General features: G+C 38.7%; 1 protein-coding gene across 1 annotated transcript; it reads right to left on the reverse strand.

Annotated features, from left to right (window-relative positions):
- Positions 1-2348: 2348 nt before the first annotated feature.
- Positions 2349-106965, reverse strand: SMPD3 (sphingomyelin phosphodiesterase 3). The gene is made up of 8 exons (XM_030955700.1): positions 106707-106965; positions 37206-38829; positions 25008-25083; positions 18882-19037; positions 14144-14233; positions 13127-13190; positions 7707-7869; positions 2349-6894 (listed from the first exon to the last, which is right to left on the reverse strand). The coding sequence occupies exons 2-8, from the start codon at positions 38535-38537 to the stop codon at positions 6793-6795; spliced, it is 1983 nt and encodes a 660-aa protein (XP_030811560.1). The 5' UTR covers positions 38538-38829; positions 106707-106965; the 3' UTR covers positions 2349-6792.
- Positions 106966-144179: the final 37214 nt, after the last annotated feature.

Raw genomic sequence — 144179 nt, forward strand, 5'->3', positions numbered from 1 at the left:
CGTTCAGGATCACATTAAAGTCCCTACTGAGCTCTGCACGCTGACACATCTTATTGCTGGGATTTGGAAGGGTCAAATCATTTGCTAATAGGAATGGGACTTTTAAGGCTTTTGGTTGCTTTGGACAAAAACTGCTGTGGCTTGAGGAGCTTCAGCAGAGCTTGGCACAAACCCTGGTGATCAGCTGTAGTGTAACACTGAAAGCTGTATGGAGCTCTAGGCTTTTGTTGCAGTGTTTACAGAGGATATTCTGACACACCTGGCTACCAAATACAGGGCACTTGAAGCTCTTTGAAGTTATTCTGCTTGGTTTGGCTTCAGAGACATCAAAGATTTACTTACAAAAGGGGAAAAGAGGGTTTGGCAGTGGTGGGCACTCTGTGAGTTGGTGAGATGCTCCTGTGGGAGCAGCAGAAGGTGAAGGATCAGCTTACAGACACTATCAGAGGGGCAGAGCAGGTGCTGTTTTCTAGGAATTCCATTTACAGACAGGGGAGCCAGCTGAAAGCTGGTGTGTTAATAGGAACATGTGGAAAATGCCCCTTTATTTTGTGGTTATATTTAATTATCTCATCCTTTAAATCACACAGGAAAGCTATAGCATTTTTCTACTATAGTTAATGTCCTTTTCTGTTTAGTTGTCCATTCAGATGTGATTCTTGCTACCACAGGGAAGGTATTAGTGGCTGAGCACAACCTCAGGAGCTCATGTGATCTGCAGTAGTATGAAATGTTTGTCAGACTCAAGAAGGAGTTTTGAAGGCGTTTGGGAAGGAGGAATATGCATCCTGAGTTGAATGTAGATGAAGATTCCATCTTTTTGTGTAACTATTCTCAGATTTTTTTTTCCTCCTCCCATTTTCTTCTAATCTTTCCTTCAATTAATGCATATCTCTTCCTGTCCACATTTAATGGTTGTAAGGAGCGGTAGTTAAATCTACCATTATGTAAAATATGAGAACTGGTTTTCTCCTGCCAGTCTTCCTAGCAGGCCCCACACACTGATTTCGCAAGTGGCTTCTTGGAGGTTTCCCTAAATGTCAGGGGAAGCATGGAAGAAAATGGGCATACAGGTTTAGGAGTGGTAGATGGGAAATCTGGAATAATCTTCTGAAAGGTCACAAAAATGTAGATGAGCCTCTTCAATTTGCTGCAACAAGGAGAACTGCTGCACCAAAGTATTAAATAGCCAAAGAAAAGGGCTACAAGAATGATGTTTTAGCAGCATTCTGGGCAGGAATTTCAGTGGGATAGGGAGGTTTGTGTTTCAATAATTGTGCTTGGCCAAGAGAGTCTGTAAAATAGCCAAGGAAGCAGATGGCAGTGCTGTTCCAGTGCTGACCCACAGGCAGCTGTTCATCACTGCAACTCCTGGCACAGGGAGCAGGAAGGCGCTGCAGTTTTCTGTACTTGTTCTTGTAACTGTCTGCAATATGCAAATATCCAAGAAATTACTGTGCTTTTAACTTGTAGTTCCTTAGCACTTCATAGAAGGGAGCCCACTCATGAGCTGCTCACATAATAACCAACTGCAGCAATGGGAAAATAGGTCAGGTATTGCAAGAGAGGCAGGCTAGGAATCTACCACTGGAAAATCAAGTCTGTCAAAGTATAATGCAGTGGTAGCATCAGAATGCAGACAAAAATCACCTGTGCAGCAATGGAGAAAGCTGCAGAAAACCATCTCCAGTGCCCTGTTTCATAGGATGGGGTAGTGCCTTCCTGAGGCAATGACAAGAAACATGTGCACTGTCCTTTTTCTTACTCATTTGCATGAAATCCACTGATTTCATCCTTTCTGCTTGTGGAAAAAATAAATTCTTCAAGGAGGGGTTCCCTACTGGCTTTTATGGGACTGTTTGGGGAGACTAAACCAGTTAAATGGATTATTTTCTCTTGACATTGTTTGTTAAATCAACAGTTGTGCAGGGGGTGTGATGTGTGGTTGGGCAGCACAGGGATGGGCAGCACAGGGATGACAAGCTGCTCTCCCTGAGCTCAGGGGCCTGTTGTGGTGCCCAGCTGTGCTCCTGCAGCCTGCCCTGTTCTGCAGTCTGGGGCCAGGTCCAGGGCAGGGCCTTGTCCCCAGAGCAGGGACATGGTGTGAGATGCACAGGGAAGGCTGTGCAGGAGGGCTGCAAAACTGCTCAGGGGTCTGTGCAGGGGCTCTTGGGGCAGTGGGGGGGGAGTTAAAAGGACTCATTTCTCTCATCCCGTGTTCACTACAACAGGCGTAGCGCAGTGAGCTGCACTTGACCCACCCACCAGACTGTGATCTGGAGTCAGATCTGTGTTGGTGACATCAGACTCCACATCACAAAACCAGAGAAAGTGACAGCACAGAACCATTTGAGCCTTGAAATTTTATTATCTTGTTTGCATCAACCAGTTATTCCTTTCAGCACCAATAAAAGACAAAACCCCCTCCATATTGTTTAAAATACCTTGTTTTTATCAGGTCTGTGATTGTGGTTTTCTTGCAGGTAAAGAAACCAATGAAAATATTTCAATTTTTCCTTTTTTTTTTAATACATTTATAACAAAATGTCAGAAGGTGTGTGCTTACCATATAAAAACAGTAGGTTCCAGAAGGATACAATACCGAAAAATCATTGAAATAAAAAAAGGTTATTCTTATTACAGGACTTCTAAACTTCAGCAATAATACAAGTCTTTAAAAGCATCAAGATTATATTTAAAACAAAATGGCATGGAAAAGTGAGACCTTCAGTAACAATTTGACCCTTGTAATGGATAAAACTGGGAGCTTTTCAAAGTGCTTGAATTGTATTTCTGTCCTCATCCTGTAGTGCCAGGAGGAGGCAAAACTGTTTCATTTCTGAGCTGATGATATGTACTGACACTGCTGTGCTGCTGTGTGAGCCAGGGTAGCTCACACACCAAACTGGGAACAGTCAGATTGGCTTCACCTGACCACCAAACAAAGGCTATTAAAAAATCCTCATTGGAATTGTATGTTCCTTAAATCTTACTGTCTCACCCAACAAATAGGCCTGAGGGTCTAGCCAGACCAACAGAATGTTTCTGGGATAAAACTGTCATGATACTGGCACAAGGCAGGTGAGCTCCCTCTGCAGCCAGCAGGACACACCTTTGGGGCTGCAGGCTTCTCCTGGAGCCAGGCTCTGGTGGTTTTGTTTGGGGGCTTTAGGCAGCTGCTGCCAAGTGTCCAGGCTGGGATGGAGTAAAACTGGGCACCACTGAATGAGTCAAATGCCTTTCCCTCAGCATGAGGCTGGGGGTACCTCCCTGGGCTCAGTGGCTCCATCTCTAGGGTGCATTTTTGAAGTGATCTAAAGTTACCAACTTTGTCAGGACCTGACACCTTCAAAACTCCTGGAAATGCTTGGTTTTCTACTGTCCTCTTTGGGCCTTTTGTTCAATTGTTCTAGAAGTGCTGTTGTAAAATGCAAACTGAACATGAGAAACAGAAGATGTTATCTAGCTTTTATAAAAATATTTCATTTCATCTGCAGTATCCCTGGTGAGGGGCAGGTATTAACCAAGCATAGTCTTATCAGTCACTTCTTGAAGATGCCTGAAATCCCAGCACAAAGTGGGATAAGCATAGTAGAGTAAGCTTAACTTGATTTCTTATAATAGTCTACTTATAAATTGGGTCATGCTACCCATAAGCAAAGTAGGATTGACATCTGAAAAAGCTTTCCAGGGTTTGTTCTCCTGGGTGTGGTCTCTTTACCCCCAGCCCTGCCCCCCAATTTTTTTAATGCAAATATTTTATCCTATAGTGTCTGCCTAAGGCCTGTGATGGTTGATATTGTGCCAGTACAGGCATTGTCTGGGTGGATTCTCTGTGGGCTGTTGGATGGAACTGTGGTGGCTGGAGTGATGTAGGCAAAACTCATTTTTCTCCTGGAGGTCACTGTTGTGGAAGGGGAAGCCTGTTCATTCCAGGTCACTGCTACAGACACTCTCTGACCCCTGCAAGCACTGCCAAGGCAGCAGAAGGCACAGGATCCATGCAAAAACCAAGGAGCATCTGCACAGTGGTGCCACAATGCTGAACCCCCCAGCATCACTCCCTTGCAAAGCCACATCCCCAAGACAGTAAATTAGAACTACTTACACTGGTTAAATGTGTGTGTGTTGTGTAAGAGAGCATTTTACAACTAGCCAGTTCTTGAGCACTGAGGAACTAGCAACATCAAAATCTAAAACAGTTTACTTCAAATTTGAAAACACATTTCTCAGCATATCTCAAAAAGTTGATGAAAGTGGCTGATTTTTCAGTCAGCACAAAGCCACAGAACAAATTTTAAAGTAATTTAGACCATGGTAGTTTTACTGCAAATAATGTAACATTGTTTGGCAGTAGTTTTATGTTTGTATCCCACACAGTGTCAAATTCAGCTCCTGCGACTGATACTTGGTGAAATGGATATCAAATTTTAATTTACATTGTTAGGAAAACTATTAAAAATACCGTACCTTGTAGTTAGTCTTACTACTGAGAAATATCTGCTGGACAGCACACAAATTGCTACTGGTACTGTTTGGGTTTTTTAAAAAAGATTAATAAAATACAAGCAAGGTAGAAAACAGGATTAAAAAGCATTGGTTTGGGTACAAGTTTTTCTGAATTGACTGGAGCAATAAGAAACCCGAAAGACACATTGCACATATGTGCACCCTCTGTATAAAGACAGACATACAAAGTGGGAAACTGATGGTGCACTGGGGTAGTACACTAAAGTCTCTGATTCTGTAAACTTGAATTCCTAATTTTATAAAAAGGGGAGCTGAGTCTGGTTCCATTTTTGAGTCCCCATGGGTTGCACTTCAGACTACCCCATGGTTTGGCACAGTACACTTTTAAGAGGCAGTCTCTGCTGAAGGAACCCCAGGACTGGAAAATGAGGCATAAAATGAGTCAAGACCAGGTGCAGAGGGAGAGTGTGAGCAGTGGCCTTGCTGCCTCCTTGGAATTAGCCAATACTGTTAGTCCTGTACTCTCATGACTACTACGAGTTTCTCTATTTGCAAAATCAGATCTAAGTACAAGTTCTGTTGGTTACTGTAGCTAACTAAGCAAGTACCAGAAGCTGTGCAGACTGAGATTTCTAATTTAGATCTATTCTGATTTAGCTCAAGCTGATTCACAGCAAGTGTAAACTAAACCAAAACAAGAGCGTCCTCAGGAGTTTGTGGGCAGCATAACTAAAACAGGTTACTTAATGGAGTACATCTAATATTGGGTTAACTCTTCTTAACACAGGGGATTTGTAATGCAAGGGGAAATAAAACTAAACTAGAACAGGAAATAGGCAGAAGAAACTAAGTGAGGGTTAAAACAGAAGGGGTTTCATTGTTCTCCCAACAACACAAACCCTCTGAAATTAAATCCCTAAAAAATGCCAAGTCTCATTATGGACCTGATTCTCTGGTTTTCATTATTTTTGTTAAGGTTACAGAGGCTGGGTAGGTCAGGTCATGGGGACAAGATGGCAGAGGGGAGCCCCACACTTGAAGAGCTTTAATGGAAAGAATTATGATTCAGATGGCAAGACCCCCATTCAAGTCTGTGGGTGCTTAACGAATGGAGAATCGTGTCTCACAGACATCAAAACAGCCTCTGTTCCTGGGAAGCAGTTACCTAAGGCCAAGAGTCACAGTTCTATTCTCTACTCTCCTTCTGGCAACGTTCCACTTCCCCTTTAAGTGTACTGATTCCTTTAGAAAATGGTCAGGTTATTCTGCCTTATCAATCATACACTGTTCTACACCTTTTTCCCCCAAATGTCACTTATGTTTATTTTTACTCTATATCTAGCATGCATTTTACAATTCATTTCCCACTTACCCTTTCTAGCTAAGGCAGAATGTTGGCTCTGGTGTTACCAATGGTACTACAGGAATCTATTCACTCTACTGTAACATACATATCCCATACCATAATTCAGAACTGTCCCACACGTGGGAAAGAAAGACATTACAGGGAAACTATTTCTTCTTAAGGGAATAGGTTGCATTTAGAAAGCTGAAGGCCTGATTCTGGAGTCATCATTCAGACAAAAGAGTTCATGATTTCAGTGGGAACACAGCTGGAATAAGGGTGGGACTGTGTTCTTGAAGTCTCGATTCCAAATCTTTTAATTATCCTTCAATGAGACAGGAAGATACCAGTCTGCAAATTGAAGAGAGTTGTTTGGTTTAAGGTCTACCTGTACTGACAGAAGGGTTTCCAGTCCCAGGAGGCTTTGGCTGGGCCTGCTTTGTGCCCTCCCTTGCCTGCTGCCAGGTTCCTCTGCCCGGTTCCTCCCGTGCATGCAGTGCGGGCGCATGCGGCTGCTGCGAGCACGAACTACAACTGTCACAGGCTAAAGAAAGAGAAAAAGCTGCAGCTTTGTAGTTAGACAAAGAAATGATGCAAAAAACCATTGAGCAGCACTAACTCACAGACTAAGTACAAACTAAATTGTGCTATATATTAGTATAAAAACATGTTTTAGTAAGAATGGCACTGGTTCAGAAGGAAATAGGACTTCCATCTCGGTTCCGTTCGGTCCACAGTGAAAGCTTTGTAGTACAGGCCTGCCCTGTTGCCTGAGCCACTTGTGACAGTGGCTTTTGGCCACAGCCCCTTCCATTTCTTCCCTTTTTAGATCCACATTGTTGGTACTTTCTGGGAGTAGCCCAGGTCAGGTCTGGTCATCTTTCCTAACGTGGCACCAGAATAGTTCATTCTCATCCTCTGATATTTTTGAAATATCATTCATGTTTCCCTCTTTAATCTCTCTGAGCTGGTCAGTTTTAAGGGTCATCCTCTCCTGTAGACACCATGAGACGCATTGCTACTGGAAGGTGGTCAGTCAGGCCTGCCAGCTGGGTGATAAAGCTGAACTCTTCCACTTCCTGCAGAAGGACAACAAAAATAGGATAAGGAGCTGAAAAACCAGTCTGTCATTCCACACATCAGAGCTCAGCCTCTTTGAACTGCCTTAGTGTATTATAGAGGTGTGGGAGCAGCCTGGTTTGGCTGGGCTGATGAGGAGCTGCCACTCAGGGCCTGGCAGTGCTGCAGAGGGTGAGCGAGCCACTCATGCAGCTGAGCTGCTCTGGATGAAATCTGTTGGGCCTTTTCTTTCCATTTACAGTAACATCTCTGTTGTTCCAGACAGACTCATCTGCAGTAGGTGATCCACGTGCAGGGTATGGTAAATAGGTGTGGATGAGCTCCTTGTTTTCATCATGGAACTCTGTACAAGGCAAGGCCCTACACTAGGAAGCAGACTGCACCCGACAAGTTCTCCCTCTGGGTACTCCCTCATGTTAGCTTCTCCCTACATACTGCAGAGTTGTAACTTAGGTAGGTTTTTATATAGACATAAAAGAACATCCAAACACTTGAAAACATTTAAAAAATATTCAGACTGCAGGAACAGGAAAAGCATCAAGCAAAACAGCTGGGCAAATTGAGTGAAATGAAGGTTGGTTGGTTGTTTTGGAAGAGCAGTACATCTACCAGTGCTGCTGCTGGAATCCTCAAACTCAACTTTGTTATGTAGTAGCTTTACAAACATGGTACCTGCATGCAGAAGTGGAAAATAGCAAAGCAGCCAGTCCTCCCAGGAGTATGGGTGTTAATCCAAGCAGAACAGGCTGCCGTGCCATTCAGAGAAGCATGCTGTGCAAGTTACAGCCTTTTTGGCAACTCTGAAACTCACCACTTTCCACTCCAGGTAGAGACCTTCTTCTGTGTAGAGCATATAGTCAATCCTCCTCCCGTTTCCTTTCAGTGATGCCTTCCTCCCCTTCTGACTGGAACCATGGTTCTTGCTGGTGGGATAGACTAAGTATCCTTTCCTTCCTTCTTCACTTTCCAGCACCCTGTTTCATTAAAAAAACAAACAAAGCAAGTTTTAGTGTTTAAATGTTTGCTCATCCTGGCCATTTACCCCTTACCCAGGGCTCTCTCCAAATCCCTGGTAAGGATAATCCCAGTCCCAAAGGACTGTTAAACCCGTAAAGCACATCTTTTTCCAAATGTGATTTCCAGTGTGAGGCTGCTCTAACTGCTGACAGTGCTCCTAAAGCCTCATGGCAGGCTTGGTATCACTGGTGCTGCCCTAGAGCTCCCTTGAAGCCAAGAGAGCAAACACTGAGAGGGGAGCCTGCTGTCAGTGCTATAAGGCTGCTCACAGCCCCTCTGTTGATTTCCAGTGCTGCTGACACTGGCAGAGGAGGAAGTTGTTTCCTGGATTGCTTTTACAAACCTGAGCACTTTGATACAAACCTCTCCATTCTGATCAGACCAACTCCTGCCTTACAGACGGGATGGGTGAGGACTGGTTTGCAGGAACCCACATCTGGGCACATGGTGGGTGGTTTTGAGCAGGTTTCAGCATCAGATTACTGTGTCTTGCACCCCCAGCCCTTCCTTCACTAGAAATAACAAGCCTAATTTGGTTGATTCCTGTGTGTGACACTGCAGACTCCTCCACATGGAGGAGTTACTCATCAGGTGTGCTAGCACTGCCCTCCCACCCTGCAAGGAGATTACCCAGCCCAAGGCCACATACAGAAGCACTCAAAACTGAGAATTGGTTTTCTAGGTACCAATCTTGTGTTCCAGGAAATAAGATGCTGCTCTTCCATTAAAATACTTATTTTGGGTGTTTAAACATTACCTGTAGGCTTTAAACAGAAGACTGTTAAGGCCCTGAGCAACTCCATCTAACTTTGAACTGAGCCCAGCTTCAAACGTGACCTTGGAGCATGTACCCCACAAGGGTCCCTGACACTCTGTTCTTACAGTAATCCTGTGCTGTTCTGTGCTGGTTTGCTGTTGTGTTGGATTTTGAGGGAAACTTGTTTTACCCTCCTGTGTTCTATTTCAAAGCTCTGCCAAAGGAGCACTGAGAGGAACAGCCCCAGCCATGTGAGCAAAGCTGGGCTGGGACCCTCCCGTGCTGGGGATTGTGCCCAGGTGACATCAAGTCCAACGCAGGTGAGTGGCACAGCCCACACAGACAGGGCCTGCTCTGGTTTTGCTGTACCTGCCTTAAAACACAAACTTTCAAAAGCACCTCCTCAAAAATCTCCTTCTTTACTCACCTGCCCAGACCTGAGCTCAGGGCTCTGTGCTTTCCCTTGCAAGGGTTGATTTTGCCATTAAGCTGCATCATCAACTGCTGCAGGAGAAATACTGAGCCATGAACCTGGGTCCTAGCAGGCACAAAGCCTTTAATTTCACCTTGGAGAAAAATAAGGTCTTTTTGATCACCTGGTTTTTAGGACTTGACTTGGATGGGTTCTATGGGGCTGGGTTCAGGAATTTTTCTAATACAGACACGTGGGAGTACAGAATGGAGGAAAAACAAGGGACAAGCACTGGTGGTATGTTTTAATATGTGAGATTCAGATAGTTGGTTTGTCAGATTTTGGGATATTGGAAGGACCTGAATGGTGGCAGAGAGGACCCAGCACTGGCTACAGCTGATTAGGTCTCAGTAGTGTAATAATCTCTAAGTTTGGGCAATTGGTACATTTAAAGGTGCACTTTTTGTGCTGCAGCAGATAACAGTGGCAAAACTGATCATGTAGTCATTTGATTACAACTTTTCTTAACTCCTCTTTGGACTTAGGGAGGTATTGAAGGTTCTTAGAGCTTACTGTAGTCAGTTTATGAAAGTAAACTTTCTTTTATGTGTTGCTTTGTTTTAATAATAACTCACATAAATTAGCTTATTGTCTGTACCCCACTCTGATTCTCCAAAGAGCTCTTGCAAATGATTCACTTCCTTAGATTGTTTTTCTAGGTTCAAGGAAGCAAGTTCTTTGATGGTACTGACCTCTTTCAAAAATTGTATTTATATTTGGCAAAGCTAATTAAGTAACAAACTAGAAGAAACTGCTGATTAGCTCTGCAGCACTACTGCAAAAAAATCTTATTTGCATTAGTTTAAGACATGAATTTGTTTCAGCTTCAGTTATGTCTTTTAAAAAGTCTGTGTGTGCTGGGTACTCAACTGCACAAGTGCTGGTTGGAGGAAATATTAATGTCAAATACATGAGGGAGGCAAATTGTGAATGTGCATGCATGTGCTGCTGCTGAGAACTTGCACCTCTCTGTGCACAGGGGTTTGCTGTTTGTCTCTCCAGGACAGCTGGCTCAGCCATGCTGGCAGTTAAACCCTGACAATTTGAGGGAACAAATCATGACTGAGCACAACTAAACCAATTTTATCAGAATAACTGTCTTGATTCATAGGATACAAAGAAAGGGAAAATGAACAAATTGTAACTTTGTTTTTCCCTGACATGGTTTCAGTCCCAGGGACCCCAGAGCTGGAGTGAGAATGCTCCATCCCTGTGGTGCTTGTGTGGTGCTGACCCAGCTGCAGCCAAGGAGAACCAAGAGCAGTGACTGCAAGGGAGCCACAAGGCAAAACTCCCCCAGCCCAGACCTCGAGGGACCAGCTCTCATTCTGGCCAGAGGCACCTGAGCTGAGGAAGACTTTTCTCACTGGTATTGAAGCCTTTAGCCCAGAACTGTGAGCCCCTGACCAGCCGAGGAAAAAAATTGCATTTAAATTTTTTCTTAGCTGTGCTGGAATGTGTTCTCCTAGGCTTGCCTCTGGTCAGGGTTCAGAGATAAAACTGGCTTTATTCCAAGGCTTAACTTAAAGATGACAATCATCTCTGTAAGATGGGATTATTTGTGTGCATTTCTTGAAGCCTTTCTGAGCAGAAGCTTGTGTGGCTTCCAGGACTGTGGCAGGGCTCAGGTTGTTACATCTAGCTAATTAATTGTTTGATAATTATAAATGACTTGCCTATTACTTGTACCAAGTCTGTGCTTAACACAAAAGACATAGTTAAGAACGAGTTGTTCTGCTGCTTTTATGGCCTATTTATTTAAGTAATGTGAAATACTTGATTTTATTTATAAACTAAGAGTGCTGATGAAGAAATAATTCTCTGGATAGCTGACATTTCTCAAATTTTTCCATAATAAACCTTGATAAAGCTTTACAGGCATTTAAATTGGCATGGATCAATTCTAGGCAGTACTCTGCTTTGCTGTGTGTGTGAACAATATTTGTTAGCTAGGTAGTGCCCCACGGCCACTGTGCTATTTGACATTTAAATATCTTTAAAGCCCAGATTCCATTAATTGCTTTCCATTTCCTGGGATTTCCTTGCAAATTCTCTGTTTGCCAGTCCATTGCAGAGACAGCAGGACAGGCTCCCTCAGCCTCTCATGGAAACCATGGCTCTGCAATACATGAGCACTCTACAAATGCACACATGCAGAGCCCTGTGTCCCTGCAGAGCTGCAGGAAGAGCCAGGGGGATTTACAGTCTCACAGAGGTCATTTCATCAGTGCAAAAGAACTATAACACATTGCATAAAATTGAAACCAACTTAGCAGGCAAGAAGCCTTATGTACTTTCTGCTCCCAGCACTCAAGGCTGTTTTTCAGTTGTCACAGCCAGAGGTGCTGTGCATGCCCAGAGGCAGCACAAGTAATATTCTTAATTTGTTATTGATTATTTGATGGCTCCCTATTTAATCAGTCATGTATTTGTCAGTGGAACAGAATTGCTGAACACCAGTAACTCTTCAGGGAATAAAACATAATACCCGGAAAGGAATTTTGTGACACATTGTCTGAAAAGGCCAATTTAAAACACAGGGTTTGTTTGGGCTTTGGTTTGGTTTGGTTTTCTTAGGGGATGAAGGGGGTTAGGTTTTGTTTTGGTGTTTTGGTTTTATTTAAATGCTCCAAACCTGCTCTTGGAGGCATAAGATATAATGTTATATCCATATATATTTACCTTATCAAACTTGATTGTAGAGCCAAATTACCTTATTTTTGCTTTCCAGAAATCCCTTTCACATGTACTAAAGTTATGTTTTTAATGTGTGAATAGAAATTTCTGGAAAATTTGTAATGTCTCAAATGTGCAAAGCAGGATTCACTGTAAAAAAATTTTATTTTGGATGTAAACTAAAGCTAAACCTGATGCCTAAAATTCAATTTCTTTGTTCAAAACTGAAAGAAAACTTCAGGGTGTGGCCTCACTTAATGCATTCAATGAAGTGTCCATCTATGCCCTGAAATGTATTGTGCTTGGTGAGTAATTAAATCAACCTCCTATAATGTACCATTTCCATTATGTGTGTCAACAGAAACATCTGGACTGATTTCTTAATTTAAATACCTTTACCTCTCTAGCATATTTTGGTAATGCATAGTTAGAACATCTTTCATAGTTAGTCATGATGCTGAGGTATTTATTTAGCACAGTAAACTTGCCTTCATGGTAGAGAAGGTGACAAAAGGATTGCCATATTAATTAAGTGCTGCTCTAAAAGATATAAAACTTATTCATTTCTCTCCACTGGCATATTATTTAACAAACAAGTATTCAAGAAATTTACCTTAAGACTTCTGTTAATTAAGATTTTTTTGTATTTCTCCTAACTCCCCTAGCTCGAACCACAGACACCTGTTTCTGAATATCAAACTCTTCTTAGAGGTGATGCTGCACAAGTATCACTGGAAGATCCTGAGCCATATTTTTAGTTCTGTCTGCTGTGCAGTGGAATTCCTGTCTGTATTTGTGAGCTGGTGCTTCAGGTGTATTGAACTCTGCAATGAAGGGGTAACTTGTTGGGCTTGGGTATGTTGTTGGGCTGGGGGTGGTGTTTTAAACTTTGTGGGGTTTTTATTTAAGGAAAACTACATTTCCTTTTTGCTGCCCTTTGCAGTGCTGTGACCTCAGAACTGGCTGCCTGCAGAGACTTTCAGACAAGCTGTCCATGCTCTCTTTTTGGGAGTGCTTGGAGTTTCTTGTGTTGTGGGCCTGCCCAGGTAGGACCAGCCCTGGAGACAAACAGATACTGCCTGCAGCTCTCTCATCTTTCCACCCACTGAAGCCAACCCTGTCTGACTTAGAGAACCAGCCCCTTTTATCCTCTTCCCCAAACACCCCTGGGTAAAAATTTGATTATTTGTTTTGTTTTCAGTCCATAAAATACCTCTCAGTCTGAACATCTGAAATGTTAAAGAGCAAGCAATGAACTTGCTTTTTACAGAACTGTCTAAAAGATGTGGAAAGGTTAGGAATTGCATACTTCTGTAGGTTATCTGGGGTGCACACTTCTTCATCATATAATCCTTCAGGATCCAGCAGGGTACCTGTGAACAGAAAGGAGATGTGAGTGTCCCAGCATAGCTCCTGGGATGTGCTTTGGGCAGCTTGCAGGGCACAGGTGTGTGGGACAGAGGGAACTGCTCTGAGAGCAGTGTTTGCTTCTCCCTCCAGGCCTCCCTACTGCCTGACACCTTGCAAATGTCTCCACACTTCCACTTTCTCAGCCCCCATGACTCTAATTTGTTTTTCTCCTACCACGGAGTAAAACCTCATTATTAAAAAGTTCTACTTAACTTTAGTACCTTCACAGTTATTAAAGCTCCTCTGGGGAAAGTATTAATTCCTGTTCTAAAACTTCAGCGAGTTCAACTGAGTCTCACCAGGTATTAATATCTCAGAGTTCCAGGAAATCTTTTGTAATACAAACCTCACAAATTCGTGGGGTTGGTTTGCTTTGTTACATCCTCACTATTTATTGAGCACCAAATGGAACACTCTGAGCAGAAGCTGCAGGCTTTCACTGCATGCACAAAGTACAGAAACAATAAATTGGCCACCTTCCCCTCCAAGTAATCTAGAGATTATTTTAAAAGTAGAATATTTGGGGAAGGCATTCAGCTAGCTTGATGCATTCAGTGCTTGATGCACTTCTAGAATGGGGAATGCAGTTCAAGGTCTCTGTTTGGTGCTTAATTATCATTCCATGAGATATTGTTAAAGTTTATAAAATTTATGGTATAGAAATACCATAATAAATATAAATATTATAAATTTATATTATATTATATTATATTATATTATATTATATTATATTATATTATATTATATTATATTAATTATAATATTATATTATATTATATTATATTATATTTTTATAAATATTTGTCCTCCACCAAACTCTTACTGCTGGTCAGCTGAAGCAGCAGCTGCTTGGGGCAGGCTGTGGGTGGCAGAAGGGAGGCGGGAGCTCCCACCCTGAGAGCTGGAGAACTCTTACCGATTGCCCAAGGCTTATCCTCCCCAGGACCAACTCGACACGGGTCTTTGTAGTGTGTAAACAGAGAGTGCTGCTGCTCCAGCTTGTCCTCTGCAGGGAAAGAACAAGCCCAGGAAAAGGCACATCAGCTTCTGGTTGTGAACCTGTGCATAGCTCTGTGTTCTGCCACAAGAGCAACACCAAGCCCTCGTTTTTCCTCAGTAGGAGAATCCTAAATACAAAGGTTTGATTTGAGTCACTTCAGCCACAGCTTTACTGCACAGCAGGGTCTTGCCTCTGTCAGAAATTCCAGCAAATGCTTGCTATTAACAGTACTTTCCTGTGCTTTCTTACAAAGTCTTTTCAGTGGAAGATATTTTTGGTAGTTTTAGCTCCAAGCTGAAGTGAGTTTTTCAGTGTATCTCCCCCCTGTGCCACTGCCGTTGTTTGCTTACACAGTACAAAACTCCTGTTGAGATAGAACACCCAGAGGAGAGCTGGGCTGGCTTCCCAATGGCAAAGGAAATTCCTGTTTGTGGGCATATTCACACATCTCAGTAAGTTTGAAGATAAAACCTTATGCTTTCTTTGCTCCAGAAGAATTCACTGACTGAATGTTTTCCAAGCTGTAGCAGATCAGAGAAAGGACAGGCAGTTGATAATTTGCTTGGGATGTTATCTGCAGCATTAGAGCCATTCTAAACATAATCAGCATGACTATCAAACTTTAAATTAAATTCTTCCTAGCTGCTACTGTGCTTCTTGCATTGAAAGCACATCAAGCTCTAAGGATCACTTGGTAAGAAATCCCACAAAACTGCACACACCAGCATTTCAGACCCTGACCAAACCAGCAGGTTCCAGGTCTGTGAGTGCTGGTTATCAACAAAATCACCATATCTGGGAAAGAAACTGGAACCTGAAAGTGCCAACAGCTACAATCACACTGTTAAATGGCCAAGAAACTGCAAACAGCTCCTGAAAACTTCCTCACAGCACTTGCAGCTTTTACAAGGCTAAAACATCTTAGCAACACTTGAAGGCTCTCTCTTGGGAGAATATTCACCTGAGTTTGGAGCTGCTGCTGTTGTGTATTTGTCCCTGCCCATGCCAAGAGCACATGTGAAAATGGGAAATGAAGTCCAAAACAAAACTCTGAACTGTGAGCTGTGTCTCCTAGACAGAGCCCAGCTCACACACCAAGGATCACATGAAATCTCCTCATGTAAAATGCTGCTCTTGCCAAGGAAGGAGCTGCTGATCTCTTGCTGAACAAAAAGCTGGAGTGAAGCAGTGCTGTGCTCACAGCTGTTGGCTCGTTTGCCATTTTGTTATTCAGTCTTTAGTTCAGCTGACTGACAGTTCATCTGGCTCATTACATCTTCCCAGCTAGCTCTCAGTCTTGACAACACCCTCAGAACTGCAAGGAGATTGAAAAACTAATTTTTCAGGGAATCCTGGACTTGTAGCAGATGATTGGAGGACTGACCCTCCCTAAGTTCTGCCACGTGGGCAACACAGAGAATTGTTCTTTCTGTCTGAGCAGTCAATTGGTTTGTTTGATGTTTATGGAAAAGTAGAAGATGAAATCTTTGCCATTTTTTATGTCTCCGGGTTTTCCCTTGTTGTATCATATGTCTACAGAATCTCCCTCAAAACCAAGATAGATTAAAAAATATTAATTTACAACAGTGGGACTGACCATGACAAGTCACAGCTGATGACACAAAACTTTGCCCATCTGATTGGAAGGCTTTTTTTCTTATTTTAAAAGGTTTAAAAACATCATAGACTTTTACACAAGTTAGTTGAAAGCAACATAAGGAACTTTCTGATAACAGCAAGGAACTTTCTGATAACATTCCCACTAATGTGAATTCCCTGTACAAATGTTGCCATAATGTTCTGTAAAGCTGGAGGAGAAAACTGAGTTGCAGAAAATTTGTCATAAGCATAAGGTCACTCATGGACCTAAAGATCTTTGAAAACTGTACTGTCAATACAACTAAGAATAGAAGCTTGGTATTCACTGAAACATTAATTAGCTGTTGTATCAGTCTGTGGAGTGGGGAAGGATACAGAAAATCACAAAGAGAATTACAGGAAGCTAATTATTGCTTAAAAAAATCTTAAGATACTCAATTACCCTATAATGCTCACAAATGTCCCTAAAACAATGAGTAATGTAAAAAGGGAGGAGAGAACTTTAAAACATTGCATTAATCTTGCTTAGTACATATGGAAAGAAAGAAATCTGAAAATAAAAAAAAATTGAATAGCGAGCTTAATTCCAGTTTCCAGGCTGGTGCATTTTAAAGGGGAGAGTGATGTAAATAAGCATCAGAGATAGCAAAGATAAAATTAATTTTTATAACCCATTTTTCAATCCTCTGTAGCAGTAGTTGCAATATTTACAGCTATTATTTGCAAAAGCAAATTGTTATTTTTGCTTTGTCATTAAAAAGACAGCTGAGAATTGCATTAATTATGCTCTGTGCTTCTTGTGAAAGATCTTGGGTAGAGTGCCAACACTTCTCAGGTGGAGAGTGCTGACCATATGTTCTACCTCACAGCTCTCTCCAGTGTCTCTCTCCTCGTGCTGCAGAGCCCATTCACTCTCCATTTGTGATTCACTGGGCAGGCTCCCGTTTCGTTTGCAGCAGCTTGTTTATTTCCTTGATGGACACCTTTGCCTCCAGGCCACTCCATGCAGCCAACAGTGAAAATGAAGTGAAATGCTCAGACCACAGCAGATGTGTGTCTGTCTGTCTGTCTGTGTCCCAGCCCCTGCCTGCCCTGCCCAGCACTGCTGCAGCTCCTCAGCCTCTCCCTGTGGCGCACATGGGGAGCTGCTATTGACCATTTCCTTCCTGGATTCCCTCAAAGCCTCACCACCTCTGCTGCACTGTTCTTCCCCCTGAGATGTGTTTGTCTGACTGCAGCATTGTGCAGCCACTGCCACCCACTGCTCCTCTCAGCACTGAGGCCAGCACTGGGACCATTCTGAGTTCACTTTGGAGCTGAAGTTGTGATGGATTCCCTTTTTGTACATATGAGCTAGAAACAAGTGAGAGAAGGGCTGGGGTTTGGGCTGGTGGTCTTTTCTACCAAACTTTGCTAAAATCCCCCAGTTCATGTGTCTGATACAAGTAATGAGATTAGATATTACACTCTGGGGGTTTTTAGCTCAGACAATGCTTTTTGTTAAAATTGCTTCTAGTACAGGTGTTGCTCTCTATCTCATTTACCTGTGACGTGTAAAAACCACAGAATCCCTTTGGGTGCTGTTGCCCAATTCACCTGTTCATCCACAAACCCTGCTCTGTGCTGCAGAATCCCTTTGGGTGCTGCAGCCTGAGGTGCCTGGGCAGTGCCCTGTGCTGAGCCTGTCCCTGTGCTGAGCCTGTCCCTGTGCCTGGGCAGTGCCCTGTGCTGAGCCTGTCCCTGTGCTGAGCCTGTCCCTGTGCCTGGGCATTGTCCCTGTGCCTGGGCATTGTCCCTGTGCTGAGCCTGTCCCTGTGCTGAGCCTGTCCCTGTGCCTGGGCACTGTCCCTGTGCCTGGGCAGTGCCCTGTGCTGAGCGTGTCCCTGTGCTGAGCCTGTCCCTGTGCTGAGCCTGTCCCTGTGCCTGGGCACTGTCCCTGTGCCTGGGCAGTGCCCTGTGCTGAGCCTGTCCCTGTGCCTGGGCATTGTCCCTGTGCTGAGCCTGTCCCTGTGCTGAGCCTGTCCCTGTGCCTGGGCACTGTCCCTGTGCTGAGCCTGTCCCTGTGCTGAGCCTGTCCCTGTGCCTGGGCAGTGCCCTGTGCTGAGCCTGTCCCTGTGCTGAGCCTGTCCCTGTGCCTGGGCATTGTCCCTGTGCCTGGGCATTGTCCCTGTGCCTGGGCATTGTCCCTGTGCTGAGCCTGTCCCTGTGCTGAGCCTGTCCCTGTGCCTGGGCAGTGCCCTGTGCTGAGCCTGTCCCTGTGCCCGCCCTGCTCTCTGTGTGGCATTTCAGCCCCAGCCTCTGATGCATGGGCCAGCTCCAGCCCAGCAGGGAGCTCTGCTGGGTGCCTGAGCTGGACAGAGCAGCACACAACACTCTGCACTCCACATTGGCAATTTAACTGTTACACGGCATAATATTCATGTTTGGAAAAAGCTTCCATCTCTGTGGGCTCACCACCCATTAATTATGGTTTTGTGCATTTCTTTTTCTAGTATCTTCAGCATCCAATTAAAAGAAAATAACAAATTTCTTAAAATAAAGAAAACTCAAAAGTACATAGCATCAGTTCATTTTTTTCCAAGACTGATTCAGCAAAGTTGAATTCTCTCTGCAGCATTAGTCTATGTCTGCATATATGTACTACCCAATTATTTTTAACTGCATGTATTTACTACTTTTTCTCCACAAAAATCCCATACATGTCTCTCCCAGTAACTAAAATTGTTGAACAGTAAATGTCTTCCTGGTTCAAGTGAGCTAAACCAGTGGATCTGTCCTCATTATTGCTACCACAAGTCACAAATTATTGCTCTTTGTGCCTTAAAACCCATCATGCTTAATAATTCCACAGACCTCATGGCGTGAGCCAAGGGAGTAGCTCACACTCAAAGCTCATACCTATTTTAGAAGTGTCTGCAGCAATTAAGTTTTTCCTAGCAAAAGCCAATCATAATTCAGTATATAGTAATATACTGCTATAACCCACAGGGATCAAGAACATTCCTATTCCTTTTCAGGACTGGTAGACCCCAGGAAAAGGCAAACCTTGTCTTACCAGAGGAGCAGTTATCAAAGTTGAGATCTCCACAGAGAACATCAAAAGCCACCAGCTCCTCTGGATTGGCTGTACTGGAGGAGGAGGTAGATTTTCTGAATTCAGACAGCCAATCTTGAAGCATATCCAGTTGCTCACATCGAACAGTTGTGTCTCCTGTAGCAAACAAACAACAAAACAAGGAGTAAGACCTCCTGTTAGAATGTTACTCAGCCACATATGAGTTGCTGAGCCATTGGCAGACATCCTGAGAAAAAGGCTGCAAGATAAGAAATGGTGTGGCCAGAAGGGCACTCACAGTGCCGAGCCTGTTAGGAGCTCCATCAGGACTCACACTTTTTGGTGATTTGAAGTGTCTCCTTCTGGAACCAGGCACATCTGAAGAAATGAGAGGACAAGTTCCCTGTACTGCAGACAGCCACCCAAAACAATGATGTTTCTTGTCATAGGAGAATCTGATGCACTATGTTTATAATCAGGAATTCAGAGTAAAATCCTACTTCAGACAGAACTAGACAGTATATTCTGGGGTAAATCACTCGATCTTACTTTGCTTTCTAATTTTTAAAAAGGAAAAGTTTAGCTTTCAAGTGTAAATAGTAAATACACATCAGTGATACATTCAGCTTATACTGTAGTAGTCCATCTGAGGAAGGGCTCTCTTTGTGGTCAAGAGGAGGATGCCTAAACTGGAAGTATTTTTTCATATTTTTAAACGTACATGTTGGAAACAGGTTTAGGTAGGCAGAAATCCAGAAATAGAGAGCAGGATTCTTTTTACCAGTTCTGGGGAGTTACACCAGGATGTGCCCTGTTCTGCATGGAAGGGTTGAGATTGATTGGTTGCCACATGGAACCGTCTGACACACAAAAGAGCTCTTTAATTACAGCAACCAACCACACTTAACTTCAGGCACATCAGGTGACATGAAGTCTAACAAAAAATTATTACTGTATCTCTCTTACAATGATTACAGCAAATCATTTTGATGTGGTCAAAGGAGCAGAAATACATTCTAGAAACAATTATTTACCATATTGTGTTTCCTTTTGTTTTGTTTTCACTGTCCCTAGAGTTAACAGCTATAATTTTGCTTGTTTCAGAATTTTAAAGATATATGAAGCCAGAACAACATTTCTTTTCTTCAAAAGAAAAGATTTGTTTTCAAATCAGAAGGAAGAGCAGCAAGCCCAAAATTACTTAGTCTGAGTAGAATTTTACTATGACATAATTTACTACTTTGTAAAACCTGTTTAGTTATGTATGTTCAGAGCTTCTTTCAGAGGCCACTGTGGAGATGGTGAATATTTAGTTCTGCATCCTCACAGTTTATTAATCACTCATCTCAACTGCAGCTGTCACCAAGACTCTTTGGAGACTCTTGAAAAGTGAGCTCTGCAACATTAGCACTGTCACTGCATTAGCACACACAGGCTCCAGCCACTAGGGCTTCACCTTCCTACCACTGCTGCCCTGTGAAAGGTTGGAATTTCAACATCATCTCAGGGCAGGGGTGAGCAGGAAGGTGTTAAATCAACAGTTAAATACAAACAGAATCAGAAGTGTTCAACCAAGTATTAATTGATACGACGCTGAATAATTTAAAGGTATATTGAAAAGACCATGACTAGGGAAAGAGGGTTTAAAGTAGGTTCTGACACTGACTCACCTCTTCAGGCTGGTAATTCCAACAGCAAAAAACCTGATTTTTTTTCTTCTGTTTATGTTACTCCTAACAAACCTTTACCAGCTGGGCTGTAATAAAAAAGCAGATGTTTCCCAGATCTATTCCCTAACCTACAGTTTCTAATTACTTCTAATTACTTAGGGTACAAGGTTCCCCTTGTACCCTACTCACACAGCTTGGGAAAGCCCCCGCAATGACAGCACAAGGAAGCCCCACAGTGAAGATGGTGCTAAACAAAAGCACAGGAAATAGGTCACATGGAACAAATGGAGCCTGGAGCAGGTGACACTCACTACAAAAGGTGTGCGTGACTAACAGATCCTTCCTGCTGAGCTAAAGATAGGGCAGAAATCACAGGTCCATGGAATGTGAGAGCTGTGAATGCGTAAGAGACCTCTGCACCTCATCCAGCCCAACCCTTCTGCCCAAGCAGGGATCACCTACAGCAGGCTGGTCAGGACCATGTCCAGTCAGGTCTTGAAAATCTCTGTAGTTGGAGACTCCGTAACCTCTGGGTAGCCTGTTCTGGAACTTTGTCATCCTTGCATTCAAAACCATTTTCCTGTGTGTAAATGGCATTTCAGTTTGTGCCCAGTGCCTCTTGTCCCATTACTGGACCCCAGTGAGGAGAGGCTGCCTCCACATTCCTTGCACCCTCCCATCAGGTATTCACACTTGGACAAGAGCTTTCTCCTCCTGAAGCTGTCCCAGCTTTCTCTTTCCTGGTGAAGCTCATTCAAATTCATGGGCTGTCCTCCTTTTGCAGATTCTGAATCCTCCTCTCCTGTCTCCTCTCCTTAGGCTGTACTTTTTCTGACCTGCCATTGTTTCCTCATAAGGAACTTTTAGGCATGGTGCTTGTTGACAAGAATGCAGTAAAATCTCATTCCCCACAAAGTCTCAATTACATAAATGGCTTCATTTTCTAAGAAGTGCTTTTACATTCCTGAATGGCCAAGGATGTTTCACTCATTTTCTGTGAATTATCCATCTGGCATGGCTTCACCAAATAAATGAGAAATAAAATAACAGGCCCATTACCACATGGGCATAAAACTCAGGCAGCAACCTGTCCCAGATCAGCACAAAAAATACAGCAAACCCACTTAACTGGAACACAAAAAGGTAAAATTCTCCAACAGAAAAATCTTGAGAATAACAAGAGACACACAGGCAAAATGATGTTGTGTCTGATAAGATGCACTGCTGTTACTAGGAAAGCATTAACTGCATTGTGACATAGACCTCTCTCTGAGGATGCTGAGCCTTGGTAACAGCCCTGCACAGCTTTTAACCTCAGGGCTTGACAGGTAAACCTTGGAGCTCTGGGAACATGACTTCCATCTGTCTTTAGCCGAGCGTGCACTTGTGACAGCCCAGCATCCCTGGCTATCCCCACTAGAGGTCATAGCAGGAATTGCTCTTCAGGGCACTGCTGGGAGCAGGGGCACACGGTCAGCTCCATTTCCAGGACACAAGATGGGATTTCTCTAATGAATCCCTCTAATGAATGACTTGAATGTAATTGTTTTCTAAGATTAATATTATCCAGCTCGCTGCAGCTCTCAGCAGGTACGGCACATATCCACATGCAAAAGTTACTACTCAGACCCCAGTCTCAGCAGCTCCCAATGATCAGTAACTTTGGAGATGAAGATGAGTGAACTCATCAGACACCCAAGTAGAAGGGAAGCCAAAGTCGCATCCCGCACACTCAGGGAAACAGTTCAGGAAATACTGACAGAAGAGAACTAGGTAGTAACTCCCAGCAAAGGTTCAACTTCTTAAACATCCAGATAGAATCAGTGATCTGACTGCCACCAGGAATTAGCCAAAGAATACAGATTTGTGCTAATTGCTCTGCACTCTTTTCTTCAGTAACTGGCCTGGAAAAATGCACATAATTGTGTCCTGATGGGTTCCTGCAGTCAGCATTTCTGAATTCTCTGAAAGCTCCTTTCAGCTTCAAATTCTGTAGAAGGATGAAAGGGTAATATGGGAAACTTCAGCCAGCATAAATAAATACTTCACCTCTGTTCATTGTAGAATAATCATACTTGCCCTTTCCATTCACTTCGAAAACACTTGAGTGAAACCCTGGCTTCAGTTAGGCAAGAATTATGCACTGATTGTTCCATCCTGTTCTGAAAGACATTGCAAGGAGCACTGTGGTTGTAGGACAAAGCACATACAGGCCTAGTCACAGGAAATTAAAAATTCTAGTGGAGGCAGTGCAGTATGGGATATATTGGCAGGGAACCCAGGGAAGAAGAGCAAAAAAAACTTGCTGAGTGTAGGATGTGAAGCCTAATCACAAGGAAAAATTGTTTCCAAGTCAAACCAAAGGCTTCAGTTCAGCTGTGTGACAGGCTGTGTCACAGACCCCTGCACTTGTAACACCTAATGCAGGGTAGACTGAGGAAATAAACCAAAATAAGAACAAACCACCTAAAACCCAAAGGAACAAAGTCCCCTTTTATTCTGTTGGGCTTCTTCTCAGCTGGGTCAGGTCCCCAGCCAAGGGCAGCACAGCCTGCAGCAGCTGGGTTGGCACAGCTGAGAGGAGGGCAAGGCCAGGCTGCCCTGCTGGGGACACAGCTCTGCTCCTTCAGGAACGTCTATGGAATCACTGCCTGAGGATGCTCAGCACTGGAGCTACTCCTGACTGCACCAGCACAGCTTCAAACACTCAGAGAGCTTTCTCAGCTCTGCTGCAGCTCTGTGCAGGCTTGGGAGCTAAAACTGGGGCTGGAGAAGTGTGGGTTCTGTCAGCTGGGCTGCCAATGGCTGCATTCACACCAAAGGCAGAACAGGTTAGGAGGTAGCATCCAGCAGGCCACATCCCTTCAGCTGGGGCTGGAGTAGATGGGGCTAACTCTGGACTGATGGCTTGGTGGGGTGTCTGAGCCGTGACTCAACGGCACTCGGGATGTGGGTGGATTCAAGGCAGCAAAACCTGGCCAGAACATTAATCACTGACTAATCAACAGACATAAAAGAACCATGTAAAATTAACAGCCCTGCAAAATAATTACATCAAATCTCATTAAAGGATCCCTTCATTTGTCACTGAAATGCAGCTATTTCCACAATGGAAATAAAGAGCTTCATAGCAGCAACGAGTACCAGGCAGAGACTTGAGAGGAAAAGCTACATCTAATTCTAATGTTTCTTGAAAAAGTTGAGGGTCAGGTCTGAACAAATAGTAATTGCTCAGAACAGAGTTGCGCCAGCACATACCTTGAAAAAAGCATTAGCAGCTGCTCCCTGATCATAAGCAGTTGGATCATTTCACTTTATACTTGTGTAAGTATCAGAACTGTCAAGTGTAAGTTTACATATCCTAGAAGGGAAACCAGGTTGCACTCAACCATGTGTGACAAGATGATTTAAATGGCTGACCTTTTAAACACTGCTTGTTTTTATAGATACACATCTTTACATCGTTAAACTGGGGTTTTGGATAATTTGTTTTATGCATGAATGCTATGAATCAAATGATGCAAATCAGAAAGCACAGCTCTGCCGAACTTAAGAACTTTAGTTTTCCGTTTCATTATATAAACAAATACAATATATCTAGGGACAGACTTAAATCATTGTCTGCTCTAGTTGAACATAGCTTGAACCAGATAAGCTTAAAAATACAAAGCAGGAAAATAAGAGGTTGTGTTTTACCCTTGAACAAACTTTAGGTTGACTATGAAAATAGAACATTACTTCTCCTTTCTTCTTTTCCCTTACCCCTCTTCCTCTTAAATATATGAGGAATTTCACAGTGTGGTTATCAAAGACTAACTGAGACTACAGGACTAGGAAAGGAACAGGACTGAAAACTAGAAACAAAACCCAAAAAACAAAACTAAACTGGAACAGCAATAAATCTCAGCAATCTCACAGTACATTACCGCAAGTTAAAAATAGAAAAGCAGAGAGGGATGTTACATTGTTAAAAAGGAGCTGAAAAATTCATTAATCTTTTTTAGACCCATGCGGTGTCTCTAATGGACTTGAGGGACTGTCAGTTTTGCTGGCAGGTCCGTGTGTGGCTGAGGCAGGCTGGAGCAGCAGAGCAGCCCCAGATGCTCACGCATGGATTTGCAGCCACGTGCAGCCCTGGCTCGCCCTGATTATCCCCCAGTTATGTACTAAGAAATTTTTGTTTATATGCTGATACTCACAGTATGGGTTGTTAAATGCTGTTGAGTAACAAAGATAGTAATGTATTTCTAAAATACCAGTATTTGGTAAAGAGGGAGCAAGGAGAAGTTCCCAAGGGATAGTTTTTGTTTGTGCCCCATAATAATTACTCTGAGACTGAAGATGTGAAGGGGTGGGGATACTTGTCTACCCTTCTTTGCACTATTGCTCTTGTGCACAAAATTACCACCCCAGGCCTGGAAATGGTGACAAACAAAGATGAATCTTAGGCCAATACCTGCAATAGCTTGCAAGTGAGTGCAGGAAATGTATCCCACAATTCTTTGGTCCTGAGGTGTACTTCCCACTTGCACCTGGAAGGGAAGAAATAAAAAGGTGATTAATGGAAGAGCTCATACAACTCTACTTCCAAGCCCATATGTGCAGCCTTTTTTACCATTATTTCCAGCCAGCTCCATTTTGAAACCAGAAAAAACTACCAGAGACATACACTGAGGCTTCCTGATCCTACTGGGGCTTGTGGCCAGCACACTGACCCTTTGCCCATCACCATGCTCAGGTTTTGATTTTGACCTGCACACATAAAAAAAAAATGTTCCTTTCTCGTGTTTTTGCAGTCCCACAGGTTCTCTGGCCCAGCTCTCATTCCCATGTACAATTCAGGCCCACCACTCAAGTGCCTCATAAACCAGGATTACCAGCAGCCTGGTTCTTGCTGCCTGGGTATGACTAGAATGAAAAAGGGAAAATGCCAGGAAAAAAGGATGAAAAATAGATATTGGATTTGATCATGTTTTCTCCATTCCACAGTAAATTTTGGATTTTGATGGATTCTTTATTCTTCTGCAAAGGTGTTGGGGCCCTTGGTGTGCCTCAGCAGTGTTTGCATCCTTCAGCTCACGGCAGCAGCCCCCATGCCTGTCAAGCAGACAAAAACACTGCCTAGAATCCTGTTCTTACTCACAGAAGAGGAAGGGCTTTCAAGGAAGCTGGAATGCAATATAATTCCTCATCTATATCTTAAGCTACAATCCTTTAAAAATGTGCTTGCAGGCAGACACACAAGCAAATTAAAATAAATTTCTGGTTTAGAATAAATTTCTCTTTTTTTTTTAATCAAGTTCTGGTTTAGGTTTTCAACTCTATTGATAATTTTGGCAGTTCAGGACTTAGCTTCAAATCAAAATTCCAAATGAAAAATTGATAAGTTTTGTATTATGGCAAGAAACTAGAGTCTATGATTTTCTTGTTGACAGTTTATGTGGCAACACTGCATGAATTAAAGAAAAAATGCCCACAGAGGAAAGTTGTACCCAGGGCTCAGAAAACACCAGCACAGATGACTCTACTTCACAAGGCTAGGCTCAAATTTTATCTGACACCTCTAAATAACAAGCAGAGCTCCATTTCATATGGCCGCAATTTTGTCAGCTTGGTTGGTTTTCTTGTTTTTCAGCTATTCAAGAACCAGCTGATATATTTTATAACTGAAAAGGCAGCTTTGCAGTAAGTGAATTTAGAAGTCATTTGTACTTAACAATGCCTTGTTAACTTTGAGGGTTTGTGCCAGCCAGGGGAGTAGGTAATAAACAACTGGCATTATTCTGTCCTCAGTGTGTTCAGCCCTTTTTCAGACAGTTTTACAAATGGATATTGATGGTGTTCTTAGTGCTGTTCCCACTCAGCTCACCTGCTCCAGGGAGGCAGAGGGAGCCAAGACAAACTCAGGCAATCACTGGAGCTTGCACCCCCAGAGGAGGGGATTCTCCTGAGCTCCCAGGACTGCAGCAGTCTCAGAGGGTGGCAGCTGTGCTGGAAGGCTGGCAGGGAGTGCTGCAGGAGCTGCCCTGCTCACCCCTCTCCCTCCTGCCTGGACATCTCAGGGCCACTGCTCAACCATAAGGAGCTTTCTCTCCAACTTTTTTATGCAACATAAGCCATTCCAGTAGAAAAGTGGAAAACAGTTTACTTCCTCTGCTGTCTAGGACAGGCATGTGAATGAACCATCTCTTCCAAACTTAGTGATTCAAAATCAGGGTTTCTCTTCAATGCTATTAAAAGCCCCCTAAATTATAAAAAGTCTCCATTGTTTGCAAATGTGCAGTGTTTCCTGCAGCAGAGGGCAAGTGTGGATGCCACACACCTTCCAATGTCCCCACTCTGGAAGGAGAACACTGCACAAAAAGTGTTCTGCCTCAGAGCAGGAATGTGCTCCTTATAATCCCCTTATTGACCAAAGCAGATGGAATCATTCCAGTGTTTCTATTCAAAAAGCAGAAAAGATTTAATTGTAAAAGCTGCACATCCAAACATAAATTATAGCCCAATTGAGAAAAAGAGTCAGCTCAAACTGGCTTTAGAATTTCCTGTGCAGCCTTAATGGAGTGCCTGACAAGGCCCTGTACTCCCCAGCCAGCTTGTGCATAGGATCATACTGATTTCCTTTAATCGGGAATAAATGTGTACTGTTCAGTGAGCCTGTGTGCTCATCTGTGCTGAGATGGACTCAGGATCTTTTGCTCTCAAAGAATTGTAAGAATTGGCCCAGGATGAAGTCTGTGCTCTGTGGAGGGGCTGAGCACAGCAAATGCCCATGGGGAAGGTGCCCCAGGGCTCTGCTGGAACACACAGTCCCATGGGGAGAGGAGAGGAGAGGAGAGGAGAGGAGAGGAGAGGAGAGGAGAGGAGAGGAGAGGAGAGGAGAGGAGAGGAGAGGAGAGGAGAGGAGAGGAGAGGAGAGGAGAGGAGAGGAGAGGAGAGGAGAGGAGAGGAGAGGAGAGGAGAGGAGAGGAGAGGAGAGGAGAGGAGAGAGGAGAGGAGAGGAGAGGAGAGGAGAGGAGAGGAGAGGAGAGGAGAGGAGAGGAGAGGAGAGGAGAGGAGAGGAGAGGAGAGGAGAGGAGAGGAGAGGAGAGGAGAGGAGAGGAGAGGAGAGGGGCTTTCATAAAAACTCTCTGATTCAAAAATAAAGCTCAAAAGCAAGAGCTGAAGAGATTAGCATAATTAGAATTTCCTTGGAAAATGCCAGCGTGGAAGTGCATCCAAAGCAGCTTGTCTCCCAGATTTCACATTTCCTCCAGCTTTTTTGACTTTTAGGGTAGGGGCTTGTAGTTTCTTTTGAGAGGCAGTGCTGATGGCAACCACTAAGCTGAGTATATTTGGTGTATATTCATAATGGAGGCAAATATTTGTGACAACTACTAGGAGAGAAAATAAATACCTTTGCATCCTCCTAGTCAGTTCCCAGCTACAGTAGAGGCATTACTGTATTAAATACAATCTGAAGTAAAACAGTAAGAAAAGTCTGTTTATTCAGACTAATTTGGTATTTCACAGATGGACAAGGACTGTGGGTTGTGCAGACAGGAAACCTACTTGACCTCTGAAATACTACAAGCCCTGTAATTCTGCATGAAAGCATTCTTTTGTGTGGCCAAGGAGCTATTTCAGATGTTGCATTTTCCAGGCTGTGCTGGACGCTGCTGGCGTGGCAGGAGGACAAGGCTGAGCCTCCAACGTGGACCTTGGCAGGAGGGCTCTGCTTCCACCACCCCGAGTCAGCACTTCACAAATATAATTTTAGCTGCTTAACACAGAAGAAACATCTACAGTCCCATTTAGAAAGGAAATAGATGGAAACAAATAAGCCAGAGTGGCTCTGTCACCATAAGCCTGACTTAAGCTCACCTCAGCTGCTCTACATTGGTAGCTGTGTGTCAATAACACATTTATTGGATCATCCTTCTGCAGGGACCTACTTCAGGCACTGCTTTGTAAAAATCACCATACAGTCTTGATTGTGGCATGAACCATTCCTCTTTGTGTATGGAAATGTACAGGAAGAAAATATCTAAGTATAAGGTCTCAATGTTTTAAAATATTTATTTTAAAATGATCACCAGAGGAAAAAGGTATGTGATAACCTGTTAAACTCTAGAGGTAAAATTAAAACTGACTGGACCTCTTTGTGTTTTAATAAAGTGTCCAGTTATATAATTTTCACATAAAAGATTAGCCTTTTCCACAATTACGCTGAAATATGCAAAATGTATTCCAATTCTCACTAGATTTGCACTAATCAAATTAGTCAAACATTGAGAAGTTAAGAGTGGATTCAGATCCCTGTTACACCACTCTGACCATTACATTTTGTTTGCTCTTGGGAGGGGGCCATAAAAATCTCACTACAGATGGGAAAGAGACTTTTTCCCTTAAGGGGGAAATCCTGCTAAGGGTGTGTTTGGAATCCAGAATGCCATTTTCTGCTGCTGCATATTTGCATTTGTCCCCTACCTGCAAACGAAATAAGAAAGTGCAAAAGTGACCTCTCTGAATTTTTGTTTTCCAAGTACTGGCTGTGTCAAGCACACAAAAGTACCGGACGTCAAGTAGATTTTATTAAAAGATTTCATCTCAATGCCACAGCACATTAGTACAATCTGTTGGAGACACCACGCTGGGACTGTGCTGTGCAAGACTGGGAATATTCCTAGAATTGTTTTGCAAAAGCTTGTCCTACATGACTGAGGAGTGGTCTGTCCTCCACTGGGACTGGTATCGGGTAATAAATGGCTCATGGAAGAAACCAAGGCAGCAAGGTTATGGCAGAAAGATTCTTGTTCACAGGAAAAAAACCTAATGAGTAGCAAGAACTGAAATTTTAGAGCTACAGCAAGGGAAAATAACTTGAAATTTAATCACACTGCTTGCTGTCATGGGATTTTCCTGGGCTAACTGGAAAATCTTGCACATCTCATGTTTCCCATATGCTGGCACAGTAAGTATACAAAGCTGCAAACTTGACAAATACCTTGTCTCTTAAGAGTTTATATTTACACACATCTGTTCCAGCAGTGCAAAACAATTCTATCACATCTGGATGATAGATGTCAAGAAAAGCATCAACAGACACTTAAACAAAGCCCATGAGAATGCTACTTCAGTACTGGGGCATTTCTCTACCACCTTGAAAAACAGCTTCAGACAGGACCTTGCTGTGCTAGCAAATCATCAGGTGCTCTGAAGGAAATGCTCTTTAATGATTAAAAATTTGAATTATGCATGAGAAATCTGACTTGATTAAAGAACCAATCTAGAGTCTCAAATACTGACCAATAATTTGTACACAAAACCAAAACATTTGTTATGAGGAGAACTTAATCTTTAGTGACATTTTCTAGAAGCTTCACATTGCCAGGAGGGAGCCATTCAAAATATCCAAAATAAAATAGTTTCTTAAACATTTTCCCTCCAAAACAAAGGAGTTATTAACATACAAGTCCAAGCACATGTGATTGTCTCTCCCTTCAGGGCAAGCAAATCCTGGTATGCAAACCAGATGAGAGGTAAAGTTTTGGCATACTCATGGAAAAAGTTTTTCACAAAGTCTGTCACCCCAGAATCTCCATGTGGCAAATAAAGCCAGAGCTGGGAAAGGTAAATAACCTGTTTGTAGCACTGAGACTTCTTCAGGTGAATTGGGATCTCCACAGCCTAGCTCCAGCCTCAACTAGTACAGTTTAATCTCATCTTGGCTGTAAATGAGCAAAACCTTCCATTTCATCCACTCAGGTGACCATGGAGGTGTCAGTTTTGCCACTGAAATAAATGTAACCACAGTGCTGCTCCCTGCATTGCTCTTCTGAAGAGGATAAGTCACCAAAGTACAGAACTCTCCAGGAAATGAATTCACAGTCATGGCAGGAACCACACTAATGATGGTCATGCTATGAAGAAAAACTAACCAGGCTGAAAGAAACTCTGCATGCTCTGGAGGAAAATAAAAAAACCTCTCTCCCTAAAAACAGAAGTATGAACATGGCATTTGTAAAGAACATCATCTACACAGGGGCCTCTTTGTGTTGGAAATAAAACAACTCAGAGAGAGAGTAAATGCAGGGCACAGAAACAGAATTTACAGTCGATGTGACAGTGACTTACTCCCACAGAAATATTCGTCTTACCATATGTAGCCAATATTGTTTAAGTTCAAGGGAAGCTCCCTTAAAAAGAGCCTGAGATTCAGGAGAATTGCTGTGGATAAGGCAGGTGCAGTGCACAAGGAGTGGCATTTCCACACCCACTGCAGGGTTGGTGCCCTGAGATGTGCTGTGCCTCCCTGTTCCCCTGCACTGGGGATGTCATTATGTAATCCAATGCAATTATAATGAGTTAGCAGTGAGGAAGGGAAAAGAAAGAAATGGAAAACATAATTTGTTTTCTTTCCAGTACAACATTTCTGTAATCTTCCAAATTGTATCAAACTCTCCTGGAGTTTTTTTCCCATTTCAGCAAATTTCCAATACAAGCAGGAGAAGCAGCATTAAGAACCTAACTGGGACAGCCAAACTGCCCCAGCCCTCATTCCTGTTACTGCTAAGAGAAGATGCCAAAGAAAACTTGCAGCTACTCCCATTCCCACTTCAAACATTCCTGTCCCACAGAGATGACTTAGATTAGTCATAACTCCCAAGAAAGGTGTATTTTTGGTTAGCTGAGACATGGTGCAAAAAGATCTATCTTATTTTCCATCCTTCAACAGCTCTGCCTTTTGCCTTCAGAAATATGTAGCAGCTTCTAAAGAAGACACATTAGTTATATCCCTAATTTATATTACAATAAACATGTTTTTTTAAGTATATTAAAGAAGTTTAAAATGTTATAGAAGTCAGCTACATTTTCACCTGATTATTTCAGAATCCTATTTTTTCCCACCTGCCATGTGCAACAATTACTATTCCCTAAAGACAGAGAATTTGTTATTTGGCAAAGCTGCATTAAACATATATATGAGGGAAAGTGGCTGTAAATTGGTGCTACTAATGAAGGGCTCTTCCTGTTCTGAAGAGGAGAAAGCCCACGACTCACATTTTCTCAAATCTGTATTTCATTCTGCACAACAGTTTTTATTTATCCCCATTAATGAAGGGAGAAAGGACCATGATTAATAACATTAATTATATCAAAGTGAAGGAACATGGTACAGTTGCATGGTAGAGTCTTTTTTTTTGTTCTTTTTTTAAGAAAGTCTCAGTTTATTGGACTCCATCCAATCCCTGCATTAACATTTTACAGCAGAAACTCAGCATGTGGAAAATGTTTAGGTTACCCTCCTGCCTTAAATGGCACAGCTTTAGAGTCATCTAAACAAATTCATGAGCAGCACTAGACATCTCTTTTATACATCTTGGGATAACTGTAGGTACTGGCCAAGAAAATCTAACCACTGGAAGCTCCAGGTGTTCTTTGACTGGGGGCAGAAAGGAGCCATTCCCCTTTTCTGTGCAATCCTGAGGTCCAAAATCTTCCCCTCAATGCAGTGTGGAACTGCAGCAGCTGCCCCTGCACTCCAGGCACAGCTCACATGGGCTGGATGGGACAGCAGAGGCAGCTTAAATTACCCGAGTGAAATGCATCTGCATCAGAAGTATCAAAAGGGAGAATCACAGAGGTGAATTCAGGGAACCCTCATTTTCTCACACAAAGCAGGCTCCTTGAGGGGAGAAAACCCTAAAAATTGTGCTTCAAAACAGTTTTGCAATCAGAGCTGCTGCTCCTTCTACCATCTGTTACCACCATATCAGCTCTTTGGAAAACAAGTTGAGCTTTGCACACAGAGCAAAGGTTGCTAGGTTTCCTTTAAGCAATGAATAATGACACGTTCTCTGCACAATTACTGTACTCCCTGAGAACAGCCTTCATTTTCAGAGAATTTGAAAAGTAAATCTGTTAATAACCTTAGGAATTAATATTAATTAAGCACAACTTCTTCCAGAAATCTAGCAAAATCCACAAGACATTCTTTTTCCTTTTGATTTTGAAGAATACTATTAACTGTTCAAACTTCCCACATCAGAAAGCAGTTTTGCTTTATGCTCACATACTCTGTTTTAACTTAGAATTCTTTTTTTTTTGCTAAAATTGACTCTTTTGGCAGATGCCAAACCCCAGAATAGTTTCCTACTAGGAACAGTAGGAAGCACAGCCTTCTACACACCATCTGTATCTCCCAGTCCCATTGGGAGCAAGAAGCCTCCAAAGCCTCTCTCTCAGTTCAACAGCCATTTTGAGAATGATGCCTCTTTCACTCACCTCCCTACCCTGACTGTGCATCTACATCTCTTGGTTAGCTTAGATTTACATTACTGCTACAACTATTACAATTTAAGGAAAAGAGAGATTAAGTTTGTCAGCAAAAAAGAGTTTTTATCAAATTGCTACCCCTGGAAAAATATGGACAAACTCAGCAGGTCAAGTTAAGGATGCTTTCCAGTTTTGTTGCATTACTGTCCAAAACTCACTCAGCATCCCTGGCACAGGGTAACCAAGGCTCCACACTAGATCCTCTGTCTAAAGAGGGATGTTGACATTTTAAAACCTTCTAGTAAATTACAGACAGGTGATGCATTGCACAATTTCTGCTCAGCACTCATTGACACCTTTTAAACTTGATTTAACAATGCTGATTTGTAAAATCAACATCCAGTTTCTGAAAAGGATGTGCATTTTATCCCTCCCTTTAAATCCATCAAAACTACAGTGCGTTAACATCATGTGTGAGCCAAAGCTGCAGCTGCAGAGGAGCTGAGGCTGCTGAAATCTGCGCCATGCTCCAGACAGACCTGTCCAATCCAGCTTTTCAGTGCCAGTCACCAGCACAGGGGCTGTGCCAGGCCCCCTTCCCACCTCTGTCTGCAGCTGAGCAGCAGCAGAGACAATGGAAGTTATAAAACTACAAAGTGACTCCAGGGCTCTTCTCTTCAGCATTTTAAATGAATGTGAAATGCCACACTGGAACAGAGAGTCTCAGCAGAGTCTCCCAAGGGCCCAGACTGTCAAAGTATGAAAATGGATTGGCTGATTTATGTATTTGCTAACTTCTCCTCTGAGTCTTTATGGCAACTAGGAACAATGGTTTAACACTTCAGACATGAAACTGTCACTTGGCTGTGACATTTCTCCCTTTCATATATGCTATTTTTTTGTGTTTTTCTTACATGCCAATGAGACCCTCAGATTGGACCCTGGTAGAGTTTGAAGAGCTCCAAGTGCCAAATGCAAATTAGTCCTCTTTGCAGAAAATGGACTTCACACAATAGCTCCTCACAACTACATCATCCTCATGCCTTCATCCTGCCCTAGAAAGCCTCTAAGGATGGAAAAACCAGTCTGGTCTCTGTCAGGAAATGCCAGCAGCAGCACCTTTTGTGGCAGACATCCTTAGGAGGAGAGCAGAGGCAGACTTCCTTTGCATAGGTCTCCAGATTGCTGTTAGGTAGCATGAAACTGTGCTAAAAGCCTCTGTAATTTACTTCCAACTTGGCTCCTTGGTTGTGACACCCTAGGTGTTAAGCCACAATCAAATCACTTTACCTTCCTGTACTTTAGTTTCTCCTTCTATTAAGCAGATATTGACCTTTCTTCATTATGCACTCTGAGACATAGGAATGAAAAGCAGTGGGTAAGAGCTGATTGTTATTGCAGCTACTAATAATAATCCTTGAGCTCTGTAAGTCTCTCAGGTAAAATAATTTTGTATGACTAAGCAAATCTCTCAAATCCTTCCAAATCTCTACCTGAACTTTACAATCTAGATAGTGAAGACAGGGCAGGGAAGACAAGGGCAATGGAAAATAATTTCTTATTCATGGGAAACAGAACCCATTCTAAAATGAAAAAATGTGCAAAACACTTGTACCAGGGCAGTAGGGATCTGTTTTGTGTCAGTCCCCCAAAGCAGTTTTGTCATTTTCAAATTATTTCAGCTTTCTTTAAATATTTAGTTCTGAGACCTTTAATTTATCTTCCTAACAGTTCTATTTGTACTAAGGAGACAATCCTACTAACTAAAAAACAATCAGATTCTTTCTTTGAACAGTCTTATGAATTTAGATATTGAGTGTTTCTTAAGGTTCAGAATAATTGGAATTAAGGCTTCATCCTCCCCATGAGTGGAAATATTAACTGGCTTTATCAATACTTTCAAAACATATGAGCCTTCTCCCCTCAATTGCTTTGCACAACTTTTGGCTTCTGACCAACACAGAGAGCAACTGCTCCTTTACTCAGAGATGGAAGCTGTGCAAGGGGAACAGTCTTCACAAGTATCTTTCCAAAACAAAACACAATTGATGCCTTTTCTACTTCAGAAATGGGAGCACTGCATCCCACAGGAGTCAGGAACTTAAAATTTAAGCCCAGGGTTTGCACAGGACAGAGGCTCAGCTGCATGCCCCTGTGGAGGGGGAAGCAGTCAGGACACTCCTGTTCTGCAAGGCTCTCTTACTTTCTTTAAAACCAGAGAAACTCTGTGTAGGACTGGCTGGTATTATGGACTTTCAGAATTCTGTAAGGGTCAGAAAAAGTCCCACCAGGAAGCAGGGAGATGAGCTGTCCCTTGGGATGGCAGAGTGCCGGCCAGAACAGCACCTGCACCCAGAGCTCTGGTACCCTCTGGTACCCAGAGCTTCTGCTGCCCAGTGGAACAGCTCCAGGCTTCTGAACTCACTGCACTGATTCCTGCTGACTTCAAAAACAAACCAGGCTTTCACTTTCTGCCTGTAGTTTTTGTCTCTGGAGTCCACACCCACCCAGTTGCTGACTAAGCACCACATCAAGAAAGACTAAAGCCTCTAAACCTACTTTATTTCAAAGACAAAATTAAATAATTATTCCTACTCTATGTTGCTGCTGTCATCAAAGAAATGAAATATGTACAATTGGTCATTTAATGTACAATTAAGAGAGAAAATAAATTCATGTTAAGATACACTTAGAATGAAAAATATTTTAGGTATGGAAAAAAAGTATATCAGAATGACACAGACAGGGGGAGAAACAGTGTTATGGCTGGGCAGAACTCTGTTATGTTCAAAAGAATGGAGTCATCTTTGGAACTTTATAATAATTGGCCTTTATTCCCTGCTCAACTGTAACATTATTTAACAACTTGGTTCCATAATTAAGTTCATCTTCCCAGTGGAATCTTGAAAAGAGGCTTAATTTTCTGCAAGAGAAATGGAGACATTGCAGCCTGCCTAGCAGGGTGGCAAATCAATGACTCAGCAATGGGCAGTTACAAACAGATTGGTTTTAATCTCTTAATCCCCAATATATGCATATGTTCAAGGGTAGTCTTTGTGACCCCAGAAATATTTATACTGCCCAAGATCTATGTTTAATTTTTTGCTTGCGGCAATTTGTGATGAAAAAATAAATTGTTGCTGTTCATAAACATATAAGAGTGCAACACAGAGAGCTTAGACCCAGTTTTTAGAAACCTGTATTCAGATAGGGATTGGCTTTTGTTTATGTCAATGTACATGAAATACTGAACTATTATCAGAACTAAAATTCTAATATTTGGGGGTTTTCTTACACAAGTCGTGGTACCAAAAGATTTGCTTTGGTTAACAACTACAAATGGAGTACAAAGCCTCCCACTGATCCCTATTTACAATCCATATTCTTAATGGTTGTTAATGGCTTTTGTTGAGGACTTGTGACTAGAAAGTACATATAATTTGAGCATCTAATGTACTTTGCCAATATTAGAAAATAAGTTCAGGATTTAGTTAGTGAAACCCATTCCAAACTGTGACTAAATCACAAAATCTGAAATTCAGTATTTTGGACATTTTCAGATCTTTCTAGGTTTGGGTCTACAGACTTGGATCTCTGGCAAAAATTTTTTGTTCTTGATAATTCACCAATTAGAAAAGCCCACTTTCCAGTTTAGAAAGAGCACAGCCAGATACTCCCAAGAGTTAAGCATGAGCAGCCACTAGGTGTTGGAAAAGTAAATGCAGACTTTCTGCTTTTCATGATTTACAGACATACAACCCCAGGCTTCCTGTTCTCTCTACCATTAGTTAATTTATGTAAACTGTGTTAATAATGCAAAAAAGCTCTGCACTCCCCAGTGTCCCAGGCATGTTTGTCTTGTTTATTCTTCTTCATATCTCTCCTTACTAATTCTTTTGCAAGCAAGAGAGCAGAGTAGCCATACCTTTCACTGCAATTCTTTCAGTTTTATTATACTGACATTTAGACATTTGATTGTCTTTTGATTGCCAGACAAACACACAACGAGCACAAGCTGGTTTCCAACAGTGATGCTCATTGTACTGTACTCATGTCATGAGGCTTAGAATTTATGCATTTTCTTACAGAGATTTCTGTAAAGAAAGAAATTAAAATATCATGAAAATCACTTCAAATTTTGAGTCTTGAAATTATACTTGAGTTCTACCTCCAAAAGTCCCTCATTGTTTCAGACACATCCATCATTTTAACACAATATTCAGGCTACAAATCCCATAAAGATTATATCTATAACCCATTAGATTGTATTAGGAAATCTAAATGTTAATATTGCCTCTGTTGTGGTCTAAAGAAATGCAAAAATAATGTAACTTTATAACTTGCCACATATTGACTTGCTCCAAGTCAATACTTGGAGCTTCAAAAAGGCTCTTACCTTGAGAAACAAGGCTCCCTTGGAAGCCAAGGAGTCCATTCCTCTTCCATTGGGGTAACAGTGATAGGCAGCATCCATAACAGGATAGCGGCTGGCAAAAAGTAGACCACTGTTCACAAACTTAAAGCTACAGCAGCTGTGGCAGCTGTAGACCCCAACATCATAGACGATGTATTCAAAATAGTGATGGAGCTGCTCTTTCAATTTCTCCGCAGCTCTTTTGTCAAACACTTCCTGCAAGCACAGAAAGTCCAGGTTGGCAGGGAAGAAAGCAGAGATCTCATGATCAAAGGTCTCATCTGTGTGTTTCTTTTTCCGCACTGAAGTCTTCTTCATGATTGAAGCTTTGTAGAGGAGCTTGTTGTTGACAGTGCTTTGGTCCACTGTGCCATCTCCAACACGGACTTTGACTAGGGACTCTCGTGAGGCAGAGCAGCTGTCTAAACTCCCAGAATCTCCTTCCTTCTGTTTGTGGTTTGGTGTTTTTGACACCTCTGCATCACCTTCCAGTGGGGGCTCTGCTGGGCCACTTGCATGAGCCTGGCCATTGACGGTGTCTGCTTCTGTGTCTGACATGTGGCCATTCTCCTCTCCATTGATACGGACAATGCAAGTGTTTTCTTCTCCCTCGTGTGGCTCTCCGCTTCCACCTTTATCTTCTCTGTTCTCCTCGCCGTTGTTTGAGCCACAGTTATCTCCTTTGTACTCCATTGATGTTGTCCTTTTGATGCCAGCACTAACAGTGCGGTTATCTCCAGCCTGCGGGGAGACCAGGCTGCTGAAACTCGCTGCACTGATGGATGTGTTGGTAGGAGAATCTATGTATATTTTAATCTGCGGCCTGCTCGCCCCATTGCGGATCCTCCGGCCGATCTCTTTAGCCCTGGCCTGTGTGTTGAAAACATTATTAAATCTTGCCAGAGAATCGGGCAGCAGGCAAACGTTGGCACTGCCAAAGCAGAAGCTTTTCCCACTCCCTGCTGCCTTCCACTCAGTGAGCAGTGTGGCTCCATTGGCGTGGTTCTTGTCTTTCAGCCTGGAGTAGATATAGGGCCTTCTGGCTGACTGCAGAGGCGACCAGAGCAAGAAGCCAATCAGAGCAAAAGGAAGAGAGGCCACCAAGAGTGCCAGGTAGATGGGAGTGGTGATAATGATGCAGAGTGCGTGAAAATAGCATGGGTCATCTGCTCTTTGACGTTTTTCATAGGTTGTTGGAACAAAAGAGCCCACGAGCCTGTCTGCTAGCCAGTAACATGGGAAAATCAGGCCCCAGGAAAAAGAATGCAGAACTGACAGAAAGCTGTTGGGAAATGGAGAAGTGTATAAAACCATTGCAACTCAGTTATGACAACACTTCAGGGCCTACTACATGATGTCACTGTGTCAAGCATCCATAAGAACACTGGGAGAGGGATGGGGAAAAAAGGTCTGGTCAGAAGATTGTTGGGTTTTTTTCCAGTGGGAGTCAATAACAAAACTTTAAGAGCACCATTTCACTGTGTTGGAGTAAAAATGAAACAAGGCCACTGTTTTCGTCTGGCTTTTTGGCATCTGTGTTTGTCAAAGGATGTCATTGTTCACTGGGGGCTGCCATAATGAAACTCTCCAGAGGCAAAACAGAAACCTGTAAAAACGAAAGACAAAACACATTGGAAGTTTAAGTAACACTTATTGGAAATTTAAAGCAGATTGTTTTTCTCACAACAATTAAAGACTTATTACATATACTGTATTTGGATGGAAATTGGAAAGATTGGATCAAGGGAGGATGTGAGACCTTTTTGTTTTCTTTCAATTATTAGCTCAGCAAAACTTCACCAATCTTATGCAACATGTTTGAGTTCAAAGAAATGAGGGACAAGTCAAGAGCCAAATAACAAATGCTTGGCATTTACTCAGTGCCAAAGGCATTTTGGGATGTTGATAGTAGGGGCGAGCCTGGCAGATTTGTTTTTCTGGATGATTTTTAGGATCCTTCAGTAAAAATGCTCAAAAGCAGCTCTGGTATCTATGCATCAGATAGGAAAAAATTAACCTAAAACCTATTCAATTATGTAATTACCATTAGAAAAGAAAAATCTCTAAAGAAGTTTTTCTGTTCTACTGGGTGCTTAAAATGCTTTATAAAAGCCCTATTTACATAATCACTCAGCAGACCAGAAAGATTCCTGTTTACAGCAGTGCCAAGGGTAAACAGAACGTTGTGTTTGGGATCTGTGAAGTGAGGACAGCCTTATATTCCAACTTTCAGGCTGACAGCCTTCCTGGTGAAAGGTGTAGCAGTGTTGCAGAATATAAGGTCAATTTGACTTTTACTATTTTAAAATAACAGACCAGAAGAAAATGCAAAAGCCCAATGGATCCATAAAAAATTGCCTAATTAAGTCTCCAATAGGTGTTTCCTTGAGCATATGACGACAGGATGCTACAACTCCCTGGGGAACATGAAACCAAGGGACAGTTTTGTAGATAGAGCAGTCAATGCCTGCTTGGTGATGTGCTGAAGTAAAAAAAAACAAAAAAAAACCCAATCAATTATTCTATACAACTCTTGCCAGTTCTATTACGGACTGCAGTATCGATAATTTACAAGATAAATCTACAAGATAAAGCTGTCCAGCAAACCATGAAACACCCAACTAAAACAGCTTCACAAAAGCCATTATCCAGATTGCGGAGACATACTGTGTAAAAGGAATTCATGCTTACTGCAGATCCAGCATACTATTGTGTATTTGTAAAAATGGAAGAAAAATTAATGCAATCACAAATCTTTCCATGGGATAAGATTGCACGGCACATGTCACAAAGCAAATTGGTGTGGACTGACGTTTGTTTTAACAACTTTTAGCAAGAACGTGATTCTCTGTAAACACTAAAGGCTGTGTGATGTTTCAAGGCCACATTGGTGACTCCTACACTTCCTCTGTCTCAAAAAGGGAGAGTATCTTTCAAAATCAGGAGGATTGTCGACCAGGTGCCAGCTGCATTTCTCAATACCAGCCTGCTGAAGTGAGGAGTCAATAAGGATCTAAGTACACACTTGTATTCCATGCATTTTATTCCATGAATTCTAAGAGAATACCCACAACTTATGGCACAGAAGCACAAAAACCCTGGCACCACAGCAAGCTTTAAAATATAATAGCTGGAAAAAGGGGAAGAGGGTATCATTAGCTGGATGTCCTTTAAAGTTTTGCATATTGCAGACAGAAGACATAGGCATGTCAAGGTCCTAATTAAAAACCCTCTTCTTGCAAGGAAATGATTATCCTGACTTACTAAACTTACAGATGAAAGCGATCACAAAACTTGCCAAAGCTCTGTCACAGACTCTCTGGCACACACACAAACAGGAACTAAGTTTCCTACTCCTTGCTAGAAAATCCTATGCACTCTAGTGCCTCAAAGCCACCCCAAAAGAAAGAGAATTAAGAGGGTCATGAGAGACAGATTTTATCTCAACAAGATCTTAAGGGGTGAGGGAAGGCACCATGTGAGTCAACAGGAACTTGGAAAACATGACGTCAGTCACATCTCTCCTAATGCAATGGTTTAGATGGAGCCTAAACCTAAAGTGCCTAATTCCTTGTGATGAAGGGTATTACTTGGTAATCCAATGCTTTATTCATAGGGGTTTGGGAGATTAAGGGAGAATTTAAGATATTGCAATGAAACAGATATTTTTGTATGCTACAAAGACGTAAACGGCAGCGTTGTTTGGTGGTTTTTATTACACTGTGAGTGTTTGAAGGCTAAAAATAGACTTTATTTAATTTTTTTTTATGGTGGCAGTATGGAACATCTCAACTTTAGTGATCACAAGACATCAGGCAGAAAGGTTTCAAAGATTTTTATGATCATAATTATGCCCAGAAGTATGATGGAGACATCATAGATCAAAAGAGATGTTTCTAGCTCCAGCATTGCTTGCAAACTAAATAAAGGACAATACAAGTCAACAAGTGATAGGAGAAACAGAAGAAAAACAACAAATCTTACAATAATCATGTTATGAGAATAGTCTAGAAACGATCAGAAAAGTTTTAACTTCCTTTTGCTTAGAAATTAAAATACACATTCAAATTCAGACAACTAAACTTTCTTCAAAAGTGATAGTAATATCACCTATATACAGTAAAACTACAGTAAACTTTATTTTTAAAACTATAAGTAAATCACTGTCACAGTGATTTATTTAAACAGTTATTTATTTAAAAATAGAATAAAACTGCTGAAGTGGCTAACTGATTTGGAAAATTACCCTATGGGCAACTTCACATCATAATTTACATATATTCATTAAAACTAGCATTTCTTGAATCCTGACAGTTGGTTTCCAGTGAAGATTGTACCAATATTTATCTAAAAATGAATTCTAGAAAAGCAGTTTATTTAGGCTGCGGTTTTACCTTGATTTCCTTATTGTCATTGTAATTTCAATCAAAGAAAACAGTCGTACAAAAATGATCCCACTAGACCATGTGAAACCGCAAAAATTAGTGTTTGTAACTGAGCACAGGTGAAATGAAGATCTGAGGTAACTGAGGGAATTCTCACTCAGGCTCTCACGTCATTCAGGCTTATTAGACAAACCACAACTTAATTTTTGCTTTCCTCATTGTTCTCATCTGGTTTTCCTCCCAGACACACTTCATAAAATCTTCCTTCCCTTATTCAGTGTTGTTCCCCTGATTATTCTTATACATGCTTTTAATTAGAGTCTAGTTCAACAGCTAACTAACCTTCTGGAAAAAACCCACTCCAAAAGGCCAAAACCACATGAACTGCTTTCCATGCTTGATTACATGGCTGTAATTACAGAGACGCAGCCATCTCAAGGGGTCAGTGGCTCTAATGAAGATATTTCCTTGTTCCTCTGTGATCACTTCACAGCCTGATGTTCTGACTGAAATCCTTTCATCCTGGCTGGGACTCATTCCATGAAGGAGTTCACAATGCAGGCTAAGGAAATTTAAGTAGAACTTACTGGCTCACCTTAACTTCCACTTGAATCAATAACAATTTGAAGCTTAGGAAAATCTTTGTAAAAACTTAAGGAAAACATGGATCCTCTTTGGTATGAGAAGCTGAATTTGGTGAATCACTGGTACTGATGAATAAAGCAGAACCCATTCAAACTAAGGATTTGGCAGGAGAAGAAGGGAAGGAGGACAATGTTTTTGCAGACTTGCCATTGCAACATTCATTTACCAGTTTCTGCCTAAACTCTCTCCCTCCTTTCTAAAGAAGGTCATCAAACACTGCCAGGCTGCTCTGCACCTTGTCTCTTTGTCCATAGGCAGCCAACAGGCAAGAATCAGCATAAACAAGATGTCTAACTTAATTGAGCTAACCTGTAAAAAATAAAATACTAAGAAGTGTGAATTTACAAGTCTCCCTGAATAGCAGAGAAGTCAGCAGTTAAGCACATGTCTGCAGTAAAAACCCCAAAGCACCCCCACAAGTCCAGGGAGCTGCTCAAGCCTCAAGCCTTTGTGATGATGCAATCAATCTGTGTGTGAAGCAAGGAGGTGCTACATTTTCTTAAGGAGTCCTTGGAATCTCAGTGATGCCTCTGAATGTCTCCAAAGGTGTACATTGAAGGACATTTGGCACTGTTATTAACCACAGGTGAAGGGAGCTGAACCAGGGCTGGAGCCCATTGGTCACAGTGCTGGAGCTGGATCAGCTGTGCCCAAGGTACACCCAAAGGACAGTGTGAGTGGGAGTCATCCCTTTCATCTGACAAAAGATTGGCTGCACCTGCAGAGAAACTGGGCTGGCCTGGTGCCCTGTCTACCTCCTCACCCAAAATGGGAGCTTTTCTTTCAAAGTGCTGAAAAGTTGTTTGTGATCACACTGTAAAACTTACTCTGAGCTTTACAGTTATGTGGGCCATGGCAGCAGATTCTCATTTCCAAAAGCAAATCATCTGAATTTGGTAGTCCCAGATCATATTCCTAGGCCAAAAACCATACCCACACACCTTCTGCTACCTAAATAAATTGGGTTATGTTTTAAACTTAATAAATATATATAAATTCAATTATGTTCATGTGTGGAAACACAGGTTAAAAAAAGATCTTTACAATTATAATCCATTTAAAAGCATTAAAAACATGTCAGTTTTGTCCCTTTTTTTCTTTCAAAATGGATGAATAATTGAAGCTGAATGCATTATTGCAGAAAACAATCATCTTTCATATTCCTGCAAGCAACACTGAGTCTACCCTGACACAAGAGATTATACTTGCTCAAAACTTACATCCAGAGTCATAAATGCAGAAGGAACACATCACATCTCTCAAGCCTAGGAGAGGTTTATTCTTTACTTCACACATACAAACTGCACTCCAACAATGAATGCTGTGTTTACACACCAGCTGTACTAATTGCCCCCTGGAGGCCTGACCCAAACCCAGAAAACTTCACCAGTACAGCTCCAAATTCTGAAATACACCTCCAAAGCTTTGTGCTCTCTGTGAGTGCACCAGTACCAGCCTGTGAACATCAGCTAAATAATCAAATACAAGCCATGTGGGAACTTTTTACAAGGGCATTTAGTTCTACTTCACTGGAGGGCATGAAGACTCATCTGAAAATCTGGACTCCATAAACTTTCTTCAATTATTTTTATTTCAGTGGAAATAGAAGCAGACTGACAGTTTCTGTTGTATTTGAGAGGGGCCAATGCCACGAATGCCTCTAAAAATATCATGGTTATGCAAACTAAGTAACAGCAACCAATGTCAGTTCTGATCTGCAAGGACATTACTTTGAAACATAAATTTGACTGCATTGTTAAAGTAGCTACTTCAGAATTAATACCAAAAAAATCCTAATCAGCAGAACTGTCTCTTCTTGTACAGGGGACAATTATATATTTCCAAATTATCAATTCCTATTTATGGCCTTGGGAACTGGTAAGAAGTAGGATCAATACCATATTGATAGATGAAAATAACTTCAAATACAGAGACCTCTAGGTTTGCAGAAAAGCTTTGCTATCAGGCAAGATTCAGACAAAAAAAAAAAGTTAATCTGACCACTTGGTGATCTCACTCAGCACCTGGAAAGCTAAACATTCTCTGTTTTGAGACCTTATTTGGTGAACTTCAGTAGTGAGAGAACTGCAGCCTACAAAAGTATGAATCTATGACACTAAGCTCTGTTTATACAATAGAAACAGAATGGGTTTTATTTACAAAATCACCTTTTAGTGTGCTTTAGCCTCGTATTTTACAGGAGCTGGAGTAATTCAATAATGGCTAAATAAATCGGATCCTTGTAGATGGTTTGTTTAACAAAACCCAGTGAGATGGAACAATATTGGCTTTAGGTGCACAAGACAGAAGTGGAGATAAAATTTTCCCTACTCATCTTTCACCATCTAAATCCTACAGAGGTCTGACTACAGCCATGCCTTGCCCATAAATTAGCAGGGGTACAGACTCCCTGTAAAATAAAAAGCTGTACTTTCTCAAGCAGCACTTTGAGCCTCCAGGCTTCTGGTTACTCCATGACAGCTCAATAGAAGTATAAAGGAATCATTTTTCCCCAGAGTGGATATTTTTATACTGTTGAAATTGTTCTTAAAGGTGCCAAAGAAAAGTTATCTTAACCTACAGTAAATCCAACACAAATTACTGCCAATAAATATCTGTTCCTCTATAAAAAATGCTTACCTATAATTCTCTAAAATACTTTATAAAGGAAATTAAAATACAATGTGACTGAATTAAAACACAGCTACTCTTATAAAGAAAATTAAAGTACATTTATTAATTTTCTACTTATGGAAAATTGGAAAACAGGGCCTTTGTAACTTGGATAAGTTTTCATGGAAACCCCAAAACTAGACTCCTTAACTCACAGTTTCCAGCTCTACTGACAAAGGTGTATTTCCCCAGGACCCAGAGATCTAATTGTATGGTGGCAATCATAAAAAACCCAGCATTGCTCAAAACTCAGCACATAAATACCAAGTCCTTCCCCCAAAACTTGCTTCCATGTCAAGCCACTCTGACAAAAATGCAAGAATTCAAACTCAAGCTTTCTACAATCAAATTGCTCCAAGATAGGCTGAGTACTTTTGTTGCATATTTTCATACAGCCAACCACACATCTATCGAAACTCTCATTACAAAGAAAAAAAAAGACCCACCAGCATAAAAATCAACCCAGAGCACTTGACACTTTCAGCTTTTCAAAAGTGATAGGAAATTCAAGCAAAAATATTACATTTACTTATTTGTAAATTCATGTCACTGCAATACACCTGTAGACTAAAGTGTGCCAATCCTCTCATATTTACTTCTTACAGAGTAATACATAAAAGAAGACAGAAAGCAATATGTGATTTTTTAAATTATCCCATCCAATCACTTAGCACTCTAAAAGAACACTTGTTGCCATCTTCACATAAAGCATAGCTAAATTTAGCTCAGATATTACAAAGCGACTAATCTCTCAAATACTCAAGAATGAATTATTTAAAACCACAAGATCTGTGTGGTGACTTGTCTTAAAACCACCCCTAAGAAAGCAGGGAGAAGGTTTATTGTGCAGGTTTATTCCAGGAAGACTCATGGCTTGTTCTAGCGACGAGGTTTCGCTGGCTCCTCCACAGTAGCACACTCATCCTTGCTAGGCTGGGCAGCTCTGGGGGAACAGGGATATCTAAAAAGACCCATATCAAGAATCTTCTGACCCACTTCACATTCTGCTGCTACACATCTGTACAGACACCCCTGCAGAAGCCTGGGGACAAGGGGCTGACTGCAGGTCTCAAACACCGATAGCCATGGAGCCAACAAGGATCGCTGGCAAGGACATGCTGTGAGAAACAGTGGGGTGGGGCTGGAGAAGGGGCCATAGGGGAGGTAGGGCAGTACTTTTCTGGGACAAATGTCTTTGTTCTGGGTCCTGGGAATAAGCACAGTGTAGCACAGCCATGGGGTTGAGGTCAAGAAGCAGACATGGACCAAAGGCCATCTCAGTAGGGGGAAAACAAGACCACCTCTGACCCCCAAAGGGCTCTGACCCATTTCCAGACATGCCAAGAAGAATGAACTGCACATTGTAACAGCTTGCATAGAAAGAGAGAAAGCTACCTTGAGGGCAGAGAAAACTTATCTATAAAAACCTACCTCCACAAAGCTCCGGTGTGCCCGTCCCAGGCTGCTGGGTCAATGCTGGAGCCAGCACTGCTGATCTTTCTGTCTCTCCCTCTCTGTTTCCTTCTACCCTTTATTCAAAATCCACCACTGTGTTTACATGGGAAGATAAGGGACTAACATACCAATTTCCATGCCAAGTGTATAATTTACCAATAGAACTGTCTTTTAAAAGCCTCTGACATTTGCGGTTCCTTCTCAGCCACAGGCGTATACAAATCTGGGTGCTTCCCTTCCCTTCCACAACCCTGCAATGTCTTTTGGAAATATGTTTGCCACCAAAATGGCATTCTTGAAAAAAATCTTCTTGACTCTCACAAGAATGCAAAACAGAAGGACTGCAATATGTTTCCCACTTGTCCTAAAACTTCCTTCACTTTTTATTAACCATTGCATTACGCAGAAGATGCTGATCCTTCCTCTTCACCTTCCAAGACATCCTGACAATCTGAGAACATACTCAGTCTGTTCTGGATGCCTCACTGTTACAGCACAGGAAGCAATGTTCAGCCACAAAGCAACCTTTGAAGTCTTCTGACATTGCCTGATAAGAACCAGGTTTCTGGCATTGAACATTAAATTGCCCAAGAGTCTCCCATATTTTCTGCTGGCAGAACAGATCCTGGCTCATGCCTCGACACTTTCATCATTTCAGGTTCCAGGTTTCAGAGATTGCTACTCTTCAGACATCACTGCTTTTTTACATGAGTTGGGAAAGGACTTGGTAGGAAAAAAGTGAACACAAAATTTGAGGTGGGATAGGGAGAGGAAGGTCTTATTTCTGAGCCTGAAGCTTTTATATCTCTGTGGAAAAACAAGAATAAAGGCTAATCTCATTTTTTGTAGTATACAAAATGTATGTTTAATCCTTAACACACCTGAAATATCAAAATTGAACTGCTGTTAATCAAAGTGGTCCATATTTAGAAAAGAAACAGAGGAGAAGCTATGCTAAATACCCAACATTCTACCACTTCTAAATCAAGAGAGTAGCATAAACCAGTAACACAATCTGGCAAAAATCTAAAAGAATAAAACCAAGGAATGAATGCAAATGAGCAGCTACTTTAGAGGGGTATGCATATGCATATATGGATACAAAGTTCACCTCACTATTCCGTGGACTTTTATTTCCTTAAAAATACAGCAGATATTTGTAGTTTTTTCTGTTATTAAATGCATTTTTGAAGATCAGAGCAATATACAGATATTTCATTTTACACCCCATTTTTTATTTACTCTTGGAACTAGAATGAAATCAGAAAGTTTCCTATGTCCAGAAGAAGCAAGAGGGGCAGAGTGTTTGCTTCCGTCTAAAACTACCTTCTGCAGTGTTCTTATGTGATCACCAACAAATGGAGTAACTAAACCCTTCTCTGAGCCATCAGCAGAAAAAAAATTGTTTAAATATTTAATATGCTTTAAAAAATGTCAGTACTGAGTCAAACTATTACTAGTTTTTTATTGTGACCAAAAGTAAAATGTTTAATTGAAGCAGCTGCTCCTTAATAAATAACCAGAAGCTGAGAGCACAAACGCGTGGTATTTGCAGATTAGATTTTCATGCATGGCATTCCAGGCATGATCTTTTCATACACTTGAATATAAGACAAGTTAAATAAGATCTCCGTCCAAATAACAAAACTGTAGAGAATCAGAAGTGATGATTCCAAAATAGATCTGAGCCTACCTCCAGTGTAAACAGCTTGATCTCAGTATTAGTTTTAGGGTGCAAAGCAAACATCCTAGATCTTCCTGCTGCTTTTACTCACTCAGGTAAGCTTTACTGTCACAATGGTTCAGCAAAAATATACTAGGGATATATACTGCTATTTCAGGGAGGTAAAAACTGAAGTGCATTAAAATTTGGTCCAAATATGGTCAGAAAAAAATTTAAATTGCCTTTTTTTTAAACCATACTTCTGATGCATATTCACAGTACAAACAAACTAGTTTTAAAAGGTTGGTTTTAATTAAACTCTGCACAACCAATTCTACCACAGTGAGTTAAATAGGGGTTTGGTTCTACAAGACCTGCATTGATGTATTTGTGAAGTTTGTTTCATTCTTTGGACTTATTGTGCAATCCATTATTTACAAAGGCCATCCTCAGGCATGTAAATTATCTGTGTAAATTATTAGGTTCATGCAACTGCTAAACAGTACAGCATCCACACAGTAGAACTGTCAATAGCAATGCCTAAACTGTAGAGACTTTTGCTACATTTTCTAAACCAGCATAGTCTTGTCCTGCTATTAAATAAACTCATTTTACCCTATGATTCACTTCAGAATTCAATTTTTAAGAGTCATTTTGCAGAGCAGAAATACATTTCTAAAAATTCAATTGTCTTTAATAGAAAAGCAGGCTTTCATATATTGAATGCTGTGTTCTTGGAAGTGAAGCTCTTCAGCACTGAAATGAAAATCATATTTCAGTCTAAGTTTGCATTATCTCCTGCATGTCACAGAACAGTTGCCAAAGAAATGCCAAGGAAAAAGGTGCAAATTGTCAAAAGCAACATTTCTGATAGTGGTAATCTCTGTGGCTTTGGGTTAACTGATCCCCACTACACAGCTGAAGTTGTCACATACCAAGAGCCAAGAGTCCATGTCTTGAATGGTTCAGCTTCACTGATAAAACACAAATGTTTGGGGGTTTGGGTTTTTGTAATTAGCCTTATTAGCTATTAGTTCTATTTCTATTTCTGCTGGCTGCCCCTAGCCTGTGCTACACTTTTCAGGACACACATTTACTTGAGTATTGCAGGCAGAGATACCCTTTGTTTATTAGCCATGGCTTTTACTCCTATATTGTCTTTAGTAGGACTGCTCCCAGAGATAAATTTGCAATTTTGTAATTCCCAATGCATATTGGGAAAGTGTCAGAGAACTGTTAGACAGAATAATATTATTTGTATAATTCTGATTATTTTGCACCCCAAATTTTGTACAATTTGATGTAGAGGGAACATACTGTTAATATCTTACATAATTCATCCTGATCACTTAAATAGTTTCTTAAAACAGCATCCCCTGGATGCCAGCTTTTGAAGTGTTTAACAAGGTATACATAAAGAGGATAATAATTATAATGGGGGTGTAATGAGCTTCACTATCAATGGGAGTCAAAGTACAGTAGATTTTTATCTCAGATAATTATTGTTATGTGCAGTAAATGCACCAGCAAAACTGAAGAAATAAAGCCTTTGGATTACCTCTAGTGAAGATAATTCACAAAAGAGAACATTGATTTTTATTCTGACTTTGTTCTATGAATCTGACAGGTGTTCAGCTCCTAAATCAGGGGACTTGAGACCTTGTGTAAGTGACATAAAACTGTATTGTACAGTAAACACAGCAGAACTTCCAATTCCACTGTGTCTTGGCTACAGGTGACAAGAAATCACTTATGTCTGTGCAATTAAACAGCAAACCTTTCACACAAAAGGACAACAAGTTGCAATGTGATCAGCAGACAGAAGTGCCTTAGCTGTGAGAAGCAGAGTGCTCTCCCAGAGACTCCTGGGGAGCAGCACAATCCACACTGCAGTCACTCTAACATGAATCTCCTTCTCCTAGGGAACAAAGGGCTTTCATTTACAAGTCACACTCATTCACCCTCGAGCCCTACAGCCAAAACCACCACGAAGTCCCTAAATGTTGCTGCTGCATTTTGTAGGAAGGGTATCAGGCTGGTCAGGGCTGAGCTCACTGAGCTGGCACAGAACACAGCACGGGTATCACCAGCTGGTTACTCTGCTCACTCTGCTTCAAAGGATTATTGATCTGTTGGCATGGACTGGACTACTGGCCAGAAGCTGTAAGGCCATTACATGCAAGATCCAGTCATTTCAACCTTCCAAAGACAAAAAAACTCTTCTAAGAAATTTTAAAAAGTTTGTGTTCTGGGTTGTTTTTTTTTTTCCTATGAAAAAAAATTGTATGAACAATTTTTCCTTTGTATCTCCAACTGTCTTAAGCATTTACACAAGTAATTTTGTAGCTGAGATCAAAATTGATCTCTGAATTTATTATCCTTAAACTAATTGAAAATTATGGCTGGTTCACTAAGGCAAAGAAGCCCAACTGGTAAGCACAGAAGATGGTAACACTTTGCTGCTCACTCAGCTGATAACAACTTGATTTTCAGCTTTATGAGAGACTGAGCAAACAACTCACGTCAGGCAGCTGGAGAGCTCCAGCCTAATCTTGTAAAACAGCGTTGGTAAACCACAAACCTGTCAAGGTGCCTTCATGTGCTGCTTGGTGTATTAATTATGCCATTAGCATACCATGTTTTTATGTACACCACTGGTAGATACATCAATAAAATTATAAGCAACTAACAGAAGAAAGGAAGGCATGAATAGAAGTAAATTCAAAGCAAATTCACTTCAGTTCCAAACCCACTCCTTCAGAATCAGAGGTGTTCTTTGAAGTCAACTGTAACTTAAATGCAGGTTTAAATAATTTTCCATTTTCTACATAAAATAAAACCTTAAATGATTTTCCATTTTCTACAACCCAGTATTTTTTGTGCTGCAGCATTATCTGAAAACAAAGCAGAGCAACAACAAATAAAAGCACTAATTCTATGTTTGTGAATATTTCCTGGAAACCAAATAGCTGCCTTGTTTTATCACATTCATCCCTCTTTTCAATTGCAAGAACTCTGGCAAACAAGTTTTGAGGAACCAACTGCTTTTGTAATTTACACTGATCTCTCCAGGCAGGCTGGGAGCTGCTGCCTGTCCTGCTCCATTGCAGCTGCTTGCTGTGGTTATGTAACACATATTTATGCATGACTTTTTATGTAAAATACTTCACAGTTCCCAGTGTATTTAAGTTAGGAGCCTATTTTGAAAGTTCTTCACCAAGTCCACCTACAATGGCTCATACCCACAAATCCACACAACAGATTTGCAACAAGCAATTCAGCCAGGCCTAACCCTTTCTCAGATTGTAGCTGTGGCTTTTCAAGAATGCCAAAATCAGCTACAATCAGGGTCAGTCTTTGAAGAAACTCATACTATTTATTTGTGGCAACAGCCATGTGAAAGAAGTGCTTCAAAGGAAAACTTGACTTGGTATAGGAAAAAAGATCAGGAACCTCTAATTCCAAAATACTCCAGGCAGCACAGACAGTGATTATTTCATAGGACAGAGCTCAACCCAAACCATTTCTCTACTATGTTGTGCTTAGTATAATATTTGAAAAGTTGAAATAACTCAAAGGTTTATTGGCTTCCTGAGGGGAAGTTTCTAAAATTAATTTTTAATTTTTCTAAATTTTTTTTCTACCCATGCATGGACCTTCTGAGCAACCTCCACACTGGGGCTCAGAAGACAACCTTCCTTTGTAATCTTGGGATATGTTTTGAAACATGTTTCAAAAAGAAGATTAACACTTATCAGTACCAGTGCTATACTTTAAGATAAATCTCCGAGTAAAGGACTTGAGTAGTACTGAACGAGGAACAATTGAGGATTATTTGCTACTGTGCCTCATACAAGGAGGCTGGAAGCTGATGAGGGTTATCAATTGCCATTTCAGTTTCACGGTGAGGCTAGGACAGACTTTACACTGTAATTCAATAGAAAAAAAAATCTTATTTATAAATAGATAATCTAGTAAACTTTCCCATCAAATACTAAAAGTAATCATGACACAAGACATGTGACTCTACTGGTTTGCTTTATGATGCAAACCTGTTGGCCCTAGTTTTTACTGATTTACTCGGTATTAAACATGTTTGTCCCCATTTCTTTTTCCCTATGGGCTGTGACCACATCTTTTTTTTCATTATAAAAATCCTTCAAATTATTTATATTTCTTCATATTTGGGGAATATAACTGAATTATTATTATTATTACTATTACTTTGGGGAAATTCCCCCAGCAGGAACAGGTTAGGTATAACTACAAAAGGAAAAACTAATCACCAACAAAATACTTTGCCACTCATGCAGAAGGAAGCTCAAATCTTATAACATGCCTTTCTTTTTTACTCTGCCTAATATTTTCTGTTTCATGGCTTTCTTTTAATGGACACGAAGATATGAGTACTGCTAATACCCCTTGTTTCTACTTATCTGTCTTTATACTGCATATGTCTGCTTTCAACATAGCACTTCTACCTGCTTTTAGGCTTCAAACTCTACCTTCAAAATATGCTAAATTAAAGAGGAATATTACAGGAAGGAACCAGAGATGTGTCTCATCACTAGCTTTGATCTCTCAGAGACAGTTAATTCCATCATTGCTATTAATTGGACTGCCAGGCCAGAACAAAGGGTGACCTCTCCACAGTAACCCAACACTGTAAATTTAAATAATTTGCATCATTTTCTTCTATTGTATCAGGAGGATAAACGTCATGACCAGAGTAATGACCAGGTTATGGCAGCCAGTACAGGACAAAGCACTGATTCAGAGACCTTGAGATGTGCTTCACCATTTGTGACATCTGTGTCACCCACGGTCCCAGCTCAGACCCTGCCTTTGCCTCCTTGCCCAGTGCACACCACAAGCACACACAGTGATCCAGAAACTTCCCAGCCAATAGCAGGAGCTGGGGAAAGGCTCAGAGCAGAGAGAAGTTCTGCTCCTGCATCTGCCCCCTGCCCCTACAGGAGCTTTTGAGCCTCAGTGTGCCCCTGCTCAGTCACTGTCCCCTCTGCCAGTCCTGCTGAGCTCTGTGCTGTGACAGACCTCAGATTTAGGCACAGTTTGCTGGGGAGTCACCTCCCTGGTCAGGACCCATGAGCTGTGAACCTCAGCTAGTCAGCATATCAGAAGAGAAGCTTTCCTCTGAAAATTGGCAATTTTATTTTCTGAGGCAACAAGCAGCTGTGCAGTGCTACTCAAGCCACTCTCCCCACTGAGATCAGTGAATTTCTTGCCCTGTGTCTCACCCCTTCACTATAACCTTTTATGAGTGCAGTAACTGTCTATTTTGGTGCCTTTGATGAAAAAATTATTATTCATTGTATAAGATTTCCCATCATATATATAAAATCATATATTTCATACTCATCATAATAAAAATGGATGCATTTTCATCAACATAATTAATGTTTGTTGTATTATCACTCAAATAATTGCATAGAGTTGTAGCTGGAGAACACCACAGCTCTGAAATAGCACTCTTCATCTGTAGATCAATGCAAATGCAGCTGGTAATTCAGCTTTTGTGAACAGGTCATCAGCATGACTAGCATATTAACATCTCAGCCAAGGAGCAACACTTAGAGGCATTCTTTTAGAGGTTAATGAAAGGGCTTAATATGTACTTCAGCAGTGATTATTTCCAAGAAATTCGTTAAAGGCAAATGGCTATCACTTGAATTTTAATTCAAATTCTAATTTTAATCTGAGCAGTTACTGTAGGTGTTGCCTGACTGTTAAGAATATATTCCTGCTCCTGATCCCCCTGTACCCTGCTGAGATTTGTTCAAATTAATTGTGTATGGTGTTACTGATTAAATTCCCTGGGAAAAAACCACAGTACTCATATATAATGACTAATTCTCATGGCTTATTGATCCTAAGTTCAGAATCATTATGTCAGTGCAAATGCAGAATACAGGGAAGACAGATGCTATGCTTGGATCATAGAGAAGGCTCATACCAAGAGCAGCAGCTCACAGCAGCCATAACTATTTCACAATAAAGACATACACCGTTATCTACTTCATTTTGCATTCATTTCAGCTTCCCACTCCCACCCCCAAAACAAATTCTGACAAAGCAAATACATATACCCCAAAGAACCACTTGGAAGCATTCAGCATATTCATATTTTTCATTGCAAAGACCCTCACTGGAATCCTCCAGTGAATTGTCATTAGAAACAGATTGAAGAGCTTCACTTGCAATGACCTAAGGGCTGAGGGAAAGATTCATGCAGCAGCTACCTGCTGCTGTGTAAGGGCTACAATTATTTCTCATATTCCTTCAGCTAGGCTTTGTCTCTTGTAGGGCAATCTTCACCTTTCAGTCTCAAAATTTTGAGGCCTTCTTAGAAATACATTCCCAGAAAGATCAGAGCCTTGAGGCAGAATTGCATCATCCCTGGATTGGTAATGCCCCCGGTAACTGAAGCCTCATTCACCAGCAAAGGCAGCCAGCTGACAGTTCAGCTACCAAAAGAGCAGAGACCATTGTGCAAAAGCAGAGACCCAGGATGACTCTTTCAAAATTAATTCTATCTAATTGCACCTGGGAATATAGTAAATAGAAGAAGGAATGAAAAGAAATTAATTCTTTCAAATTCTTTCTCTATCTTACTGTGGGAAAACATAAATGTTAGAGTCAACTCATCCCAGCCTTGTTATCTGCTAGGCAGAGGGCTCTGTCTGCTCAAAGGTGCTTCTCAGTCACTTCTGGGGTTTTCATTTTTAACCAGAGAAGGTTGGTTCAGTCTGAGTGTGCTGAAACTTTTCAGCTCATATTTAGTATCACACCCTGAGATACTGAAGATAAAATTTAAAGCACCATTAGCACTCAGTACAATCTACTAAATGATGTTAAAGGGATTCTTGAAAGCTGCTCCTTGTCTCCTGCAGACAGAAGAGGGGAACTTAGCAAGAGATAACCCTTTGCATGCAAATAGCAAAGCAGCATGAAACAATGAGAAACAAGAAAAAAAAAACCCCAAGCAACATTATATTCATAAAAAATAATGCAAGAAGCTCCCAACAAAGCAGTAATGCTGCTTATTTAACCAGCAGGATATTGCTGCCTTTCACAGGAACAATGCTGTTACAATATCACTCAGAAATTCTGTGTTAAATGCTCTTCAGCATTTTTTTAAATGTTCAGTAGTGTGCATTGCTTGTCAGATTTTTTCTTTTATGTGTTTGCACTGGAAATGCTAACAAGAATTTTTTCACCAACCAGACAGTTTTTAAACCAGATGTAGATAGTAACAGGCAAAGAACTCCTACCACTATTAAACAGTGCATAAGAGATGAAACAGAATCTGAATCTCTTTCTTTGCATGGGTTTGGAAAGAACCTGCCTTGGCAGAAACATTTGGCATTAAGAGGAAAAAAAATCAGAGCTCCACAAACACAGGAGAAATACACAAGGATTTTTTTTTTTTTTTGTAATTTATTCTGCTTTATTTTTTAATTTCTACCTCTTAACTTTCTGGAACGTATTATTTTGTGTTCTGTAGTTCCTATATTGTGCCTTGGCTTTATGGAAATGTTAGGTAACCCTAATTATTTGAATTAAAATTTCTGTTTCCATCTACAAAGTTTTAAAATAACTTTCCTTTCTGTTGTTCTAATTGTAGGGCATTTTTAAAGTTTTTAGGTAATTTGTTAATATTGTAAATTGAATAAGTATTGGTACTATATAAATTAATCACGACACATAGAAACAAATCTATCAATCTCTACAAGGCAAAAATTCTAAACAAATCAATAAGGTTTTACCTAAACTATATCTAAATAAGAGCTACAGGAGCTGGTCACAGGGAGGAGCTGGGACACCTGTTAAAAACCAATCAGGAGCACTGGAAAATTTATCCTCAAGAGGGAACTTACTCTGTGCCATACTAGCCACACTCATCACTTTACCTACCCAAGACTTCTTCTCTAAGAACTGATGAGCATGTAGGTCTGCAGCAGCATTCCTGGATGTATTTGCATATATTAATATTGATAAGCAGAACTGTTAAGCTATTTTATCATCACTCCTGCAAAAGCTGTAGGAAAGAACTGGTGGAATCACTATAGTGTGTGTTTAACACTGCCAGTTCATGCTTCTTCACAGTGTTAAATTATTTTTATTTTATGATACAAAACCTTTCTAAAAGCAACAAAAAAGAATTTAAAGTAATCACAGATAATATGCAAAGAATAAAAAATCCTTAATCCCCAGTAGGAATATCTCTCTCTTCTTTGTACAGAGGAGGAGAAAGGGCCGGGGAAGAGGAATTTCCCTTGTGTAATTCTCTTCTGGAGATTAATTCAATATAGTACATGCCCCTGTGGATTAAGAAACTCCAGATTCATTAAGTGTACATACACCTGCTCACTGTCTCACAGATATTGAAAAAAAGGATATCTTTTCCAAGAGACACTAAGACAGAAAAAAGAATTGCACTCAAGAAGGAACTAAACAACTGCCTGTCCCCTTCACAGCAGGAAAACCTCCTTCTATTAAAATAAATGCTCCTGTAATGGCAGCTGATCTGCATAATGTTATGGTAACATGCAGTTCCTTTCTCTGAACAAAAGATGCTGTTTTTCAAAATTAACTTCAAATCAACCCACTAAAAATTGCTTACAATGAATAGCTGCATTAGTAGACTATCTATTCATAATTGTTAGTTTATATTTCTCTCAAAGATAAAGATAATTTATACAATAAAATGAAATGTTCCTTGTATCTCAGACTCATAGTTCTTTGTGCTTTGGACAAACATTCTTCAATAGCTTTGGTGTCACTTCCAAATTGGTAAGAGGTTTATACACAACCTGTGTGCCAAGCAGGGCTCATTTTTGCTTTTAGAAATGCACTTGGCAATAAGTAAACTGGAAAAATTTGCAACTCTTCTGAGTGAGTCCTGCTCTCAGTTAATTGTAAGTGCTCTTTCTTTTCTCCGAATTTGTATGCAATTCATTACACTTCAGCTTTTCTTCTTGGCCTTGATAAAACCTGACACAGTAGTTTTCTTTCTCCTTAATCAAGAATAGTTTTTACTTTGTTGTAAGGTTTTGGAAATTACTTTATTGTATTTGGCAAGGGAGCATACTTGAAGGAAAATTACTCTGTGGGCCTTTCTGCACCAGGTTTCTCTCTGCCTGAAATTGTGAGGCTTTGTATTTGATAACCCAGATGGTCCCTTCTAGTCTTGCATTCCTTAAAAAGGACACTGAGTACTGTAAACTGATGCCACATGGCACACAAAAATCACAAAATTCTTTAAAATGTCATGCAGCTACCAAGCAAGTTTTAGCCCCATTAATGCCATTTCACTAAAGGAAAAATACCATTTTCAAATGCAGTTTGTGTTAACAAGCTCTGAAATCAGAAGATTAAGTTAGTTTTACCATTAAACAAAGGTATAAATTCAGCATGTCTCCCCCAGATCTGCAGCAGCAGAAGTATGATTATTGAAAATAAATGAAATACAGAAAAACCGGAATTTTATTGGACATGATGATCCTAAAAATAGTCACCAAGATGTATTTTTGTGTGGAGATGGGTATTTGACAAGCACATGAAGAGTACTTTCCATCACTGTTGTTATGATCTACATCTTGTCTTCAAAGGCTTTACACCTTTTTGCAGAAACTCTCTTACTGCCCCACCAGGGTGGCAGCCAGGGACTGGCCTCACAGGGACCTCCCTCATGGATCCAGTGTAAGGAAAGAGCACAGCTGATTTTCTACCAGGAAACCCAGTTTGTAGCCCAGGAGCAGCATTTGTTCCTGTGCATATTCCATGGAATAACCTTCATGGAGTTATTGATAATGTGCAGCCCAAGACTGATAAGAACTTTCAACCTGACAGACAGCCCTGACTACACCAAACCACCCTAAGATGTGATGCCAAGGAAATAAATGACTTCAGCAAGGATCCAAGGCAGCATGGTTTACAACCTAGGAATAAACTAGGAAGGAAACATGAAGGAAAGCACCAAAAGCAAATCCAGTAAATATGGAGATGCAGTCTGGAACATTTAATACTCATTTGTGTAACAGTCAAGAAGGATCTGAAGCACTGCTCTGTGTCAGGCACCTCTTTCAGGGTCCCCTGCTCACATCTCATCCTTTTCAGGGATCCACATCAGGTATCCAGACATTCACTATGGCCTTCTCTTTACTAAGAATGCATTTGAGAGAGCAGGAGTGAGTTTGTAAGTAGGTTCCTATTAAGAATTAATTAAGATTGTTTTTCTGAACTTGTGAAACCAGTATGAGGTGTTATCAAAGGTTTTCCAAATGATAAGCCTTTCTAAATTACCCTTGCTTTCTCACAAGGGATTTTTCAAAGGCACAAAGAACATTTTGGTGCTCAAATGCCTTTAAAAATGTCTTTGATAGAAAGCCACCAGGGAAGTGAGTTAGTGTTACAGCTCTGGCTTTTCCAACACTACAAGTCAGCCCTTTGTTTCTCCTCTACAGAAAGAGCAACAAGTTTCTTGTAATTAAGAATTCCCCCCACACAAAGCATTGAAGGTGGGATTTTCTCATCTCCTTAGAAGTCAGTAGCTTAAATAAGTCTCCATCTTTGCTTTGTAGGGTTCACAGAGCTTCCATCATTGTCTTTTCAAACAAACTCTTCTAAGCATCTCTTATTTAAATCCTCTTGTATCAGCCCACAATAGTAATTTATTTAATGATTTGTTTGCTTTCCCTACTTCCCCCACTGATCTATCAACGTGGTCAGTTAGCTCTTTGTCCATTACAGGATCAAGGAAATTTTAACCCAAACCTCTCCAGCATACAGCACTTCCCAGAGAATATTAGCCTAAACAATTCCAAAATGCAGCAGAAGACAGTAAAATCACTCAGAGAAATAGTCAAGGAGGAAGCAAATCCCCCATTTGGGGTAGAGGAGTTTACTAAAGCAGTGGCACTTAGAGAGATGGGAGGCCCCTGCTTCCTATCCCCAAAGTATAGAAAACTGAACAAAGGTAGAACAACAAAATACACTTCACAAATTTTCTCTATTTTTTTTCCTTCATATCTGGGCTGATTCTTATTTAAGGCTGCTAGCAGGCTTTTGCTGTCATTTACCCAACTACTCTTACCCTATTAGGCTGGGATAGGATAAAGATCAGAGAACCACCAAGCTCACAGTTCTCCTTAAAAGGATTGCAAAGTAATGACTCCAACTGCAAAGGGTCTTTGTTAATGCATCTATAAACTAAATAACACTTGAATTGTTAGGGGGTGTGTTACTGAGGTCCAAGCTTTGCTCTGTCAGACACACAGATAAGCACCAGCTGCAAGGTTTTGGAACTGTCACATTGCAACTCTAGATTTGAGCTAGGATCTCACACCATGTACTAATAGCCTTTCACATTTTGGAAATTTCAAAAATTCACTGGCTTTTCCTATCATATTTGTTCTCCTTTTCAATATTTTATATTATGGTGATGCTATAAATATAATTAGACACATGGTTATAGATGAAAAAATGTGCTATTACAAACAGATTTAAAATACACACGGTTAAAATACAAAGAAATAAACAACCTGTGACTCACATAGTACAAGCCTTCTATCCATACAAGTTTAAAAATTGAGTAAGTGCAGGGCATACAGTACAGGAAATTCTCCAGAAAGCAAAAAATATAGTTTTAGTTACTGACTGCAAGGAAAGCTCCAAGTGTCCTATTGAGATCCTTGTATTATTCATCTAATTTTACAAAAAAATACTGCAGAAAGAGGAAATTTCTCTTACATATAAATTCCTGATTCTCTAGTTCAATGAAAATCATTAAATATGTATTGATTCATTCACCTGTACTTACAGACAGAATCAAACTGCTAAAAATTTCACCTGATGATAGCCAAGTATGAAAGACTTTGGGAAAAAGCTCAGCACTTTCCAAGATCAATTGATCAAGTGCTTTTAGAATCCAGCAGCAAAAACCAGGAATCTTGACAAGAGCACTGCAATCAGAGTGCTAATGGAATACATGTTGCTATCACAGTACAGACAAAGGAGATCAAATGCTATTATTATTTGTTATTACTGAACCCTGCATGCCTGGCTGCCCATCTGTGCCTGCAAACACTTGCACAGCATAAGATTCAAGGAAAAGAAAACAAGAATATAAGAAAAAAGCTGTAACATAAAGAAGAAAAACCCCTCAGCAGAAGCTCGTGTTGGTAGTTCACAGCATAACAGACACTGACACAAAACCTTCTGAGAAGAGTTTTCAGATTAAATGTTGTTGCTCTTTTTTTTTTTTTTTTGCAAAGGTCACTTCCACTTTCTGTGTATTCATGCCAAAGTGTTTTAGAAAATCCCTAAACAAAGCAGAGAATGTCTGAAAACATTTCTTATTTGTCATTCTTTTTATGGCAGAGACACTGTATGTGATTGCACTTGAACTGCTCCTCTGCTTACCTTGATCACGTTGTGTTCTGCCTTCTCTTAACTCATCAGCTCTCCCATCCAAATATAACATTGCTTTTACTGTCATTATCTTTTCATTATTTATTTTCTTCTTTCTCCACTACAATAATTAATATTTAATTTATCTATCAATGTGTATTTTGATGGGTTGCTATATAAAGCTCCAATTTAATAAATTTATGTTATAAACAATTCTATCACTATCAAGCACACTGAAATACTTGTATGTTGGGAACAAACCCATTGACACACTGGGCAGGTTATGTGGAGACTGTTGTATATCACTTTTTTCAGGGTAAGTTGGATTACCATGATTTTAATTTTTTAATACAGTCACTAGACTCTTCACAGCTTTTCACACTCAACAGCATTAAAGAGTGACAATTATATAAAATTTCCAAATACTCTGACAACCAACATTAACAACGTGAAATCTTAAGCACTGGCATTAAGACAATTCCTCTCAAAAGGAACCAAGAAATAATTTGAAGACTTTGGTGCTTCATTAAGTACAGCTACCTCCTTAAGTACCAACATCAACATAATATATTCAGTTTGGGGATTTTTAGTTTTTGTCAAGATCTGCTAGGAGGGATGGCCCAAACACCTTTCCTAATAGCAAAAGCAAGGAAGCAAGCAGCACTGAGCCCTGTTAGGCAGCATCATAGCAAAACTCAGAATCACTTTCCCATGATATCAGAATTGCAAGCATATTATAGAGGTCTTAATTAGTATTTTTTTCCTCAGATATACAGTTCAACTCTAGCTTTTTGCTTGGGCAGTAATTAAGCAAGGCCAATTTTATTCTCGGATTTTAGAATTGCATGGGGATACTCAACAGACTTCATTATCATCTTAGGAAGTCCTAATCACACAACTCTGCTGCACTAAGTATTCAAAGAGATTCCTGGGAGAGACGCCCACTGCCAGTGCCATACAGCTGGTAATATTTTTACTGTAATCCCTGCTGCCAGCCCTGGATTAGGATCAACTGTGCCCAGCTCCTTTTTAGCCACTCTTTGACTGTGATTTTCCCTTTTACTTTGCAAATCAGGGCTCATTTCGGAATGTACAGTCTCCATTTGAAGTCCACCTTTCAGGACTGAAGGCTGCAGATGAAGATCAGCACAGGAGCACAGCCACCACCAAGCTGCAAACCCCAGGCTTCTGCTCTTTGTTTGACAAACTAATCCACCACAGGAGAGGTCAAGTGCCCATCTTGTGAAAACATTCCTGAAAAAAGGGGAGTGGATAAGGGGTAACACAAGCTAAAGAGAAGGCATCTATTTATTAACTAGATGTTGTAATCTGCTCTGTATTTTCCCAACGCAGTGAGTTAATATTCATGAGGCACACTTTCAATCAGGTGGGGAACTCCCTCATTCAGACAGGTTGATGGGGTTAATCCAGAGGCATGGCCCCACTTATGCATCAGCCTACCAAGCTCATTTCCTGGGCAGTGCAAGGTAGGTAGATGCCACACTTAGAGTTACCACTGAAATCATGTTCCCAGATGCTCTGCCTGACAATGCATGATTGAAGTATCCTCTGTGAGCTGATTTTCTGTGATTTATAATCAAAACCCTTTGCTTTAACCACTAGCTAGGGCTAAAAATTTCAGTTTAATTTCAGGATTTATGTAGCTGCCATGTCCCATTGTTTCCTGGCTCTTCCCATTAACATAGCTGCAAAAGTGGCATTACTCTCTACAGAAAGTTAATTTGTACATATTGTTTTACAAGTGTGTTACATTTGAGGCCTACTTAGTTCATTTGCTAATATGAGCAAGTGAATATTTTTCTGAAAAAACAGTTTTCCTCCAGCTGGATCACAAATATAACAGAATTCTTTTTAATATGGTATTAGCAGGCATTCAAGAATAGAGTCAAGTGGTCATTCTGTGTGGCAACAGGAGTTTCACTCCAGTTCCAACTGGAAAATTTGGCATTATGCAATTCAGTTGCTGAAAGACCAACAGAAATCTAAAACTGAGGATGTACGACTAGATGTAAAGGTTTTTTTGCTTACAAGAAAAATTCTGCTAAGTTGATACATGATTATGGATATTTTCAAGGGAAAACTTCATCACTTTTATACATTGATCAATATTCAACCCCTACAGGCTACAACCTGAAAGATATAATCTATTCAAGGGAATTTTTTAAAAACATGGAAAGAGTAAGTTTTAGTAACTTATAACTCCAGACCCTTCTCCTCAGCTTAATTAACTTATAAGGTTTTACAGGAAAGGATTGATGCTATGAAAATCTTTGTTAAATCAGAATTACAACTCCCATGGCTTTCACAGTCAGATTTTACAGACAAATAAGGAGCTAGCCTCAATTGCTCAAGGAATTCTTTTTTCATATGGAGTCACAGGGAAGTAGTTTACTGTGCGAATGAGGCAGCCCAAGACAGACTGTATCAGACATATATCCAAAATGGGCTATTATGTGCATCACACACAAAATATACATTTATCATACAAAATTAGTGTCCCTCATCTGTATATTTTCCCTGTATCTGTGCTATGTTTTGATGTAACAGCTGTTATGCCGCAGCTCCTAATTAGATTTTCTGCTCTCATCCACCTTTCTATACTTTAGCCTCATTAACATGATGCCTGCAGATGTTAAGAACAGCTTCATTGAGCCTGGTTCAATAGAAAGGTTTCAATATGTGGAAAGTGGCTTTAGCTGCCTTCTCAAAAAACCCTCCCAGAAGGAGCCACTGGTTGACAAGACTCAGATGCATTAGTATCTCAGTTACTTTCAAATTCTAATTTCTAAGTCCCCAGTATACATAGCTGCACCCAGTAGATCTAAACCACAAACCACATATTTTGGTTTGCTAAGTTTCTATCCAGTAGCAGACCAGCTTTTAAAATGTCACTGCAACATAAATTAATCCCTTTTATACTTCCACATAACTAACAGCAATAGATTTAGTTACCTTTCTGGCTGAGTTCTTGTTTTAGCTGCTTTTTGAATGTTAATTATTAACACTGACAAAGTGCACTTGCAGCTGTACTGAACATTTCTGGTGTAGCTGTGGCCTGGAAGGAAGGAAACCTCATTGGGACATTATATAAGTGCAGTTACCACGAATATCACTTTGCTGCTTTGTGACCTCAGCAAAAATCAGTATGCAAAAACATTGCAATTTAAATATTTTTAATTAGCTGCTATTGAGTTAAAGACTGTTATCTTTAATATGACCCACAAAAAAATCTAAACAGATTTTAAATTTAGGAGCTGATGAGGTTTCTGGTCTCAGTCTTCAAGACTGGCATTTCTAGTGCACAAAGTAACCTCTCAGAGACTTGAAAAAGTGTCAGTAAAATATCCCACAGAATTTCTATTTACATAACCAATCCACAGTCTTCAAAAAAAGTTCAAGTAAACCAACCTGGCAAGCTCACCATGTTATAAACAGCTCTGCCTCTGCTTTGCATGTATTTGTGACTGAAGGATGGAGAAACAAATAAAGCAGCAGGAAAAAAAAGAAAACAAATTGAGATGTTTAACTCAGAAAGGTTTTGCCTCAGGAAGTAAGTGTGTGAAGGTATTTTAAAATGGCTTTTCAAAGCAGTCAGTAAATCAAAACATTCAAATGGGACAATATTGTAGAATTGTAGCATACAATTCTAATTAAAGTCCGATTGATTTATGACCATCTTAAATATTGACTAACAATTATACTCCCTAATCCCTTGTCATCCCATCAACCTGCAAAGCACAGAGTGGGAGAGAATATGGAACAGAGCCCTTTTCTTGAGTCTAAGGAAGGAGCACTTATGCAGTGAGGAACAAGCTGTGACTCCCTAGAGTCGTGCAGCCTTAAGTAAACACATCAAGTACATTAAGAAAAAGGAGGTTTGTATTTGATATTTAACAAATACCTAAAGATCAGCTGTAAGCAAACATGAAAAAATCACATATAAGCAGAGCAATACAAAGTAAATTTTGTCTTGCACCAGTCTCATGTGTGAGTTTTGTTAGTGTTCTCTTGTGAAACATTTTCCTTATCCCCATATTGCCCCCACAAACAGACTGTGCACGTGCGAGGTGAGAGTAGAATAGCACTCCAACAGCTTTACAGAGACAATTAAATTCTAGATAGAATTCAAGCCCGAAGCCATTCTTTCTTCATCAAATCTTACCCATTTTTTTCGTCAATTTTCATGAAACTTACTATATACACTGTATGTTTTGAAACACTAAATTCTCTCATTCCACAAAAATAGCAAACTGCAATGTGTGCACAGAGAGTGAAGGGAACAACATAAAGATCAGATTAATGCATAAAATTAAAAATACAAATGGTAAAATACAATGTACATGAAAGCTCCAAGTACAGCACAGTCACATGCACAGGTACCTCCTACCTATCACACAGATCTTAATTTCACAGCATCCATCCCTGGGTTGCTGCATCCCAGGGAACAGTGTTGGCATGGTAACTGCAGGCTCTATGTCTTTCTTTTTTTTTCCTATTAGCAGTCATATGAGTTTTTTGTTAGCTTCAGGATCAGGTAAATTTAGACTGATAGCACTAGTGATTTGGGGAAAAAAAAGAAGAGGGAGTTTGTCTGAAAATACATGGGGAAAGAGCAGAAGCAAAACTTAGATTGAAAAAACAAACAAACAAACAAACAAACAACAACAAAAACCCAACAAACACAACAACAGCAAAAAACCCCAAACAAACAAACAAGAAACCCAAAAGCCTCATAAAGAAAAGTTATACATGTCTATACTCCTCAAAACAATGTCACAAAAAAATATACATCAACAACTTTTTCAGTCTGACTAGAGTCATGTTAAGGACAGAACAAGCTAAATTTAATTTTCACTCTGATATCTTCATTATCATTTACAGTGGAAAAGCAGAAGAATGGTCAGAACTGGGAAAAGCCTTTAAATAAGTCATCATAATAACAGTCATGATTTTAATAGATCAAATTTTATGTACAGGGAAAACGGCAGTTTAAATTTTAAAACAAAGAAAAGAGCACCTCATACTTCCATTATTTTTATCTCAGCAGAATAACTTGCAGAGTAACAAAACACTAGATATTAGAAGACTATCAGGAAAAAAGTCAAAATCACAATGCATGCAGATTAAGCTTGTCTGTGTCTCCAGGATTGCCTCAATGACCAAGTGAATGATTTCCTATTAGTGCAGCCCTTTTCTATATTCCATTGCACAATACAGACTGACATGATCCAGTCAAAGACAAGTTATTCAAAATAACTTATGAATTCATTAGACACTGCTTGTAGTGGACATGCTAAGGGGATGCCCAGGGGCTGTGATATATCCCATGACAAATCCTGAGTGAATTAACCTAAGGTTAATGTAAAGGTCTATGTAACTTTCTCTTATATATGCAGGAGTTTACTCAGTGCTTAGGAAATGTTTATTTTTGACCAGAACAACACTCCAGGCACTGCAGGCACCTATAGTACACGATGCCTCTCTACACATGTAGGAGTAGTGCGATCTTTTCTTGCAGAAACCAACAGAGAACGTGATTCTGATGCCTTCTGGAAGTTTCTGTGATTGTGAATTAGTTGTGCTGTCACACTGGTATCTCAGCTATGTTTTGTTCTTTCAAAGTGTATCTCATTTGCCAGACAATGATGTAAGAAATAGAGCAATAACAGATTATCTTTCTTTTTTAAAAGTCAAATCTATTTCAAAAGCACTCTATCCATTTCTTTTAAACTGCAGTCTAGGCAACCATTAATCAAATCTCAACTTCATTCTTTTCCAGTTCCTTAGAGCTTTTAGATGAAAAAAATTAAAAAGCAATATAATTAACAGAAGTGTCTTGGCTGCTTGTAAGATCCCTCCCACGTCTCAGTTCTTCCACTTCACCTCCCCTAACATTAGATCTCTAAAACCACTGCCGTTTCTTGTTTCCCACCAACAAAGCTGACCTTTCACAAAAGCATTCAAAATGCTTTGGCCATCATCAGTGGGACTACTGGATGTGGAAATCCTTCTGTATTCATGCTCACATAACCTAACAATTGCTACCTGACAAAAGAAGCCACAAAGCCTTGTCACTCACAGAGCTGTGCCTGATGCTTGCAGAAATGGCATTTCTAATGACTGCAGGTGTCTGAGGGGGGGATCTGGGCCTTTTATGTTATGCTGTTACTTTACCATTCCATTTTGTAGAATCCAAAGTGCAACCAACTGCAAGTGAATTCTACAGCTGAGCATTACAGAGCCTGTCTATTAGAAAGGTAAATATTTGACACAGGCAACTCTTTTCCCCTCAAAGAAAATCCCTTTATTAAAAAAAGCTAGAAGAGAGAGGAATTATCTATGTTTCAAAGAAATGTTTACAAGATAAGGAACTGAAGCAGCTTGGTGCATTTACAATTTTACTATCAGGAAAAAAAAAACGCAAACCTGCTCTGATTAGTACCTACAATCCCTACTTTTCTGGAGTCCAGTTCTCACTAGTAAAGGTTATTGTCAACAAAATAACTAAGCAGGTATGGCCAAAAACCAATCAGGAATTCAAATAAGTATTTAAGAGCTTTTCTTCTTGATTGAGCATCTCACCTCCACTTGAGCTCAGTTCAGCTTCATAAGCCTCACTCTGCAGGGCTCTGCTGTTTTTTGTAGTGTGAGAATCAGGCTGGGCAGCATGGGCTAACCAGTATTTCCGGCTGACTGACACAGTGTTCTGTACAGCAGCTTTGGAATGAACTTACCATCTAAACAAAACATTTCTTACATGGACAGTGAGAGTTTAAAAAAAATTGATTTTTTTTTCCCCATAAAGTTTAAGTGTTACCATTCATTTCCATATCACTCCCCTTGTCCAGAAACACCTTTGAATTTTACTTTATTAAATTTTATTTAAAATAAATTCATAGGAGCACCTCTTTCCTTTTGTAACTTAGCATTTTTAAGGATTCTCACACCCCACTGCGTGAGAGAGAGAGAAGACACCTTTAGTGCCCAAAATAGAAGTGCAAGATTAGTTTCAAAACACCTAATAGTGAAAGAGCTGCTCATTTGCAACAATAACAACTTTGCCTCATTTTTAAGACAAAACAATCATGAACAATTTTAAAACCGAATGCTAAAACAGCTAATATTTAAACAGCACCAAAATTACATAAAACCACATATATAGAATATACTGAATAAAAGACCTGGTTATGTCTAAAAGTTCTTATCCAAATTACTGTTGGACCAGATTGTCACTCTGAGATGTAACTGCAAATGAGTGCACATAATTATATAATACTACAAGCTATTTGTTCTGGGTCTCATATGTAAAGATTTCTTTTCAAATACATTCCAGTCATCACTGTTCAAATTATTATGACCACAGTCATTCAATAGAACTCTTTACAGCATGTTATTTCATAGCATGGCCTAATCATATGCTATATCAAAATAAGATTTGGTAAGGGCAGTACAGGAAATAAAGGAAATAAGATTACACTAATTCAGACACCAAATAAAGAATGGAATGACTCTCTTAATTCAGGCAATTTGAATTATTAATGAACTGTTTGCATCTGTAAAGATTCTGTAGAGACTTATTCTATTTCCTCAACCATCTGGATCAGGAAATTGGAATCTCAGCTTCTGAAAGGTCAGATGCAAGATGCTGCAAAGGGCTGCTCTTTTCCAGAATTTACTTCACTGACACGAATAGAATTCCCAGGAAGTCCATCCCTGAAAATGGACAACATAGTGCCACAGTAAATACAGTAGGATCCTGAGATAGCAAGGTAAACACATGGTTCCAAAATTATTCTCAAACACTTTTTAGAAAGTGTTTCCACCATCGAAATACCACAGCAGGAGAGCAACAGGTGCAATAGCAGTTTTGTATCTGAGTTTCTGTGTCTGTCGTCATTCATTACTTAATGGTCACAGCAAGAAGAGAAGCCCTATTTTCTCCTGCACCTGGTGTCTTCCCCTTTCTGCTCCAAAGAAGAATATTTGTTGTGAGAGCTGATAGCCCATGCCAGTTTAATCAGCCCCTCAGCTACTTGGAGAACAGAGAGAGTGATTTTCACTCAGGAACAAATGCTGACTTTATTTGTTCATTCTTCACACTGGAGAATTCTAACACTCCACAGAACCTTAGATGTGAAATCACTCAGAATATGTACAGTGATTTACATATTAGTAAACCTCTAAGCTTACAGAAATAATCTAATTTGTTCTCTGTACCCAGCAAGTTCTGCCTAAAGAACAGCAACATATGTCAATGTCTAAAACTGACCAAGACTTCCCATGAGAAATTTGTTATTACGGCCAACATGACTAAAAGAAATCACTAGTCTTTTGCATTAGGTATTTTATTGCTTTAATCTTGCTTAATTACATCTTTTATTAAGTCTGTTATATATTATTTTTGACCTCTCTACATGCCATTCTTTTGGAAATTCAAATCTTATTACAGCCAGTTATTTAGACTTCAAAAATTCCCTCCTCCCTTCTATTATTGCTCTTCCCTTTTAGACTGAAACCAATATCCAAACCTTAATATCTTTAGGAATTGCAATGAGAGAATTTCTGCCTAGGAAACCAACAAAAATTACATAGGTTTAAGAAAAGAATAAGAGGTGATCTTTTAGGGGTGGCTGTTAATATCTGGGCTCCTGGTATGCAGTATCTTCATATCAGATGCTATTAGGAAAAATGCAGGTAACTGCCATGCACACAATACAGTGTGCTGTAAATAAGTACAAGCAACAATGTTTGAAAAAAATCTTGTACCAAGCCTCAGAATTTTCCATACAAAAGTTAATAAATATCCCCTGCATATACATCTCACCTGTTGGTCAAACATCAAATGCTTTGTAATTGTACAACCTTCAGAAGGAATGCATATAAACAGAAACTCTTTCATTGATTTAGGCATACCAGTTGGTAAATATATATCAAATGCTCCACAAGACAGTTCTACTACTATCTGCACTAAAAAAATATAATAATCATGTTTTATCATGCTTTACAGTCAGGTGATAAATGGTACATTAATAATTTCCCCACCCATATTGTAAAACATTGCTATAGCTACAAGATCCTGCACACTGAAGCACAAAAACTATACAAACAGAAATCTTGCAAACAAGACAATCAGAAGACAAAGGGGCAGATGGTATTAGCAATCTAGCATCACTGGGGTTTACAGTAACCACTTCCTTAATAGAGATTCCTCACATCTCATCCAAGCTCACTGCATCTTTTAAGCATCTATTAAAGGACAAAGCAATTTTCATTATGCTCTTGGCAAATCTTGCCCAACAAATCAAGTACAGTATTCCCTGTAGTAATCAAAAATTATGTTTCCAAGGCTGGATTCACCAGCACATTTGTCACACTTAATAGACACCTCAGATTTTCCTGAGAAGTGCAGGTGACCAAAGACAAATAAATTGCATTACATTTGTTTTGTACTTCCAACTGCATCACTCAGCCCTGCCACTAATTTCTGCCACAACTGAGAAGTTCAACATTTCAGCATTTTCCAGTTACAACAGACTTAAAACTAGCACACAAAATAACAATAATAAAAAAACCTCATCCAAAAAAACCCATTTTTACCACCAGTATGCTTGCCTTGCTATCATTCACATGAGGCATATTTACTATTCTCTCATAAATTTCAGCAATGCCTGTTGAAGAGGAAACTTCAAGGGATACACAGCAGATTTCTGTTAAAAAAATATTGTGCAACAATGGCATTTTCAGAGTTGTACATATTTACCCTTGCTAGCAAAGCATGAGAAAGTTATGTGCCAAAACATGGCCATTAGAGCTGGTTTTGGTAATCAGATAATGAAAGGTTTTACTTTATATCAGTGCCTCATTCCTGACATTTAGCTCTATGGTTTTGTTCTACCATCAAGTTCCACAAAACCTGTTTGGAATTACTGAGCACCTCATGCACTGTCTGCAGTAATCAAGGCATTACAATCAACATTTCTGAAGCAAAATATGCTCCAATCACTTTGGAAATTTCTTGCAAAAAAGTGGCAAAAGCAACATGAGATGCACAACCAAGTTCTGAGTTGAACAGTTACTACAAACACCTGCCAGAAACCCTCTACACAGTTCAGACAATCCTGGAGAGAAGACTGGATAGTCTTATACAGTCACCATTTCAGCTGAGTAAAGGAACATATGGCACAAAAGAGATGAGACAAAACAGTGACTGCTTTTCATTGTGCTTCTGAACTACTTCATTCTGAATCAGCCAGACAGAAAGACATATTCTCCATATCAGTTTTCAGAGGCACTGACTGATTTAACATTTTGTACAGTACAGAGAAAAGTTAATGGCAGACTTGCAGGTATGTTTTAAATCCACAGGTATCTGAACACATTGACTTCCTAAAGGCTTAAAATCTCCATTTATTACAATATTTGTATCTCACCAATAAACAAAGGCTATTCAATATGCATATTCCTAAACAATTTTAATGTCAGAAGTTTCAGACTCTTTTTTATTTTTTTTAATCCCATCCATTTCTCTTTCTCCCTTCATCAGCCAACTATGGATATTTCCAGCACTGTACTCAGCACCCTCCTCTCTCAGCAGCAAATTTCAGCACATCCCCTCATCCAGTGACAGATAATTACTGCAGTTTTGCAGAGACCCTGACTGCAGCCCCTCCTGCTGTCCTCATGGAGAGAGCCCCTGTGACTCCACCAGGGCTGGGCACATTAGAGGACAGCACCTTCCTAGACCTGTCAGTCAGGAACACACATTCCTCACTTCCCTGGACTGAAGATCTGGGTCCTAAAAAAGTTTGCTCTGTTATTCTGTTAACATCAACAGGAATCACACAGGTGAATATTCACACCAGGTCCTAGCACACACGTTTCTGATTTTAGCACACCAAAGGTGAGATTAGCTCTATACTCAACTATTAATGGAAGAAAGATTAAATATAAATTATTATGGACACATAATAGTAATGTGACTATATAAGACTTTAAGGAAGGAAAAGCTTCTGCAATGCTACTAACACACATTTTATCCTATAAATAACCATCTCTGCTTCCACAAGTCAATTTTTGTGCACCAATCTTTCTAGACTCAAGAGCTATAAACAGCTTTCCTGAAAAGAAAAAACATCCTCCCAGCAAAATACTTTTATCAAGATTACACAGCTACTTGGTGTAAACATTCCAGAATACATTCCATTACCAAATTCTTGAGATTTGTAAAATAAAACAAAACCAAGTGACTTTCCCAGCAACAGTTTAATGTTTCCTCACAAAACCATGAGTAAGCTAATGGTCCCTGAACATAATTTCTGCCTGAAGACTACTACAGAATGACAAAATCATGCTCCACAAAATATTTCTAATGCAAACCTTTCAAATACTAAACAAGAAGAACTTTGCATAATTTCCCAATAAAAACATTGCTTTCTAATTTAAAAGACCAATTTGGAAATCGTTATGCAGCAACCTTTTCTCCTCAGTGGGATTCAGCAACAGATTAGCAGCAGTTTAAAACCTGAGATTTGTACCCTGTGGTTAGGCAAAGGAAAAAGCCATGCTGGTTGCTAACATTCTGGTCAAATCTGACTTTAAAGAAAGTAGGAAGCTTGGGACTGCCAGCTGTGATTTAAAGACTTTTCTACATGGGACAAGTTCAGCCTTTGCAATAACAGCACAAACTTTTGATGACAGGTTCTAGAACCATTCTAAGACTTTCTGCAGGGGAGCACTTGGACATACAAGAGTCCTGCTGCTCATCACTGCAGTCAGCTGAGAACTTGGTACATGAACAAGTGAATTCCATTTCCTGCTGTCCTCTCTAATAATTACACTTGGCTTTATGCAAGCAACACCTGCAAATACCATTTTTACATTTTACTGTGAGTATGACTGAGCTGATTATTGATAACCCAGGCCCACAATGTCTGTGAACTTTTGAGAGATGAAAAGATCCCCTATACACAAACATTATGGTTTCCAAACACAAAAAATACTTTAAAATTGTGAGCCTATTGTAAAGATCTTTGGAAAACTTTAACAGCAAAATTATGAGCAAAGCAAACAGGAAGAAAAGAAATTGGGCCAAAATACAACAACAACAACAACAAAAACCAATACAGAATGAAGAAAGCTGTAGGAAAAATTAAATGCAAAGAAGTAATTAAAAATTTGTAAAAAGACAGCATTTCCCAAAGAGAGCAAACACACATATCCTTCCCTCCCAAAAAACCCACCCCACTGTAGATTTCAAAAAATCTCATAATCTCTACCTTTATCATGTCTACACAGTCATCTGAAAATACTTTTGGTTTGAAAAGAAGTCCAAAATATGCAAGAGTCTATTCTGTGAGCTCCTGTGAAAATCTCTCTATGGAATTATTTTCTCAGGACAGCCAAAGGTCTAAAATACTGAAATATTTCCTCAGAAGTAGAAACTTTTCGACTCTGTGTCCCTTCTGTCTTAATTTGATTTCAAAGTCAGTAATTTTGAATAATTGCGTTTTGATTTTAGAACTTTTCTTCACAAAATAACTGAAAAAAAAGGAATTTTTAATGAAAGCCCTAAATATTTAATTTTGAAAATAAAAAAGTATAATGATTCAATAACTTTGGTTCAAAATTGGTTTTTCTTAAGGCAGGAGATAAATAGAAAATCCTATTAGGAAATTATTTTGCTTTCAGTTAGTCCATATTTTCTACATAATCCATGTATGTAAAAAATCATGAAGAATCATCTACTTCCTTTTCTACAATACTCTTCAGCAGGAACTGGATTGAGGTGGGAAATGGAAACTGCTGCTTTTCTCAGCTGTGCAGGGGCTGGGGAGACTTGGCTATAAAGCACCTGCTCACCATCAGCTGTGAACAGCCAAACAGTTGGACCAGTAGACTTTGTTTTAATTTATACTTCCCATGTACAATCAGGCACACAATTCCATTCTCCTATTACATGGAATTAGTGATATTTATAAATGTAATCATACCGTTTGTTCTACTGCATACAAGTTCGCTGCACATTAAATTTACTAAGCAGTGACCAAATTCTGGTCCCCAACTAGAACACATGGATAGAACTTGGGTGTTTGCAACTTTTTCCTTTAACTATTAGCTAGGGCTGATGTGCTAATCCATTTTTTTCACATTTATGAATAAAACAAAAGTACAGTTTCCTCAGGAAAAATACCCAGTTAACTCAGCTTGTTTCTTGGGCCTGGTTTTTCATGCACTGTTACACAAGACCTTGAAAAGGAGTGAAAAAACCCTTGCCTAAACAAGATGTAAGATTGATGCTATCTTTCAGTTTTCTCTTGTTTCTGCATAAATAAGACCATTGTTTCTTAACCAGAAATTAGATTTATATAACTCAAAGTTACTGAGGCATAACTCAACATCACTTTGATCAAATAGAAATTATTACAAGAATTACAACAATCCAGCACTTCAAACATTTTTAGAACAGTCTGTGTGTAAAATATCTAAGTTTATAACCTTTTTCTCCCCACAAGTCAAAAGAAATTAGATTTCTTAATATCTCATTTCAGAAGTAAAATTCTGATGTTTAGAGTAACAAATAACAATTATGTTGATAATCAGTAGCACATACAAGATTTTGCTGGTAGAGAAAAAATTCAAAGGCTGAAGTTGCAGCAGAGGCAGAGTGGAGACATCTTCGAGTTTCTTTCTGCATTTCTAAAGATCAAAATTTAAACAATCCAGAGTGAAAATGAGCAAACTTTTTATTCAAATATTTCTGGCTGTTCAAATTTAGTCTCTGGTTAAAGCTCTATTAAGGACCTTTCAGAAGCAAACAAAGGGCTTTTCAAAAATGAGACAGCAAATCTTTAATAAAAAGAACCACCTCTGAGTCAAACAAATGAAGATTATTAAACTTTTTTTTTTAATAAATGAAAGCAAGAAAGAATTTTTTTCCCCTTAAAAATGTAAGTATTCACACATAGCTATCAGTCAATAAATATCAACAGATTTAATGAAAAGTACTTATTAGTTTTCTATTTTAAATTGGTTCACATGTGTCTGAAATAATCCAATTGTGTATTTTATAGTTTAAATTAAAAAATGCCTTTGTATATTATTTTTTTAAGGTGACTGCCAATTTTGAGAAATGATTACATTTCACATAGATAGAAGACTTATTTTATAAGTTACATAATGAAACAGCTTCTCTATATAGAGACGGTCCCTCCTGCTTGTATTAAGTCTGAACAAAGCTTCCAGCTAATGCAGTAAAGTAAGAGAATACACCAACCCTGGGCTCAGGAACTACAGCTAAGGAGCTGCTCCAGTGCAGCTACAACTTCATCCTGCTGGCTGGAAAACTACCAAGCTTCTGAGCTTCCCTGCAGCTTTTTTAAAGCCAGGGGCAGAAGAGGGAAGAAACAGCAAAGATTTAGAGCATCAGCTGCCTAACAGGGACTTCGATTTCGGATTAATTTTTAGATGAAATATCTCTACACATGCTGTCACTACAAGCTCAAAAGCTGTTACCAGAATGTATCAGTTGATCTGTTTTAGATTGAAGAGAGCAGTGAACACCTTCCATCAGTGTTGAGGGCCACAAGGACAGCTCTCAGACTGCTCCTTAGAAGGAACCACAGAAGAAAATGATGGAGTTCCTGCTCAGATTTAGTACCACACTGGCTTCTAACCAATTACCAGCCAGACAAACACAAGTTAGATATCTGGGCCCTGTGAACAGTTTTCTGTGGTTGTGACCCATTTTCCCGCTGCAGTTTAAGGGAATAGAATGTCACCCATGAAAGGGTCACATAAGTTGATTTTAAAAATCAGCACTTGGTCTGCAACACATTTATAAACATGGCAAAATGATAGAGAGGAATGAAGATGGAACAAATATTCAAGTATTAGTCCCATTTTTGTAAGGAAAAGCCTTTGTGATTAGACTGCAAAATAGCCATGCTTTCAATACAGTAACATGACTCACAACTATTTATTTACTTTTCTGTAGCCAATGTGATCACTTTATATCAAGAAGGTGGAGACTGCAATAAAATATTGTCAGCAGGTATATAGCACACACAGACATGCTATATGATCTTACAAACTAAGCAAGAAACTGAAAAAATTTCAGTCTGAGTAACCAAACCTCTGACGCTTCCCAGGTCCCTCAGCAGGATGTGTGCCAGACAGTAATATTAAGCTTTGTATATTGTAGGAGAAATTGTTCTACCCCAACAGAGATCTTCAAGTTAAACAGTACATTATACACATGAAGCTAAGTAGTGGAAGATGTGTTATATTTTCCATGAACAAAATCTTGAATATCTTTACTTGCAACGTCAAATGTAGTTTTCTATATGCAATTAATTTTAACTGTAGATATATTTTCCTACTCTTAGTAATATTAATACTAAAATCACTTTCTTTAGCATAGAAACATGTCCTCAATTCCCCACTCAGTTTCTTTGAATTCTAATGTATATAAAAAATTAATGAAAAAACCCATGTCTAGAATGCAAATTTTGAAATACAGTAATTTTGAACAAAACCTGTATTTAACTGTAGTCTCCCAGTTCTAAGTATACCAGGTGAAATTGGCCTGTAACTGGAAATGGAGAGTGAAAACAATCTGGAACTGCAGACCCCATCCTCTCCCAGCAGCATTTTCAGATGCAGCTCACAGAAGGGTTGAGGTCATGTTGCAAGCACAGGACAGAAGAAGAAACACAACCTCTGTAATGGAGGGATTCCTGTCCCTGGTGTTCCATTTTGTCACTGTAATTTTGTGGATCTTTTATGAGGCCATGCCCCTCCCGCAATCAAGCAATGGAAGTGTATTGGTTGAAGTATCAACTGAATATGCAATTAAGAGTCATAGGAAAATGGCTCCTCTATATCCTCAGGTTAATTTCCTTTAGTTCAGCACCAAGTTCTGCACCAGCTTGCACATAATTATTATTGTTACTATTTATGTATTAGAACATCAAATCACATATATACACAACATCCATTGTTCAGACTCCAATTATTCAGACCCTGTAAAGAAATCAAGTCTACCACAGGCATTAGTATTGTGCTGTGACTAAAAGATTCCAAGTGCTGTAAGTTTATATAAAATGGTCAAAGCCACTCATCCCACAAACAAAAAGAAGCACAGATTTTCTGGAAGATGGCAGCAATCACACAAAATGTTTGCAATTCACTTTTAGAAATGGAAAGTAAAGATGGAGCTCTGTAAGTAACCAGCATCACAGAACCTTTGGATACAATTAGTTGCAGAATTTGCTCCATTCAAAACAAGCCTGGAAAGTCTTAAAACCTAATACAAAATCTGTTCAACCCACAAAAGCCTTTAAAGTTTTAAAACCTAACACAAATTTTCGTATTCTGTATTTTATCCTCCTGAAAAGGCTACAAGGCTACATTAACACAAACTGGGACTGGAGTCTCAATTAAAAGGCACAAAAACCATTAAAAGACAGCTGCCTCTGCAATAGAAGAGGTATATTTTTGCTAAGTAACTCACTGAACTATAGTAAAAAAAAAGATTTACAGCACTGGGAAGAGGACTTTTGAATTCACAATAGACTTTGGAAGAGAAGAGGTTGGTTTCTGCTAAATAGCTCACTAGTGCTGATGAAAGCCTACAATACAAAACCTTTTCAAGGTCATGCATTTCAAACCCATGAAAACTGGTTAAACTCAAACTATCTGTTTACTACCAGCTTAATTCCAAACAACTCAAATTTTATATCTGAAAGCTCAAAATTAGGCTTCAAAAATATTTAAAGGAAAATAAATGTACCTCCAACTACTGAGTGAATTGCTAATGCTGAGAGTCCAATTTTCTTAAAATCAGCTCCAGATTTGATTATCCATACTCGAATAGTTGAACTACAGTAGCAGAATGAAAAACAGACATTACAAAATCCACAAAAAACGTAGACAAGATTTCAACAAAATCAAAAATACCATAAAATCACACTGAAGGTTCTAGAAACCTCAGGTACCATGGGTCAATAACAAGAGTTAAATGGTGTTACAGCCTTTTAAATGAGACAGAACACAAAAAACCTTCTCTGCAGCTTGGTTGAGTGCAAAAAGCACTCAGCATTTCAGCCAAAGAAAATATTCTTGAAAACATAGCCCTTCCTACAATGATAGAAAATCAATGTAAAACAAAGAACTAAGGAGCTACTGCAGTAAAGTATTTTTTTCTTGACAAAGACTCATGCTGGAGATGAGAGGGAGCTACAGAGGCGAGTGGCTGGGCTGCAGGAGGGCTCCTACACTCATGCAAATTCTTGCATTGCTGTAAAACCTGCAGGACAGCTCATGCATGTGCTATTCCAGAAGATTCTTTGCGCAGCACCCTAGTTAACATTGCTCCATATCAAGTATCCTCATGGTACCTCAAAGACAAAAAGCCCCAGAAACACTCTGGCCAGTGTGAGCAATTGTCTTATTAGCTGACATGGCTCAAACCCCAAAGAGCCTGTAGATAACTTAGAAAAAATTAATTAATGATCTAAAGTCTTTTGCATGGAAAGTACAACCAGGGAGAGAGCATCACCATGAACAAAAATACAGGAGATGTCTGTATGTGTCCAGCAGTGCCTGTAAAAAAATATTCTATTAAAGAAAATGTCTTTTCCATTGTGCTGTCTGGCAACTTGCCTAATTACTGTGGTAAAAAAGAAAAATGGATGAAAAAATGATCCTGCACAGCTTGTAACTCTCTATAAGCTCTTTCTAACTTAAAAATGTTATTTGCTCTAAACAAATGTTAATTTCACTGCTTAAAAATGTCTGGGATTGCTGAGAGGTTAACAAGATATACTTTAAGCAATATTTTAATATATTTTATTATAGCAAGACAGTAATTACATTATTAAAAAAGTAGTAAATCAAAAGTTTTTATGGACTTCTTCCCCTATAGATTCACGGTAATTTTGTAATAATTATCTCAAACTCTCTGACCAAATAAAATTCCAAGTGGAAATTGCTTCATATCCATCTCCCACAGTGCTTGGTTCTGGTGCCAAAAAAACTGATTTAGAGGTAAGGCACTAACTAATGTGAGCTGATTTAATTTTCCACTCTCCCTATTATGGTTTTTGGGAGGGTTTTTTTTAATTAAAAGACTCTCAAAAGCTTCTAACTCTCTACTGCACTTCTTCCTTCTTGGTCTGAACATGCTGCTATGTCATTCAAAACATTATCTCTTGATTTGAGCATCCAGTCAGCTCCAAAATTTAATATTAGATCTATTTAACAGATGGTTCAAACTAGGGTTTTAAATGTTTTAACCATCATAGAGCAAAGCAGTGAGCAGAAGAAAAATGAGGGTATAACCCTGCAAGCACCTCCACAGAATTTAACAGCCCTTTAAAGTTCCCAGCTACGTTTAACAGCAGGCAGGCAACCAAGTATGCAAGTCCCTGAAGTGGAACAGGTAATTCTGACATCAATCTAGCAACTCTGCCATCAGATTCTTTTTCCTTTCCTTCTCCTTAAAGTGAGAGAATAGATAACAGAAGCTACATATATTTCCATTAGAACTTCTGATATAAACTTGAGATGTAATGATGAAATTGACAGCTTTACTTAAAGGAATTCACCTCAAGGCTGTTGCAGGATATCAAGTTGAACTTGTGTCTTCCATTGCTGGGGAAGAATAATGCATAACAGCAGAGCTGAAATTGCACTTGCTCTGTATCCTGTCTGCTTCTATTTTATTAATTCTGTCAATGAGAAACAGATGCTATGTTTGATTTTCTCCTGACAGCAGATCAGTGGGGGAAAGCAACAAGCTTGAAGACAGTTCAAGAATGTTTTACAAAATGGGACACTAAAGGACTCAACCTGAGAGCACAGTTGCAGATAAAAAAAATATCCATCAATTTCAATAAGTTTAGAGCTCTTCCCTAAATCACATTCCTGTTTACACTGCACAGTGATGATACAATAACACACAACAGACATGAGAAACATTACTGCCCCTGTGCCCACCTCCCAAACGTCAGCTATAAAATCAGCAAGGTACCTGCTGAGTTATCCAGTGACTGTGATGCGCTGGCACTGGCAAGTACCATGCATAGCTAGTCAAACTCGAGGTAGATTTCTCCTTGCTCCCAGGTTTCAGGAGCTTGCCATCCCCCCCATTTTTAGTTGCTATCTATAATGGGTTTATACAGATTAGCTGCATTAGTGTTGTGTCCCTGCTAAGCTGTGATGCTGGCTGGATAATCATCTTCTCTCTCCTTTCCATGACCCTCTTCACTATGAGTTGTTCCTGGGTTTGTCTGGTTTTTTTAAACTGCCCCACTCCCTGACCCTTTACAGGCATATTGATCTCTTCACATTTCAGGAGACAGCTGTAGAATGTGTAGCAGGCTGTTAGTTGTCTCGTTGTATCTTGAGAAATTGATGAGTCTGTTCCTGACTAAATCGAGGCTAATCAGGTATAAAATTCTCATCTTGTAGCTTTCAGTGACCATTACCAGATTTCAAAGGCTACACATCAGTTGTTCTGTGTAACATATCCAGAACTGGCATTGAATTAGAAGAAAACAACAAAATAGAATGACCCTGGTCACTATGGGTAGATTTCCTTACCTTGCTCTTCCCCCATATTCAAGTCAAAGCTGGTTTTACGAGTCAGTACAAGTCAATTTGAGGGAATGAGCAGATGACATGAAAAACTTTCCCAGCACTCATAACTGTAAATTGCTAAGGAAAACAGTATTGACTTGTGGAGTAATTACCTTCTATACCAGATCATGCTTGTGAATTTTAGAAAGCCCAACAGCAGGACAGAAAGCAGAATCAAGCAGACATAGTGCTGTTCTTCCTATCTTATCAGCAATTTCTAAGGTGAAGAACACAAAGAACCAACTATTGAAAGGAGCTTCCTCACTACTTCAAACCATAGTGAAAGAGCCATAGTGTGAACTACAGACATTTCACTGCAGAGATAAAATTATTCTGTATGGCTGTTGGGAAGGCTCAGTGTCATCTAGGAGATATGAGCACTCTCTGTTCTTGCTGAATATCATTTTGTACAAAACAGCAATGGAAAGGATTTTCCTCAGTAACGAGCCATGATGGGGGGAAGAATAAAACTTAAGCCAGCTAATTTTTCCAGGATCATAATGTTCTTCATTTTTAGGCCATTTGAGTTCCATATTAATTCTAGAAAGATGGAGACTTTGCAATCCCCCTGCTCCCTCTCTTATTACATATGTACTTGTAAAAGCTACGCCGCAGTAATAAAACATTCATCTCTGTACTTCTTATTATGGGATCACATACTCATAGTGATGGATGACCACGTGTCAGAGCACATTTCACAGTACAAAATATCATTGAGTCATCATTTGCAACATGAAAGCACAAGTCCAAACCCTTAGCTTGACTACACGTTTTTGTTTGTTTTTAACCTACACTGAAGCAGCTTCTGAGCCATATCATTGTCAGAAATACCTGATACTTTGTTTAGGCTTAGTCATACCTAATTGAGTAATTCTGCACAGATACAGTAACTGTCTTCTGAAATGTGCCTTCCCAACAATGCTAAAGGCAAAATTTATTACATCCAGGAACAGTAGTACAAAACATGAGAATAAACACTATGCAGATTTAAACAAAAAAGACTGGAGAGATACTACTTCGTTGCAGTTGATATGACAGTACTTGCTTTGTAATGCAGTAATAAGAGAAATTAGTAAACTACTCTGAAAATTGATCAATGCAGTTCATTTCAACTGCAGGCCTGCTGAAAAAAAAATTGACACCTATGTTCAGATGGTGTTAAAATATAAATTTCTAATGTGGATTTTTACTTCTTTTTCATGTTTTGTTGCACAGGATAGCCACAGTCTACCAACACATCTGGAAAATACATTTACCTATTGACAAGAGCTACTAACCACTTGTTTTTAGATTAAAACAGAAAAATTAAAATAAAAACCCAAACAAACAAACAAAAAATCTAAAATCTGTTATGTATTTAATTGCATATGCCCAATCCATATAACTCTGTGTAAATCGGTCTTTTACACACACTGCGACAGAATGTGCAAATCTCCCACAACTCTGAAAAGAGAAAACAAATTGCAAAACCACAGCATCTTACTTATTGATTCTTATAAAAAGGAAGGTTTACAGAGGGAAATCCCCAACTTTACATCAAAACAGTCACATCAACACCACATTAGTATCAATCAGATGGTGCTGCTTTGCCAGTCTATGTAACTAGATTATATCTGGATACCCTTTACAGTTTATTTTCCCTTCATCTTATCCAATGTGAAATGTTGAGTTTCATTTACCCTTCAGTGTGTCCTCTGTTATAGACCAACACTAATATTAGCTGGGTTTTTTTAAGTATTGGAATTTCTAGGTATGTAACATTTTCAGTGCTTATACAAACTGGGTCATATATGAAGTTGGTTTTCTTTCTCTTGGATTAAGGCTAAAGAAAGACATGGTAAGACATTTACCATAGACTAATAAGCAGGACACAGGAATGGCAAACTTATTATTCCTTACCATAATTCCACAAAAGCTTGGTATTCATCATTCTATTGGTCTTTAAAGATTGAACAAACACTGATTTCTATAATATTTCACACATCCTTTTCCAGTTCACCTGAGCAAACAAGGCAGAAGGCAGGAGGAACCTTTTGTAAACTGCAACTTTTATTTTTATCAGACATGCTTTAGCTTTTAAGTAACACTACAATGCTCTCTTTCCCTAGATATGTTATTTCTTCCTGTTTTGAATTCTGATTATTTAAATTAATTGTTGCCTTTCACACAAGCATCAGAGTTAACAACACATCAACATCCACCTGACATCAAGAAGGAGTAAATATAGACAGTAAATATAGACTGCTCCACTTTTCAAAGGAAAGTAATATAAATGCATGTGATAAATTCAGCATGTCTTTCTGGTGCCACAAGTCCCTGTGAGGAGCTGGCAGTCATTTAGCTGTGCTGTGAATAAGCAACTACATCTCTTATAAGCAATTAGGTGTGGACAAAACCTATTCCAAACACAGCCGTTCCACATTTTATCATACTACATTTAAACATTATCTGAAGTGATAAAAGACACAGCCCAAGTGTTGTGCTCTTCTTTGCTTTCAAATATATCCAAGAAATGTTCTGGGCATAGCAGGGCAGACTGCTCTGACCTCTGTAAAGCAACTATTTTTACTCAGACTTACAAAGTTGAAATGCACTTCTCACAGAAGTGCCCACGTCTTTCCACTGAAAATGGAAAAAAAAAAAGTCCAGAGGATTAACTGAGGTGCTGTGCACACAACAGTTTTATGCTGTAGTTGCACAAAGCTACTACACAAGCTGACTACTCCTCACAGAAATGTAACCTCAATGTTTCCCTTGGCCTTTGAAACTACTTTGAATTATTCTATTTTGAACTTTTTGCCAGAACACCTGTTTCTCCGTCCTTGTTCTCTTGAAGATAGCAGAAAAGGTCACTTGTACTGATAAATCCATGCCAGCTTAAAAATTCAGCTCTAATTAAACTGTAGAAAAACACAATCATGAACAGATAAACACCTGGGTATCTAAGGAATGTCTTTATATTTTCAGAAAGTACTGGCAGTTAAGAATATTCAAATACAACAGTTTTCCTACAGGGAGACAGCACAGGCCTCACAGAACTCCAGTACCTAAACCTAAAGCTAAACATTGTGCACTGTCTATAAATCAGCACATTTTTCAGGCATAATTTGTAAGCATTTTTAAAGAAGGAAGCAAAATTTCAACTTGACACACAGAGAAAACATGAAGGAACATCAGGGAAAGAATCCAGATCTCCCAGTCCCTAAATCTTACAATCACTACATTAAACCACTTCAGGGCTTTTGAAGAACCGCAGTTTAACACAAAGGCAGTCTAAATTAAATAAATTTCACTCCCCTAAAACTTAATTAAAATCAAATTTCACCATTTTTATATGAAGGAGTAATAGTATGAATGAAGTTCCATGCAGAAAAACTAACAAAAAATAATAATAATAATAATAATAATTTTTCCTTTGTCTGAAAAACAACAGATTTTTTCAGAAGTCAGATTTACAGCAAAGGAAATGAAGAATTGCGAAGTTAACAATGGAGCAGAACTAATTTCTGAAACCAGCCAAATCTTTTAAACAGGATTTACTAAGGAAAAGAAAGCATGCTACACAGAAGGCTATCTCAAATAGGGATTAGAAACAGGAAACTCATGCAAATTCTACTTTTATGTAGAGATTGAACAGTAACTATAAATCTGTCAGTTCTATGAGATATCTCTATTAAAGTGAGAAAATGTATAACATGTTAAGGAAAAGTGTTGCTCTGGTGATGTGACACATGAAAACTCTTGCATTTCTGACTCCAAAGCAAAACACTGAAGATATTAGAATCAATAAGGACCATTGTAATGTTGTCTATATTTTTTTCAGTGTCCAGCAGTAAAGAATGAAGAACTCCTGTCTGGGAGATCAGTAGGAATTGCTCTCTGCTAATCACAGTTTATCCAAGTCACCCATTAGCAACTTAAATTGGTGATTATTAGTAGGCAAAAATTCAGGAATGTGAAATATTGGTAGATTTTGATACAGTTATAAGTGGTTTTCTAATATTCAGGAACAAAAAAAAATCTCTACTACAACATGAACATGTCTTATTTTCCCATGTATTCTCTTCCCCCTCTCTACAGTGTTTGCTGTTCTCTCACCATGTTTCTAAAAAAAAAAAACATAAAAGGGTTGTCCTACAAAGAGCAGTTCCACAGATAGATATTTCGAAGAACACCAAAATCTTTAGGGTCCACATATACAGTCTAGCAACAAACACTTTTATAAGTATTTGCAATCTTTAACCTTTTTAAATTCCTTTTTCTAAAAGTTGGAGAGCAATACCAGCTTATCTGCAGGTTTTTACTGGCTGACTATTTGACTTCAAAAGCAAAAGGCAGATTTGGGTCAGACATTAATTTATTGTTTCCTTTATTTAAAACTTTTTATAAAAAAATCATCAAAATAGTCTAGGACAGAAAAACCTAGTTAAAAGAAACTATTTTGGAGTCCAGATCTGTAATAAACAAGTTGCATATGGCAAAGCAAATAATGCCTTCACATTCAAGTAACTCAGAACCAGCTGCTCATCTTATACACCAGGTGCACTTCCTCCAGTTTCAGACATGCATTAAACCTTGAAATCAGAGTCTTCTTAGTTCTAATCAGTACTATCATCCCAAAGGATTCCACACTATTTTTGTGGCCAGTAACCAAATACTGTTGTCTGCCAAAATAAGCAAAATAAGCACTGATCAGCACAAGACACATCATAATTGGCTCTGTCTTCAGGCAAAAATATTTACAGTCCCCACTGGAGCCCAGCTATGTCAGGAAAAGAGAATCACTCCATACAAGTCTTAAAAATATGCAGCAATCTCTACAGTACTTCCTAATAGCAAAGAAAAAATACTGCAAGCAATTTGGGCTTGTCACTTGAGTTTCAAAGTAGCAAGAAGTGCCAGGGATTCCTGAGTGACTTAAATTTTACAATTTTATCTCCAGTGAAAAACTGTAACTGGTGAAAATACCTATTATGCACAATGCAACCCAGTCACAGTTACACCCAAGAAGAACAGAAATTACTTCTTGCCAATATTTTCCAGAACCACAGAAAAGTACTTATTAACATTATGTCCACTTATTAGGACTTAAATCCCCTTTATTTTATCATAACTTACTCAGGCAACACCATGGCACACAATGATAAGACAATGGGATGAAGTCTCTATTTGCTAAACAGGCTGGATTGCTGCTTCTACCAAAGTCTTAATGGAACATAGATTTTTCCAGTCAGATCATTCTGTAATAGTCATTCCCTGGAGATGAGCTTTGCAAGGAGGAGGAACAACAACAAACAAGAACACCCATGTGCAGCCAACCATTTATTCCTGCTTTACTAAAAAGAAGTGTTAAGAATATCATTTTGCAACAGCCGAATTTGGAAAACTTGTACAAACAGTAAAATATTTTCTTGGTCCAAAAAAATCTATGCATATAATTCAGCTTGTATATGTGTTTGTGAAATTTCCAAGAAGTGTCAAAATTTGCTTCAATCACATGTGGCAGTGGAATCTCAGCACAGTTGCATTTTCCTGATGACACATTCTGTGGGCAGAGTTTGGGATGGATGTGGCATGAAGATGGACAATTAAAACAGTGATCAATTTCCCCATGCAATACAGAAAAAAGCCTAACATTCTTTTTAATTTAGTGATGATCTAATTTACTTTTGATTAACAACTCCTAACATAGTTGGAGTTAGTTTTTTTTCCTTGTAAGGTTCCAGCAAATTACAGGGATCTTAATTCTCTTAAAATAAAATACAGTCAGGGAGTTTACTCCCCATGGCTGAAGAGATGAGCTGGAAATCTATGCTGTGTAGACCGTGAAAATAATCACAGATGATACAAAGAGAAAAACTAAGAAAAATGTTCAAAATCTAAGTGATTTATTCGGGGCTTTAAAGTATAACTTTGTTCTTAAAAAATTCATTAGGTCAGCAATGCTGGAGAAATATATTTCCTTACAAATTTTAACCTACTTACCTGTAGTACTCCTGTAGAGGAGATCAGTAGGAATTGCTCTCTACTAATCACAGTTTATCCAAGTCACCCATTAGCAACTTAAGCTTTTGAAGTTATTAATAATATTTTTGTACAGTCTCAAAGAGTTACTAGTAATTTTGGCCAAAGGAGTATTTAATATTTTACAAGGAACATAACACAAATAAAAATAAAAAGCACCTTCCATGTCTTGAATTACTAACAGCTACAAGGATTCACATGGTATTTTTCAAAGTAATAGAGCAAAAGACTGATGTTCATAGCTCCATTAGAAACATTTATATGCAAAACACTGCTTTTTCCCATCATGAATTTCTTTTAAGATTCATTATTGCCCTGTAGCACATTTGTCTGAAAAGAGACTCTAGGGAGATGACACTTTCTTTGGTTAGCATTGTTGTAGCTGACAGAATGCATAAAAGGCAAAATGCTTTTTTTCCAGCTTTCAGCCTGAGCCCATCAACTGCAGAAATTCTCAGCCTCTTCTCATCTTGAATTCTGGATTTTGAAGTTCACAGAATAATTGTAGGTTTCCAGCAGAATACTTTTGGCACATAGACCATTTGAGCTCACAGAAATGCTACTGGTGCCTTAAATACCATTGATAAAAAAATCTTGATCTTTCCATTGTAGATATATCAGCCTGATTAGAAATCATTGCATATTCTTAGAATTAATGCACCTTTCCTTATGAAGGAATGATTCCTGAAGGCACCCCACACTTACCTTCCTATGAAAAAAACAATTCATACCTGAAAACATTTTTTTCTTCTCCCTTGAGGTGGTATTATAGGCCCTTGCCTGGATCTCTGGGCCCTGCTGTGTTAAACACTTGTACAAAAAGCCAGTCTCTATTCTGAAGAGCTTACAGAATGTTTCATTTTATTTTTAGACAACTGAGCAGAGTCACTGGAAAATACAAGTGAACATTACGATAAGCACTGTTTAACTGCTGTAAAGTCTTTACAGGTATCACAGCAAATAAGAGTTTCACAGGACTTCAAAGGAAGAAAGGTGACCCCAAGAAATATTTAGAAGCAGCTTCTTCTAAACACAAGAAAAGGTCAAACAAAAGAGGCTTGTTAGAAAGCTGGATAAGTAAACCACCAAAACTCTTTGTTGACCTGTACTTCAGAATAAAAACTAAAAGCAAGTGACACACCAGATAAGCCAGAACAGACCAGAGTTAATCAGCTGGCAAGGTCTCACTCGTGTACTGGAGAGAGAAGCAGGAGAAGCACACAGCGTGGCTGACTCCAGAGCCAAGCCAGTGACCTCAGCAGCAGAGCTCTGCACTGATGGCAGCTGCACAAAATGGGATTCAAGGTTCACAGAGGAGGAGGCTCTTCTCAGAGTGTGGGAGAAATATGGAATTTGGAAAGATTTTTTGGTGGTACTGTTTCTGGTTTTGCTCCAGTTAAATGCAAAATGATAGGTTTTTTAAGGCAACAGCATTTAACATTACCCAAAAGCTCAATACTTTTAAAAACCCAAGAATTTATTTCATTAACAGAGGTACTTCATGCTACACCTATACTGTCTCTTCACCCCTGAGTCATCAGGTCTTATAAAAGCCCCATAAGTTGTGAAGTCACTAAGAAAATAAAGGTCCATAAAGGTCAGGACAACATAAGTACCAGAAATACACTTCATTTCCTGGGACAGAAAAAAACCCAGAGTTGAGCATGCAGCGTTATCTGGCCCAGAGCTGCAAATGAGAGGCACCTGAGCTGGCATGAATTGAAGCCAGTGCAGCCATGTGGGGTGGCTGTGCTCGGGTGGACACCATGGGGCACAGTGTGACTGCAGCACCAGGGGAAAGCTCCCAGGCTCTGCAGGCTCTCCCACCTTGCTGCCAGTGTGAGTCACCATCCACAGCCAGCTCAGCAATTCTGCACTGCACTCCCCTGCTCAGTTATGCACCAACAGCCAGCCATGCTCACCAGTAACTGCAGCCATCTGGTTCCCTGTTCCAGGCCCCCACTGAAAACATTTCTGACATCAGCACTGTCTCCATAGCACCTAGAAAACTTCAGTGATTTTTTCCAGAAAGCAAACCAGAGCAGAAAGCTGGACAAATTTAAATGCAAGATGACATTTCATAATTTAATAATATTCTAAGTGGCAAGAAGTAACTAAACTATGTGCAAGACCATTTTTCATATGTTCATAGAACTTTTGACTTGGCCACTGTGAACCTTTACCAGAAAGGATTGGTTTGCAGTTGTTCCTGTCTGCTATATGTGTTTTTATAGTATTTTTTGCACTTGTCACTGGCACCTCATGCAGCCCTGCACAGTTAACTAAACCAAGGAATTGATGCAACTAAAACTGTTTAGCAGCACTGATTTTCATCATCTTGAAACTGAGCATGGGTCTGCATCCCCAAAGTACTACACAGCACCACAGCACACCACACTGCAGCCGATTACTTTGGTATCTTTATGTGACTACTTGTAGATAAATTGGTACAAGAAAAAAGAGATAATCTAAATGAAACTCACTATTACTTGCTGCTCTGCCAGTTGACAGCTTTACTATTAATATTCCACTGGATCACTTCCTGTCAGGAGACCTCAACTTTCAGATACATCCTGTGAAAAGAATGTGCAGCTTTTGCCTCTGCTTTTATCAGTTTTCTTAGATTTCACCTTTTGCTGTACTAGAAGCTGTTTCCCTGCTGCTCAGGTTTATTCCATTTTCTCTGGCCACCAGTCCTCTGCGGGTCTGTTCTTCCTTGAGAATGAAAATGCACATCCCTGTGAAGCAGTATTAAACCATTCAATATAATGTAACTTACGTGGACTCTGCCTGCTATTGACACTTACTATCCTGCTGCTTCCTCTCAAGCCTTCAGTTCACTGCAGCATATTCAGAACAGTCTCAATAAATTCATCCTACAGCAGAAGCAGTTTATCTAAAAATGTATCCTGTAGGATCTCATAACACAAAATTCTGTCACAAAATTCTACTCACACAAGAGAAAGGACATTTTGGAAAGGCAGACAAAGTTAGTTTTTAGTATCTTAAACCACAGAGCACAATTAAATTTATTAAATAACAATGCTAGTAAAAATCTGTGTTTTCTGGAGTACATTTGACACTAAGTATTTTTTTTCAAAACTGAAAGAACATTAAGCACTAAAGCAGAATATTTCAGTCTATTTCTTTTGAACTGTATCTTAGACATTACTCTTGCAAGTTAAATAAATATAAAGATACCAAACTGCTTGACCTTGTTTCTGTACAAGCACTATGCAGTACATAAAACTATAGAAATTGTAGATATCTGCAGCTGAGACACATTCCAGCAACAGCACAGTAATGCTCAGCACAAGCCCTTCTTGGGGAATTTTTCAAAGTAGTCACTTATGACAAACAGCCTTTTGGCAGGTATCAGTGTAGTAGACTTTTTCCCCTTTTGCCTCATGTAAAATTCTCATTACACCATCCTGGGTGTGTACCCTTCACTACTAGGTCACTTCTCACCTTCATGCCTGTAACTGGAGAGTAATGATGCCGTAATGGGCTCACAATGTCAGTGAGGAGCCAGCTGAATCAAATTCAGTGTACTAACCTCCCCAAATGAAATTTTCATTTGCAGAAGGACATTCAAGGGATACAGATGTAAAACAGACCTAAGTTACCCACCCACTCCAAAAAGTGTGACAAAAGAATGCTCAGTCTTACCATAAGCACACCAAATAGTTTTTGTCCAAAATGAGGCTTTTGAGTGTTGTGAGACTTCTTTAGCCTTGAGATTTTTTCAAAACAGACTAAACGTACTAAATAATTAGTAAAAAAAAAAATCTTTTAAAACACATGCTTTCCCAAGGTATTTATTTACCACTGTGGCATGCCATGAAGGACTGATAGAAAGCACAGTGACCGAGTCATGTGCCTGGGAAAATCGCTTTGGCAACTGCGGAGTAGGACAGGCTCTGCTTTGCCATTTCAGTGTACAAGTTCTACTTCTAAAAAATATACCAGCCACAAGATGAAACATTAGCAACTGCTATAGCAACTGCTATGTGGAATTGAAATCAGTAAATATAGAATCTGTACGGCACACTGACTTCAGAAGACCCATTACATGTGTTTATTAGTGTGTACATATGCAACAGTACAAGGACAAAAACCTCCAGAATTTTATGGCCATGGCTAACAAGGAACACAAGAATATTTCCCAAAGCCAAAGGTCAAAATCTTTAAACTTACTTGCAATTGACACCAACAGAGCAGAATAATGGCACAACAGGACAGTTAAATAACAAGTAAAATACAACCTCCATTCAACCACCCAGACAAAATGGAAGCAAAATGGGATTGTACCTGGAACTCACAGAGCAGTGACTGTTTATGGGCAGCTCCCTTCATGCAAGTTTTTTCAATCTCTACAATCACCATCTTCTCCTAATTTATTAAAGTTTTTAAAGCCTAGAATTCACTCCAGATAGCACTGGCAAGCTAGAAATAGCATGATGCCTTAATCTCTAATTTTATGAAAGGTCTGGAAAGCAGGTATCTCAAGAACAGCTTATCTCTTTTCCCTTATCACCTCTATGTGAATGTCTCTGAATCTTACTGCTCTGAGAGGTATCAACTCAAATGTAGTCATTTTCAGTTTATTTTCATTTATTTATCAGAGGTTCACTCAGCTGTTCTATAAATGCAACCCTAGCATGTAGACATGTATCCCATACTTCCCACATGGAAATTACAGTATTATTGTTTGCTTATCCTGGATTATTGAAGATCCTTATTTCAACTGTGCAAGCACAGCAGGAAAGTAGCACAGTGTGTGTAAAAATAAAGCTCTGGTTTGGTTTGTTTTGTCTTTCCCCTCAAAAGGCCACAGAAAATTATTGGTTTGTTTCTTCAGCTGCAACAATTAATAATTCATTCTTCAGACAGTGATTAAGAGACAAAGACAAGGCCAAAACATTGCAGAAATGGACACTAAATTAATTTCAAATAAAAGGAATTATTTGAAAACAGAAATAGAAGTCTTCTGCAGTAATCTGCAATAGTAAGTGACATAACATGCCAGAAAGACCACATAAATCAATATTATCACCCTGTAACAGCTCTGCCAGTAAAAAAGATGGCCCATGGCTGATTTAAATTTTTTCTCCAACCCAAAACATTCCTTTTGTTCATACTGCTACTATTTTAACATAGGACTCAACACTGCTAAATCAAATTCAGTAGGATTCACACCACTGATTTTGGTGATGGACAACCAAAATGTTCATCCCAGGCCCCAGGTCAGAAGGCAGCACAACTCTAGAAGCAGTGTTGTTATCTCAGAACTCACAAAATTGTTAGCAACAGCTACAGTACATTTTAATTAAAGCATTTTCCTCTTGTGGCTTCCCAAACACATTTTTTCACTCTTATAACCAGCATTTATAGCTTCCTTTCACAGCAGCTTTTACTTTAAATAAACACATCCAGAACAGAAGTAGCAAAACCATACTTGTTCACTGTGAAATCCTAGAAAACTGTTTGGCAACACATAGCAACTTACAACCCTGCCTTACTCATACTCTGTGCTCTGGGTGGCAGTTTTGGGGTACTGAACTGAGGGGGGGGGTGCTGTACAGCTTTTTTTTTCCTTGGAAGTGTTATTACTGCCCTCACAGCGTTCTAAGAATGACACGCTTTGCTACAGAGACCAGATTTTCAACAAATCAGTGCAGTTAGGCACAAAATCAAAATGGACAAATCTTCACAAGAGCTCAGAACAGTCAGTGCTAACCTCTTTTGAAAATCTGCCCCAATTATAGATGCCAAATACTTGAAAACCTGGCTCCAAGCTCTTAAAAATCAATTTTCATATGTTCAAAACCAACACTGCAGTCACTAAAGGGAGTCCTGACAATGTTTTTCTATCAGGGGAGGAACAAAGTAAGAGGCAACCTAGGACATACAGAGTAAATCTACTGAATAAGCCTATTTGTAATCACAAAGCTTACTACCACTACTACATTTACTGGCACCATCCACTTTTGGGTTTAGCCTCTTTTTTGTTTCTATATTACTCTTTCTGAGCCAGCACTGAGCACATCTTCCTTTTGCCAATTCCTCACTGATATCAGCCTGAGGTGCTGCTACAGAGTAAAAAAGAGCCAGAACAATGAGCTGGCCTGAAGGAAAATGTAGCAATCCCTCACACCTTACTTTTCCTGTAACCAAATCAGGTTCAATGTCTGTAAATTATCCCAGTTTACACACCATGGGAAAAAAAAGACAAAAACAGAATATTCATCCAACTGTAAATTTATATAGGTGTGAAAGAGAATGTAACCATTTGCTATTTATGTGGGCTAGAATGGTATCACTTAGCTTTAACACACACCCCAGAATTCACTTCCTGAAGTGTTGTGCAAAATGAGATTGAATTACACATTTTAAAGCTTTCACAGCTTTGAACTTTAATATAAAATATGAAATACCAAGGCCAAAGTTCTGCCTTCAGCACAATGCTTTGTCCCAAAGACAAGAATAAAAGTTGTTCTGTTGCTGGAGTTTATTTGAGGATATCAGAATTTAGCAGTATAGTAGATGTTTATGTTTCTGTGTTCAAACGTAGAACTGAAATGACAGTTTTGTCCACTTCATATAGTTGTTACACTAGAAAGCCACTTTCCATTAATTCTCTGAACTGCCACATAGAAAAAGAACCATCATTTTTCTGCTGTGACCAGAGCTATAAGGAGAAGTCTCCATGCATCTGTTAAGGAGCTCTTGCCTTTAAAACATACGCATGAAGTGCTCGGCTTTTTACTTCTGCCACCTGCCCTGATAATTTAAACATCTTGTTTTCTAACAAAAACTATTTTTACTGTGGTCACAAATACAGACTTCTCAAAGAGGCAATGTTAATTCTAGCTTATCTAAATGTAGATGATTCTTAAAACAAAAACATATGGGATTAAATGTAAAACCCTTCTAATACCCTGGGGTATAATTACATTATTCATTAGCAAGTAACCTCAGGTGAGCATAATTTAATGTTTCCTTCCTGTCCCTTGAGCAAACACAACACAGAATAGCTAATCAATTTGATCCCAAGATCCTAAAGCCTCAATAAAACCTGGTGGAGGCTTACAGAAGAGCCACCCCAGGCTACCCTTGAGGATTAAGAGTGCTTACCCAACTTACACGTTCACTCACTTAAGAGGGAGTGGATGGCAGATCCATGTGCTTCCTGTGCTTCCATGATTTCTCAGTAATTTCAGAGGAGAGACATTGTCCTGCAACACTTACTTATCATTTGGTGCTGGTTTTTGTCTAACTCCCTGTTTTGTGGGCTGGGCTGGTCCCTCGTAAGATGCCCTGAAAATTGGCACATCTTCCCTGAGCCTCACCTTCTTCAAGAGAAATGGTAACCAGGCTTTGATTTCAGCTTGGTACAGCCTGGGGAAGGATCTGCACACTGACAGGAAAAAAATTATCTATTAAAACAATGCTTAATAATCTATTCTATTCTATAACAATGTTTAATATCTAACAATAAAACATTTAATTACTTAACAAAACTACTGCCATCGAAACACCATTTTGCTCCATACTGCCTAGCAGGGTTTATTTCCACAATGCTGAAGAAAGTGAACCGAGAGTTTTACAAGCAGAGGTCCCACTCTGAGGAGATGACCCATGACATCTGGACATGGCAGCCGTGCCTCTCGCTAACCGGCCCCTCTCAGCTGCTGCTGTTCCTGTGATTCTCCAGGCTTTTCCCTCATTCTCCCTCCTTCTGCAAGGCTACCTTGACAGTGGCCGGCGCAGGCTCCTGAGGGGCCTCGCCCGCCCTGAGGGAGCCGCTGGCAGTGCACTCGTCTGCCGGCACGTGCTGCCGCGTGGGTGCCGCTTTCCCGCTGTGTGCGCTCTCATTGGCTGCCTGGCGGCGGGGGCGGAGATGAGGGCACTCTGATTGGCTGCTCACGGCTGGGGCGGGGCCTCGCGGTGAGGGTGGGGAGCGGAGTGTGAGGGCGGGGCCTCGTGGTGTGAGGGTGGGGTCTCACGGTGAGGGCAGCGGCTGCGGTGTGAGGGCGGGGGCTGTGGTGTGAGGGTGGGGAGCGCAGTGTGAGGGCAGTGCCTCATGGTAAGGGCGGGGAGCGCAGTGTGAGGGCGGAGATATGGTGTGATGGCGGGGAGTGATGTGTGAGGGCGGGGAGCGCAGTGTGAAGGTGGAGTCTCAGAGTGAGGGCGGGAATGTGGTGTGAGGGCAGGGGCCTCGTGGTGAGGGCGGGGGCTACGGTGTGAGGGCAGTGGCTGTGGTGTGAAGGTGGTGATGCTCAGGGCCCTGAGGCGGCAATGGCTCAGGGGGTTTGGTCAGAGATTTTGCTGTTCCCGGGAGCCAGGTGCTCTGGTGAAGGGTGAAACGTAAAATATCCGCTGATGTTCTCCTCTATATGAAGTGTGATCTTTATGGTATTCATCTCAATGTTGTATTTGTTCGAAGATAATGTTGGCCTCAGAATAAAGTGTCAGTGCCCTCTTGAGGAATAGCCTCACTTTACCTTACCTGTATCTTGCTAATGCTATGCAACAAACTTTCAACAACACAGTTCTTAAACCAGGGAAAAGGTGCCTTTACTGATAATAATGAATAAACCCTACTACCCTTATTGATGGCTGACTCGAGTTCTTCATAATTATATTGGCTTTCTGCATTAATGTGTGATCTATAATGTTTTGGAGCTATCCCATACTGTTTATTTAATTAGTTTGCCTGGCCTCTGTATTAAAATCTTTCTGCATCTTGAAAAGTAATCTAATTTCCCAAATATCAGAAAGATAATCATATTCTGGATGAATTTTGGAATGATTTTTAATATTCTACTTATCTATGCCATAGTCATTTTTCTACTACAGTAGTGGTAATAGATTCATCAGTGCTTAAAGAATTTCTGGAGATCTGTCCTCAGCAATGAGCTGTTTTTCTTGAACTGTACAGCTTAAACACTTATTATACAATGCACAATTAATGGAAACAACGTGTACTTCAGTGTATGTCTGTGTGGTAATGCCAAATACAAAACACTATCATAGAACTCAAAAGAAGGATGCACTTTTCCTCTTGTTTTCAATGACTGGCAGCAGTAATGGGCTGGTAAAGTAATAAGGAAAAGTAATAGGAAAGGGCAACTTGGTAACTGAAAGCTAATGTAGAAACTTTTTAAAATAATGTGCTCATTTCGGGTACTATTCTAAACCTCCTTTTGATACTCTTCATGATGGTATCAAAATTCAAGATCAGTTTTCATGAGACCTCACAACACATCCTTGTGCGTGCAAAGCTGTTCAGTTCTCAGACTTGTTCTTCCTGCAACCCCTAAATCCTGTGCATTGAATTCATTCAATTTTCAACAATATGCTATGGCCAGATTGTTCAAGGGTTCTTTTTGTCAGTGTAAAGAGAAGTGGATTGTACTAAAAATATTTGAAAGTATGTGGAGACTTGACTGCAAATATTTAGTGGGTTTCAAGATGCAGGTGTTGGAGTTGACTGTTATGAATGTCTGGAATGTTACTGATAGTAAATCTGTAGCTGTGAGAACTGCAAGCTTTGTGGAAACTATTTTATTCCTAGTAGGCACATTTAAATTGGGGAGGAAGGATGAGATGATGTCATAAACCTTTGCTTCTGACACTGTTTTTCATATTGAATACAAGAGGTCGTCTTTGCAAATGAATTCTAGGTGATATACTTATCTTTTAAGTGCTTATGCCTATTGAGCATTTCCTCACTTGTAAAATCTCTTTTTACTCACTTGTGTAGTTTCACATCTCTGAGCTATTTGCTGCTGATTTTTCATGTAATGACCTTTTAATTCTTCCTTTGCCTATTTGCTTCTGTGCTGATACAGAACTGTCAGCTTGGGGCCCTATACACTGCCTGCAGTTCAGCACATCATGGACATTTTTATAGAAACTGTTGAAATTGTGTGATTCTGCTCACTTCACTTACGTGCTTGGCAGCAATCCCTTCATGGGTATAGCTGTTGTTTTTCCTCCCTACTGAATGTTCCAGCTCTTGCAGTGTCAGTTCCTTCAGCAGCCATCTGTCTTGCTGGCTCACTCACTATCTTAACAGCTCTCCTTCTCAGACTAGATGTAAGTCCTAGTGATTATGCCATCAGCTGTTAATTTTTTATTCAGAAGCTTTTAAAACAATTGTTGCTGCACATGGATATCCTACATTTCAATCCTCTCGATCCCATGCTTGGCTCTTAATGGTTGCTTTCTTCTGCATCTTCCTTTTTACAGGTTCCTTTGCAAGTTTGTCTATCACTTCACTTTTTTTCCTGAAAATTTTAGAGTGATGTTGTTCAATTTGACAGCTTGTCCCTGAATTCTGTCTGGGGGACTGCATGTCTGAATGCAAGGAAGGCCTAATCTAGTTCTGTTTGTTGTGGCACAGTAACTCTACAATCACTGCAAGAAGCATCTAAGTAGTTTCAGATATTACACAAGTCAGGTAATAGCTCCTGAGAAGTGTAAGATTGTTACCTTTTGTCAATGAGTTAGATAATAACTTCTCTGTGCTGGTATCAATGTTACAGATAGGATAGATTTTCTTGTTGCTCAGGGGCTGGCATATTGCTAAACAATCTAGCAATCTTTTTGATGAAAAGTTCTATTTGCTTGTAAGCCAGTCAGGTCTGGATGCAAAATTACTTCATGAAGCCCTGAGAGTATAGTACTCCTTATTATAGTAGCAGTTTGGTTTATTTTTGTACACTACACTTGCTTTATAATCTTCCAATAGCTAAGATTCAGTTAGATAGTGTTGAGAGCTTTATAAACAACTACTTGGGTTTACTGCAATTTTCAGTTGTAGAAATGAACCACACAGATAATCATTTCAATAGAGACATAGCAGCTTTTCTTGTTTTTAATGTATATTGGTAATCCTTTCTCAGACCTTCTGCTCCTTTCCTGGACAAACTCAAATATTGTTTATTGCTAGTGCCAATTAGTCAGCCAAGCATCTGCAGCTGGCAGCTGTCCACAATGAAGAAGCCCCAGAAGATTAAAACTCCCAGTTGATTTCCATGTTAGATGTCATTGTTTGTAATCTTCTGGATTTCTTCCACACTTAATGTTTCCTAATGATAAAGAAATCTGAGTGTGCTTACAGTAGTAACTAATAATTAGTGAGATGGATTTTATTTCCCCACCGTACTTATGACCTCCAGGATAAATTTAGACCTGTCATTTAATGCCTTTCATGAGGGGCTGTCCATCTGAGAAAAGTTTGCTTCCAAACTACACATTGCCACTGAAACATATCTTCTCACAGTGTGATGCTCTAATGCTGGTAGAAGTGTGTTCATAATATGTTCATCCCTTCTGGGCTAGAAAGTTAAAGTGGTATTAGTAACAGAATTTATGCCAGTGTAATAAGTAATTCCAGTGGTACAGAAAAGTTTTACTAAGTTACACAGTGTTTTTCTGCCATTGCTCAGGCCTTTTTTCCTTTGTGCACAGAAAGTGAAAACATTCAAGACAGCAGCATAGATGGCAGTGAGAGTAAATTAATTTCTTTTCTGTCTTTGTCCCAGACAAATCAACTCCCTAACTCCAGAATGTGACTTCCAGAAGGAAGGTGACAGCAGAGATTGTCTCCAAAACCCTACTAAGTGAGGTACTCAGGTGTGATAATGGCAAGTCATATGATTAAATATAACCAGCAGAGGCAAAGAAATTTGCAACTGCCCAGAAATCTTCAACAGTGAACTGGTTACTAATATACTTTTTCTCTCATTAGGTGAAGCTACAGATGTCTTATGCTAAGAAGAGCAAGCATCCAAACCCAAGGAAGCTGCAGAGGAAACTGGTGAGCTACAACTTCTCTTCTTGTTACCAGGATATGCTCTGTAGTCTGAGTTCAAGCCAAGCATCGCCCCATGAATGTTAAGGAATGTCATTGTTGTTAGGTGTTAGCACACCACCTGTGATAATATACTCTGCTTGAAATAACTTGTAAACTGCTTTAAGAAGAATAAAACTATTCACCAGAATGTGATTGGAAGGGTATTTTAAGAGCAAACAAAATCTACTTACATGCTAGGCTAGAAGGAGCTAGCTACTACTTAGCATGCTATTAACTAAAAGGAATCTCAATTAATTCCCTCTTAAAAAAAAAAAAAGTTAGGCCTCACAAGATTTCAAGATTTCATGCTTTAAATAATCTCAGTTACCAAAGAGAATTCCTAACACACCAGCTGGAATTTCCACCAATATAGTTAAGGAAGTGTGAAGTGAATAAAAACTCAATTTTTATATTAGGTTAATAAAATCTTTCCATTGTGGCTTTAGTTTCATCATAGTTTTTACATTGTATTATAGTTAAATAGATTTACATTTTATCAAAACTATGTGAGCAAGTCACACCCAGTTGGCCAGAAATGCTCATTGTAACATCCTAAAGTAATAGGAGCATTGCTGTGTAGAGTTTACTATTCTTTTTCATACTTTTTAAAACAGGGCATGGCATGCTGTTCCATTCACCTATAATGTATTCAGTAAGAAGCTAAATTAAGTAACTTTTCATATTCTGTATAAACAGCTGTGGCACAGACCTAAAGACTCTATAGGTAAGTTCTGAATGGAGAAATCTGGAGCTGGGCCTTGCAGTGTTGTCAGAAGTAGCTCTTCAGAGGCAGATTATGAAATTAGAGCTGTAATCTCTGCCTGACATAGAGTTAATATGAAGCCATTCCAGGACTGAAGCTGTTTACTGGTTCTTCCATCTGTCAGGATTTTCCTAGCTTCTATGGAAAGGAAATACATTCATGTGAAACTGAGATTGCATGGAGGAAAACTTTCTTTGTGGCTGTGTTAGGGAGCCTTTTTGAGGAATTGTAGGTAGCTGCTGGTGGACCACCAGGTGAAGGAGTGAATGGACATAATGGATGTATTTATTCACAATAACTAAACAAAACAAAATTTCCTTTTCCTCCTCTTAGGTGTGACATTTGGAACTTGGTTGTGCAAGAAAAAACAGTGGGAGAAGTAACACTTAAAAGCATTAAATCATGAGGAGAATGAGAGACCTGAATGAGACCAACATTGGGGGATTTTTTTCTTTTGTTCCTTCTTTCAGGACTGGGCTTAGCTGACTAAAGCTTAATGTGTAAAATCTGCAAGGTTAATGTATAAGCTAGACTTGAAGGACCTTGCCATTGGGAAATAATGAAAGCAAGCATTGTATCAGCTGGCTGAGATGAACATCACATATTTGCTGTAAATTACTTGTGAAGGCTGTCTTGGCAAGTCCAAATAGTCAACATTAGAAAGAACACTTACTTTGTGCTGACCTAGTGGTCTGGTAGGGCAGGATTCTGTATATATACATTGATTCTTCTGTGTTCCATAGCCTTTTCTTGCAGGACTATTGCAATTAGGTATGTGCAGCAGCAGTATGTGTGCTATGCATCAGAGAAACTTTCAACAAATGTGTTTATGTTCAATAAAGATTTAGCTGTGCCTGTACTTTTTCACCTTATGTCCACAGGCTACATTCTGTTTGGCTTTGGAAGACATAAAGAAAAGGATATTGGGCTACAGCTGAGGTTCGAAGAAATTATCATTAAACTGTTTTTTAAAAAGTTGCAAATACATTCTTCTGTCACTCGTGTTATCTGAAAGCTAATAGTTTAATATGAAAGGTGAAATGACAAGTTCAGGCCTTCTCGCAGTGAATAAAAATCCTTTTATATCCAAGATATTCCCATTTGTTCACAGCAACATACACTGGAATTAGGTTTGCCAGACTGTGGTAGCCAACTTCCTGTGCTTCATTTCCATTGCACATTGTCCTTTCAAAGGAATGTTTATCATATAGCTGATACCCTGGCAGTAAACAGAGTAATTTACATAATTGCACCTTATCAGGACTAGATTATTTCACTAATTTTTCCAGCTTTGCTGTGGGAGTAAGGAAAGTTTCCCCAGGAGTGGAATCAGTGAAGGGCTGGTTTTGGACTATAGAGTCATCTTTACTTCCTCTGTCTTGCCATGCTTGCAGAGCAACAACAGCTTAATGCTCTATCATGAAAAAGGGGTGGTATGCGCATCCCCTGGGACTAGCAAGGATCCCCATCTCCAGCCTGTTGCCAGCAGTGTCTGTATCCACCTGCACAGGAATTCATATTGTCAGGGTCTCTTCCCTCTCTTTCTCTCTCAAGGAGGCACTAAGGAATTCCAAGAGGGGTTTTATCCTTCTTTTCTCTCACTCCTGGCAACAAGAGAACACCAACTGCTCTCTATCTTCTGACTAGATCTACTAACACATACTAGTTCACAAAGAAATAATAAACTTAACAAGATTCTTATCTTTCTTTATTTTTCACTGCCAGTTCCTTAGCTTGGATAAAAGACTCCTGTCCATGCAGGGTTTTCTAGACTCTCCCGGTCTTTTCTTTCTGCAGGTAGGGTCATCCATGGAGTTCAGCTTCGAGCTCAGTGAAGGACTCCTAGAGGAAAAGCTATAAATCTCTGATCTCTCATCTGTATGGCAGTGCTGATTCCACAGAATTAACTGTGATGAAAGAGTCAGGAACTGAGTATTTTTTCTTCTAGTCTGTGGTATTTGAAGTGTTTCAGGGCACTCTTATAATTCTGATGTATTTTCACTTGTCATTTCTCACTGAGACAGAATTTCTCATTGTTTTCAATGACAGACAGTTCTGCTTAGCCATATGGGAAGGATGGAGTAGCCTGTACAGAAAACTACAGCCCCTCAACAGATAGCTGCTTACATTCCTTAGATATTATCTCTTCCCAGAAAGGGTTAAACTCTACTTTTTCTCCGGGCAGTAATTTCTTAGTAAAGTAGGAAAACAAAGTTTCACAGGTTGCTGATCATGAATTTTCCTGCTAGCCTCTTTGCAATGCAGTTACACAAAAGAAATCTATGGAATCTTACCCTTTTTTCCAACATGGCTGTATCAATGTTTGGAGTAAGTGAAAGGAATAAAATGACCACTTAACTCTTCTTTTGGCAGAGAAAAGATTAAAGCAAGACATCCTGCTTAAAAGTGAAAAGCTTCTACTGTGCTTGAAGTACAGTATAGGTGGGAAAGAGTTAAAAAAATCACCAAAACCCTGTTCTTAAAGTAAAACTGTTAATCAATGTTAACTCATTTAGAAATAGTCAAGAGGGACAGATGGAATCCAGTTATTATCTCTCTTTTACTTGAGTCAGTTTTAAAATATATTGAAGCTTGTGTACTTTTGAGTGGCAGATATGGCTTGTCACTTTAAAGGGTATTTTTGCTATTGTTAATACTGAAATAGATCGAGGAACAGCAGTTAACAGAAGTCTTAAGTACCTCAGAGAAAATACTTGTCTTGCATTTATTATCTCAGCTTTCAGATTTAAGCAGCTATATGTGGTTAAACTTTGCAATTATGTAACAGTAATAGAATGCTGTTCAAGTTGATGCCTTTTAGAAGACAAGGGAGTGGGGGTGGGGGTGTGATTGCACAGTAAACCCACGTTAAACTTTTTTCCTTAACTGTACTCCTTGAGACAGCAATCAACTACCCAGAACAGAGCCCAGAACGTGCTCTCTGCAGTTTGCTCTGAACTCATAGTGCATCTTGTGGGTTTTTTCCCCATAAGACAGTGATATAGGTCTAAGCATTGATCTAATTCATTTTTAAATCAGAATTTCTCAGCGTATGTTGTTTAACTGTAACCTGTTCCCTGGTAACATATTTCTAGAGTAAACATCCTCTTATTATCTGAAGAATATGCATTTTTAATTATCTCAAAACTGAGCTGAATTGTTAAATCTTGTTTTTATTCTGTAGTTGTAGTTTTATTCTGTAATTATTCTGTAGTCACATACTACTTTCCAAAGTGCAAGTTTCAACAGATGCTGTGTGAATCATGTTAACAAAGGGCACCTTTAAAAATAATTTCCCATACTTTTAGGATGCCAGTTTTTCTGCTTTGTGTTAGTGATGCTGAAGTTTTAATGTACTTCCAAAGTGAAGATAGCAAACCATGTCACCAGAGCAACTCTCTACTGCAAATGTAGCAAGAATAATCCTTTTATGCCGGCATAAAGGTAAGTGGACAGGCAGAGGATAAACTTCTTATGAGTGGAATATTGGTTGTATATAGATTACTCTTCTTTTATAATTTCTGAGGCATCTTGGTTCCAAATTTAACGAAGACTGTATAACCATCTTAAATGGAAACTAATGGAAATTCTGTTTGTTTCAGAAATTTTCAATAATTTGGTCCTATGTGTCTCATGTGGAATACCTCAGATGTCTGTATTTGCAAATTTTGTCAAGTTGCATTTTTGAGGACAAGTAGCAAGAGGTCTAAAAAAACCCGAGTGTAATTTTTTGATAGCAGACACAGCCTCAGACACATCTCAAAAAAAGCAAAAAAAAAGAAATCTGAAAAATAACAGAACAAATTGTTTCGTGCAGTTCTTGCAAACAGGTGCTAGTCCAGGCCTATCACCTCTGCTCTGTAAAATAGCAGATGAGTGAAGAATGCAAACTATCAAGTATTAGGCCGGAGAGAATAATCATCCCTGACAGAGAAGCAGGCATTCTGCCCAGGCACTTACTCCCACTGAGAAGACTGGGGTCAGCTCACACTGAGTGAGCTTTCTGTTCTTTAAATATGCTTGTTAAACCTCAAACTTGCAGCACAAGATTCAAGACTGAGAGATTTCTCAGTCTCCCTCACATTCACTGAAATTTTCTATAATCATGAAATTGCTTGCTCCAGCTTTAACTCAAGAGGATGTTTGCTGGTCACCTCTTTAAGGTGTGACAGCATTCTGCCTCCTTTTAGAGTAAAAGCTGAGTGCTGACAGAAAAGCCCTCAAAGGGCAGTATGTGCATGACCAGGTCAGGAATCACCAAAATCTGGTGACTTCCCAGTGGATAACTGGGAACTGTATGTGCAGGGCTTGCCCTCTGTCCCATAGTTTTCCTCTTCTTGCCCCCATCCCAAGCACTAGAAACAGAGCTGAGTAGAACTCACACAAGGAGGAAAATCTTGTATTGACTGTGATCTACATAAATACTGTCTCCAAACTGCCCATTTCTCAGAAACTACTTGTTCAAGACAAAATAAAATGGAAGTGAATATTTCTGCAAATCTTGTCAGCATTATGCTGTCAGCTCAAATTATGGATTGTCCCTTTTACAACAATGTCACAATTCAATCATAGTCTAACATTTTCCCAGATTTTAGAGTGGCTTTGACCTATGAGACATGAAAGTACATGATTATAGCAATATGCCTGGAGTGCAGCTACAATTTTCTTCTGTTAGGGAGTGTTGTGGAGAACTTAAAACAAATGCTTAAACACTACAGTCAAATACTTAGAAGCTATACCTTCAAAAATCACTGAAAACATTACTTGATACTTGAAGCAAGTCACTGGGATTGCTCCTTTTTAGTTAGCAGGCCCTTTCTTCTAAAACGAAGCAGTACATAATTGCTTATTGCAGTGTGCATTTAAATGCCTTTTTTAAAGAGTAGACTTGGGAGTATCATATAACAATTTGCAGGCATTTATGGGGATAAGTAAAATCTAGTTATGTTTAATGCCAAGAATTGCTAGAATTCAAGTAGAAAATTTGCACTACACAATACATGAAATTATTTTTTCTGTTTTTAGAATTGTAGAAAATACATAAACCATCTCAGCCATACCTAGGGGACAATATTAAAAAGATGGTCTGGTAATACAGAGTACTTTAATTCTCCATACCATATAAAGGTATGTGTCCTGTCATTCTCCCTCATACAGACAGCAGTTAAAAAGTCTCTGCTTTTCTAGAGCACATGTTGATTATTAACTATAGCATTTTTGTACAGATTGTCCTTATAAAATTTTTTTAATCCTTAAAAAACCCCTACCCTTAATGTGTTGCTGTATAGTGTGATCATAAAACTGGCTCTGACATTAAAATATACCCAGGTCAGGTTTCTGGGCAAGCCTTTTTGAAAAATAGACTTTTACTGAAGTGTAATGGAAACATTTCCATGACTTCAGCAGTCTCCTTTGGAAGTTAAAATAAACATTTCCACAAAGAAATTGCAACTTGAGATTTAATTTACTGTGCTGAAGGCATGATGACTGGACACAGAAAGTTGCAGTGAATCCTACATCAGTAAAATATTGATTGTTTATTGCCCAAGCTGACATACAAGTAATTAGCAGAAATATTCTATTTGCAATAGCCTTTAGCATAAACAATGTTGGGAAACACAAGAGTCCTTTTTAATATATTTTGGGAAGCCCAGATTGTTGGCTCCATTGAAAGCATGCTGCAGTGGCTTCATCAGGACAAAGCAGCTTTGTCTTTGTCCTAACTGACCAGGTAGAAATAAGAATGTGGCAGCAAGCACAGAGTCTGGGTTTATGAATTATGGCAATGTAGGGGTGTGGTCAGAGCATGCTGCTTAGCTTTTCTCATATTTTAGTGGCTTCTTGAGGGCTCTTGCAGGCAGCAGCAACTGCAAACATAGAGCTGAAATGTCTACAACATCCTTCTGTTATAAAGCCTCCTATTCCTACCCAAAAATGAGAACCTATGTTAAGGTTTAACAGTGTCCTTTTAAATTAGAAGCAAACTGCTACAGTGAGATATTCAGACCAGGTTAGGCAGAGTATGCTGTGGTTACCATCACTAAACAGAGCTGGATCTGTTAAGATCAAAATGGTTGACTTGTCACTCTATAGTAATTGTTCCCTGTGGAAAAAATTAATAGCATCGCTTAAATCACACATAGTGATCACGTGCTCTGAGGCTTCGATGGTTCTTAGACTAAAAGGCAGAGGTAGGGAGGAGCTGTGTCAGGAAATCTAATTCTGCTGGTGTGAGGGGAAGCTTGCCTTGCACACAGTCATGTGCACAAATTGATTTTTAATTTTACAGTAAAGCACTATTTTAATTATTAACTCAATTGATCTCTAAAAGGCTACTGTTAAAAGCCAGATGTTATGCCCCTGCATTTCCAAGGTGCATATTGGAAGGAGAGCTTTTGGATGTGAGATGACTGTCAGACTGCATTCAACCTATTCAACTTCTTTTTATTACAGTATAGAAGAAAATCTGTTAATCTGCAGCTTCTATAAGACAAATTGAATGCACACTATCTTAGAAATTAATTACATACCTGAACCACAATAATTACTACAAAAAAAAAAAAAAAAACAAAACAAACAAACAAGTCAATGAAAATAATAAAAATGAGAAGGACTATGTTTCTGTCCAGACTGGAGAATCTTTAATATTATAGGAATTTATGTGAGTCTCATGATTTTGCCTTTTAACACTTACCTTACTGGTGCCTGCAATTTTTTTTCTGGCTCTTTTCTTCTGACAATGATACAGTAACATAGGGAGAGGAGATACTTAATACACAAATAAATTCTAGATACAGGACAGAAGTAAGTTAAGACAAAATGCTAAGAGTATCCTAATTAGACTGCATTTGGTTTTCTAAAGGAAGCATTTTTTTAATCTTAGTTTGGTTCTTCAGTTTCTTTTAAAAATCAGCACAGAAACTGTACAAATTCCTGCTCTGACTCCATGCAGTCTCCTGGGTTAAACTTTTCTCACCATCTAAACCTGAGAAAAGCGCTGAGTTTCTGTTTTGCCAGGCTTCCCCTTCCCCTGTCACTCTCAGAAGGGTAAGTTAACCTGTCTTACCCACAACACAAAAAGGGTGCAGCTGCATCCTACTCAATTTAGGGTGAAACAGTCTTTTGATAGCTCAGGAATACTCACTGATCCTGTGACAGAAGGTGCTACACATACAAGCACTGAAGAACACTTGCTGCTTGATTATGCATGGTTAATACGCTTGCTCAATACCCTATTCATCAGCCAGCACTAAGAGGAAGCCTGAAGCACCAGGCATAACAGCACAATGCTTGGCTCTAAATGACTTCATGTAGGATGCAACTTGCCATTTGGCCTTAAATACAGTGGATTTTTTTCCTCTCTTCTTCTGACACCTTGTCACAGAAACACTGTGGCTGCCACTCTGACCTTCTGCTGCTTGTCCTAGCTCTTCAGTGGGGCTGGTAATCCACATGAAAAGAAGTAAGAAATCATTGCAGTGCAAAATCTATACAAGCATTACAGTTAAGGAGGGTACTCAAGGAAACCATTTTGCAGTCTTGACTATAGCACTATCTTACCTGTATGACAAACACATCTTTTCCCCTGCTGAACCATGAGAATAGCAATGTGATTCCATGATTCCATTAATATACGTAGGGGTATTTTCCCCCTACATCTAACTAAGTACAGATATTTGCAGTTAACCAGCCATCCCGCTCTTCCCTTCCCCACTCCCCGGAAACTAAAATAGCGAAACTACTCAAAAGGCATCTGGACCGCACCGCTTTGTTCCCCGCGGTCCGCCTTGCGGAGCTCGCTCCCTGCACACAACTCGCGCCTCCGGCAGCCTCCGGCTCTCGGCTCGGCAAGAGCCCCCCGAGCCGGCAGCTCCGAGCGGAGATGCAATGCGGATGGGCGGGGAGGGAAAAGCTTTACCTGCCGCCTTCCCCCGCGGAGCCAGGGGCGCCTGGAGCTGCTGCATCCACGCCGGGGCGCGGCGGGCGGGCGAGCGTTCAGAACGCCTGGCGGAGGCGGCTGAGCGCCGGGGCCATGGCCACGCCGGGGAGCGGTGAGAAGGGAGCGCCGCCGGAGCCTCCGTAAGCCGCGGGGAGACTCAGCACCTGGGCGCTGAACAGCTCCACGGAGCGCCACGGGCGGGGCCGGCGCCGCTCTCCCGCCCCTGGGCGCGGGGGGGCCGCGCTCCGCCCGCCGCCCGCCGCGCTGCGGCCGCCCCGCCCCGCCCCGCTGCGCTCCGCGGGGCCCCGGCCCGGGCGGCGCCGAGCGGAACGGGCGGCGGTGGCCACGCTTCCCAGCCGCCCCGCGGAGAGGGAGGCGGCTTCGCTCCGGGGACAGCCGGGAGGTGTAGTCCTGGCTTGCGGAGCGCCGAGAGCGCCGGCTCGCTCGGGCGGTGCCGGGGGCCGCAGCGCCGCTGCCCGGGCGGGAGCCCCCCGGGAGAGCGCCTGGAGCCGCCGCCCCGCGAGCGGCGAGCCCCGCCCGGAGCCCGCGGCTGCCCCGCGCCGGGGTTGGCACTGCGGCGCTGCGCTTTGAGCGGAGACTTTCCAAAATGTTTGATTCTGCCCTTTTTTGGGGTTTTTTTGGTGGGGGCAGAAAAAACTTCTTTTTGGTACAGGAAAGCACAAAATCTGCTACTCTGCAGCCTATATAAAACAAATTGAGTGTATGCTATCTTGGAAATAAATTACATATCTGAACCTTAAGCATTAGTTAAAAAAAAATAATATTAAAAGCCAAGTTGCTGAATATAAGAAGTACAATCTTTCTGTTCAGACTGGAGAAGCTCTAATAACATCAGAATTGCTGCAAGTCACATTAACTTGATTTTAAACTTGCTTTACTGCTCCCAGCTATTGTCTTTCTGGCTCTTCTTCTGGTTTAATACGGGGAGCACTTCCGTAACGTCTGACTGTCCATTTTTGTCAGTTTTTTGGGGGGAGAAAAAGAAGTGATAGCGTAGCACTTACGGCCTATGAGAGAAGCCTGAAAGCTGTACTGCCTCCCTTCCTCCCACCAAGATTCAGAAGACAGAAGATACATATTATATGTTGTATATACATGTGTAGCTGTTCAGAGCAGCTAAACAGAGTCAGGACTCTGCCTCATCAAAAGCAAAACACTGCAGAAAATGTAGCAAAAAAAGCCTGTTATCCAATTGCAGACGGCTTTTAAAAAGTTATTTCTGATAACTATTCTGATAACTATTTCTGATCTATGTTTATACAGGGCTTTTCATGTAATTATGAAGCATTTTCTGAAGCAGGATGTGTTATTAGTTAACTACAAATGAAATGGTACAGTATTTCCAAGCATTTTCTATTTACCTGGTCATCAGAAGAAAAAGTCATTATTTAGTGTAGTTTTAAATTAGAAGTTCATTTATTCTTTTGCTAATGACTACAATAGAAAAATCTTTCAAGTATCATTTAGAAAGTAGTTAAAAAGTAAATTTAGAAGTCTGGGCTCCCACTTCACCCTGAATAATGTGGCGCTGAAAGATGCTGAAGGCTTGTGTGGAGCATCCAGTATGTTTGAGCTGCATGAAGGTGCCTGCTTTTGATGCTATGAAATCCTGTTTTCCAAGCATTGCCCTCATCTAGGAGAAGGTTTTAGCTACTGTACTGCCAGCTTTCAAGAAATATGACAGAAATCTGGGGCAGCCAAATAAACTGAGCAATATGTTTTATTTACACTGTGTTAGCAAAACCTCCCTTTGGGTTTCTTCATTCCTATGTGGTTTATTCTAAATCAGTGACGCAGGAGTTAGGTTTATTTCTTCTTTTTTTCTTTTTATTCAATTGGTAGATATTATAACAATTTTTTGCCCACTTTTGGATGCTTTCTTGGATAGGTCTTAAATGTAATAGGTTTCCCAGACAGCAACTGGATCACACAGTCACACCCTACTGAGCAAGGTCTCTTGTGCAGCCATCCTGAAAGGGTGAGAAGTTGACACTGATGCTACATTTTGCACAGTGGTTCATGGACTTAAAGTACTGCCAGATTTGTTGTAATGGATGCCTGATATGATACAACATTCTATGCCACCAGCATGCTAACTTGGATCACAGCATAAGTCTTTGGAATATATACAGCTGTTTGATAATTATTCTCATCTTTGCTGCATGCTGACTGCTAAATTACTTCCTGAAGTACCTTCCCCAGTGTTTCCACAAGACTCACTCAACTCAGAATTACGTATGCTGTTCCCTACCTTGCTGAATTTTTCAGCATTAGAAAGTGTCGGGGGATAGAATATAAGAAAATAAAGATAGTGTAGAAAGTAATCTTACCCCTAAGGAGTTGCAACTGGGCCAGTTCAGTTATCAAAGATTAGGAACAGGCCTGACTTTAACAGGCCACGGCTGTAACGAATGAGAAGAAGAGTTCTATAAAAGAGTGGGTTGCCTGGTTAAAATGGGAATTGGAGTTAGTTTGTTACTTTGTGAAGAAGAAAGTCAGTGCTTGGAGGAGCAGCCACCCATGAGAAACCACCAAGAAGGTATGAAACTTTTGTGATAAGAAGACAACAGCATGGAACCCCTGCAATAAGATGACAACAAGGAAGTTGTAGCAAAGTATGTAGATAAGTTTAAAACAGCATTTACTTTATCACAACTTCTGTTCGACTGAAACACATTTGTAGATGTGGAAAGTATTTATGAAAATATCTTGGCAAATGGTTCACTTTGAATAATGAGTCTTGAGATTATTTAAGATGTAGGTTTGGTATAGTAAAGAACAAATTACAGAAAACAATTTGTTCCAGTTGGCATCTCCTTCTTGTTCATATAACAATGGAGCGTACTTCCTCCAGGCTGGGGCTTTAGTGTGCAACTGGAGCTCCTTCTCCAGGAGGCTGCCTGAGATGGAGGTAGTGGAAACCTGTCCTGCCAAAGAGCCTGACTGAGGCAAACGTGAGGCCTGAGGAAAACCTTCAAGAGTGTAGGCAGCTATAGGGCACTCCCAATTTACAAGGCCACCAGTAAGCAAACCTTTTAATGTTAATGTGGAGGACAGCTACCACTACTCCTGCTCATTGCTCTTTGGTTTCCTACCCCATTCATCTTAATGAAGCCAAGTTTGTTCTTTTATTAGCTGAAAGTGTCCTGCTAAACTACTAACCATGTTCTGCTTTGCAAAGAAGAAAAATAGAAATATAGACACATTAAAAACACTTTTGAAATAGTTGTTAATAATCAAAATATATTAGTTCAAACTGTAACACAGTTCAAATTATCTTTAATTAAAGGATTTAGTGCCTGAAAGAATTTAATACAAGTAACTTAGTTAATCAAAATCTCACATCAATCCTACTCTCTTCTTTCATTCCCCTGTTCTGAACTGTAACTTTCTGAGCACCAAAATAGAAGAACAAACATTGCTGTGCTTCCAAACTCTCACAGAAATTCCTGAGAACCACCCTCAAATCTCAAATTAGGTCTGGCTAGGTTAAGGTTTTTACAGTTACACTTGATTCCAGATGGAAGTAAAATTGGAATATCTTTATCAAATCAAATATGAAAAGTTCTTTGAGATCTTACACAAGGAGCCATCAGCCCTTCAAGTACAGCTGAATCACTGTATTCATGGATTCTGGTTTCTGCTAGCAGCAGCTGTAGTGCGCTGTTGTCAGCAGCAACCAATCTGCTTACCCTGGAGACAGTGACTCCCATTTTCCTGCACACATAAGATAGATTCAGGGAAACCCAGATAGAAGATTAAATTTCTTCCCAATTTCAATGAAATCCCTGAATTTATCTCAGTAGGTCATCCATCTTATGAAGGAAAGCAAGAAAAAATTACTGTTATTTTCAATAGATACCACAATGTGTTTCTTCTTTTTAGGTTTTGTACATCCAAGTTCTTATTGATGGGCTTAGTAAACATTTAATTAGACATACTGAAGGATCACTGATCATTCTGTCTAAGGACTGCCCAATTATGCTTTCGAAGGTTTGTTCTTATTAAATGAAAGAACAGCAGATGTGATGATTCACCCTCACTACCTCCATTTTCTTATCCTCAGTAAATTATAACCATACAGGGCCAACATTTTCTTTGCCTTGCAGAGAAATAAACTGACAGAATAAAGTAAGAATATTTATCTTAAGTTGTTAACAGAATAGAAAAGCTGAGATTGTGCCAAATGGTATAGCTAAAATAAATGGCACAGCCGTATACAGTTAGAATCTCATAAAATTGAAAGTATATATAAAAGAAGAAATTCAAGGTATTTGCTAAAAAATACAACTGTTTTTAAAAATTCATAGATACAGCCTTGATCAGGCCTTAAATAGTCACTATCTAAATAGGGCTTTGAAATTATTTTTAGACCTTCCAATTCACATAGAGAATACTGCAAACTGGTTTGATGTGTCTTGCATAAGTCTTTCATGATTCTGCCATGGGAGGTTCAATGTTTTATCAGTAAGAGATACCAAGGCACAGCATTCTATGTATGGAGTTGTAATGGTTTGTTTATCACTGATTGAGCGTAGATGTCAAATGCACAGACAGAATAGACTGAACTGAGAAAGCAGTTGATTTTAGAGCATCAGTTAACAAACCAGGAGGAAAAAAAAAGTGTGAAATAGTTGTAAATGTGCAAGACTTCAGAATTATGACAGGGAACTGTCAGACAATAATGCTAAAAGGCTTTAATTAGACAGTCCAATCTTCTGCTGTAGTTTTCCAAGATTTGGAGAATTGAAGAAGGTGATCAAGTGGGCTTCACAGAAGGTGACAACAGTTGTCATGTTTGCAGAAATGAAATGGAGCACAATGCAGTATCTCTAATTGAGCTATGTTGTTGGGAAGAAAGTCAGGTAAAGGAATAAAAGTAGAAAATGAAAAAAGCAGAGAAAGCAAGGTATGGTGAACAGTAAGGCATTGGGGTAGGTATTGGAATTGTTGCCAGCAAATTTTGTTCTGTTACTGCTATGAAGAGACATTTTTTAGATATTATATGATTTATGTGCATACTTCCATTTATTAGTATCCACAGTGGGAAATTAATTTTTCCAATCTGACTTTATGCTATGGCTTCTGACACCCTCACTGTGAAGCCTACACGAACAGAAAGAAACTTGAAGCAGAAAAGTTTTTTCTCTGAGGAACAAAATCTATGTCTTGTTCATCATAAGGCACCTGTGCTTTGTGTAAAGAAAAGATTCTGTTTTATATTGACTGTCCTGCTTTCACTAAGGAAGGATAAGGGGTCTCTGAACTGTATCTGAAGGTAGTAGAAGGTAAAACTTGATTCAGAGAGTAGAGTTAGGTAGGTTTTTCATTAATAGTGTTGTACTGATAATGAAAAATATTTTACTGACATGGTCCCCCAAAAGCAAGTGTGCTTTATCGCCTGCTGCACTTTTAGTTTAGCTTCTCTAGAGTAGCATTTCAAGTGCCAGTTTCCAAAACTCAGGCAGACATTTCATGTCCTTACAACTGAGTTTAGTAAAACAAGTGTGCTAATTAAACACTGAATCCTTAAAAATAAAATGATTACATTCATCTTCCTAAATACCATGAGAATAATGCCCACAAACCCTGGCTTTCAAAATTACTTGGATTTTCTTGACAAGAGAGTAGCAATTACTTCTAAATTCAGCTTACCATCAAGAGCTGAAGGCCTGCAGTGTACAAAACCACTATTGCAGCCTTACAAAATTTATTTTAAATCACCTGTTGGACCACACAACCAGAAGGCAAGTTACCGTAGATTAAGACATGAAGACATCTGGTAGCTGACAGGAAGTATTCTCTTTTGGTATTTATGGTACTATAGCTTGAGGCTGCCTATAATTTATGGATAGAATTTTTTATGGGTATGGGTGAGCATTATCTCCCTCTAACAGGGAAAAAAAATGCAATACATTTGATCTGAGATAATTTTTAACAATTACAGGTTATTTCTATTTCTGTGTAGGGAGAGAAAAAAAGCACCACAACCCCTCTCAGTTACTGGGTGCAACCCAACAAAGCTTTCTTCAGACCACCACCAAAACCTTCATTTTAATCAGTGTTGTGCTCATAGCTACAAGCTTTTTATTGCAAAGCATTGTGCTGTTGAAATGTTTCATTAATATAAATTGTAGTCAAATCAACTGCATACAGCAGATTGCATTTTGAAAATGTTGAGAGTTAAAAATAGCATAATTAAAGCAACTTCTTGTACTTTTTTCACTTAATATTTCTTTCAACTCTCAGAGTTTAAGTTCAAGACAGCAGTATTACACTTAGCTTAGTTAGCTATCATCAGATATCTGGTACCAAAAAAATGTACTGAGTTCAAAATCGTGAGAGGTGTTGTTACCTCTTATAAGGTAATGAGGGTGAATGATTTATCCAGTCTCTGGGTATCTTCAGGGAACAAGATGTTCTGAAGTTTGTATGAAAATTGTTTTTTACCTCATCAGGATTGGAAAGCAGTCTGAATTTTTTCTTTTTTTTCTCTCTCTTGACCTGCATTTCTCTTATTTTTACATTAGAAGTCTAAGAAATCTCATCTTAAAGCCCATCTGACAGATATCTTGAGATCTAGAAAGATCCTAGTGGCAGAAAATGTAAAAGTGAATTTAGACAGTCACTCAGAAAACACATAGGCTTAGGTTGAAGGCACACAAGCCATTCTTATGCTCCTAGGTAGAATGTACAAAAAACAGCAAAGCAGGAGCCAAATGTTTATTTCCAGCTTCAGATCTTTTTGTTGCTCAGCAAATTGAATAATTAGGGTTGGATCTGCAATTTAAGCAGTGTAATTATCCAGACTAGTAGACTATGCTTCAGATTTCTGGGAGAATGGGTATCCTTTTTCAAGTCCTACTGGCCAGGATAATTGTAGCTTCCAAGTGAGCAATAGAGGATGATGATTGCTTTTAGTCTTGTCCTAATAACCAGAAACATCAGGGCATCTCAAGGTCTTGTCCTGTGAGCAGTTTTAATGACATGTAATAGACAGTACAGACCTAGTTTCTCTGGGCAAATAAGAATGTCTCTGGTTTTTGATCATTCTGTTTATACACTCATCTGTATTCCTTCTTGTTCACTGCCCATCCTTCGGAATGCAGACACATTCCTTCGTCACTGGAGTTATATAACATATAGAAGTCCCCAGTAAAGAGGAACCTTGATTTAAAAAACAGAAGCAAACCAGAATCAGCACAGTGCACAAAATAACATCTCAGTTACTAAATTTAAGGATTTTTCTGATTAGTCCTTTGTACTTTGAGTGATTACTAGTTTATGTTGATTTTTTTGAAATGCTTGTCCTTTCCTGATTTTTGGGCTTGCCACTTAATCAGAATTGAAAGTAATACCAGGTGGTATATGCAATCTCCTAACTTGATTTTTGGCAGTTCTCTCCCCTTGCATAGCATTACCACGTTTTGAGGATTACAGATATTTCAAAACAACAGACTACCTCCTCCCTACCACTCACATTGTATTGATTATTTCCCTTCAGTTCTTAGTGTCTGAATTTCCCTTATGGAGACAAGGAGTTAGCAGAGCTTTTGTTCAAAGCTTGCAAAAATAACATTAAAACAATAATTTTTCAGTGAATCTAAGAATTTGTTCTTACGTATGACTTGAAAGCTCTCCAAATCATGCTTAATGTTTATTTTTCTGGATGGCCCAGTGGTGGGAAAACTTAAATGTGCCTACAGATCTATCACTCAACACTTGGGATGAATATTTTAATAACTTAGATATTTAAGTGACTCTAGAGGAAGAGGATAATTCTTTTGAATGCTTCATTCCTTGGGAGTGCCTGGTGCAGATATTTAATGGTGGACCATTCTAATCATTCTCTGAAAATGTTATCATTTTAATGAGTCAGGCTGGATCACTTCTAGAAGAGTAGCTCTCTAGGCTTGACCTCAAGAACATGAACTGGAAAATACTGCTGGACACTATAGTTAAACTCAGGGGTTCAGTTCAGTTGCTTTGCATAACTGGATTTTTTCATGTTGGTCCGAAATGGGTTCTCTCCCGCAACGTGCAAGAGGCCAATCCACACCAAGGATTGGGTTATTTGATGTGGTTGGAGAGCAGCATTAGTTAAAATTTGCAACATCTGGTACATTTGAATCTACTTGGTTCTGCTTCTTGCTGTCCCTAGGAAGAATATGTGTTGCCTTTCGTCAGATGTGATCCTTTATTGGAATTCCACTTTCTAATGCAACCAGGTAATTTCTTCCCCCACAAAGTGACTCAGCCTTCTTCAGGGCCCAAGGCATGTTTAATAGCAGTAAAGACTGACCAGCTGAATTTGCCCTCTGTGTTGTAACCAACATTTCACAGAAATCATGAACTACAAAATGTTTTGTTGTTTTTTTCTCCAAACTCAAATTGTGTTAATAAGGTCCAGCCAGTCAGACAAAGCTCTAGAAGATTTGAATATCATCTTTTGCAAAGAGAATCAGTAAGCAAAATGAGAGATGCTGGGCAATGTTTGAGTTACTTTCTCCTTAAAACAACAGCAACAAAACTGAAATGAATTTAATTTCTGGCTGCCTACTTTTGGCAATGTCTCCTGTATCGCACACTGAGCTTCTAAGAGGATTATTGATTGTGTATGGTAGCAGCTTCCAGTTTCCACATTAGCCTTAGGAGGAAATTAGATGATCTATAAGTAAATACTGTAAGCGTAAAAACTGTGCTGAAGCCTTTCATTATTCATTTGAATTGGATGTTTTGGTTTTTAGAAGACAACTCCATTGATGTTATGGATGGTTTTACTGTTTTGTTTAATATTTTATTTATGTTGGAGTAGAAAGCCACTTATCATGGTATTTTTTAGTATAAAAACATTAAAATATCATTATTCATTTTGCAAGCTATTTGTGAATTGAAAATCAAGTATTTTCCCCTTTCATAATCCTTCAAAAATTGTAAGTTTTGGCTAGATTTAATTAGTTAAGCGTTATTAGAGAAAAAAAATTGCTTAGCATGTTTGAAAAGCCAGACCATTAATTTAGATTCCTAAGCATAGATCAAGCTGCCTACATTTGGACATCCAAGTTGGGAAATTTCAGAATGCTTTGTAATTCAAATTAGTTTAATATTGAATAATTGCCATAAACAGTTTGCCTTATTAGGTTCTAGTAAAAAAAATTGACTTTGATTCTCAGATTAACATTGAATAACAGATTATTTCAAGAATATTTGATCTGAATATAGATCATTAAGTAGTTCAGGGAGGAGGGAAAGAATTAAGCTGATTAAAACAAGATTCATTAAGTATTAGTCCATACTGAAGGCATATACTGCCTATCTGGTGAAAAAATTACTGTAATAAATAGTTAGGAAAAAGTTTAATGAGCATTATGAAACAAATTCAATGTCTGCTAAAACAGAAATCTCTGAGGAAAAAATATTCTAGAGGTGGGACAAAATGAACACATTGTGTAATAAAAACAAATCAAAAAGATCAGACCAAACTCTGGAATTGAACAGCTTCTCTATTTCTTTCTGATTTTCTTGGTGACAAACAAAATCCAACAAACAGAAAACCAAACCAAAATATGCACAAGCAAGCATTTGAAGACATTTGTGGCTACTTGGGGTGATCTTTCTAGTTGGCTCTATTGTGCGATTCTTTCTGGATTTGAAAGAAAGATTTTAATGTTTAGAGCTATGTGTTCTACGATTTTTTGGTTAAAGATATTCCCACTAGGTAGTCAGTTTTAAAAGTTTACTGATTATTTAAATCCTTAATTCCTCTAAGGACAATGCAACAAGTGAATCAGGAGGGAGTGTGAACCTGAACACATGAATTTGGTAGAAATCTCAGTGACTTGCTGACTCAGAATTGAGAGATGTTAACAATTTTTCTGATATGGCATAATATTCTCCTCCAGTGAAACATTTTTAGTTTCTACTATCAGAAAGATTTGGTTTTCAACTGATAGACTGCCAAGCTGCTTGCTCTTATCTCCTGCAGGCACTTGAGTGCACTTTTTGAAAGTGTTCACTCTGGTAGGTGCAGAAGTACCTCAAACTGTACAATAGGTCCAAGATCATCTCACCCTCAGAACACTGCCCAGGTTGGATGCTAACTGAAGGCTTCAGACTGGATTTCTCTGCTAAATACTTCCTTTCTCCAGTGCTAACTAAAAGAATATGAAGATGACACTTAACACCCTAATTTATTTCTCAGAGTTGTTTTTCTGCATGGCTTCATCCTTGAATTTCCAGTTTTAGCATTTTAGCAGTTTCACACCCTGTGACATAAAAAATGTGTTGTGCAAATCAACAATGTAATTGGTTTCTTATGATTTTATGATATTTTCCAAAATATCTTCAGTTAACCAAAAAACAAAATGGATTTAAACAGCAGGCAAATTGTTATTGAAAGGATTATGAACTTTTATTTATGCTGAGCATTTGCCGCAAGCCATTTAGATGTGAAATTGAGAACGAACAGAAATGTGGTTTTGTTTAAAGCTATTTAAATAGTTCTTCATTTCTCCTTCTCAATGATTTTTTCATTTTAAAAATTATATCTTCACTGAAATTGGAATCAAGAATTGAATTGAGAGGCTAAGGGGGTTGAGGGAAAAGGGGTATGGGGCACAGTTTCCTCCAAGGAAAATTTTTCCCCATCCTTCACTAATGGTTTCCATAAAGGCATGAGCTCTGGAAAAGTAGCAAGTTAACAGTTCAAGGGACATGATGGCAGAAGTGCCAGAAATTTTAAACTATTTAATCCCCATTGCTATTGGAATATTTCCTGCTAATATCAAGCTTTCCAATAGTCAAGTTGTATACTTAAAATGTAGACATTTTATTATACAATACTTCGATTTTACAAAAAGTGTTTACTCATAGAGTAGTTTGGGTTCAAAGGGATATTTAAAGGTCATCTAGTCCAATCCCCTGCCATGGGCAGTGACATCCAAAGTGTTGAATTTCTTCATGTTGATGAGGTGCTAAGAACCTCTTCTGCTAATTACTGTATACCATTTGGGGCTGAGGAGTTTTGTAAAAGCAATTTATCAATTTGTTGCAACAGGCCTGCCCAATTTATGTTGTGCATCCCCCTAGATCATTGGTGTCAAAGGTTCTGTCACCTATTTTGGCAGATGAGTGAAATATCTTTCATTTTCAAATGCTTAAGAGTGCCCAAGTAAGCAAGGGAATTCTGCAACTCATGCAGAAATAAATAATATATACCCTTTTGATCATGCTTATGCATATTTGTTGAATGCAGTATGAAGATAATTTCTCCTGGGAGAGGGAATGAGAACTGAAAAAAGCATTAGCTCATATAACAGAGCTTAAAAACTTTTAGTGTAGTGTTTACTTTAAAAGTTTGTTCTTAATAAGAGCAGGCTCATATTAGCCAAAAGAGGTGGACTGACTGTTGGGATATTCATTGCTTATTCTTGTACATTGTGTCCAGAAGATTTTTCTCAAGATATGTAGGATTTCTTCATTAAGTTTATTTACCACCTGGCAGTTCTGCTTTTGTTAATGCATTGTGCTTTGCATCTTTAAAACCTTATTTCCCACAACTTGCAAGTTCATTCTTTGCAGGTCACTTCCTCAGGGGCTGAACAAAGCAGAAGTTCTGAGCCAAGACAGGCAGCAGGAAACCTTTCCATTCTACAGGCAGAGCTTTGCACAAAGCCCAGCCACACCCACAGGCTTTGCTCTAGACCAAAACTTCACATTTGTGCTCAGTACTCACTCACCCAGCAGAGAAGTCTGGGCCCTCAAGAGCTCATCTACACAAAAGGTTACACTGGGGTAAATGCTCCAGCTGGATTAAGTCTTATCAGCTCTTACTGGAACAATTCAGTCTCCTCTGCATCCCAGCAAAGTTCAGCAAAGAAAAGACATAACATTATCTTCTGGTTTAGGAGCTCACAGGTGGATTTTGGAGCAGAAGATTTTCATCTGTTTGCTGTGAAGCTCCTGTGAGCAGGTGCTTTGCAGAGTCATGGCAGAGAAGGGGAAATGCCATTTCTAATTATGAGAATCATAACTTTGAATTATCTGACTTTCATTTCAAACTTAACACAATATCAATTCTCCTTTCCACACACATTTCATCATAAAAAACCCACAAACATTTCTTTGTACTTGATCCTCTCTTCCTTCTGGTATGCTCTGTGCTCTTCTGAGGTAAGCTACCATCCAAGTAGTGGTGCTTGTAAGTCAAGAACAAGTGGTTCTTGTAAGTCAGCTGAGGCACTGAATGCAACCTTAACTGTTTCTCTATTTTCTGAATCTGGTAAAATGGATTTTTTTAAACTGTTCATGGTAATAATCACCATTACCAAAAGCTGTATGATGTGGCACTGGAACACTATTTGCTTAGTTGGTCAACATTTTTTTGATTCATTTATGCACAATCCAATGTCACTTGATATGAAAACTTGCCAAGAAATATATTTACTTACAATTTAATGTAATGGCACTATAGAAGAGGTGCAGAACCAATCATAGGTCATAAAATAACATAGATGTGCTTTTTGTTGTTGTTAAAACACCAGAATGTTGTCATTAGGCATCATCTGCTAAGAATGATATAAGAGGCCCAAGAAGAATTAAATTTTCAGACAGGAGACTAAAATAGAAAGTGTTGAAATGCACTTGAGTCCTCTGGAAACACTTCTTAGTCACAAGTAGTGAACTGCATTAAAGTTTGGTGGTGATTTTCTTTTTTTGTTTTACTCTCTTTTAAAATTATTGGGTATGGAATGTATTTAAGAATGCAAGCACAAGGACTTGACATTTGGTACATTTTTTCAGACAGAAAATTTTAAAATCATGTGTGTTTTCATCTGCTCTCCACATATGTAAAGGAGCCCCACACAGTTGTCAAGTCCTTTTATTTGTGTTTATTAGCAAAGGGAATGTGAAGGAGACACATAGCTTGTCCTGAAAATTAGAGGACAAATATCTTTCTGCCAAATATCCTTCTTTTCATTTCTTCTTACTGTGTGAATCTTGACAACAGTGTATTTTCATGGCTTCTGTCTGCAGGAGCTGTGATGGAACACAACAAATTCTCATTATTTCTTGACAATTACTACCTGTGAGCCAAAAATTAATAACAGCCATTGTCAATAGCACATTGAGAAATATAATCTCTTTCCTGAACTCGCTGGTTTGCATTTGAGTTCTCATCTCTAAATGGTTTTCTTTCAGGATGCAGCTCTTAGTATTTGTTTTTTTGTTATTCTGTTCAGGTATGAAATCCCATCAACAAGGCAGTGCTGAGGCAAACCTTCTGTCTGGAAGGATGGGCAGTAGCAGCAGCAGGTTTGAATTAACTAAGCCAAGGATTTGGATCTGAATTTAACAGTGAATACCTGAGACAAGAGTTCCCTCTTACACTTCCATGAACACATATAAAGCCTTGATTTCTTTGTGATCTGCAATGAATTTGTTTTTCATATCAGAGCACTGATGAATAGGAAAAACAATACTCTGCCAGCTTCACTTTTGATAGTAACTCCTCTTTTTACCCTAATACAGAATGTTCCTGCTGTCAATAGATCTTAAGGGATTGTTTTAGAATTATGAATATCCTTTGTTAAATAAGAGTTACTTTGGTATTTGAAATATGCTGGTTGTCTTGCTCACTTCAGAAATTCTGGCTTGCAGGTTAAGCTTCTATTAAAAGGCATAACATTGAAACTAATCTTCCAGTAAATTAATTATATGGTTTAATGCCATGAGCAGTGCTGAAGTTTTAATCAAATAAAAATGCAATCTCTGTGCAAAATGTTCCCATCTCCTTTCACTGGGACAAGGTATGCCTGGTTTTGTTTACTCTTCTTGTACTGTCATGCATGACCTGCAGCAGGGATCTTACCAGCTGCTACAAGAATTCACAAGAAACACCTAATTTCAAATACGTAAGTGGTTATATTATTTGTAGAACCAGAAACCTTCACAAATTATTAAGATGTTCATCTTGACATGTTTTTCTTTACCCTCCCTTTGCTCATATGCACTCTGAATTTACTTGGTATAACAAACTAATACATTTCTCAAGTTCTGGTTCTTCTGTCTGCTTTATCAAGCTGAAAGACTGAGTTATAGAGCATGGTAAATATATCCAAATGCAGTTTATACAATATAATGGGAAATCTGGCCTAGCTCTTACTATAAGTGAAAGTAGAAAACTGAAATAAATTGAGTTTGTCTGGTGTCTTAAAATGAGGTCTTGGGTTTGGGAAATCCTTATGTAGGAACTGGGAATAATCTACAAGCTTCATGGAAAAAAAGGTCTGAGGTCTAATGTCTTCACAGAAATTAGCACTTAGAGCAATTCTTCTAAAAGTTCATTATTGAAGCTCCTAGTGTTGACTTCATCAAGACAATAATGTAGATATCTGTCACATAAGATGGATCTGACAACTGGGTGCTGTTGAGTCACCATGATTATAGCCTAAGGAGGATCAAAATCATGCCCAGAACCTCAGACTGTGTTTTATATCCTCACTTTCCAGTTTAGAAAAGACTGCCTTTTCTATGAACTTCCTATGAACACTTCTCTGACACCTTCCAAGGTTATTTTGCAGCTGTGACCTTTCTGTGTTCATTCAGACTGGGTTCTGCAGTCTGTTAAATCTGCCATGGAGATTTCTACTGCCACCAATCCAGTAGGGCATTTTACCTCCTCCCTTCAGTAGGGTCCCAGACCATCCTATGCTCTGTAAAATATTGCTCCCAGCATCTAGAAGCAGAATTGCTAAATAGTTGAGAGATGGACTTTAGAACCCTCTGGAAGAGAGTAATTTCTAAGCTAACACAAGAAGTGTGGGGTTTAAGTTTTTCTATTTTTAACTACATAACAGAATTTTGCCTTTTTGTAAACTTTGGTGTGATTTTTACTGCATTAATGTTGTAGGGTTTTAAGAATTATTAGAAAGCTTTCACTTCTACAGCAAGCCCAGAGCCTAACAAAATAACTCCCTGGTTTGTCTACAAAGTGGATTCCAAATTGTTATACTTTTGCAATCAGCGTCTGATATTGGCCAGCACTGGAGACAAGACTGAGCTAATCATAGGCATAATCAAGCTAATATAACAATTTTTGTCTTTCTAGCTTCTTGCTCAGTAGAGTAAAAATATCATCAGAAAGCACTAATTTTGAAGTCTTTTCTCAAGTAGATAACTTAATCCTCTGTGTATAAAATATCAGTTAAACAGTATTTAAGTACTGAAAAATGAAAATAAAAGTTGCTACAACATCAGACATGCTGAATAGATTAAGATAACATAAGAAAAGAGAAAAGTCCAGTGGAAAGCCACTAAGCATCATCTTATTTCTTTTTTCAGTTCTGAACTCTGTAAATAAATGTATTAGACATGATTGGTATGGGTTTGGATGAGATTAACATCACTTTCTTTAAATCATTTGCACTAATTCTTATCTCTACTATTATATTACAGAAATTAGGAAAAAACACAGAAGATAAAAAGAATATTTTAATTTGTTTTACCAACTATAACTCTTAATATAATCAACTTAATTTAATTTGTTTTACCAACAACTCTCTGCATGTGAGAATGAAAAACCATTGCAATTTTTTAGTTTGATTAATTTATTGATGGAAGAAATATGTGTATTCCATATAGTATCTGACATGAGGATTACATATGGTAGCAAAGAACAGACCTAAGGAGGAAATCTTCCTTGACAAACAGATGAAAGATTTGTTTAACAAGAGGCTGAAAATAAGGCATAAATGAAATTCTTGCTTTCATCATTCACATGAAATATTTTCATCTTTATGTGCTGGCTCTTTCTGAGAGGACACTAAACATTACAGAATTGAGTTTTGGCCTTTGTTTGGCTTTGTCAGTGAGAGTAATTTCCAGAAGTTTTGTAATGGCTCAGTAGTAAGTGATTTCTTGGCATGTAAGTATGTGTAGACAAGAACCTGTGCTAGCAAGAATTCTGATTAAATGAACTGCAGTAACAGTTTTCTTGAGGCTAATGGTAAAGGATTTTTGTAGACTGTTCCAAAGTATTCAGTAGTCAAAGAAAACTCAGTTATATTTCGTAGTAGCACTTTGCCTAATCTGTCCACTTAGCAAATCTGTAGCATATAATTTCAAATGAAGTAAACATGACCTTTTAAAAGATTTCTCTTTTTTCCCCTCTGGCAGGATCACTGATCTCCTACCAGAGAATCTCTGGAATACACTAATACATTTTAAAACCATGGAGAGCATTATATAGAAATGGGTTTTAGTTTTACTGACGTACAAGTGGACTATAAAATACACAAACCAGTAAGAACTTAGGCTATAGTTCCTAGGAGACTGAAGCCAAGCCCAGCCATCTGTGATCAGAAATTTGCAACCTGCTGCTGGTCTGACACTGGTGCATATGTGGTGCTGTGATTGTGCTTTTCAGAAAATCAGTCTTTGGTGAAAATGTGGTTTTCCACTCCCAGATCTGTTGACTGTACATGTCTGTGCTGGTGGAAGGGAAGGGAATTATTCAATATTGAATATTGAATAACATTCTATTATCTGATTGAATATAAATAAATATTCCTTACAAAAGTGAGAGAGCAGGAATGCAGGAGCCCATGGGTAACTCACAGCTGTTGAGCTACATTACCATGGAATTCTCCTTCAAAATCCCTAAAACATTTCTAGCTTGAAATAACTGGCATAGATGAGATGTTCTAGGATTATACTGCTTTGGTTTATGTAGATATAATGCTCTTTAAATCCTAGAGGATGTCAGAAATCAATCAAGTGTCATGGATAACCTTGCTAGGGGGCCACTTTCTTGATGAGCTGATCTGTTCAGGTGGGATAGATTTTTATATATATTTTTGATAATGCCAAGTATTTCAGCAGGAAGTTTATGTTCTTGTCTGCTGTGGCAGAATCACAGGGCTACAGTTTGCCAACCTTGCTCATTCCAGGACTTTGCTTGCTCTCACGGCAGCTGTGGTACACCAACATCTTTCTTCTTGTGATATGTGGTCCATTATTGATTAAAGTACGAGGGCCAAAGTTTTGCTTTGGTTATGACATTGAATAATTCCTGCTTGTAAAATCACTTTAACAATTATATTGGATAGAGTTTGAGTAGCAATTGCAGTGGCTGAGTTGCACCTAAAATTTGGCTTGAAACAAACTGACCTGAGGTTAACTACTGCTGAGGAAGACATTTCTACATTAGAATTTTATTGCAGTATGCAAAAGTGGCTTTACTGCCTTACTTTTCCTATACTCATGATAATTTTTGTTATCTTTGTAGTTATGTTGAGTTTTGTCATGAAGAAACAAGTTTAAAAGTTTTCCCAAACCATGGAAATTAAAATCTGGTGACCATAAAGTGGACAACCACTAGTTAAAACAGTTGGGGTTTTGTGTTTGTGGCATCTGTGCAGCCTGCAGCTACCTAGACAGTGTTTTAAATCTTTCATTTCTTGCTGTTGCTTAAGCTTTATTTTTCTGTTTCTAAATTTACTGCCTGTCTATATACTAATAATTAGCTCTTCTCATAGTAAAACACTAGTTCCCCTATGATTTTTTAAAGCAAAAATGCTTACTTTTACTTTAACAAGTTGCAGGAGTAATTTCAGAGATAAATGTGGTCCAAATCATCTTTACTAGCCACTGTATTTTGATCTTCTAAAATAAGCAATGAAGAGTGGAACTGAGACTACAGAGGAGTCTACCATCAGTTTAAGGAGAAGCAAGCCTTGCAATTCAAGCCTTCTGCTATGGATAGACCCATCATTCAGAGCAATTATGAGATCTTTAATTTGGACTCTGTAGTGACTTTTACATAATAATGTTGTCTTCGAGCTGCATTGATGTGGGTCACTAGCAAGCATTAAAAACAAAACTGAAATCTGAGATGCTGCAGTCAGAAAGCAAATGCTGAGAGCTGTGGTCATGACAGGGTAATTTCTGTCTCTCTTGATCTCCTGGGATATCATAACAAATGAACAGAGAGCTTTCAGCTTCTGAAGCAAGGGAAAAGAGGAATCATCCTTCAGAGAGTGATGAGAAATAAGGCAACTACACTCTGTTTTGCAATGTTAAACTCAGTTGTTACTTGGTCAACTTGAAAGTTTATGTGGTTTAGAAGCACTTGCAGCAGGACTTTCAATACTGAGACAAGCAGAGAAATGGCTGCATATATGGCTCTTGTTGCAATGATGCAAAACCATCATATTTAGGTTTGTGTCCTGTGTTCTGTCTTTACATCTGTATTGATTTATTGATGAGCTTCTAATTGGTTTATTTCTCAGAAGTCTCAAGATGATGCTTATTTATTGACAGTCATTCCAGTTATCTTTCCAGAAAACACAACTGTTTAATGTACTGTTAATTCTCAGATCTGTTTCTTTGATATGATCATTTCAGATTTGATCTCAGGTTATTATTATTTCAGGTTTATTTATTTATTATTTCCCTTTTACTTGAAGGTGTTAGAACATCTTGTGAAGACACTGTTTTGTTGTGGGTCCTGTGCTTTGCCTTTGTAATAACCAGAAGAGCTGTTATCAAAGCTCAAGTCTCCCTCTGTAGAGGCTGCTGCACCTGTAGAAGATAATGAAGGTGTTGTTAGCAGAACCAAATGTGCAACTCCTTATTTACTTAAGATGCTTCTAGAACATCAAAATGTCTGCCTTCTGTCTGTCTTCCAGAGGCACTACAGAGAGCTTGGCTGGAGTGTGATATGTAACGTTCCCTGGAAGGGCACCTTTAGATCTCTGTGATCAGCGTCTGTGTTTGTGTCAGTGACTGGAAGTTCAGGAACCAGTCCTAGAAGTTTCTTTTTCTTACAGGGAAGGATATATCTCATCTAGTATTGAGTATTTGCATGTTTTGTCTCTGTCTGGATGATACACAGTTAAATTGTGTCCTGTGGTTCTCCTTGTCCCTATGGCACACCTTGGCCATCAGCAGGACATGTTCTTTGTGCAGGTACAGGAAAAGGAGAAAATGAAGGAGTTCTTGTAGCATTAGCTCAGTAATTTGCTGAAATAGAGTCTAAAATATTTTTTAGCATTTAAACAAACTCTAACTGAAAAAAAAAATCTGAGAGCAAAAGATTGTGCATGTTTTCTTCTTACAGAAAATGATAGAAGAAATATTGATAATTTTCCCACCATCACAAGTTAACAAAATTCACCCAGTACAGAAGAGACTGGGGTAAAGGTTGCCAATTCTACAGCATTGCACACAGATTTACAAAGGTCTTTGTTTTACTGCTGTAAAGCAAATGAGGACTGGTTAAGTAATTTGGTAATTGGTGAGGAGATGAACTGTTTGAGATGCAGCAGTTACTATGCAGTGAGAAGTGCCTTAATTGATCAGAATGCTGGGTTCTAGGGATTACACAAGTTACAGTTTAAATTAGTGATGGGTTTCTTAGTAAAAAAATAATTACTTTTTTCCTCCTCAGAAAAGTTTCTCAGAATTCCAGGTGTTGCTAAAACTTTTTGAGGGATGTTAAAGGTTTAGACATTTGCCTTGAAGAACAGGAGAATAATGGAGACATTTTCTAGCTAATTCCAGTAACAAGAAAGATATTTTTCCACAGAAATTTTGTCCTTTATCAGCTCTCTAATTGGTCTAGAATTTCTGTTCTTTTTTAAAATGGCTTTTAAATTTCACTGGTCTCTGGAAGACTAGTCAAGTACCTGAAGGAATGGAACAAGTAACATATGTTATATTCATGGACTTAAGGACACTTTTTCTTCGAGACAGATGTGTGCAGTGATGGAATAAGATTACAAAAATATGTTTTCAGGCACTTTAGAGACTCAAATTGAAGAAAGTTGTAGATTCTGATTAGCTAAGGTAGAATGATCTTAGAGCTACATTTGGCTCACCCATAACAGCCCATTTCTAACCCAGGATGTCATTTTTGCGTCTTCCTCTTACATTCTATTTATGTGATTCTCATTTTCTGTGACTGGGTACTTGGCACTGTACAAGATACTATTGTGGGTAAAATTTTTACTGGCTCCTTCCCTTCCCTGTCACCTCAAGGTGGTGAAGGCCCCAAGTTTTATGGTATATCTTAAATAGCCCTTTAGCTGTTTTCTTTTCATTATGCTTTTTTAAAGTTGTTGAAATGATAAATTCAGTCTGAGGAGCATGGTTAATGTGGACTCATTTTAAAATTCATTGTTGAGTTTTTTATGAACTTTGTGCAAAGATTTCACATGATGTAAAACAACAGAGGACTGGGGGGGCAGGATGTTAGGATACAGTTGCTAATATTTCTCCAGTAGTAAATCACATTTAGTTAGAATTCTGAGGCATATACCTCAGTGTGCCTTCCAGTGTATCCATCACTTGGATTTGGAACATTGAGAACATAAGGTTATTAAAATTCTCTACATCAGTAACTGATTTCTATTGTACAAATAATGGATCTCCTGTGTAGGGAAAAAATAATTTAGTGCCTTAATTTTATTTTTTTTTAATCTTTCTGCATCCTACCAAAAAGAGTATGCTGTGAAGAGCTGTGAATTTAGTTTCAGTACTTGACTGATTGATTCTAGCTGAAAACTGAGCTGGATGCTCAGAATTAATTTATGCTGGAATCTCACTTTTTCCCAAGTACAATTATTCAGAAGTGGAGATTTCATTACTTTGCTGTTTTCTTCACAGACTGCTGCTGATTAACCAGAACATTAAGATTTTCTTTCAGTGTCTGATGAAGCTATTTTTGCTTCTTCAAAGTAAAACCTGCTGAGATGAAGTGGCAAAGGCACTGATGATATAAATGGCACACTGTGTCAACTCTTACCTCAATCAGCTTTAAATAAACATTTGTTTCAAATGGTGAAACAATTAATGTAAACACAAAGTACCAAATTCAGCTCTGGAATGAGCCAGTGCCCATCAAGTGACTCCTGCAGGTTTGCACCAGTGTCCAATCTGAGCACAATGTCTCTCATAACTGGAGAGGTTTTCAAATGACCTTCCCTTTACACACCCATTGGTAGAAGATAATCTTCCAATAGGAGAAGAAATAAAATAAGAGATGTTGGAAAATTGATCACAAGCTTAGAACTGGGCAGGGACTATTGGAAACAGAAGTAATTTTAGTGTGCTGACACCTGTTTCTTAGAAAGAGTGATGAAAAGAGGAGAATTCTGTGAACAGGCTGCTTTAGCGAATATGAAGTCTTCTATGAGGACATTTTGAGAGAGGAATTCTGCAAAGGCAGCTCAATATCAGAGGTGAAGGATTATGCTCTCATTTCTACATACTGCAATGTATTGAAAGTTTCCACGAGTTTAAAGTTGGTTTTTTTTAATAGAATGTGTAACACTTAATGAAATATAGGCTAGTCTGACCCTCTGTAATCAAACTGGCTTTGTGTGCTACTGTGCTCTTCTTGACACCTTAGATCTTCAAAATTTTCATCTGCAGAGACAATTATTTAAAGGCTGCCTTCAATTTCCTTTTTGAGCTGCGAACAATTTCAAAATTTCAAACAGGGACAAAGAAGTATCCAGAAATAGAACTATGAGTTCAAAATGTTTAAACACTGTGCAATAATAGATGCTTCAGTGTAATTTAATGACTCTTACTTCACAAAAATTAATATTACACTTTAATATGGAGTTTCAACCCAAATAATCCTTTTTCATCAGCAAAAAGATGTTGAACTCCAATGTTTTTTCCTTCTATGCAATAGGTAAAACTGGAGTTCTGCATTATTTTTGGAGCAGAGCCCTTAAACTCAGTCTCTGCTAAGTGGCAGTGTTTATTCTGTGAAAAGTCTAGCCAGAGCTGTGTTCACTAAGAACTTTTCCAGTCTCTCAGTTGATTAGTGTTTCAGATGTCTGCCATGCCATTTTGGGAAAAGAAAATTTCTGAAAAAAAAAATACCCACCAAACAACAACAACAACAACAACAACAACAACAACAACAACAACAACAACAACAACAACAACAACAACAACAACAAAACCAAACAAAAAAAAAACACACAAAAAAAACCCCAGACCAAATCACACACAAAATTATACTATTTTTGGGGGAAAAAATTTAGAGAATTCTTTTTAAATGCAGGCCTTTTGCCATCTCACTGGCTGTCTAGTTAGGTACCCTGATATTCATCCTGTGTTCAAAGTGTCAAAGTGAAGGTGTTAGTCCCTTTTTTTCCTGTTATAAATGACTGATTTATGTAACTAGAGTAGAAAAATGTGCTCAAAGGATATGGACTTGATTGTTTTCCTTTTTCTTTGCCCTTGGGTTTTAATATATGTCATTAAGATGTACCAAAAAAAGGATTTAAGCTTATAAATGAAAGGAAGCTTCCAGATGAACTCAGTAAATTTGGATTCTGGAATAGTCAAAGAAGAATTTTCACAGGAAAACCTTGCTACTTCCATTGAAGGTAACATGAATGTTATGAGCCACTCCTTGGAACACCTCCATTTTCCCCAATCCATCCCATATGCACTCTGCTCCAGACAGAAAAGATTGGCTACATGAATCTTGCAATAAATTGGATAAATTTGGGGTAATATTTTAAAACAGAGTATTTAATGTTTTTCTGTCTGTCTACTGCTAAACTTTCAGTGGGTAGCCAAACAATTTCCACAATTTCCAGTAGTCCTTCCCAGCAGCCACTTCACTGCTCACTGCAGCTGCACAATTATCCCACTTAACTCTTGGCATTTGGGTGGGCAACTGCACAGACAGCATTGACTGGTTTGCTTGATTTGTACTTCTGTGTTAAAGGCAGACATATTTCTAGAAAATATAAATGTTATCCATAAAAAAAAGAAGATGTCCTGAAACCTCAGTGGAAATCCAACATATTTATAATTTTAACAGGAAGACTCCAACTTGTTGACAGTAGCAGTACAGTGAAAATCTAGTTGAAAGATCAGCTTGTCATACTATTTATAATACTAAGTTGTATTTGGAATCCTTCATCACAATGGGACTGTTTTGTTTTGCAAGAATAGCCAAAGGAGCTGAAGTTTTGTGTATTAAGTACAAATATCACTGGGTTTTAGAATTTTTTAAAATGGAAAATAGTTATATTTTCTCTATGTCCCAAAACATGACTATGTAAATGGAGGTTGCAGGGCTTGAATCTCATTTAGTATAGAGAATATTTTAAAATAAAACTCTTTAAATTCAAGCATGGTTCAGTCATGGAATTGGAGTAAGAATATATTTATAAATTATTAATATAAAATTATAGACATCAGAAATACTATCTTCATTGTTCTGCCTCATATGATGAACATATACATTAGCTTTTTCTATACTGTATTATCTACAGTACATCATATACCTTCATTGCCACACTTCTTTTTTATTCAGTGACAATTTTCCTGTTTTCATTCCATTTTATCTCTAGTCATAAAAAGTAATCTATATCTAATATGGCTGTATCCAGCCAGGGGATTAAAAATCTAAAAATATTTTTTACTCCAGCATGTGCCTACAGGCTTTTATTTCATGGCATTCATTGTCAGAACAGAGAAGGATGTGGTCAGGAGGAAATTGGTTACTCTTTTGATCAGGAAGAATATTACCTGAATAATTTTAAGAGCTGATGGGGAAATGTTTCTTTCCAGACCAAATTTACTTTGCTGAACAGGGCAGTCTACATTAAAATGTTGTTAATAAGTAATTTCCTGTCTCAATCCCCTATCTAATAGCTGTAAAGGGAGTGTGGCCTGGAAGTATTCCATACTAGTGCTTAAAATTTCTATTAAGTGAACTGTGAGCTCTAAATTTTGGTACGTGTGAGGATATTTCTGTTTGTTGTGGTGTTGCCCACCATGCCAAGTATAGGGAGATACAATGAAAGCACAAAAGCTATCAAGAAAATTAACAGCTGCATACAAAAGACACCTGTAAGAAAACCAGCTGATTTTATTCTGTGTGCAAAATCTGTCTGAATTTCAAAGAATCTGGATCAGAGACAAAGATTCTCTCCCCAGCTTTCCCTAAGAGATACAATCTCATCTAAGTAGCTCACAAATAAGCTGTAGATGTATTTTGCAGTGAACTTTTTCCAGCTGTTTTGTCTTTGAGTTCATTCAGCCTTGTATGGCTTCATTGTTCACCACAAAAGATGCTGCACTTGCATAGATGATTTGTGTTGAAATGTGACAGGTTTTTACATGCTTCAATTTTGCTTACAAGGTTCTGATCTCACTACCTGATATTTGGAATAGGAAAAGAATGCCACTTTTGCTGGACTATTGCTCTCCAAATTTTAATTGTACTGCTGTTCTTCATACCACAGTATGTAATTTGTTCTTACTTAATTTTCATTGGTCTTTTTGCCACACAGTATGTTCCTGCTCAGTTCAGGTTAGAAAACAGTATATTGTGATACTCTGCAGTACCATTAATGAAGGTGAAGCGTGTAATATTGTCTGTAGCAAAGTATTATGGGAGTCAAGTTGGCTGCTGAAATAGGCCTAATTACTCTCTTCCTATTGTGGTCTATTTATTTTAACTATACTTGCTCAAAGAAACATTGTTAAAAAAATAGTCGACACAACTTCATTGGTCACACTTTGTTTCTGTTCCAAGTCCCAGCTCAATGCCTGTCCTGAGCAAATGAGCCAGGCTGTGGAAAAGTGTGCCAGGGCCTGGAGGGCAGGAATCATGGTCACAGCCATTTCCAGCTTTCTGTAGCAAGCCTCATTGTCAGAGAGCACTGTTGGTTTTCTTTCCTCTGGGCTCTTGTCAAAGGGGGGAGGATTAGAACCTTGTTTCTTCTCTCACATAGTTTTATATATGCTTGCTAGGAAGCGAGATATTACCAAATATGGATTATAGGGCTCCAGCAGAATCTTTTCAGCCTGGCTGTCTGCCAAAAAAGTAAAATCTTCAGAAAACACAAGGTTATCATATTTGCCTGATATTTGTGGGGAAGTTGTATGTATATGTGCACTATGGAGCCCTCATGCAGTAACCCTGATGTTTCTTCAAAAGACTGAGTTTACTGTGTAGCTGATATATTGCCAAATTTCTAATTGTGGTTACCATTTTTCTGAACAAGTGTATATGCTCACTGTAGTAAATTGATATGCTCATGTAGTAAATTGAATGTATTTCAGAATGCACATACATAACAAATATATGTGGAATTTTTGGACATATGGTGACCTGTTTGGTGCTGCTGTGTGCGCATAGCTGATGTGACCTAAATACAAAATAAGTAGGGTATGTATGTACATATGTATGAATAACAGAGAGAAGATTCCCAGGGGAATTGGGAAAACCTCAGGAGACAGAGACATGCAGGGATACACTGCATAAAATCTCATGAGTAAGAATCCGTATGTTACAATTCTTAGGATCTGAGGAGAAATAATTCATAAAAAATCTGTACAGGAGTTGTATGGCTTGGTGGTTTTATCTATCCAGTAACAGCTAATGTCATTATAGGTATTCACAAATTTTACCGCCATCAACATTTTGTCTGTTATAATTTTCTGTGTTCACAGATGGGACCTCCAAACAGACGTTTCCAAGTATAATTCCAGTCATAATTCAGTTTTCGTAGTACTTTCTATAAATGTCTATTTTTGATTATACACTGCTCTAATTCATTACAGCATTTTTGTCAGTTTTAGACTGGGAAAATTGACAAGAAAAGCCGATTGCTTTTCACATAGTAATGGTTTCTGAAGGAGTTTCAGAACCAAATTGCGCAGACATATGTCAGAGGGAAATACGATCCTGTGTACAATTTATGTATTTCATGGTGTTGAGTGAGGAAGGCTAAGGACAGAAAACAGTGTTTTATAGGTAACCTGTAACCCTATTGATTTGAAGCATGTCAATTTTAAGAAAAACATCTATATGTTGACTAATCTATATTAAGAATTGCAGTTATCCTTATAAGAATAAGCTCATTAATATTTAAACTACACATTAGCTGCATCTCCTATAAGGAGATAATTCCCCACAACTTCCATTAATTATCACCAAATTAACATGAACTGAGAATTCATGTTAATTGGGAATAAATCTTTCCTGCTTTAAGCCAAACCTGAGTAAAAGTGATAACAATAGTTTTAGTAACCCATTATCTGCTCATTTTAGAGTCCATCTGTTTTAAAACTGATACAACTGAGTTTTGGATTGAAACTGGACAATGCTGGAATTTGGACAGTTCTCTTATCCCATATTGCCCTCACTTTGCCTTACTTTTCACTTGTGTTCTAAATGAGCCTAAATTTGAGCACCTGTGGAATAGCTGTGAACCCCTAGAACTGCAGTATTTACATTTTTTTAGTACCCACTGATCTGTTTATAATCTCAAGGTTCAAATACGCAGTTGCACAGAGATGTGTGTTGTAAGCTCGTGGTATCTGGCTATACCAGTGAAAGCTTGCTCTATAGATAGGATGTAAATGGAATATTTTCTCAATGCAATGCAAATTTTATAAGCTCAGAAAACAGTTTTTGTGCAATGATGTGACAAGACAATCTGAAGAAGCACTCTGTGATGTGTCATATTTATTTGGTTTTCGTTTGAGAACATAATTCCTGCAGGGAATTCTGTTTCAGCCACTGAACGAGGCCTGTGAACAGCTCTTCATTCTGCCTGAATGTTCCCCTATGAACTGCTGATGGTTAGGAAAGCTCACAGTGACAGAACAGGAGACAGCAGCTTTGTGCTTAGATGACAATAGCCTGTGTCTGTGCTAACAGCAACTGGCACCATTAACTACCTATCCATAGGCTGAAAGCAGAACAATTATCACCACATGCATTAGAATGATGAAATCCACTCTGTTTCTATAGTAACAGGAGTGACAATTTATATTATGACCTTAAGAAAGTACAATGTGACCATTTCTTTTTTCTATATTTTTGCATTTTTATGAGGAGCAGAAATTCTCAGAGAAAATAATGTTTAAGATGATGCACATAATTGGCAAAGATAAAGGTAAGATGTACTTTTCCAGTAAAAAAGAGATGCACAACATACATTCAAGTTGGAATGTTGATTTTGACTTTTGTTATGTAGAGACATACTCAATTTAGTGCTGTTTGAAGGGGATTCTTCTGTTTATTACAAATAATTTTAAGTGGAAGCTTTAGAAAAAATAAAGAGTAAGAGAAAATATAATGAAGACCTTAGCAAGCCAAAATTTTGTAATTGTTTGGCCACATGGTCTGACATAAACTACCATATGAAAAACAGATGTATATTCTGAGCTTTCCTCCTTAGAAGCACATCAAAGTATCAACACTCTGAAAGAGATTAGTTCATGGATATGCTTATTATACTGCAGCATTTTTAAGCCTATCCAAGCTAGCATTTATTTAATTAGCTTGTTTGTTAGTAGCAGAATGCTGTGGTCAAATGTCTCACTAGGTTTTAAAAAATCTATCTTTATAGATATTTTATGAATATTTTGGTATAAACCTGTCAAAAGAAAACAGTTCTTGAGTTCTTTAAACTGATTTCAGCATTCTGTTTTAGCATTGCTTTGTTTCATAATCACTTCCCTTTACAAATGATATAGCATGTGTAACTGCACAGTCATTTAGGAACAGTCGTAATTCTTGAAACATTGAATAATTTACAACATTCCCTCTCCCTACATACTTGTCTTGCCCAAAGCCTCTCTCCTCATTATGTGCTAAATATATAGATGTTCCTCTGAGCCCCTCTGGAGCTCTGCTAGGAGTGAAGGATTATGGAATATCTAAGTTACCTACAGCTTCAGGAGTGTGACACTAATCCCTGCCTGGTGGTATTTCCTTGGGTGTTACAGAGACAACCAGATAAAGAAAGGAGAACTTAATTGTAACTCTGTGCTAAAACATCCTGTTCAGTCACTTGGTGCTCTTTCTTTCCATGCAGTAATTAATTGCAATATTGAATTTATAAGATTTTTTTTAAACTAAGATAAATTACTAGCCTTTATCATAATTCCAGGACTGTCTATAGCCATGTACGTTAGAAAAATTTTTAACCTTCAGCACATTTATAAATTTCATTTATCTGTAGTAGAGCATAAAATACAGCATATTATATCCTAATGCCCCTTTCTAAGCCCTAGCTTAGATTGCTGATTTAAATTGCATTTTTATAATGCATATAGATGTTTTAAATTCTTTTAATTTTTTATTATTGTGCATCCCAGTGTTAGAAACAGCTTCTCTCTACACAGGCAATTATAGTGATTAACACAGACATTTTTCTTTAAAAATGCAAATAATTACATTTTAGATGATAAGTAAACATTCTGTTCAAAGTCTGAAATATTCAACTATTATTAAAATATTATCTCCATTTCTAAGGGGATTCAAGTGAGCAAATAAGAAAAGTTAAGTAAGAGTTAAGATGCTGAATATTTCTAGTCTAGATTTGCACATTATACATGTTGTCAGTTATATGAAAATAAATCTTGCTACTCATTAGGCAGATTTTACATCATATGTGAATTAGGAGATTATGTGACTGTCATCTGAGCAGGCAAGGAAACAAATAGAACAGGAAGAATGAAGAAGATTGCCTTTGTTCATGTAAAAAGAGCAATACTCAAATCCACCTCACACAGTCCCTCTTCTGGAGCACAAATGGAATAAAAAGCTCTGTTTAGGCACAAAATGACACTTTGTTTTCTGACTTCATGGGATCAAGTGTGGTCTCAAAAATAGAGAAGTCTGGTTACTCTGACTCTTCATTCTTCATTTTGATTTTGATGATTCTTCTATACGTATGTATGTATGTTCTCTACTTTGACAGTTCATCTCTGGGTGGAAGGAAGATTATTAAGAGAATTTGTGTGGAATGGAGAAAAAAGGAATGTAGGTTACTTATGCTGTTCTTAGAATTCCACTGATAGGATTATTTTTTAATAGTTACACTGTTATGTCACTTATTTTAGCTTGCTTGTTCATAGAAAATATGTTGAACTGTTCATTTGTACTTCCTTGGGGTCTTTTATAGTTACAAAAGCTACTCAAACCATGTAGAATTCCCCAATTATTTTTATGTTAAACATCTGAGACGACCGCCTTTAAAAAGCCATGTGGCAACAAACAGAATTTTGTGAATGAAGAGTTAATGTTACAATTGATGTGCAAGTACTATATAAACCTTTTAAATTTCAATTAAATTTAGAATTAACAAATAAAACTCCAGATAATAGTAAGATCCTTAGAAGAATAAAGGAGGTTAAATAGTTAGGCTGTGAACACTTGTGACTACACATTCCTTGTTAAGCCATAAAGAGCTGAAGGATCATAACAATGGTTAACAGTAAATTCTGTTCTACACACAGACATGCATCAATAAAATATTACTGTAATAATGCTAATACTACATTAACAAACAGTGCTTTGTAATTGGAAGCAAACTGAAAAAGAGCTGTGATAAGGATAGATAATCACTGTGTTTTATAAGGTAAAATTAACAGCTAAATATGTTTGATTTTAGTTAGCATGTACCAGATTGACTTTATATTTTAGTGACAATTTTCTACTTGCTGAGCTTCTGTTTGTTCATGCAGTTTTTGAACTATAAAATCACTATTTCCTAATCCCTACATCAGCATAGCTACATCATCATTAAGAAATATTCAAGTTTTTCATCCACATTGATAGATGTGCAAATATATGTTGTGGTTCACTCACTAATCCTTCAAAACTGAACACAAATGAAAAAATTAAACTACATTTCTTTTCATGAAAACACCTCAAGCAACTTTTCTAGTTGTGGCAAATCACAGAGAAGATCAGGGAACTGGATTCTTTTCTAACTGGGTGCTCATTTGGAAATGAAAATGAAAAAATAGAAGTAAAGTGGATGAATGACAGCTCATTTTATTCTGCTGCAAACGTTCATCTAGGACTAATGTACACAGTATTTGCAGCTCGCTCTTCTTTGCCTTCTTTTTTGCTTAAAGAATTCTGCTCAAGATCCTGAATGTTAATACATGCCTTGAATTCCTATTAGTATCCCTATTTTACCTCTGCTGCTACAAAGGTTCATAAATAGTTCTGCTTTTTGGCCTGGAAGTATGCAGAGTCTGTAATGACAGACTTCAGTGATGACCAAGTACAGAGAAAGTTCAGTAAATAAAGAGCAAGGCTGCGGTTCAGTTTCCAAAAGGGAAAGGCTATATGCAGAACATGGCTTTCAACATAACTGGAAGTTTCCATTCTGTGGTTTTAAACATATGAATTTCAAATTAAGCCTAGGGTGGCTTTGATCTGGTAAGATTTTATTAAATGGAATCTATTTCTAATTTTTCCTTATATCTTGGCTTTTATTCTTTAAAGAATTATTCTTAAATTTTACAGACCAATATGAAAGTATTTTTAAAGTTAAATAATGAGAATTCCAAAGGCTAATCTCCCTATATAATCTGATTTTTACCTTTGTTCCACCATTTCTGTAATATCCTTTAAAATATTAATTTGATAGAGAAGCAAAATGTCACATAATTTGTATATGGATATGAGTGTAAGTCATGTCTCCATGGCATATGGTATTCAGCTAAGCCTGGTACAGTTGACATATGTTTAAGTACAATCTCTTTCTGGTATTAGGTATTTCAATTTCTTCCTTTGCATTTGCTGTAGATAAGATGACACAGGGCATTTATAACAGTCATAGATATATAATTTTTCTTGAACAAATTGTTCCTGTTTACTTAAACCTTTCCAGAGAGTTACTGGAAAAAATTGCTATGCAGAGTGAAAACACCAGATCTCTGCTGCTGGTAATAAATTCAATTTGCAATAAACTGCAGTCCAACCTGACTTACTCTGTTGTCCATAAATTTGTGACATCTCAAGGGCTGGAAGACTTTACTCTTCTGCTGTCATTGCTTGCTGTCCTATACTGGGGGAATTTACTGACATTATTTGGATAAAGTATTGGTAGTCTGTTCGTTGTAGTCTTTACCTTTGATTTCCAGGTTTTTGCTAGGCCACTGTTAAACCTGTGGACAGCTGCGGTGCCCAGCAGAGGGTCCTGCTTAGTTCTTTTAATCCCTCATTCTTGAGTGTGGTAAGAAACACTGGGTCCCAGAGTGGAACCACTGGCTTGTCATACTGCAACAAATCTGGATAGCAAATCTTTCCAAAAATTGGATTCACTCCTCTAACGTTGCCATAGCAATATCAACTGCACATTCTGAAGTGAAAGTTTTTAATTTAATGTGAATAACTGAATTAGGGAAGGAGCACTTAAAAGCTTTAGATATGTTCTACTTTCCTAGACATGCATAATAATAATGTACCTTAACTTGAATTTATTTTAGGAAAAGGAGTGAGAACAAAGAATTCTTTAGTGGCAGAGTATGATGTCTTTTAATTATGTAGTTTACAATGAGTGCAAAAAATGGAGAACACCATTTGTAAAGTTAAATTGAAACACTAAAAGAAAGTACTCAGTAATTTTGTAGCTTCATGAACTATACCTCATGAGCTACTATCCTGAGTGATAGTAGTCTTCTGCTCTTAGATTTATTTCCTATAAATTCAGATACAGTAGAGGAGATGGGTACAAGTTATCTACCACTGCAAACAGATTCCTGATCCAAGCATGTACACTGTCTTTTATTTCCTCCTTAATCAGGTTTGTACTGTGATCAACTTTCCAACTTTTGCTTTCTGCTGATGTATAGACTTGGAATGTTAGAAAATACATATCCTTTACAAAGAAAGAAAGAAAGACATCAGAAATGTCATGATAAATTTACCCAGATATTTAACTACCTAGTGTTTATTAAGGATGCAGATCTAAGGAGTGCCCCCAGCTGGGATGCCACAAAACTCTGCTTTTATGATGGCAGATCTGTAGGGCTTTAGTTGCACCTGCAAATAAGGTGGCGCTGTAGTACAGTCTGCAACACTGTGGCTGCAGTAAGAGACTGGATTACGATTTGGTTGGGGTGGTTCTGGTTTTTTAGAACTATGTTTTAAAGGAAAATGTTTTTCAAATGCCTCTTCTCCACACTGCATCAAAGATCCTGTTTAACAAGACCCGATTCATATTTTGACCTCAAAATTCAATAGTGACGTTAAAAATACATGAACTGATTGGAACTTGCTGGTTGATCAGGAGTTTAGGAGACTTAGCTCTTTCATTTCTATCCTAAATGGAAACTGCTGACTTTTTTAAAGAATCTGTCCCTTTAATTGTAGACTTTGATTGCTAACACCAGGCTATAAGTCTGGGCTTGAAATGATAAAGTACAAATCACCGAGTTCCAGTGATTTTTGAAAGAGTGGCCTTTTCATCTGGTTATTTGGTTTCATGTTCTTTGTTCTTTGCTATTTTAAGTTTGTGCATATGCTTGTGCTCCTGCATGATCCTACAGTGGCTTTAGAACTGTTAGTGGTTATAGTCCTTGAAGCCTAAACCGCTCTCCTTAGAGTGCAGGAGTATGTCATTAGTTCAGGGCTGTGTTATTATCTCTAAATCTTTCTGCATCCTTGGATTTTCAGCTTCTAATTATAACACTATCACTAACTAAAATAACACAAATAAAATGAAGACTTCCCACTAATAATTGTCAGTTAATGTAGCCCTATGTTCCTGGATGCTGGTTGAGATTAGATACAGATCTTCCCAATGTTTATTGCTTGTATTAAATTTGTCCATCCTAGGATGGAATGCTACATAATGCTACAATTAAAACATTATTTCTGTATAAAATATGTTCAAAGCACCCTCATGCTGTAACGACACAACTGCAAACAGAAGTCTTTCATTAATAGTTTGTTAGCATTGGTTGCTCATGAAGAAGCTGACCAGTCTTTCAACTTCCATATTTCCCTTTAAGTTACAGAGGAAAACATGGCATACTCTAAAGTGTCTGAATTAGAGTGTAATTCTGTTGGAAACAGAGCCTCATTGATGGGTAGTACAAGCCAGGATCTTTCTTCAAAAATAATGGAATTCAAGGGATTATGGTTTAGCCACAGCATTATGACAGGAGAAAGCTTGTCTTTGGATTACATTATCCCAGCTACTATTTTGTCATTTCAAAGTCCAAACTCATTTTATTAAAGGATTGCCTTATTTTGAAGACAGAGGAAACTTCCTTCTACCTAATGGACGGCATAAATCAACATGTGGGTATTGGGAAGGGGAAAAAAAACCCTGTATTTTTGGTTTGCCACAGAGTTGTTTTCTATGGAAAACTGTCTGTAATTTCAACATACAAATACAAACCTGATTACTGCATTTGAGGGAAAGCTATTTTTGACAATTTAACCTCTTTGAGTGATGCAGTTTTGACCACATTATCTTAGTGGAGCCCACTTTGTAAGGTGCTGTTGCTACCAAAATATCTGTGGTTGCTGCGCTGGTTGCCTGGCTGTACTTAGAGCACCATGGGCTCTTTTTCCCTGTGCAAGTGAAGCAAATCATGTTATACAGCTAGAGAATCTTATTCTAGGCTGGGTATCTACCCAGAGACAAGAAAAATCATGCTGAGAAAGAAAAAAAGGCTGTAACTGTTTAACCACAGTTATCTTTGCATAGCAGAGGAACTAGATATTGAAGTATCCTTTTCCAGTCTTGTTTCTAACATGTAAAATGTTGAAATGAAATGTTGGACTGGGAGAGTCACTATCCCAAAGCTGTCTGGCCTTACCAGTTAAAGATACCAAGCAGTGGCATACACTTCTTAAGAAAAATGCCTGATATGCAGTAAAAGACAAAAATTCAGAGTTAGTTCAGAGTTGGGATTAAAAATAAAGACAGGAAAGCATATCAAGGCATTTAGAGGCAGCCATGGCAACTGTTTAATTTCTTTTTCTTTCAATTACATTGTCATTTAAAACATTCTAGGCTTTTGACTCAGTTTATATGAAGCAGAGCTCTAAAAATTACTTTTCTTTTCCAGAAAAATTACATTTTGTTCTATGTTCTCACTTCCTTGCCTTCGTATGAAGGCAAATATAAGCACTGTTTTCCACTGACTGAATTATTTCCCTATGAGATCTTCCTTTATTTCTATTTTGAAAAGAGAAGCTCTCTTTTTTTATTCATGAAGCTTAAAAAAAATGCATGCCAATTCATACTCAGAGATTGTTTTGCATTTTGTTACAGGATTCATGCATCAAACATCAGCACAGCTTAAGAATAGTCTGCCTGCTAGATTCCTACTTAAATGTTTCCAAGCTGTTACAAGGTATGTGAAATACATATCTAATTTAAAGGGTTTTGTGCAACCATGCATCACAAATATAATACCTAGGTCAATCATAGATATTTATTTACAGGCCTAAAAATGCACTTTATACTTGCCTTATGAATAAACTATACTGGTTGCCTCGAAAGCTCCAGACCTTGAGCTGTACAGGTTTGACCATAGGATCCATTGTGATTTGTGTGATACAACCTCACTTTATGAAAGATGAGGTTTGGAGGACTACAGCTAAACTTCATAGTCTTAGTAGTTTCTAATATGCAAAAAATCACTGAGTTCTGAGAACTGCCATCAGTTCTGAGTTTCAAGTTTGGCAGTTCCACTCAAAGCTATGTGAATTAAAATCATGGATTGGACAGTAACACATCACTAATTAAACTAAACCATACTGGTATTGTTTTGCAAATAGTTTTAAAAGAAAAGGATAACTTAATACCCATGACTCTCATATGGATATTAAATTGTATTTTAGCATCAGCCTCTTAAGATCAATTTAGTAGTAAATTAAACATCTACCTATGAATTCTGTATGAAATTTATTCTTCGAGGATCTTTTTCAGAAGCAGACCTCGAGTCTGATATAGAAGTGTTACTGTATTGATTTAAGGAACTTTTTAAATGAATAGTGTGCTCTAGTGCAAGCAGCATTTGCTTACACTTCATTACACATTTCCTGGTGTGATGTGCCATCTAGTGTCACACCCCCCAAAAGGAGGAAAATACTGCAAAATCCTTCATCAACAGTACACTTGGAGAGTTAGGGGATTTTCTGAAATGTTGGGTGTTCAGGAATAAACTGAGCATAAACAGTAAAGAATTAATGTTTACATCTGTTTTTTCTGATTGTTCAATTTAATATTTGCCATGTAGTGCTCTGTTCAATAACCCTTGTTGTCTGTGGATACATATCTATTAAAAAACTCTTTTCCCAGCTACAGCCATGGATTTTGGTGTTTATGCCTAAGGAACTGTTGATACCTGTAGCATCCTGTATGAGAGGTCTAAGGGCTTCTATACGCATATAACTGGGCAGGGAAAATTGTCAATAGCCCCAGAGATTTTGTAAGGATTGCTCACACAATATGTTTTGTAGTTCAATGGTATATTCTTTTAATAAGCTTAATTGGTCAATATTGACCTATTCTGCTTCTATCCTACAAACAGATGGAATTTCATGCAGTCAGTAGGTACATTATGTATGCCTAAAGACCTTTTACAAAGCTATTAATACCTGGGGGTTTTTTTTCCCTACCTCACACAATAACTCACATAATGATATGTCATTCTTTTTCATCTAAACAAGAGGGAGAAATGGAGAAACTCACTATATTCAAGTTCTTTGTGTTTCTGATATTTATTTTCTGCATTGTGTCAGTTTTCTAAATTAGCGTCATTTTTAACAGTTTCAGGCACAGCAGTGTAGCAGCAGCTTGTTTTGTGGTCTGGTAGCCATCTCATCTGAAATGGGAACTATTTCAATCACTTGCCAGACAAATGCAGATTTATCTGCATTGTAGTTGAAGAAGGGAAATGGCTTAAAGTGACTAGTTTTACTATGATGGTGAACTTCAGAATCACTGTATTTCTGAGTTAGCAGATGAAGTAGTAGACTATAAATAGAAAAGATTAAATGGTACATCTTACAAAAATGCAACATGCTTTTATTTGAATATTAATGTCAGTTGAAATACAGTAGAAAACTGCAGATCTTGGTGTTTTTAATTAATTGAATACATTAAGTGTAAAGAGGGTAACTGTGAAATCTCTTCCAGTTTTGTATGTATAAACCAATTATATCACTACTCTTCTTGCATGTTAAGTTTTGTAAAAGCTTATGTTGAGTCTTGTTTCTGTAAAAGAAAGTAGCAAAACAAAAGTGATTAATACAATTCCCACAGTTCACTATCACTCAAGGAAATTGGTGCTATACATCTTTAAGTGCATGTTCATATAGACATGCCACTCATACTCATAGATTTTAAAACTTTATTAAGTATGCACATGAATTTAGGGTTAGGTGACTAACATTTGATTGACTGGGATATAAAAATGTTGCCTCACAAAATTAGTTATTATGGGAATCATAATTAGAATCATAGTAAGAGTGTGAAAGAGCAAATTGTTCTGTTCATTAGAAAGTCTGCCTGCAGAATTCTAATTTCACAATATTTATTGGCAGTGGTGGTGTAAGCATTGTGTGTAGCAGAAGGAGCTCAGCTTGACTGTTCAAATCCCAGATGGAACTTGGGCTGCTGGTGGTTGAAAAATTCTATATTTGAATTACAAATTCCTGCAAATGTTGATGCAGAAGAATAATCATGGAACAGGAAGAAATCAGAAAGCTGGAAAAGTAGAACTGATCTGAATATATTACCTTCATCTTGGGATGACATTTTCCTGACACTGCTGGTGTCTGACTAACAGCTCAAAATGTCACATGAAGCACAATATGGCTCCTATACCCCAGGACAGGATGCTTGTCAGGCAAGTTATTAGTCTAGAGAGTTCAATGCATATTAAGTCAAATATTAAGACATGAAATACCATTTTTTATGTCAAGACCTACAAAAATCTTTAATAACATTTTCATGAACATTTAAAAAGAAGGAATTGATGCAACCAATTTCTGGAATACTGTTACACTTGCATGGGTTTTAGCTGTTCTTCAGCTGGCTGCCTGTGTTACCTTTCATTTTTAAAACTTTGGGGATGTAAGCTATTGAAAGTCTCTACTAGGATGTAAAGGTTATATCATCAGTTTACAGAAAACATCACACCTGCTACTCTGCACAGTAGGAAATAATCTCTAAAAAATGGATTTATTGAGAGATTTTGAAAGAACAAAATGAAAGTTTGTCATTTTGCCACAGTTCTTTTAATGCATAGAACAAAAAGCAGAAGTCACTCTTCCTCTTACGTTATCTTTTGAGGAGGTGGAAGAAAGGAATACATATTCCATTTTGTTGAATGAAAAAATGCCTCTAGGTATTGTTACAGTGGCTCTGGGTGGCTGCTGCCCTTTGTGGCAGAGCAAATGTTGAGTGTTTTGTCTGGGGTTAACACTGTGAGTAAAGGGAGACTGTAAAATACACAAAAGAGGGTTCAAAATGTACTGAGAAATGAACTATTCCTGAGAAAAATGTACACAGAGACAGAGAGAGAAAGAGTGAAAAAAGAAAGAAAGAGATGGGAAGGAAGAATGAATGAGTAACTGAGTATTATGAATATATTTAGGGAAAAACAAAA

The sequence above is a fragment of the Camarhynchus parvulus genome, chromosome 11, assembly GCF_901933205.1.
Source record: "Camarhynchus parvulus chromosome 11, STF_HiC, whole genome shotgun sequence".
NCBI classification, from domain to species: domain Eukaryota; kingdom Metazoa; phylum Chordata; class Aves; order Passeriformes; family Thraupidae; genus Camarhynchus; species Camarhynchus parvulus.

What these genes read in the sequence shown, in the direction of transcription:
- SMPD3 (XM_030955700.1), bottom strand. Translation starts at nt 38,537, where the DNA reads ATGGTTTTATACACTTCTCCATTTCCCAACAGCTTTCTGTCAGTTCTG. An exon ending in TCACTTGCAAGCTATTGCAG is followed by an intron (nt 19,038 to 25,007) that starts GTATTGGCCTAA and finishes TGTTTGCTACAG; the next exon opens with GAGACACAACTGTTCGATGT. An exon ending in CTTTGATAACTGCTCCTCTG is followed by an intron (nt 14,234 to 18,881) that starts GTAAGACAAGGT and finishes CTTTCCCTGCAG; the next exon opens with AGGACAAGCTGGAGCAGCAG.